This window comes from Arvicola amphibius, chromosome 3, assembly GCF_903992535.2.
Source record: "Arvicola amphibius chromosome 3, mArvAmp1.2, whole genome shotgun sequence".
Taxonomy (NCBI): Eukaryota; Metazoa; Chordata; class Mammalia; order Rodentia; family Cricetidae; genus Arvicola; species Arvicola amphibius.
In genome coordinates, this window is record NC_052049.1 from 117,681,743 (window position 1) to 117,825,921 (window position 144,179).

The 144,179-nt window shown below is 44.8% G+C and overlaps 1 protein-coding gene across 1 annotated transcript; it reads right to left on the minus strand.

The window, feature by feature from the left end:
• Positions 1 to 4,518: 4,518 nt before the first annotated feature.
• Positions 4,519 to 70,677, minus strand: Ncam1 (neural cell adhesion molecule 1). The gene is made up of 19 exons (XM_042054715.1): positions 70,443 to 70,677; positions 67,646 to 67,774; positions 65,847 to 66,065; positions 64,942 to 65,085; positions 64,273 to 64,410; positions 63,079 to 63,196; positions 62,455 to 62,627; positions 53,085 to 53,227; positions 42,632 to 42,782; positions 42,053 to 42,237; positions 41,618 to 41,714; positions 41,122 to 41,292; positions 39,533 to 39,664; positions 20,356 to 20,477; positions 17,118 to 17,298; positions 8,883 to 9,090; positions 7,736 to 7,852; positions 5,920 to 6,735; positions 4,519 to 4,698 (listed from the first exon to the last, which is right to left on the minus strand). The coding sequence occupies exons 1-19, from the start codon at positions 70,675 to 70,677 to the stop codon at positions 4,578 to 4,580; spliced, it is 3,600 nt and encodes a 1,199-aa protein (XP_041910649.1). The 3' UTR covers positions 4,519 to 4,577.
• Positions 70,678 to 144,179: the final 73,502 nt, after the last annotated feature.

Consider the following 144,179-nt stretch of genomic DNA (forward strand, 5'->3'; position numbering starts at 1 on the left):
GGAGATAGTCTTCATCGCATGTCTTGATCCATTCTGGATAAGCGGTGATCTTTTTCTTGCCACCCTTCCCTGGCCTACACAACTGGGAATCCATGGAGAAAGAAACTGCACAGATGCATGGGATGTGGTATTAGGATGAAAAATAGAAGAGGCCCAAGACCACACCCCCTGAAGATGTTTGATCCCGTTAGAATAAGCAAGTGGGGCTGGCACCTTCAACACAAAGGGAAGATGTCATCCTCAGATTTGGACAAGGGCTAAACAGTCCCTGAATGGGTTCCATGCTCATAGTTTGTGCTCTCGGAACGTCTTTGGTTCTCTCTCATCCTGGCCCTGCAGCCAGGACTCCTTCAGGAGCCGCCCAACTCCGTAGCTCAATGGACACTTCTCACTGTAAAGGTTGTTTGCAGAGTCAAGTGGCAGCAGTTGCGAGAATTCCGAGTTTGCACTCTGCCTGCTTTAACAAATTCCCCGGGATGAGTGATGGCTCCAAAGGCTGACAGGCAGAGCGAGAGGGAGGGGGCATCCATTATTCTGGGAAATGCCTTGTGCACCCACCTCAAGGTTGTGATTTTGAAGCTCAGGTGCTGGCTGTTACTATAACTAGAGTAGATGGTGCTGCCTGTCAGTGATGCCAATAGCACTAATTCTTATTTACTGAGTTCTTCTTATGAGCCAAGAAAACACTGTGCCAGACACACACACACACACACACACACACACACACACACACACACACTACCTTGTTCATCAATTAGTACCGACATGACATCTATTTCCTAGGCACTTCCTGTCCGGAAAAAGAGAAAACTGAGTATTGGGGAGATGAAAAAATTCTTCCAAGATCATCTAGGAATTTGACAGAACCAGGATTTTGAATAAAATCCTTTTGGATCTCAGGTTTGTCACCTTTAAACTGGAACCCTCTACCAACTGATAAAAGAAAAGTTAAGAAAAAGGGAAAGTAATCACTACTCAAGCAGCATGAACTCAAGACAGTTTTACACACACACACACACACACACACACATGCACACACATGTGTGTTTTTTCTGTTTTGTTTTGTTTGAGACATGGTCTTGCATTGTAGCCTAGCTGACCTAGAAATTATGATGTAGATTCAAGTTCAAATTCATGGCAATTCTTCTACCTCAGCCTACTGAGTACTATGATTGTACACCGGCTATTGCAGGGGTCTAAGACACAATGACATTGCTTACTAAGTCCTAAAACAAAAGCAATCACAAACCCCACCCTAAAACCAACCAACCAACCTACCTACCACAAATGCCCAAACTAGAACACAGTCATACCTACATTCATCCAAACATGACTCTGACTTCTGACTTTCTCTCTCTCTCTCTCTCTCTCTCTCCCTCTCTCTCTCTCTCTCTATCTCTCTCTCTCCCTCTCTCTCTCTCTCTCTCTCTCTCTCTCTCTCTCTCTCTCTCTCTCTCTCTCTCTCTCTGAACAGAAAGAAACCAAGCTTGACTCTGCTTTTTTTTCTTTCAGTTTTTATTGAACACAAGTATTCTGACAGAATGCAAAGTCAAAATTCTCAGTTAGTACTCAGTATTTACAGCAGTGAGAATGGAAACAAAGGTGGTGTTGATATTTCACTCAGTAAAAAGTTTTATAACAAGAGAGAAGGCCCCCGAAGTACAGAATGCTGGGTAAGGATGTTAACGGAGGTGTGACCACCACCATCCAGACGGACAGCTGAGGGTGAGACCCTGGGACGTGGGAGGGTCCACAGAAAAGTGAGAACATAGAGTCCCTATTGAATACACCTTGGCCCTTCAGGATTGGGAGACCCCACTCGTGGCACCTGGGTGGCCTTCCCACAGAACTTGGCCATGCTGGTCTCTGTGTGATACATATGTATACCACATAGACATAGGACACATCAACATTGAAACTGGTGAGTCCATCCCTCCTTCCAAAAACTTTAAAAAAAAAAAATCACAGGAGATGAACTGTGTTTATCTCTTCAGATAAAAGAACGTGGAAATACACCGACTCCCTCTTTCATTTTAGAGAGACTACTGCTTTAAAAAAAAAAGAGGAAAACTCATGCATGATGAGACAAACATATGTGTAAAGAGAGAGGCAGATCCAAGTGTGGGATGTCTAGTCCAGTGAATGGTGGGGCCAGTGTTCAGGAGGTCAGTCACCCTGGGCCAGGTTATTCTAGGGTGGTTCTGTCTCGTCTTAATCATCAAAACTGACTTCAATGTGTTGAACCACAGAGTAAGATACATCAGTTCCAGGAGGCACAGTGTGCCCTTAGCCTAGCTGCTCAAGCCACTGACTTCACACCATGGAAAACAGATTCCACCGGACGGGCTACGCCTAGAGGACTCTGTCCCTCACCACTAGGACCTCTCTGGCTTGGGTACGATCCGCCTTTCCCCATTCTGCTGTGTGCCCTCAGAGCTGTCTTCCCCATAGCTCGTCCTAAGGACCTGTTAACTATGGATCTGGGCAGGTCCTGGGGTGACAGGGGCCAGGCTGAGTGTTCTGGGATCCTCCAATTTCCGTCCCCAGGAGCTGAGAAAATGCAAAATAACCCCACATTGAGTAAATGACAAGACCGTTATTTTCCACAGTTTGAAATTATAATCTAGCATCGCCACTGGTCACGCTGCAGAAGTGTCAGAACACCAGGGTGTGCGGCCCACAAAGGGGACACAGAGGCCATCTGCTACCCTAACCGCTTGCTGCTTTGTACTTGAGAAAGGAACCCGTGCCGTCGGATGGACGTCTGTTGGCTTTCGGGTCCTCCGCTTCAACATCACCTGTATTTCGTTTCCTTTGTTGAAAGGCTTCAATTCCTTTTGACGTTTCGGGTCGTTTGTGTGTCTGTTTGTTTCCTGAATAGCTTTTTTTTTTTCTTTTTCTGAACTATCTGCTATACCTTCCACAACCAAACTATGTTGAAGTTTTATTTCAATACTATGACAAAAACACGTTTCACACTAAAATATTCACGCATCCACAGTGCACAAGCTTGCGGTTCTAAAGTCAAATGAAAAACAAAAGCAAAATGTCTATACAAAGGGCTGGCTTTTCCCTTCTCCCCCCTCCCGTCCCCCTGAAAGTTTCTGTATTTTTCCCCCACTTGGAAAGTTGGATTATAACTCCAGACAGTATTTGTTTTTTTTTTTTTTTTACAAACATTGCCTAAGCGAACAGAAGGCCGATGTCACTTTCCTTCAACAGATTTCCAAAAGGAGACACTACTTCCCTGAAGCATGCGTGCTCTTCCGCTCAAATCTAGATTCTGGGCTCAAAAGGAAATGAAATGGTAGATGTATATATTTTATTTGGCTTTCTACAAAAAAGGGGGTGTTTGGGGGTTAAAAAAAAGAGTGTGTTCACCAAGACCAGCCCCAACTATACAATCTTCTCTGCTTCATTCAACAAAGCCAAAGGAGTCCTTCAGAGGAAGGGTGTGCAGACACCTGGGAGACAGGTCCGGTGTCACAGACACAGGCAGGTGGCAGCTAATCCGAAAGTGGTCTAAGGTCCCCCTCTCCCCCTAAGAAACAGCAACAGAATCAAACAGAAAAAAAAAAAAGAGGCAAAATCATTCCAGAAGGAGAGGGCTTTCACCCCAGTTTGACACAGGTAAAAACTGCAACGAGTCAGAATTGGTGGTGGGGGTGGGGGGTAGACCCACTGTAAACAATCGTCGTTTATAACCTTCACCCTGTGCTGAAAGAACCTGGGGGGATTCTACCTGCCTCTGTGGGGTTACTCGCTGCTCAAAGGGAAACAAAAAGGCAGGCATTTCACATGGACGTCAAACACAACCGAAGTCAAACATCTGTCAACTTGTAAACACTGGAAAGCAAAGTTGGAAGAGAGGAAGAAAGGGAAAGGAAAGAAACAGTGGAAGGAGAACAAAAGCAAAAGAAGTGGAATGGGCTGCGGTTTGGCATTCCTGGAGTCTACATGGGAACTGAAGCAGCGAACTGGAGCGCCGCGCTTTGCATACGGAACAAATACAGAGTGAACGGAAAGCATAACTTCTTTGTGAGGTTCTACCGAGCCCCGACTTGACTGCAAGTATAAAAATAAGCTGCGAACTTGGTTCATTCGGTTAGTCTGAGCTCTTGGAAGCGTTTTTTCTGACACCGATCTGTGCCAATTGGGTAACACCAATTGCAGCCTTCCTGAACCTAGATTTTTTTTTTCTTTCTGAGCTTCCTAGATTCTTAATTTGGGGTCCTTTTGTTTGATTTTTAAATGGTTTCAGGGAACGGAGTGTCCTAGTTTGGCTGTGGGTTTAACCTTTTTGTCTCATTTTTTTTTTTTTTTACAAGTGAGTGTGCAACAAAGGAGCCCTTTCTAGAAACCTACAAAAAGGCGATCCCATGTTATCTGTTCTTTTAAAGGCAAGAGACACTAGAGGAATGAGTGTGTGTGTGTTTGTGTGTGTGTGTGTGTGTGTTCACGTGAGAGAGAGACGGAGAGAGAGACGGGAGAGAGGGAGAGAGAGATTTGGGGATGCTCTGGTGAAGCGGCTGCTGTGTCACTTTTTATTTTGATCTTTGCTTGTTGCTAGGTACCCATCATGCTTTGCTCTCATTCTCTTTTGTTTGTGTGGCATCGTTGGGGACCGTCTTGACTTCAGTTGGCGCTGGCTTTGCTTCTGACTCCTGGGACTCAGACTTTGCTTCTACAGGACCCTTCCTGCAGAGAAACACAAACAGCATGGCTGAGATCACAGTATACTGCCATGTGAATACCGCCCTCTCCCCGCGCAATCTGGGGGGCTTCAGCTGCAGCTCTGACATCCAACCTTGCAGGCAGGTTGACATCACCTCAGCGTTCTCCAAGTGACTCACGCCTGGGGCATGTTCCCAGAAATCCTGGGTGTCATGACTTTAAAAGCAACCAGGGGATTTCGAGGTGCAGCTAGGTAGAGGTGCTCTAGTCAGAGAACAGTCCTTTCTTCCTCCCGCCTCGATCGCCCCCAGGGGCCCTGTGGTAACCTGGGCAGGAGAAGAGAAGGTCCTCTCTCTCTCACCCTGACAAGCAGAAGCGCTGCTCCTCAGTTTGCTATATGTGGAACGTACCAGGGTCTGCTTCAGGTACCAGTTCCAGGAACCCCTATTGTAAGCCGCCTCACTTTTGCCTGCCCCCAACCCTACACCCCAGCTGTTTCAGGATGGTGGCTTGAACAGGGTGAGAAAATATGGTTACCAGGGTAAGAAGCTAGAATGGGCCTGCTTGTTGCAAGGGACTGGAAGGGACAGCCACATTTATAAACCTTTATAAAAGCCCAGGCATGCCTCTGTCTCCATATGTCTCACAAGGCAGAGTCCAGCCTAAAGCCACACGAGAGCTAACGCAGCTATCACATGATTCCACTGAACTTGAACTTGAACTTGGAGACAGGCATTGAGCGTCTGAGAGTCTTGGGTAGGAGGTGGGCCTTGCAGCCAATGTGTGACAGAGCTGTCTGTGGGCTGGACCCTCCTTGCCCACGCACCTCACCATGGCTACCTCTTTTCTTCCTGAATACAACGGTGCCTTTCTCAGGAGGCCTTGGCCTGGCCCTGGATAGCACCCACACACTCTGGGCCCGGGATGACAGAGAAAGGCACCTTGGCCTCCTTAGTGCCTTCTCAAGCTCTGCTCGCCAGTGACCCAACTGCAAAGGCATCCCCGGGGAAAACAGAAGCATGGCTAGGATTATGAGGATGAAACGTAATTAACGTGGCCTAATTAGCTAGCCTATCCCACTGCACTGCCCCTGCTCCTGCCTGACTCCAGGCCCCTGACTGACAGTTGCCTCACAGAAGCCCTGCAAGAGGCTGAGGACACATCAAACAAGGAGGACACAGCACAACACATACACACACCACCACAGGACACAACCCAGTGACAGCAGACAAAGAGAGGTCGTACTCGGTCTTTGCTGGTGCAGGCGGCACCGCGCTGTCTGCAGTGGGAGGAGCAAGCTCAGAGGCTTGTCCACTGGCCCCAGTGGCCGGAGCAGGAGAGCCCAGGGCTGCAAAAACATCCTTTGCAAGGTCAATATCTGGGGTCTTGAAGTTCCCTTCGTCCATTTTTAAGTCCTCGCCCTGGGAAGGGTTTGTGGTGCTGATGGAGGCAGCCTTGCTCTTCGGGCTAGCAGGGGCTGTGGCTGCCTCAGGTGGGTTCTTCATGGCGCCAGGCTGGGTGGGCTCTGGGTCCGGGCCTTTGGTGCTGGGGGCTTCCTGCTTGGCCTGGGGGGCTTCTGTGGCAGGGGCAGCTACTGTTGCTAAAGGGCTGGCCGCCCCAGCTGGGGTGGGGGTTGGAGCAGGGGACAGCTTACTGGCTGGAGGGACCTTGGAGGCCTCCCCCGCGTTGGCAGGGGTGCTGGGGCTGAGTACAGCTCCTTGGTTAGCCAGGACAGTGGAGGACAAATTGCTAGCAGAGGGAGTTGAGGTCGGGGTATCGCTCAGGTCAACAAGAGGAGCAACCTTTGGGGCCGAGGCTGGGGGCGAGGATGCGGCAGTAACACCAGGCCCCTTGGAAGGGGTGGCCTGACCAGTGGGCACAGAATTTGAGTCCGGCACAGCTGTGGCCGGTGGGGCAATACTGGAGGTCAGTGTAGTGGTCTCACTGGTGGGGCTGTTCTGGGCAGTGGCAAAAGTTTCGGTGATAGTGTCAGAGTTAGTGGTGACCGTGGTGGCAGAAGGCAGCATGTCCTCGACAGTGGCTGTGGTGTCAGCAGGCAGCCTGTGGGGAGGACAGGAAGTAGAAAGAGAATAGACAATGAAGCTGAGACATGACAGAGAAGCTAGATAGGAGGCAAGGAGAGGAGCTTAGGGTAGGCATGCAACCATACACGGGCAGGAACGTGGGCCCACAGAGAAACGAGGACGAAGAGGGAGAAGTACACGCCCCAGGTGGGCAGAAGAGGACACAGGAGACAACAAAGAACGTGGCAGTCTCAAAGGGACCTGCTAGCCTTCCTCCATGCTGACACCCCGTCAGCTCTCTATACAGGGCTCCAGTCACCTACAGATCTCTCTAGTGTTCTCTTGTGCCACCCTGGATCTCCACACCAGGGAAGGCAGCTGACGCCCATCATATACCTCTCTAGGTTCCTGGAACCCCATAGAAATGGGGTCCAGTTACCTTACAGCTCTTCCTAGCAGGGACGGGATCAGATGAGGAGGAACAGTGCTCCAAATGGCTCCTATGTGTCAGGGGCTCTTCCAGCCACAGATGTATGTTTCTGTGAGAAGTGCTTCTTTCAAATCTATTAGATCCTTGATAGGCAAGCGGGCATGATAGCCATGGCTGGTCAGAGTCCCTGAGGATATCCGAGGTTCCTGAATAGAAGAGGGGCCAGGGAACCTTACCAGGCCCCCAACTTTTCTAGCATAGAAGATACTTAAGAAGCCCTAAATGAAATGGGCCAGTCCTTTTCTCAATGAGTTTAAGCAAGTCCTAGAATATGTGTGGAATTTTGGAGGAGTCTTGGGAGCCTCATTTATGCGAAGAGCCTGGTAAGGACCCACCATGACCCAAGGAGAAGCAAGAATGCCTTCTCTCCAAGGAGAGTGGGCTCAGGCATTGTCCGGCCAAGAGGTCTTCTGACCGAGGGCTCCAGAGTTCGGTTTCCATGTTTGGCCAGGAGCCGAGGGTGAGAAGCAGGGAAGATTGGGATGGGGTGATGAGGTGGAACTGGGGAATCTACTGAGGAGGTGCCAGTCTCTCCTAATCCACGTACTCGGGCTCTGTCAGCGGTGTGGTCTCGTTGGGCTCTGTGTGCTTTCCTCCATCATGGTTTGGAGTCCGTTCCTCCTCTGTTCGGACCTCCACGATGGGTTCTTTGGATTCATCTTTCCTGTGGAGAGAGTTCTGCTGGTTAGATCCCAGGGCGGCCCCAGAGGGAAGACATCTAGGAAAAGAAGCTGCAGCAAGGGATATCAGGGTCCAGCCTGTGGCTGCCAAAGTGGGCCAGATTCCTGTCTGCACCAGCCTACTCCAGAGGATATAAGGTCATTAGCCCTATCTCAGGTCTCCAGTCCATAAATTAGGATAAGTAATAGTGTAGAACTCACCTACCTATGAGAACAAAATGAGATCATTCGTGTAAAGTTTTTAGCACAGTGCAGATAAATCTCCAAAGTAAACCCATGTGCACACATTTGTATGCATGTATAGACGTATATTGTAACTTTGATACACAGGTCCATGTGCATGCATATGCATATATATATATATATATATATATATATATATACACAGAGAGAGCTATCTGTATATATACATTTTCCAGCATGTGGGAGGGCTCAACAACTCCATTTTCTCACTTCATCCTTTCTCAGCTTGCTATAACAGGCCCACTCACCCACCAACTCCAAAATCTCCTGCTAACTAGCTAACAGATGCTGCAGGAGGGAAAGAATATATAGAGTGTCCCTCCAAGAGGAGAGGGGATCTATATTCATTCTTCTCCTGTTGGTACCCTATAGCCGGGATACAGGGTGTTGCCTTCAGGACTGCAAGATAAATATAGGATGAGTGACAAATGAATGACTGAGAGATGAAGTGCATTCTTTCAACGCTGGTCCTCTCCAGTCATAGCTAATTCTGATAAGCCCCTCTCTTGACCTCCCTCAGGGATTTCCAAATCTTTATGAGACTTTAGAACCTAGGGAGGGCCCAAGATGCTGCCTTTCAAACTGGTAACCCCACCTTGCCTTAAACCCATTCTTAGAGAGATTTGCTTTGATAATGTAACCACTCAGAGTTTTCATGTGGGAAACAATAAAGCTAAAGGGTAGGTCACCCGGGCACTGTCAGAGAGCACAGTGCTAGGCCCTGGGTTGGGCGGAGCCTAGACCTCACTGACCCGATGGGTTCGCACTCACGAGAAAGCAGCCTTGCCCTCCTCCATGTCTTTGCCCTTGGCTCCGGGCCCAGCTTTGCCACACAGGTTAACAGCAATGCACATGAGCAGGCCACACTTGTTCAGGAAGTAGCAGGTAATGTCCATGACCACCAGGAGCAGGACGAAGATGACAATGAGGATGCCCACGATGGCACCGGTGCTCAGGCCTGTGGTGGGGCTGCCGTTGGCTTAAGTAGGAAAGAGATGGTTGGTGGTTAGCAGGCTTGGCTATGAGCCCCCTAACCCTCTGGACAACTGTCCCTGGGGGTGGAGCAGGGCCCTGAGCATAAAATCAAGGCCTTTGTGACCAGTGGTACCTTCCCAAGGGCCTTCTTATGGCTGGTGCAGAGACAAGAGGTTCTTTGCACTTTTTTAGATGGGGCATGATGACCTCATCTCACCCAGGAGACAGGGTTTGGAGGCTCCCGCAAGTTAAGATGAAGAGAGGGGGTTGTGAGCTATGTCTTCATTTTTGTCCCCAACCCTGAACCTCCTCCCTAAGGCACAGGCTCAACTGGTCTTCAGGAACTCTGGAAGCAGACTAGGCCCAGACAATCAGTGTTTGAGGACACCTAGAGTAGATGAATCTAGGAGGGCCCTGCTGCGTCTCTGGACCAAAGCAAAAGGTTTTTTGATGTAGTTAGGCAGTAGCTGCTGGCTCCTGATGGCCATACTGTGATAGACGGGGTCCCATATGGGGTTCCCAGGACTGCCTTAGGTCTTGGGGAGATGTCAGGCCCAATGGGTTGCCCAACATATGAGTCTATACCCTTTCCCCTCTTGAAGTAAGTCTAAAGGACTTTTTAACTATGAGGGAACTGGGGTCTCATTTTACCCTTTCTTTCTGTGATCCACGAAACTCCTGAGACACAGCAGCCTCCCCAGGCCCCACAGGTAAGGCAAAGGGTCTGGGAATACTCACCATGTGGGAGCCAGGCATGCTGGGATCAGACTTCAGGAAAACCTGTAGACTTACCCAGATTTGAACATTCTCACAGACAGTCATACCCACGCACAGGACAAATGTTCACCAAGTCACATTCTCACCCCCAGCCAGTACGCGGCCTCTTACTTCTGGCTGGGTGTTTTGTGTCTAACTCCCCTGGTGTCCATCAGCAGCCCTCCAAGACCTTGGCCTATACATTCTCTCACAGAAGGACCCTGTCTGCGTTCCCCGTGTGACCTCACTGACAGCAGTTTTCTGACAGGGACCCACTGAATCCCATAAATAGCAGTATTGTGGAAAGCAAGACTCTGGACAGAGTTCTGCCTATGGACGTCATTTTGGAGACAATAGTCTCAGACTGACATATGGGTACTTCTCACTCATTCGTTCTTCAAGTGCAACTCCATTCTTATAGTGATATTTTATCGATTTTTAATAAATAAAGCTTGCCTGAAGATCGGTGGGCAAAACTAAGTCACTAGAGGCCAGACAGTAATTTCATACACCTTTAATACCATGATTTGGGAGACAGAGGCAGATGGATTTCTGTGAGTTCAAGGCCAACCTGGGCTATACAAGATCAGTGCAGAGACAGATCTAGGTGGTGGTGGCTCACACTTTTAATCCCAGCCCTAGGGAGTCACACGCCTTTAATCCCAGCACTAAAAGGGAACAGAAAACAGAAGGAGCCAGAGGCTCAGAGCTCAGTCTGCAGTCACCCAGCCTTGGTAGAGGTAAGACTGCTCTAGTGGCTTGGCTGTTTTGCTTTTCTAATCTTCAGCTTGAACCCTATTATCTGTCTCTGGGTTTTTATTCATGCTACACATTCTACCATTAGATCTTGTCTGATGTTTCCTGTGTTCTCAAGGGACCGAGGATACCCAGGTCGTGAACTGGCTGCAAGAATTACAACTCACAGCACTCGTGAAGTGGGCCCAGCTGTCTCCACAGTCAGTTCACTATACTTTCTCAGCTGCCAAGCCTGCTCCAGCAGCTCGCCAGTCTCATCTTGTGCCGTCCCTCCAGACAAGGGGAGGGAAGTGCAACTCAGGATAAGTGGTACCGCATGTGTGCTGCCATTTTCCTATTAATAATGTTAGAGTTTCGAGACAGGATCTCCCTGCTCAGGGGCTCTGATCCCCTTTCCCTCACTTCCTGAGAGCTGCGATTATAGGTGTCCACCACCACACCTGGCCACTGTTCATTCCTGTGTAGCCTATCTTTTGTCTGTACTAGGAAGCTTTGCCCAGGTACTGGAGTGCTTCCTAAGGACAAACTCCCATGCTAGCCCGGAACACCCAGAATAGAGATGAAAGGGTACTGGAATCAGGAGAGTCACATCCATTGTGGATGGCACAGAATAGTTCAGTCCAGGAGAACTAAGGGGACAAGGTCTGGATCCTGCATCTTATGAACAGATCATAAAAAAGCAAAAATAAACAAACAATAAACAAAAACCCCTAAAACCTCTCAGACTTCTGTCTTCTCCATGATCTTCCTCTTGCCCCCTGTTGTAAGCCCACCTAGGTGTCTTGCACATAAAGAAGGCCTCTTGGAGGCAGCTTTCCCTCATCTTCCTAGCTAAGAGCTGCCATGAGCAGTGCCAGGATGGGGCTGTCTGTCTTCTTCGGTTCCTGCTTTGAGAGCTCAGCATTAAAAGCGGTTTTGGCATTCAACTTAATTGCTCCAAGGCTGAGACTTACATATGTGCCCATTTTCCTATGCCTTTAAATGGATCTCACACTTTCCAGGTGCCCAGTTGGATCTGAATCATTGTGCTATAGCACCCAGGTGCTGAAGTCCTAGTCTCAATACAACTCTCAGGCTACCAGAATGGTTAAACTGAAGGGCGAGTTTCCTCAGAAATCTCTTATAGGTCTGCTTGCTCCTTCCTGGAGCTGGCTATGACCAGAATGCAGCTTGTTGACACAAGCTTTGGTCAGTTTCTCTCTATTGTAAGATCCCCGTGTGTGTGTGTGTGTGTGTGTGTGTGTGTACTGTTAGGGGGAGAAATGGCTGCTACATACCCACAAGACCTTGTTAGAGAGCTCTGTATCTGTCCAAGCGTGCTACCCCGACCACATGTTCAGTGACTACCTCCCCAGTTTTGCAAAGGCTCATTCCTCTCTCGTTGTCTTCTGAGGATTTCCAGGCAACAGAAACCCTTCAGGATCACTTAGAAGGGTACACAGATTTTCATAGGAAAATGCCTTTGCCTAGGACTCTCTTGTCAAGTGTGGGGTCCAATTTGAAATGTCTCTCCTGGGAATCATTATCAAGTACAGATGAGGTGGAGGGAGAGGCTTTTATTTTGGGCACTGTGTTGGACACAGATATCAAAGAAAAATCAAAACACGCTCTTGAGTTTACATGAACTGTTATATCCTTTAATAATGCAAAGGTGTAAACTTCATAAAGTCTTGTTGATTATCTACACAACAACGTTAGCATTCTTATTAGTAGAAAAACATGGTCTGAACCTGCTGTATAAATATTCTAAAAATGAGAAGAGAACCCTCATGGCAGATGGTATATGGTCTGTACCGATTCACAGTGCAGAGGGGGTGGGGTGAGCTCACTCCCTTGGGGCTAACTGGGGGCTGCTCTCTTAGGGACCTCCTGGCTGGACTAGGAGCCCTAGCCTTCATGGAGGCACCAAGTGTCTGTCTGGGGCTAGTGCACACTAAAGCTGTCTCCATTACAAAGGGGCTAGAATAATCCCAAAGGTTTTCCAGCTGGGCCCTGTGTCTGCTAAGAGTACGGGACCATGCTTGGGCTCTGGAAATTTAGCGTTGATCTCCCAAGGTCCCCTTAGAAATACTGACGCCGTCCCTCTCCTATGAGTGGGTCAGGGATGAGGCAGAGGCAGACTCCAAGCTCTTCTAGAGTGAATGCATGTGACAGCTCTCCAGGGCCAACAGAAGAGGACCTAGGTGGGACCTCTCCTGCCCTCCCAGAAGCTTTCCTTTGCTGACCTATGATTTTCCTATCAGGCCGCAAAGCCCCATGCTCTTTTTTCTGCTGTATCGCCCTGTGCCCTGTGCCCAAGAGGGCATCTTGTTTCACTGAGCTGGTGGGTGGGTGCCAAGGGTCCAGAGCAGAGGTTCAGAGCTGAGCGAGACGCACTGTCAGTTTTAGCTGCTGAGCACTGTGAAGCCTCTATCTATGCCGAACACTGGGGATACTGGCAGGTGGCAACACAGTTGGCTTCGCCTGCAGACCACAACTCAGGTCATTTGGATTCCCAAAAGGAAATGCTAGTCTTTGAGCATTAAAAAGGAACAACAGAAATGAAATCGGCAAAGAACCAAAGAGAGAACATAAATTAAACGTCCGTGTAGATGTTCAGAGATGAGACAGGTAGAATGACAGATGCCGTGAGGGGGAGGGAGTTTTTATTCATTAGGAGGTCCATCCCAAAGTTCACGCGCTGATACTAGTGGTTGGTATTCAGCCTTGGGTCTCATGCATCCGACGTGACACCCATTTCCTCTTCTGCATGACTCGCAGAATTCCTGGCTCTTCATAATGATTTTAAAAGTGTCGCGGAGACCATTAGGGAAGCTGGATCATTCTGGAAGTGCAGACAGGCAGACTGCCCAAATGCACTAATACTGTGGGAGAGGGTAGTATGTCCCCTCAATCCCTTACCTTGTGCTCTTTGGAGCATGTAGGGGGAAGGTGGGCAGGGTAACTGACTCACAGAGGATGCTTCCAACCTGCCTGGTATACTGCACTTATGGTGGTGATGGAGGTCATGGCTGGACCACAGACCCCAGGACCTGGAGGTTTCGTGCTCATCTGAAGCATCCTACTGTGCAGTGCAGTGCAAGAATGAGCTCTATTGGGAGTCAGATCCCAAAAGCCCATTCCTATTGGGCACATCACAGTTTGGCCTTTTTCACAGAGACAGCAGGAGATGTCGGGCTAACACCAGCATTTCAGCACCTTCCAGAATGCTCATCAGCTCCAGGACAATAGACGATTTCTACTTTTCCCACTGCACGGGCTACAGAGGGATTTCATCTGACTATCATGTCAGCAGAGCGCTCAGGTGAGTCACCACACGGGTACTTAAATACTTGGGATTTAAATACCTAAGTACAACATGGGGACTTAAATACTTAACCGCCCGCGAAGCTAACTACCTATTGAAAGGTGGAGGGCAGGGCGCAGGGTTAAAGTGAAGGGCACATGTGGTGACTTTAGCAATCTGAGCCAAGCTTTTTAGAAGTCTAGAACTCTTCCTTTGCTGTTTTTATGGACAACAAAAAACACAAGTAACAGATAGCGGAAACCTCCCCATAAACCTTGAATAATGCTGTCTTCGAAAAATAGCACGGAAAGAAAGACCTCTCAAATCTCTCAAATTCTTTCCTTCTCTCTCTCCTCTCTCTTTCTCTCTCTCTCTTTACTGCTCTTAAGATGGGGCAAGACCCCATACGAAGTGACAGAAGAGTTCCACTGCACGACAAAATCTCAGGAAGTAAATCTGATTCCAATTACCAAGACCTTCCTTGCTCACACAGAATACTTGCTCAGTAGCTGTGGCCGGGCAACCGCAGGCCCGAGAGGATCTTTCAAAGGGGAACAACTGATCGTTTTTCATAGGAACTGGGCTTTTTAAGCAATTATAATTTGTGTGTATGTGTGTGTGTGTGTGCGCGCGCGCATGTGTTTTCAAGTTCCTAACATAGCAAAAGAAGAGTCACCACAGAGAAAAGCAATGAGACCAAGGTGTAGGAGGTAGAACTTCCTCCCAAGGTGGCTGCAGGGGTCAAGCAATGGGTCCCAGAGGACAGGTGGTTGTTGAGACATAAATATGGCAGTGGGGATGTCCCAGTGACGTCCAAGGTGACAAGTGTGACGACGGACACGGGTTGGGTATGGGAGGGGAGGAGAGAGAAGGCAGAGACAGAAACAGAGGGGGAAAATAGATAAAAAAAGAAAGAAAACAATAGGTCAAATATAGAAAACACAAGAATCCAAGGTTAATTCAACTTAGTAAGTTAGGCTGACAAACGTTAGAAGAGTTCAGTGCTGTATCAACATCATAGGCCGGGTCAGCAGCTCAGCGATGCCAGAAGCAGCATAGCGGGTTAATCTGGGGGTGGGGGCCAGCGAGCAAATGAAATTAAAGTGAGAGAGCAGGGGCCTCCGCAGTAGAGGAGCAGGGTCAGGTCAGGAGAATGTTACCTCTCACTGAGATGGAGCCTCTGAGGCGCAGCAACGAGTGTGCCCTTCTTGTGTCTAGGTCTTTCCTGGTCCAGGCTGAGATGCAACGCATGGCTGCACTACAGCCACGGCACTGGGGAGGCGGGGTGGTCTTTGAAGAGCCAAAGCATACCTGTCTTTCTACTGCACAAGCCCCACCATCGTGCTGGTGGAGTCCTGAACATATCTCACCTTCTACCTGCCTGAGGACCACAGAATTTGACTACGGATCTACGTCTTACAATGCAAAGCGCTTTTGTTCTTGAATTCCAATAAAATGGCTATGATAGTCCAACCAGAGCGATCTCCTTTCAGTACATGTACGGCAGTCACAGAGTCACCGTGGACAAGGTAAGGCCCTCTAACCCTGTCTGGCTTAAGAGGGAGCCTGGATGATATTCTCTAAGGTTGTCGCATGTCGAGCACTCTCTAGCATTTCTCATGCTCACACTGGAAGCCCAGAAGGTGAAGTGGCTGGCAGTGCCCAGCCTAGGAACACAGCATGCCCAAGCATGCTGCCTGTCAAGTCTCACTGTGGGGAAGAACTAGCATATGTCCTGATGCAAAGGGCTTAACTTAAGCCTCACTAGTCCCCGAAGCTTAAGAGGATCCAGACACATGTAACACTCTCAGTTCCACGGGAAAACCAACCAAAGAACACAGGAAAGAAGGGACAGAGGAAAAGCAGGGCCACTTCCATTTGGGTGCTCTATTGAGATACAACGAGGGCAGCTTCCTGTAGCCATATCCGAGCACCTCTTTCTAGTACCGGGATCCTAAACTGAGCAAGAAAGCCCTCCCCACAGTGCAATCAGCCAATTGACATCTCTAGTCTACAGCTCCACCTTCACCTGCCAACTGGCTGGAGGCCCCAAGCATCTCCCCCGAGTCAACATACACCCACTCACACACACACACACACACACACACACACACACACACACACACACACATACACACACAACCATAAAGAGTCACACACCAAGATCTCCTTCTGTTGCTACCCACTTTGGCACATATAACCCTACATGGCAGGCAGCCTATAACCTTTCTGTCCTGGCTTTCCCCGGGGAAAGAGCAGGCTTGACAACAGCTCATCAGCTAAGTAAGTTCTCTAGACAGGGTAGACAGGATGGGCCTGCCCCAGGCTGTCCTTCTACCACATCTGAACATGGCAGAGCATAGAGGGCCTTCTCCAACGGGGTGCATCTATATGATCTACGGCCATCTCTCCTGCCTGTGGCTGGCATTTTGCCTGGCTCTGGAAAGGCAAAGTGATGGCTGAATCTTCTTGGAGGAATTTGCCTAATCGGGGGAGCGGCCGCTAGCACGGGGTATCCGGGCCAGCAATCAGAGCTCTCACTTTATTCCCACACTTGAGTTGGTCCTGGATCCTATAGACGAATCTGCATCTCCTAGGAACACTGCTGTTACCATGGTCTAGCAGACTGGCTGCCCTTCCATTGACGGTGCTTCCCAGGATCTAAGGTTTCCACTTGCTCCGTTCCAAGACGTTCAATTCGTCTCTAGCACAGTGGAGAGGTCCTTTGCAGATAAGCATGTTGCTAACTGGGCACCATCTATTCCTTCTCTTGGGGTCACCATAGAGAAGAGTTAGACCATGGTTGTACAGCAAAAGCAAGGGTCATATATAAATGGCATACAACCAGTTATGTGGTCCTAGTATAGAATGCAGATGGCAGAAAAAGTCTCATCAAGGATCCTTGTTCAACCAGCAACCAAGGCAAGGCAGGGGTTGGGGCGTTTCCCATCTGAGGGGAGTCCCATAGACTGGTTAGCATTGATATTTTAAGGCCAAATGAATTAGGACCTTTTGCCCCAGGATGCTTGGGCAACACTCTCCTGGGGAGTCTGGTACATGTCAACCCACTGCACAGATAGGGCTAAGGCAAAACTAAGCTTGGCATGAGCAACCAGTCATGAGGATGGCTGTAAGCAAGCAAGTTGTCAGGGTCGTTCAGGTGCGTTAGGAGGCATTGCACGTATGCATTAATTCAAAGCAGGAAAACAGACAGAAAACAGAGGTGGCTGTACCTGGGATGGCCGTGGGCTGGGCTAAGGTCTTGAACACAAAATGAGCTGCCTTGGATTTTCCTTGCTGATTCTCAGCTACCACAGATACTTCATACTCGGCGTTCCAGTCCAGGGACTTGAGCATGACGTGGTCACTGCCAGATGGGAGCCTGATTTCGGGTTTCCACTCAGAGGCAAGTTTCTGGGGACAGTGGAAGACAGCAGGGAGATCGAGTGAGCATGCTGGAGAGACTGGCTAAGAGGCACAGACTGATGCGGACTGAAAACCATGGGGTTAAAATGTAAGGAAATGGCAACCAATGAGGCTTTTCCATCCTGCAACATCCTCCTGGTTTGCTTGCCGACACCAACAGTAAGTAAGGAACGTCAGTGTGGCATGGTTTTGACTTCACTACCGACCAACTTCAGGACTGACAAGGGTTCAAATGCTGCCCCCTACCTACCTACCCTAGCTCCCTTATACTCTGGAATAAGGGCTTCTCAGAGGAGGGAAAGCAAATGTCCTTGGTTATATTTCAGAACGCTGTCCACATTCAGACAGGTGAGTCATCTATTGAGAAGCCTCTGTGGGCCAGGTGCTGCTGTTAGGGCCGCCTGTACCATCTTCATCTCCATCACATCCCTGCAACAAACCTCTGAGCATCACTTGAGGCTCTTACTAAATCTGAGTATAGGGCCATGAGCAAGAGGTTAGGCTGCCTTCCCAAGTCAGCCTGCAGTCAAAGTTGGAGCCCAGCCTCTTCAAACCCAAACTGCATTTCCCCTTTCATAACAGGGAGTCCAGCAAACATGTGTTGAACTGAACTGGGCTGCTCTGTTCCCTGTCGTGTGGCCTGGACTCATTGTGGCTGAACAAGTGAAGGATGTTCATTGGGCTCACATGGAGTATACCACAGTGCTTTGCAAACACTGGTCAGGGCATAAGAAGAGATCCAAAATTCTGGAGATTTCTCCCCTTTTCATCCAACCTCCCCTCTAGGTATATCCTCCATGCTTGCCAAGGAGTTTGTACTGGAAGAGAGTTTCCAAAGCCATTGCTAGGCAACCACCTGCATAGCAGAACAGTGTGGGAGAGGCCTCAAGTCCTCCTGAGAAATCTTCGGATGGTTTTCTAGTTGCAAGGCTCAGCATGTCATAGTCTCTGGCTTTTTCAAAAGCCATATACACCCCACGTACAAGTTGGGCACCCAAGGGGAGGGTTTGACAAGTATGTAGCGAACAGGGGTTAGAACACGGCAACAGTGTCAGGAAAGAGGCAGTCCAGTGAGCATCACAGGTCCTGGCCTAGGGCTGGAGGAAGAGATTTTACCTGGCAAAGTACTTCTGATCAGCTACAAAGATGCCTTTAGTGTTCATTCCAGGGCTGAGAGTGTTGTGGGAAATTGCTCAGAGGGGATTCTAACATCTTATAAACTAACCAGGAAGCCTGAGTTGTTCTGTAAGTTAGCTTTGCACATGTTGCTATGGTGCTGTTTTAATTTAAAACAAAGAAGCTGGGCTGTCTCTCTTTACTCTTCTTTCTCTGCCTTCCTCGGCAAACATCATTACAAAAGAGACAACCAGACGATAAAGCAAACACTCAGGAAAGCAAACTTTATGCTATGTAATACATATTAATAATATGTGATTGCATTCAGCAAACATGAAGCCTCAAAGTGGAAGAGGATGGTTAAAGTCATTGAAATAAAAAATAGCCCAGCATTTTGTTCCTCTGTCTGTTAAACACAGCCATAGTGACTGTTCGGGCAAACAGACCTCAGGTTGTCTTCCTATGGCAGAGATTTCTAGCTGGGTCCTGTATCCTAGTTACCATTTACAGAGGTTTCAAAGCATCTGGGACATTTTTGGACCTCTACATATATTGTACCTGATCTGACAGCCGAAGTTATTTTATTCCCACTTTTCAGATCAGGAAATGGAGGTTTGGGAAGATGAGGTTATCTGTCTTTCAGATCATATGCTGGCAAATGATAAAGCTGGAATTTGATGCCATTCAGGCTCGTAATAGTCGGAGGCATTCCAACTACCATAGCATCTCTCCAGCTAGGTTATTCAGGGCCACCTGGCAAGTCTTGGCATTCTTCCCACTAGTAACAAGCTACGAGGCCTCCCATATAGTGGTATCTCCAGGCTGACCCTTAAGGAAGTTTATTGAGGCTTCTCCTACTGTGGCAGCTCATAGCTGACTCCTTTGAGAATCAGTTGGGAGAGCTGAGTAGATAAAGGTCTATCCTACGGCTGCAGGGTGTGCATGCCTGTGGTCTCTAGGATGGACCCACAAGCCATTCACATGGGAGCTGTTCCTAGGAGAGGTAGGGATGAGCATACTTCCTGCAAAAAAGCCTTATTTGGGCTTCATGGAGAAAGCAAGCTGCTCTCTGGACCATTACCTCCAACTATTAAGAAATCTTAGTAACAGGTTATTCCCAGCACCCAGAGACTGTCACTACCCACTGCCACCACCGCTGGCCTGCGACTGCTTGCCAAATGTCATTCTGAAAGTGGAAAAGAGTGATTCTCATTTGGGGTGTGGGGATGAAAGATGGACTAATAGAGAGCTTAGGTAGGTGGTGAGCGAGTCACCGGGGAAGCTTGGAGTCAAGCTGTCTGTTAGCAGTTAGGCCAGCTGAGGTGCTGAGAAGAGCAGGCAGGGGATCCAACTTCGAATCTCAAAGTAAGCCAGGTGAGAGCCTAGGCTCCTCAGCTAAACAGGACTGGATTCCAACTCAGCCTCGCCCATAAGTGTGGGGACATCAGTTGCTGGCTGTTAGAGATCTAGCTGCTTCATCTGCAATGTGGGGGCTAACTATAATACCCACTTCCTGGAATCCTGTGCAGGAACTACGCCTGGATGTAGCACCTGGTCCAGGAGACACACTTTATCAAAGGCAGTGGTGGCTGGATGGCAGCATGACAGTTTTGCATAGAAGTCTTAGATTATGGGAAAAAAAAGCACTGTAGAAAAACTGAAAGAATCAGGAAAACCACGATAATGTTCTTACCATCCCAACCATTGCAAAGTCTTCAAATGGCTACACTGTGGGCATGGCCTCACAGTGGCATGTCAGTATTGGGATTTAAAACCTTTGCGAAGTTTCATGGGTCTCCTTCAAGTTGCCCAGTGGGACCCTGCCCTACCCTTGCCTCACCTGGAATTCTCGAGTTCTTGATCCAACAAGGTAGGTATCAGGGTCCCAGGGTAAGGAGAGGGGGTCTGAGGATGGGGACTACTCACCGCTCGGTACTTGACCAGATAGTGCCTGATTGGGGAGCCTCCGTCATCCTGCTTGATCAGGTTCACTTTGATGGAGTTCCCATCCTCTCCCATCTGCCCTTCCAGCTTGGGTGCACTGGGTTCCCCTGAAATAGCCAGCAAACGTCCATGAAATCTGGGTGCATGGGATGAGAAGTGGGCCCATCAAAACGGGACGGAGTGATGCAGTGGGGCTGGGCACTGTCCTTGCTTCATTAGAAATTCAAATGGTTAACAAGCAATGAATGTAGAACTCTGAATCCCACTGGACTGTCTCATTCGGTCTTAGCTGGGGGTGCTTTGTGGGAATGTTCTGGAAAACACTCTCTATGTACACAGTTCTTCTTCTGTCTCTCTCACCGGTACTCACATTTCCTCCCCCAACTCTGCATGTTTGATTTCTATACACCTGACACATCTTGACAGAGTGCCTGAAATATGGGCAAAAGTAAGCAGGTCTGAATAGGAAATTTTAAAGCGTAGAATTGCTTTTCAGAATAGTCCCGTGTTTTTATCCCTGGGCACATTGTAACTCACCCTCGAGTCCCGAGGGCTTGGTCACTGGTGGGGGTGAATGATGCTATGTTCTTGCAACCAGCTTTCCATGAATTAAATTTTATTGCTCGGCATCACTTAAAAACACGTTTCCAATTGTGGCTAAATAAAACACGAATTGCCATAGGCAAGTTTCCTGTGAATGTAACTACATTTACGGCTCAGTCAAGTGAGCGATAATCTTTGGCTCTTTAATGTATTAAAGTAACAATCACTGCGGACATTTTCTTTGTGAGAGGAGTAGGGGGGGAATGGCTTTAGCATTTTACAACAAGAAAAACAAAGTTGTTTGTTTCCCTGCATCTGGAGTTTATGCTCACTTGGATCGTAGCATCGTGAATCCTGAACCTGAGTGTGATCTATCAGAGAGTGCCAGGGTGGCTCTGCAATGTGATGCTGACCTATTGGATGAGAAACCGCAAGCCTGCGCTAAGAGGAACAGATGAGGAAATGCGTAATACAGAGTTGAAATTAAAACTCTGTGCTTGTAGGAACCAGGACTTCCAGAGAGGACCAGACTCTGATCTATTTCCTGATCTCATGGGGAGGTTGTAGTCCACTATCTTTCTAAGCAGGGTACTGAAAAAAATGGGGGCATGTGACGGGAGAGCCAGGAAGGGACTTGCCACTAGGGAAAGAACCTGATTACCTCACATTGTACCCTGGCCATAAATATGGAAGGCTGTTGACAAAGTTGGTGTTTAGCTTGGTGTCCTTGTTCAGTTGTTGGGAGCCTCCTCCCTTGAATTCAAAGATAGAGGCAGAGAGAACAAGCCACCAAGAGCCCCGCTAGACATCCCCTGGGGTACAGCATGCACATTGTCTGGAGCTGGTTAGAAACCCAGTCTCCTGCTTTAACAGGCAGGATTCCTTGGTGAGATGTGTGTACAAGGAGGCTTTGAGAAGTGGGAGGAGATGAGGAAAAACACATACTGCAACAGTTTTGATGTCCAAAGGTTATTTAGGAAAAGTCAGTCTTAATATCTGCTCTCTACAACTGGGAATTTAAGAAACATAAAGAAGTAGAAATACAAAGGTAAATAGATTTTAGAAAAACATTCGTCCTGTTTTTTAAGCCAGAATGTAGCCACTATCCCCAGCTATTTAGAGAAAAGCATTTGGACCTGGTTTGTTTATATCAATCTATGCAGGCTTTTCAAATTCCTCCGAGCTTTTCCAGCATCTTAGGCAGTAAGTCAGTGGCGTCTACACCATTATAAATGCCCAGTGTGACTCAAAGCGGAGTCTGCTGTAGAATGAGGCCCGGCCTTTTGGTGGATTTCACAACGCTGAAGGAGCCATGAGAGAACTCAACAAGTTCTATTCTCTGACAGAACTGAGGTGACCACTTTATCCCAGGGACCCTCAAACATTACAGGTTTTAGCACTGAAAGTTCAATATCCCCGGAAGCCGCTTAGTCCTGAAATAACTGGCATGGTTGGTGGCCAGGACTGAATGGAAATGGTATGATGGCTTTCTGCGCTCAGAAGCATGATATGGACCGAGCTGGGTGTCCCTCTGCTGAGGAAGGAGGGGATTCACCAATTGCCTGAGGCCTCCTTGGAGTATAGTGGTGATGGGGGTCCACCCAGCTAGCTGCTTTGTTGAAGGCTCCCTACTGTTTCCTCTTGAGAAACAGAGCATTGTGGGTATTCCAGGCAGAGTCCAGAGAAAGTGTTTCCAGGTCCTGGTTTGCTTCCACTCCTGCAGACATGGGCACAGAATCAAATCTAAGGCCCCTTCTACCTTTGTCAGCCCCGCATGGGTAGATTTAGGGGAATTACCAACTTTGCCTTGGTTATTCTTCACAACACCATGGGGGTGGAAGACACAATAAATGGCCTTCAGCCAACCTTTCTCAGGAGACGCACCCTAAGATCAACAGCTCTGTGTCTTAAAGGTACACCATTGCCATTGTCGAGTTCTTGCTTTACAGTTTTGTAAGGTCTTCCTTAAAAATATTCTTATCTTTGGAGAGAGACTTCCAAGTCCCTTTAAAGGCATGTAAATGAACAGGCATCTTTCCCAGGAGTCCCTGAAGAACCCAGCAGCCTGCTGAAGGCAGTCTCTTATCTCTGAATTTGTTTCCGAAAATATATGCTTATAATCTCAAAACAACACCTAAAACCTCTGCCACGGCTCTGACATTTACAGTACTCAAACAGTAGAGTTAGCTATCATTCTGTCTGACAAGGTTACTCTCTGATTCATATTTATTTTAGCTCGGAGGTAGAACATTTCATATCATATAGTATTTAGGTTTCATTTAGAAAGCTTTGTCTATGATTAATCATACAAATATGTGTTGAATTGGGTTTTAGAAGTTGTCTATCAGGCAATGAAATCTTAAAGGGGAATGACATGATTTTCTAACAAAATGAAAAAAAATATAGTCTTATGATCATTAAAAAAGATAGTGGGGTCCTTGGGCAGTAGTGTATATGATCTTTCCTATGACCTGAAGGAAGATTTATTTTCACTTAATGTGGAGCTTTGAAGCAATTCGGTGGCCCTGCAAGTTTTTGTAAGTTCATTAAGATTGGGGAAGAGCAGTTGTTAAATCCATTATCTTACGAGTCCTCTAACACTTGCTGTCTGGTTTTCATTATAGATTAGGAATAGGGTTAACAAAACTTTCCTGTCTGCACAGAACCAGGCTTGGTGAGGGTGGGGTCATTGCACAGACAATGGAGTCTCAGTGTTAAAAAGGCTCACTGCTTAGTTGAACACAGTAGCAGAGGAAACGATTCAGGGGGTCCCAAGGTTCTGGGGTGGCTGCTGCTGTGACTGAAACCATTATGGGCAATTTCAGAAGAACCAATATTGTAATTATTTGTAAATGTTGGTTTGCCGTTCATCAGCAATAGGCAGGTTGTTTTAAGAAGACCCCTGGGGTTAATTATATCCTTTGAATTTAGCTTCATCTAGGAATCAAATTTTTTCCCCTCACATATTTTATGTTAAAACACAGTGCTACTTTAAAAATAAACCTTGACAACAACAAATATGAAATCCTGGGTGGTTCAGATATTTTCCAGCAGAACATAAATCATACACGCAAGGAGAAAATAGTAAGAAAAAGGCCATGTAGTGTCGGCTATACCATGGGTAGGCCCTATGAGAGCCCTCCCAGAAACCATAATTGAAACGTATATTTCTGGCCATGGAGATTACAGGTTCTTCCCTTGGAATTACTGGGCTTTTGAGCCCTTCAACCTGAGTCGGCCTCATGCCTTTCCTCTCATCAGCAGGGGTCTGGAGGTGGAGAAGAACTCCTGGATGCAACCGACTTCACAACAAAAACCATAGCAAGCTCGGGGCTTGCGTGGGCATCTGTGAACTGCGAATGGTGAGCAAGAGTCCCTGCTCTACTCCAGCAAGCACAACGCCAGCAGCACGTTTAGCATGAGAAACCAAGGACCCAGACAGCACTGCACCCGAGGCTCCGTCTCTGTTCATGCTCACCCATTTTAAAGGCTTATTTTTGAACGAGTCACGTATGTATGTGTCTGTGTGTGGGTTTGTGTACAGAAGGGCTGGTGCCCACAGAAAGGGTGTCAGAGCCTCGGGAGCCGCCTACTGTGGGTGCTGGAACTAACTTGGGCCCTCTACAAAAGTAGTCTTCTTAGCTGCTGAGTCAACTTTCCAGCCCTCATTCACTCTGTCTTCTTTATTACTGATCTGCATTGAGGGTGGTGATCTCAGCTACACTCATGATTACCTAGTGATAGATCTAGAGTTTGTACTGAAGGCTATCAAATAGCACTGTTGTGAATTAAAATGCTGTTCATTTTGCTTAACCCAGCTCCAGTCCTCCTTGTTTAGTTATTTCTTACCAGCAATTTAGCCTTGTGTATGCCTTTTATTATTATTATACGCATCTTTATAAAAGTCTAAAATGGATGATTTCCCTATTCAGATGGGAAGCCTATTTTATGTCTCCAGCTCAGACACATTACAGTTCCATCAAGGACCGGTATTGACAGGTCCTGTGGGGATTAGCAAATTGCCTTGGGGAATCGGGATTTAGAGTTATTAGGCCACTAATTCTCCTTCCTGAAATGGAGTTCTTAGCTAGAGATGTCAAGCGAATGTCTCTTATGTCATGTAGGCTGTGTCTGTTCTCTGTCCCTATAACTCTCCCTGACACGTCTCGGGGGAGGGGGCGTGTCCCTTCCTGGATTTCCCACACTTCCAAAGCTTAGCTCTGTGATGTTAAAGATAAAGGTGCCAATTTGTCTTTGACATTGTTTGCCCCAAAAGAGGCCTCTGGAGACAATTGGTTTTCCCCCTCTTTGGGGTTAAGGATGTGCCTGTCTAAGGTGACCTGACTTTTGCCACCCCAGTCCCAGACTCTTCAGGGGATACTGAAATATGGAATGAATGGGTAGGGAAGCGAGCAGTTCCCTGAGCTTTATTTATTGAAAATGTGCACGAGTGTTTTATACATGCACATGTGTATACCACACAAGTGCCCAATGCCTACATAGGCCAGAAGAAGGCATCAGATCCTCTCGGGCTGGAATTACAGATAGTTGTGAGCTGCCATGTGGATACTGGGAATAGAACCCAGGTCCTTTGCAAGAGCAGCCAGTGCACTTAACTACTGAGCTATCTCTCCAGTTGCAATACCTTGGATCTTTACAGAGAAAGGATGCTGAGCTTCCTGGGGACGAGCTCACTGAGACACCTGGTGCAGAGTCCGGTTCGGCCCCATTTCTCTTAAGAATTATGAATGTGTGTTGGTGTTGGGGGGGGGGGGCCTCGGATGATAGCACAAAATGCAAATTAGACAGCAACAAATGAACTCTGACAGACTGAACCACAGAAACACCGGTTCCCTTCTTGTGGGTGGCATGAAAGCACCAAACAGATTAATTGACCAATTATCTTTGTTTCATTGTCCTTTAAAAAAAAAGAAAGTGACCATGAAGTTTTGGCTTGTGGTTATGGGGCTGATCCAGGTTGAGGAAATTAGGACAGAAATAACTATGGCCGAGTGAACTCTGCTCCTGCCTCCATGCCACAAGGGGGCGGTACACTTCTTCACTAATTCACAGACATTGGTTTGGGTATTAAGAAGACCTGGGCTACTGGGATGTTTCTGCCCTCACGGTGGTAGTAACCATAAGGGATCCGGCAGTTCCCAAAGCCGGTCCCTATTTCACAGGTTTCAAGCAAGATAATGCACCACTGTCTCCCACTGAGGACCATTCCTGCTACCTCTCTACCCTGGGAGCCGCCAGTGTGGGAGATCCTTCAGAACAAAGGCAATTAGAGCAGAAAGGCTGGTGGAAAGTCTGTGTCGACCTGTCAGAGACCGAGGCTCCAAACACACAGCTGTAAAAAAATAAAGGAGGGTGTGGAAGGGGTGGTTAGTGATGTTTTCAATCTAAGAAGGAAGAGTGGGGTTAAAGAATTTAGTTCGTCAGAACCAGCATTGCCTAATACGAGTCAGGGTCAGTAGCTAAAGAAAAAAAAAGATCATTATGAATGGGGTGTGAAGGGAGCCATGCTCAGACATGCAACACAGTGACAGGGAGTACAGGGAGCTTGTCACACTCATGCTGATGGTGGGAAATGGGGAGTCCCATTTACAGAACCCTTGCATAATGGCCTATAAAATCACATCTCTGTGGCAGCACTTTGAGATCTTCAGGTACATGGGGCATGCTCAAAATAGATGTTTGCAAATGGTGGAGTTCAGCTTCCCCCAACAAACTCACGTCAGCTGTTCTGAGGGCAGCTGCTTAAGCTTGTCTTCTCATTCAAAGCTGTTTGGTGATGGGTAATGGGGTTCAGTCCCTGGCTTAACCTCCCTTTTCTTTCATTCATTGCTTCAGGACATAGTAGATATTGCCCAGCGGAACCTATGATGGGTGAAGCTTCCAGCACACGTTAAACACATCTGTTAATTGTGGGTAGGAAGAGATGGATGGGGGTGGGACAGGGACTATCTGATTCCATTAGCTGTCGTTTGTACAATCCAGTAACAAGAGAGAAGCTACTGGCTTATTTAAATCATCTGAAGTCAGGCCCAAGTCACTTAAGTCCTTACTAATGACAAGAGAAAGCGGGGGAAAGGGGGGGCTGTTCTTCACAGAACTTCACTTTCTATCCAATCCATTTGACTTGCTCTAACCCCTCCACCTCCTCCCCACTTGTTCCCCCTTCTTTTGTTAAAGGTTTGCCCGGTTGCTTGTAGTTCACCTGAAGTGAAAACAGCCAGTTTTCTGCTTAGCCCTTTCAGATGAGAGCTGAGGGTCTGAAATGGATGGGAACGTGGGGGTGATGTGAGGGGCAACTACAGCCTGGACTCCTCCAAGGCCCTCTGGGACTATATCTTTTCATTAACAGCTTGGATCAGTACCAAGGTGTGCTTTGGGACAGCTTCAGGAAACATTTACCACCAAACTTTTGGCCTTAATTACAGGTCTTGAAGACAGCCCTTCCCCCAACACCCCTCTTTAACTTAGATCAATTATCAGGGCTTGCAAGGTTCTTTTGTTTTAGGGACATTCCTATTTTTTGCATACCACGTAACATATCAGACAACTCTGCAAACCTTGGAGTCTGGGTGTAAATGGGACTGGATTAGGGGGATGCTGCCACACCTACAAAGAGGAAGTCCTCAGCAATGGTCAATGGAGGACAAAGGAAAGGGAGATGCACAGAGGGTAACACACACAGGGAGTGTGACTCAGGGACCAGACCAGGAACAAAGACCATGCAAGACAAGCTATTGAGATTTTGACTGTGTGGATGTCGCCCAATCAGTTCTCAGAGAAGGGAGGTCAGCAGTGAGGTCAAATGGAGGGAGCCCCTCGCATGCGCAGGCACACCGAATGGTTATTGGTGTTAGTCCGGCTACGTCATCACTGCAGCCTGTATGTGTCTTTTAGGGTGTGATGTGAAGTAAAACTTTACCGTTAGGAGAGAACAGAATGCCTGTGACTCCCAGGGGAGGCTCTGAGTAGGTCTGATTTTAATGGGGGAGGAGCCAAGAGCAGAGGTCCCCTTCTCTCTTGATGGTGAGCGAGCGATGTTTTAACAAGGTTGTGACAGGCACAATATTAGCTAATTATTTCGTCACCGTTCTGCACTTCATCAGGCTATAATTTTATTTCCTTTTCGGTAAGGGTCAATCATGTGCTTCTTGATTACACGGAGACTTCAAGTCATCGCTAATTGCCAAGTGACTTTTGCTTGATTTGTGCCTCCTGCCTGGGGGAGGGCCACTCTTGAAAAGTGACACCTCAACCATCAATCCAAATTCTTATTTCAGAAAGTCCTCCATTTATGCAAATTTTGTGAAGCACTCTCTGGTTTTACAGGAAGGCAACCTTTGCATGGATTTATCTGTTTTTAGGGAGCACTGGGAGGTTGCAAATCATTTCCACAGGGGTTGCAGCTCACTTTGGAGCAATTGTGGTTTAAGGAGCTACTGGATATAAGGTTAAGCAATGAGGCTAATTTGCAAGGCACGTTTCTGGAAAATCATGTTCGTGAAGCTTGTTCAAAATTCAAGTTTCCAAACTGTACTGCAGCTAACGTGGCTGTACGGAGAGGGCAGTTGGTGGGACCAAATTTCTTGAGGGAAAATATTAAACCAAAGGTCATCAGATTGCCATGTTCAGGTTGCAAGGACTGTTGAATTCTAGATGTGAATTGAGAACTAGAATAAATCTTTCAAATGGCTCTGCTGAATATATCTGAGACAAGAAGAAATGCGTGCCAGGCTGTGGTTCCAGGTTTATTCCTCTAATCAGAACAAAGAGTTTTACCTTCTGTTCACCAGCGTGGACGACATCATCAGCACCATGCAAGCCACATGACAAAGTCACATGATACGCACGCACATGATTGGTTGAAAGGAAAGTGGAGGAGGTCACATGGAAAATACAAAAAAATTAAAAACTGATGTAAACAATGGGTAGGGAGAAAAAAATCAACAACAAAATCACAGACTAAATAAAAGGAGAAATCAAATTAAATTAGCAGCTTATATAGGAAACACTGGGAGGGCAACTGTGCTGCCCGGAAGGAGGAGATAACAAACTATATAGCGCATTTGGTTAACAACACCAATAAGCATTAGATACAGTTGCAACATTGCGTATTAATACCACACCAAGGAGCATGGACACTTTAAAAATGAGGGGGTATTTCTGTCAAGGCCCAGATGTCAATCTAGGCCAATCTCAGAGACTGTTAAAGAAAAAGAAAGAAAAAAAAAAGAAAAGGAAAGAGCACGTTATTTATTTGCAGATTCCAGAATTGTCTCCTCATCCTTGGGGAAGCAATGGCAGTGAAACAGCTGTAGGTCACCAAGGAAGAGTCCTGAAACAATAACAGATTGTGTTTAATTAATGAGAGCAATTTCACATTTGTACTTGCCAAATAGGAGAGGGAAATGACTGAGGGAGGCTGGGGAGTCACAGGCCAGAGAGGGACAGAGTGTAGGGTCTAATTCCACTTCTTTATGCCATACTCATGATGTTCCTAACACCCTAAGGGACTCCTCAAAGCAAAGGCACACATAAAAGCAAAAGGTCAGTACAGGTAAAGGGCTAGGTACCCTCTGGTATTGATACAAAGACTGCATCAATACCAAATAGCAGAAATCAGCCCCTGGTCCAACACGCAGAGAGTGTGACATTAAACGTACACTTGACTACTTATGGACCCGATGATGCCTTCAGATTTGCCAAGACTGCATGGATAAGAAAGGGGTCTGAGAACTACAGGTAAACCAGGGTTTTCCTGTTCGAGTTCACCTACATTCCTTTTGCAATGAGTTTCACTCCACATTGCAGTCTGGGATTAAATAATGGACCCTAAATTCTTAGGTTTCCTATCAGAACTTTCACAGGCCTGGGGGCAAGTTCTAGCTACTGACAGTTGAGGGCAAAGATGGAGGTAAAGATATCTTTCTGAAAGTATGCCACTGACTAAAAGTAACAAGAAGGAAGTGCTTTGGTTAAGTGCTGTATGCCTTTGCCACTCTGAGCTAACAGAATGCATGACTTTATGGTCTATCATGCCACAGGTTCTTGACAAAGGTGCCTGGCAGGGAGTATAAGTGACGAGAAGTTCCTCTTGCCTTTTATTTATGAAAACGACCTTCACCTTTGAATATAAATAGATCATCACACACACAGACACACACACACACAAACACACATACACACACACGGACACACGGACACATACACAGATACACACAGACATACCACACAAACATACACACCTAGGAGGCATTAGTTATTTTCACCCCTGTTATCTGACTGATGGAGTTGTGTGGTCCTGGCTACTCTGCTCCCGTTCCACTGCGGCTCACATACTCTCCATCTTGTCTTGATGGGGAGGAAGGCATTCATACTAACGCAGGCTGCTGTCAGTCATGACGGCCTCTCTTTTATTTCGCTATCGACCGGGACTTATGATCTGGGTCAGCAGTCAAGTGGTTCAAAATAAAACAGTCTCCAACTTCCTGCTATCAGATTTCGCGACTAAGCATCTTATCTGCAGGTAGAAATGTCTGAAGTTTAAAAATGAAACGCTTGTCAAAAAGGAGAACTACTTCATTTCTCTTTCAGGAGAAGTCTGGAGCCAAGACTGTTTCATTGATAAACAAGACTGAGATACAAAGAGGTGTCTCAAATAGGACAGGGCTGTGCGCATGGCCATGCAAGTTTCTCCTATTGCCTGGGACACATACAGCCAGGCTGAAAAGGGTCAGTAGAAGACAGGGTGTTGTTAGCTGCATTCCTTGTCCAAATGCAAAAATACCACAAACAAACAAGAAAATCCTCACGCCCATCATCAGCATTAAACCCATGCGAATGAGCCTGGCTTACTGTCACCGTTCTGCTCTGCTCACAGAAGCAAACCTCAAAGGCATCAGGCATTAAAATTCATTGCAGCACACACACAGAGGAACATCAAGAAAGCAGACCATAGCTGCGTTCTGCAGGAGGGAAAGAAAAAAAAAAAAAAGAACCAATCCACACAGCACAGCACACCGAACCAGGAAACTCTTTTCTCTCCTCTTTAATTATGTATCAAAAGCCTTAGCCGGGGTGTGGAACTCTGTAGGCCTGTCATCTGCCTTCTCTGACTGCTGCTTGGTAGGAGGCAGAACAAGCTCTCTCTGCATCCAGAAACAGGGTAAAAGCTGAAAGCCCTGCCCACCGTCTGGTGCTGGAGGCTAGGCAGTCCCACACAGTCTTGTCACCTAGTCAAGGGGCTTCACATCACCAAGGCCAGACTGGAAGCTGTCAGCGCTGACTCAGCAGGCTCTCAGGCTGGATAGGGGGATGCAGTCGACCCTTGGAGTCTACTGTCAGGAGTGGAAGTCTAGCACTCGCACCGGAGAGAGCCTGGGGGTGGGAGTGGCTTTGTTCTATTATTTTTCTAGCACCAAGTGTTAAGGGGCAGAAGGAAGGGGCTGAGGCTCCTTCAATTACATGCTCTGTAGAGAGACAAGGGCAGCCATGTTGTCAGGGGGCACAGCCTCCCTCCTCCCTTCTCTGAGCAGTCCTTCCTCCTCTGGCTTCTTCCTTGCTCTCAGCCTTATTATTATCGTGTGTGTGCGTGCATGCACACACACACACACACACACACACACACACACACACACACACACATGCACGCACGCACACACATTTCAGAAGCAGAGACAGTAAAATCTTGGGTTTTCCTAATCTTTTTCTGTTTTTAACAGGAATGCCTCTTTGGAAAGGTCCCCTCCTTATTCCTTCGGTGGGGCTTCATTTATTTTCTTGGCCAAACAGACAGCATGCTGAAGACACTGGTCAAGGCTGCGAGCCTCCATGCAGTTACTATGGTAGTCTGTTCTACTACAAACATCTGAGCAGAGGCGCTGCCCAGAGCAGCCAGGCTCTGTACTCACTAGACAGGTCTGTGGTTGGAAGGACAGGAAGAGGCCAGGTTGCTATGGGAACATGAAGGACAGGAAGGTCACAAAAAGGTAAAGGTGAGAAGAGAGATAAAACTTAAAATACCCATAATTACAAACTGCACATATAAGTGTGTATGCATATATATATATAATATAATATATGTGTGTATACATATATAGACGTATATATGCATCAGAGACAGTGGGACAGTCACTCATCCTGCCTTCCTGATTTATCAGTATTACTATAAATATTTTAGAGAGAGTCAAAGAGATTTTGCTGACAAATAACTCACGAAGCACAAGATACTGGATCTCTCAATTATGGATACTATGTCTTGTGTATTTTGATTAAATCATCTTTTTTTCCCCAAATATCCATACAGTAAAGGGGAAATCTATCATTCAGTTTAGAAATAAGAGCTCTGAGATTGGGGATGCCAAGGGACTCATCTGTGGTCATGAAGTTATAGATCGACGGATGAGAACAAAGATTCGAATCAATGCCAGGCTGGTTCCGAAGCTTGGTTACAGCCCATTTCTTGAATTGAGATGGTGGGAATGCCTCTTATTAGAAATGATGGGAAGAGGGACTTTGGTTTGGGGGTGTCTGCAGTATTAAGGAGAATAAAGCCAGTCATGAAGGACATGTTGCTGTGTGTTGCTCTGGGCTGTTGCTGGCATTATACCAGTCACATGGTGGTCACCTAATGACCCACCCTCATCCCTTTGTTAAAAAGCCAAGTTCAAATTTCCAAAGAGTAGAAGACCTGGAGCCTTCTCCATGCCTCAGGAGTCAAGAGACAAAAGTACAGAGCAGCAAAGGTAAGTAAGTGGTCAGGAGTCAGGCTCACCCTGTACAGCAAAGGCCTGGATCATGGTCTACTGGGTCAGGAACCCCATCAAGGGAGAGCAAAGGAGAGCTTGATAAATGCTGTAATTTTCATTGTTTTCTGTAGGGTTGGTGGGGGACTAACTGATTTTAGGACAGAGATCAGCAAGCCTCACTCGAAAGGGTTAAGTAATTTGTGCAGATCCCGGTTGCCAGGCACATCTGTGAGCAGGCACTGTTATTTTTCCCACAAATATTTATGAGACGTCTATGCACGTATGGATGTGGTGAAAGCTACAGGCCTCACTATCTTAATTTCAGTGTGTAAGTCCAACCAAAATAAAGGGTGAAAACACAACACCTCAAAGCATTTTATATGACCCTGCAGGCAGGGCAGATTTTTTTTTCCCTCTTGGTAAATTCCTTTGGCTTTTCCAAACATCGGCTTTGGTCTGGCCTGCTGGGAATCACATCACAAGTGTGTGGCTACCAAAGCAGCCCCAGGGCAGCTGTCTCCAGGGCTTCCTCCCCAGAGCAAAGCTCTTCTCTAGTCTACCCCGAGAGGCCCTGGGCCTATTTCTCTTTCCCTTTGCTTCTTTTAAAACCTGATATGACTTTGCGGTGCAGTGCCTGGAGCAGAATTATCACCTGTTGAAGCAGATCACCCCAGAAAGATGAGCCTGGTGGGTGGGAAGCCACCTGCAGGGACACGGGTGAAGAAAGCAATACTCACTAGCTCGTGAAGACAATGGAACAAGGGTGGAAGAGTTAGCAGGAGCCACTGGAGAAAGAAAAATGATGGTTAAAAAAAAAGGAGTAAGATCATTGGAAGCACACAGATGCTGAACTGAAAGAAAAAATAGGAGTGGCCATCCTGGGGCGCTGGTGTGAGGAGCAGATGTGAAGTTGGAAAGAGAAAAACTGTGCATGGCACAGGTGACTGGCACAGTATTGCAAAGTATGCAGGGCTCTATTTTAAGTACAAACCAGGACCCAAGACGCTGTTAAGTCTGTCAAGTAGGTAAGGAATTGGCCAGGATAGTCTGAAGAGGCCTCAGACCTTGGTTGAACACAGCCACATGGGCAGGATCACCAGTGCCCATGAGCTCTGAGGGGCAGGAGGACAGGCACCTGGGCCTCAGCTTAATGGGAACTTTAATAAGGAAAGACTGGCTTTTCATGTCACGTTCCATATATATATATATACACATACATGTATCTATGGGCACTACATTGCGTGTATACATGTTTATGTTAACAGATGCTTAGCCACACCTCTGTGGGTATGGGTTGAGGCCAGAGGCTGATGTTGTGTCTTCCTCAATTGCTTTTCAACTTATTTTGAAAACAATTTTATTTTAAATTGCATGTATGTGTGTATGACTGTGCATAGATACTTGTGTAGGTCCACATGAGTGTAGGTGCCTGAGGAGACCAAAAGGGGGCATCAGATCCTCTACAACTGGAGTTACATATGCTGTGAGCTCTCTCACAATGGATACCGGGAACTTAACTCTAGTCCCCTGCGAGAGTAGTACATGCTCATACCTGTGAGCCACCTTTTCTGTCTTCAGCCACCTTATTTTTGTAAGATGGGGTCTCTCACTGAACCTAGAGCTCACTGATTCAGCTAGGGCGACAGGCTCAGTAGCGAGTCTCAGAGATCCTGCTGTCTCTACACCCCCCTGGGGTCGCAGGCACATGCTGTCATGAGTGCATGGCTTTCTTATGCGAGTGCTGGGGATCAAATTCAGGTCCTCACTCTTGTACAACAAGCAATTTACTGACTAAGCACCTCCCCACCTACTGCCTGGTACATACAGCAAAACCTATACATCTCACGCTTGAACCTCAATAACTGAATGAGATGGAATTGGCCATCTTCAATGGCTGGGTACAGCCAGTTTTCATACAGAAGCCTCTGGAAACATGGCTGCTTTCCAAAAATCCTCCCTAGAGAAAGTGATTGTTTATGCTGCTAGGGAGGAGGGTGACAGACAGCACTCAGGGTCAGTCTTGCTCCCCCAGAGAAAGGGGATGGTAAGGACACAGGATCCTCACAAACCATCCTAGCTACCCTTTACCATGGAGGATGGTTAGAGACTGTATGTCTGCCACACTGAGGCACTGAACGGATCTTTGCATTTTGATTGAATAATATCCAGAAGTTGTCCTTCAGCAATAACAAACAGTTCTCTCTGAGAGCTCGGTGGTAAAATGGAAGAGCATCAACCTAGTGGCAGTGCTGAATCAATGCTCAGGGGTTGGTTTTCCAGGACCTTCTAGGCAAAGTTATCTGATGAAGCCCAGAGCCAATGTGCACGGAGTCATAGCAGCTTTGGTTACTAAACTATCATGAATAGGTGGCTCAGCTAATTAAGGTAAAAGTCGCTCTCACATTTTCTTTGTGTGTGTGTGTCTTAAGATATATAACGGCTCATATTATTTGCGAAAGGCCTGATAGCTTATGCATTTCAATCACAAGCATTATAATGCATTTAAGGTGTCCTCACATGTGTCACAGAGGAGACAATAAAACATATATATATATATATATATATATATATATATATATCAAGATAAAAATCTCACGACACCACTTTTAAAAAATGTGCGACCTCTACACCTTGAAATACTCTATTTTGTTTCTTGGTGCAGAAGCAAAATCAAAAGTACCATCCAGGTCATGAGATTCTACAAGTGACAGAACAAACGGATTCAGGCAAACAGTCCTGGCAGGGAAGCAGCTCCTCCCGAGGCACACAGATCACGAGCTTAATAGCCAAGGGTCTCGAGTCCACATGGGCATTGAACTTGAAAACACGTGCAGCAGAGCATCCCCCGGTTAGAGGTTTGTGTCGTGTCATGGCTCTCTTTTCACGTCCATGCACTGGACCTGGTCAGAGGACCCCCAAACAGCTACACCCCACTTCTCCAGGCATCTGGGAAGCCTTGGTCCTTTATATGCTTACAGCTTTTGCTAGTTTTGCCTGCTCATCTCTGCTTCTGATAAACCTATACCCCTGACTGTGCAGAGGTTTCCTAGAGAGCCAAGGAATCAACTCTGTTACTGAAACATCTCAATGAATTTCAACAGTTAGTTAACGTCAAACACTGGTCCCAACTAACACCTCCTATCTTAGAGGTCTGGCAGCTAACACTTCTGGTCCTGTGCCTTCTCTCTCCTGGGGCTAGGGTTTATACTGTGGTCCCAACTCCAGAGCCCCAAGTCAGGCTGTGTATATACACCTATAGTCCTATAGCATAGGGCAGTAGTGCCAGTGGATGAGATCAGGCTTGGCAACACACACAGCTCAGGGGATTCTTTATCTGAGTTCAGGCAACTTCATTGTCTTCTGAGAAGTAGGAGTGAGGACCCAGAGGAGGCCCTTACTGAGACTTCACAGTACCCAAAGTAGGCTGACCTCATCTTCCCACTGTCTCCTGTTTCTGAATGGGCCTGAGCCAGAATGGGCAGGATACCCCTGGGCCAGACCCGTATTTCAGTGATGGGAAAGTTGATGAGGTTGCAAGGGAAGACCCCACTGAGGTGTCTTCACAAAGGGTACTGTTTCCATGTTTGCCAAACCACCATGCCAATATTCTGCACAAGCGTCTACGATTACACTTCACTTCTGCTTGTCAAAAATAAGGTTGCTTTCTAATCCTTCTTTCTTAACCCACCCCCATTCCCTTCTCCCTTGTTTCATTCTTTCCTCCATCCCTGCCTGTACGGAAGACTGAACCTGTGGTTTCACATAGGCTGGACAAGCATTCCGCCACTAAGATATGTCACCAGCCTTTACGCTTTACACTTTATCTTGTGACAGAGTCTCACTAAGTTACCCAGGGTAGCCTGGAACTCTTGTCTGTAGCCCAGGCTGGCCTTGAACTTATGGTCCTCTTGCCTATGCCTCCTAAGAAGCAGGGGTTAGGACTATGCTTATTAAAGCCTGTGCTTATTAATTCTTATAATACCTTTATTATATGATTGAGAAAACTGACTTTCATGCTAATTGCTGCCCTGTCACAGCTACTCTAGAGGATCTCAGCATCCCCATAAATCATCCACTTTCACACTACTGACAGCAAAATACCAAGTCTGGTGGCTTCCTTTTTAAAAAAAAAAAAAAAATTAACAACTAAAACTAAAATTTAAAAACGCAATTAAATACGTAATTTTTGAGATGATTTAAAACATACCTTCTGCTGTATTAAGAAGCAAACTCAAACCCCCAACAACCCTATCATCATAAGGCCCAAGCTGGCAATGAAGGGAAACCTACTGTGACCTTGAGGGCCCAGAGCAGTTCCTCTGAGTCAGCTGTAGTCACTAGAAGGCAGTCACCAGCAAGCCTGAGCCAGGCCTCCCTCTCTCCAACCTAGCAAAGCTGGTCCTTGCTTAGTGATCACTTCCTGTAGAAAAGGGCCTGGAGGATGCAGTTAAAGATTGTTGGAAGGATCCAGAAGGAAGAACTTTCTCTCCTTAGTTCCCCTGGGGCAGAGCTGTCAGTCCTACTCGACTGTGCCCTACCTGTATCCCTCACTCCCACAGGCTCCGATTCTGACGCCTAGCTGATATATTCAGACACCAACTTGGCTGGTTGTGTGGCATCCGTACTCAGCTACTTAGTTTCTGCTGTTGCTGCAATATTTCAGAGTACGTTTTATAAATATAAGTTTCCCAGGGTGCCTTGGAGGACCTAGCTGCTTTCTGAGAACAGTGAACAGCTTCCTGAATATCTTTCCTTCCGGGTCTGTCAAGTGCCTCCTCTCTCTGTTCTCTAGGAGCTCAGCGTAGGAAGAGTGAGCCAAACCTTGGCAAAGTGACATTGGGAGTTGGGTGTCTCAGCAGGCTGAGGGGACAGGCCAGTTCTACTCTCTGCAGCAGCCGCCATTTCTCTTGTTTCCCTTGTTCTCGGTGTCCCCTAATGTCAGTTTACATAATTAGGGTGTCACCCCATGGAGGACTCTCTCCCTCTCCATGCTCTACTGGGTAGTTTACTAAGTTAACTAGCTAGTCGGTTCCCGGTGTGGAAATATACACTGTAAGTGTATATACACTGTAAGTAAACCAGTGCTGATGAAGAGAGCTGACAAGAACGTAGAGCTTGGCCCCTTCCCACCCTTACTACTGGCAGCTGCCTGCGGGACACAGTGTGCATGGACACCTTTCTGTAGGCCACCACAGCAAGGGCTCCCCACCAGAAGACTCTGCTCGTCTGCATCTACCACCTAACAGATACGCCAGGAAGCATGCGTGCTCCATTCCTTTACTTCCTAAAAGCAAACCAGAAGATTATTTTCAGCTCTTTGGGACAGGGTCCTCATGAGGTAGATGTCATTCCTCTGGTACCAGGGCTAAAAGCGAGGGGCTGCTATGAGCTCATTACCCGGAGACCATCTGCAGATTTCCACCATGCTCGGTTCAGCCAACCTTATCTTTTCCACAGAGCAATTTCTACACACAAGAATTAATAAGCACAATTTCAAAAGACACGGAAGTTGCATGCTCTAGAACAGTAGTGTTAGCCTCTCGGAGTAACCTCTATACGTTAACAAAGGCACAGCTAGACTAAGGTCAGTGTGGTTAGGGCTCAGACAGCATCATCTACTTCAGCCTCTAGGGAACAAAAAGGGGGCCAGAACTAAATTATGAACTAGAACTAGATGTTAACACTATGGAAACAGGTAATGAGGTATGAAGAGGCACTTACGTGGAGGAGGGCTATCTGCATTTCCCATGGATGGAACACAGACGAAAAGAAAAGCCAAGAGACAGACCCAGGGGAAAAAAAATAAGATGTAAAAGAAATGAACGGAATCCACAGGGCACATGGAGCTGAAACTTAAATTATCAATTTACTTCACACAGAAAGAAACATCCCTGCGGAAGGAGGATGAGAACAGCTCTTCTATCGCTGGGAAGAGGTTAAGGTGGCCTGTTTGTAGGCTCCCAGGCCTCCCAGGAAAGGAAGCAAAGGGTTCTTATGTGTGGATTAAATCTGAGGTTCATGGAGAGCCTGGAGCTCTGTGGTCACCCAGGAGACCAGTTCTATTTACAGCATCTTCTTCAGCTGGAGTGACCCAGGAGCCTGGTGGGGCAGCAATGTGGGTGGCAGAGGGATGCAGTCAGGGCAAGGCTGGACCTGGCTGTTGTAGGAAAGGAAGGCTAAGCTGGGCAAGCATGGTTTGGGGATGGAGGGAATGACAGAGAGAAGCTAGAGGCGGCCCTGAGTGGAACCTGGGGAGAGCAGCTCTCCTGAAAGAGTCCTTGAGGCACAGATGGTCTGAGGAGTCATCTTGGGAGGGAAGAATCAGGTGAGTCCAGGGCCCCTTTGGGATGATGGGGACCTGCTCCTCTTCACAGAGACGACTCTTCTATGTTTTTCTCTTTCTATGACTTCATATTGCCAGTGCATCAGAAGTCCCAATACAAATGACAAGAACAGTCCCGGTCTCTATTATCTTCCTTCGAGTTACAGGGTGCTTTTAGGGGCTTCTGTGACCTAGTTCAAACAGCAACTCTCTCAACTCCTTCCAGATGCCCTGTGTGTTTTCCTCAGCTCTTCACCATAGTTAATCAGCAGTGGCCCCTGGCTGCTATTCTAACAAACTGGGCCACCCACGAGGACAGTGTCTTATACCCATTTTCAGGACGAAAGGAATGCAGATCAGCCATCCCTGAGAACCGGAGAGTTAAGTAGGGCCCTATGAACATGGGGACCCAAAGGACAAAAGCTATCTTCTGAACTAGGATGGGGACAACTCAGGGTCCCTGTCTACCCCTGAGGAAAAGGAGGAAGAAGGTGAGCGTGGGGGAAGAGACAGAGGAGCTGGCTGTACTTACGGACTGGCTGTGTCTTGAACTCAGTGGCTGCACTGATCTCGCCCAGGCCCTTGCCGTTGAGGGCCGCCAGTCGGACCGCATACCTTGTCTCAGGCTTCAGGCCCATGATTGTGACAATGCCTTCCATGTTGGCTGTGGGGAGAATATGGGACAGATTAAAAGACAATGGCCGTGGACAGGAAAAGCAGTGTTGTGGAAGATAGTAGGGCGGGTTGTCATAAAATCGCACACAACCGTTGCCTGGCAAACATGTAGAAAACTTGAAAGCGAGAGATCAGCAGATACATGTGCTCTCATGTTCACACCTAGAGTGTCACCAAGAGTCCAAAGTCACAAGCAGCCTTGGTGACTTATCGTATAACAGATGAATGGGTCAATGAGATGCAGCGAGGACCAACAATGGGATGTTTACCCCGTCTGACAGATGAAACGTTGACATGTGCGACAATATGGACAAACTGTGAGAACATTTTTGGTTTAAATAAGTAAGTGGACACAAAGGGACAAAGAGCATATGAGGTACCTAGGGTGATGAGAGAGAGAGAGAGAGAGAGAGAGAGAGAGAGAGAGAGAGAGAGAGAGAGAGAGAGAGAGAGAGTGGTTGTTACCAGGGACCAGAGAAAGTAGAGAAAGGAATTAGAACATGGAAATATTCTGAAGATGGACAGGGGTGATGGTTATGACTCAATGCTACTGACTTGTACTCTTAAAAATGATTAAATACAAATTTTATGTGGTTTTTTTTACCATAATTAACATATAAGTAGAAGTAATATTTTAAAAGAGAGGGGGCTGGGGAGATGTCTTAGTGGGTGTAGCGTCTGCTGCCCATGCATGACGGCCTGAGTTGAATCCCCCAGAAGTCATGTAAAAGCTGGGGTGGAGGTACACTCTGCAGCCCCAGCACTGTGGGGCTAGAGACAGATGGATCATAGATCACGAATGCATACTGGTCAGCTAGCCCATTCATAAATTTCAGGGTCAAAAAATATATTTGGAGGGTGATCTAGGAAAGATACTTGATGCTAACTCTGAGAGAGTGGAAGAGAGAGAGAGAAAGAGAGAGAGAGAGAGAGAGAGAGAGAGAGAGAGAGAGAGAGCAAGAGAGAGAGAGATATTAATCTTTAATCTTGAATGGCATCACTGGATTGACTTAACTTGGGAGATAAAACAGGGTTGGTTCAGAGTAGGTCCATCGTCTTGCTGGCCTGGCTACTGCCATCAGTACATGACAGTGCCTGGGTACAGACACCAAGCAGGGATGGCCAGGTGTCATCAGAGAAGAAGCAGAGAGCAGAGCAGGGATGCTTTGCGTTCACTTTCCCCACCAAGCTCACCAGCTAATTAGGTCTTCTGTCTAGGAGACATCTGTGCTGTTTTGTCTGTCCTGGTGATGTCATGAGGTCTGAAGCAGCAAGGGACAGAAGGCCAACAACTCCATGGAAGCATGACCCTAATCTAATTCTAGCTGGAGAGTTCCTAGTTCCGGAGGAAACTGGATGGGATGGCAGACAGTGACATCCGGCCTGTACCCCTACCTACATGGTCAGCAAAGGTCTTAAGAACTTGACGGTATGTGCTGGACTTACCTTCTTTGGCATCATACCACTTGAAATGCCATGCTTCTTCACCCAGAGACTTCCACTCAGCCTTGTATTTGAGGATGGGCACTCCACCCGTGGCCTCTGGCTCATCAAACTGCACCTGCGCTGTGCTGGAGTATGGCTCCACCCGGTCGATGGATGGAGAAGACGGTGTGTCTGTGAGAATTCATATAGACGCCCAGGTCACGTATGTGGCCCAAGGCTACACTTTGAAATATATCCCACGCTTCTGCTCCCTCTTGGGGATCCCCATCTAATAGTAAGAATTTCTGATTTTGGAGATTCTACTTTCCTAGTGCGCTTCAAATTCTCAACCCAACCTGTAGTTAGATTCTCATACTTGAAGTGGCTTCCTGCTTCTTGACCATCTGACTTTTCACAGCCTGGATCTGTCTTCTACCTCTTCACTGGTATCCTTAAAGTGTACTGATGGGCCAGCAAGGGCAAGGATGGTGTGGAAGTTGCAATGAAGGGCGCTCACCTGCTTGAACAAGGATGAATTCCAAGGACTCCTGCCCAATGCGGTTCACTGCCGTACAATTGTAGTTTCCAAAGTCATTTTCTGAGTCAGGGGTTACCTGTAGAAGGAAGGACCCCACGGGTTACAAATGTTCCATGGATGGCCACATTTAGTTTTGCTTCTTAGATACAGTTAGGAAAGGATAAATCTGGTGATAATATCAATCCCAGTGGAAAGAACCCAGTGGCTCAGAGGAGAGGCACATTCCACTTGCCAATCCCAGTCTAGCCACATGGTTAGAACCAGTGAGGCTGAGGATGGAGACCTAGAGAAAGGCTTAGTTTCTTCTCCATTCAATGTTCCCCAGTTCAGGATATGCCAGGGAAGCAGGAGAAGTGATGGGACCCCTCCCAATATCATATGTTCCGCCCTGCCTTTTCTCACACCCAAATTCACCTCCAGGTAGCTGGCAGACGGGGTGTTGTAGATCTTGATATTGCTGTAGTTGGAGCTGGGCAGCAACTGGCCATCTCGGAACCAGGAGATTGTGGCACTTGGGTAGGCAAAGACCTCACAGGTGATGTTCACCTGGTTCCCTTCCCAAGTATACACTGCCACAGGGCCCTGGAGCTTGGGGGCATCTGAAAAAAAATAACCATGCACATCAGAACAGCTACCACTTCTTGGAAGACCCACAGCCTGTCTTCTGGCACTAGGAAGGTAGGCATGACCCAAAGCATAGGGGGTTCTTGGACCAGTAGAGCTCTGGGACATTTTGGAATTCATGTGTACCCATGTTCTGCTTGAGAAAACTCAGCATGGATGATTAGCTTGGGGATGGTGTGTGTGTGTATGTGTGTGTGCGTGCGTGTGTGTGTGTGTACTTGGGGGCATAGCTCTGGAACAGTTGAGGACCAACAGCTTCGGGGAATGAACATGATGGAACCTGCTAGCTAAGCTGAAGCTCATAGGTCTTCAGCACCCTGATCCTTCACTGTTCCTACCCCACCCACTCCTTCCCCGGCCATTCCTTACATTGAACTTCAAGGTACATGGACTGGGAGTCCTGACCAATGGTGTTGCTGGCAGTGCAGATGTACTCTCCAGCATCTGTGTACTGGATGCTCTTCAGGGTTAGGGAGGACACACGAGCATGGCTGCGGACCACCATGTGTCCATCCAGAGTCTGCCAGGAGGAAAGGGACAGCATCAGAGTCTGAGGTGAGGCAGAGGGCAGGGGCAGCTAGAGCAGTGTGGGACTAGGAGACAAGGTCATTGCTTGTCTGTGACCGGTCTCTAGTGTCCTTTCTATGTCAACTTCTAATCTCACTTCACCTATTTCATAATCGGGGAGAATGTGGGAACATAACAGGAGCTTTAACATAGTTCAAACAGAAAATGGGACTCAATCAATTTGGAGCATAGTAAGGTCACCCAAGACTAGTTCAGGATGTATTAAAATGGAAGCAAAAATCTTGGATAGCACAGAAATTCCAGCAAGGCACAGAAATTCCAGCAAGGCCTTGCCTTTTGAGATCCTGGGGACCTCACACTTGCCCCGTCCTTTCCCTCTAGTCTGACTCCCCCACACCTAGGTCCACGGTGTGTGAATGTGTACTAGGGAATGCCAATGACCCAAAAGTTAGGCAAGGAATGTCCTTCCTGTAGCTGTGTCTCTTCCTTGGACACTTGATAGCAAGACAATCATCATTCTTAATGGGGAAACTAGTCAAAGCTCAGGCACTGCTGAGCTGAAAGTCTTCTCTCAAAATACAGTGCAAAGAGAGTCCTAGGCTCACCCAGGATCCTATGTACCAAAGCCTGCAACCATCTCTAGTCTTTGATACTGCCATTAGTTTACTGAGTCTCCAGACTCACAAGAAATGAATGAGCATACAATCCCTAGGCAATGGTTAGTAGAGAATTTGCAAGGGTTCCCTCTTTGACATTCTAAGCAAAATGGGAGCCAGCCCTCCAAGGGTCTAGGAATGTGCCACTGGGCCAGAGTTCCCTGCAAACTAATAAACTGAAGAAGAACCCTATTTTATGCAAGCTGGGACACCTCACTAAATCTAGCACAAGATTCTTAGTAGAGAAGGATGAAAGGCAAGTACGACATCTGCAAGGTATCAGGTTTGGTCTTCAGAGAAGTAAATGACATAACTTGAGTTTCTGTCAACATGCGGGATCGGAAGCCTGGGAGGCAGAATGGCAATGTTTTCTGTCAGTCCAGGAAGCTGAAAAGAAAGATCTCACTGGCCTTGCACAACAGTCATAGCAGATCTATGGCACAAAGTCCCTTTACTACCAATGATCTGCACCATTTGGATCAGGTCCACTACAGTTATCTGAGTTGTATCTGGGAGCTAAAACATGCTTCCAAGAAGGGAGGGAAGGGCCAAGGAAAACCATCTGTGCCTACAGCTCTCTGCATCTCTTTCTCTCAGGAATGGATGCCCTGGTGTTCCCATTTGACCTGGAAATAGGGGAGGCTTGTTGGTCAAGAAGTTGCATCCTAGGATATGATACACATTAATGAGAGGTGACAGGAGACAGTCCCCGAGAGCCTAGAGACATTCAGTTTCTTGGAGATGCTAGGTCTTAGGACTCTGTTTTTTGTAGGCTGATAGTGGACCATCTTAGTCACTATTTTTATCTGTCAAACAAAATCTTCACCCATCAGTCTGCATCAGAGACACTGAGAGCATGATGTCATTCTTGCAGGTAGCTCTAAAAAGCTGGCTCGGTTTGCTTGTCATTTGTCACTCCTTTCTGCCTAATGCACAGCATAATTGGAGGAGAAGGGACCGAAGGTCCACACCTGGTCTTGTCAACTGTGGGATGAACTGTGAGGATTTGTGACCCAGATCAGGCTTGTCCAGGGACTACCATATATATATATATATATATATATATATATATATATATATATATTTCTCAGGAATCCAAGAGAACACGAGCCCATGAGAAGGAGGTAAGGAGAGTCACACAGGTAAGAGCATTGTCACAGAAGCAAGGGATGAACAGCACTGGCTCAGACATGTCTGAAGACTAGCTCCTGGAAAGACTGAACATACTCTTTCTTGGTTTACTTAATTTTTTAAAACATGGTCTCCCTGCCTCCATTTCCCTGTTGGAGATTTCTGTCATTTAATGATGCCATCACACCAGTAGACAATTCTCTATAGGGATTTCTTATTTTGTAGCGGCTCACTGCAAGTTTGATGATGGGATTCTCCACCAGATGTCCAGTTATCCCTTGGAGGATACACCAACGGACTCCAGTGTGATTGGGTTATCTCATCCTGAAATAATTTCCTCGGGCACAGGGACATACTCGTAAGACATGTCAACCAAAAGTCCTGCTGACCATTCGGGCTCCCCCGAGGGAGCAGTGCGCTCAGGTAAGAGTGAATCAGGAATACCACAGCAATGAGATCTTTCTCTCTCTTTAAAAACATCTTTGCGACTCTCATTATTCTCAGAAAAACTATTCTCTCCCAGATGAAAGAGTTAAGCCTTTCAGAGCATGCAGAAAGAACACGGCCACCACGTAAGCCAGTCTTTGCACTCGTCTGGCCTATGGTCTCCATCTCTGAATGAGTCAAACAGGAGAAAATGGAACTTCTGAGCCCCATGGGTAGCATTCACTCGGAAGTCAACTGTGTTCAAAGTGGAACATTCAAGATAAAAGACACTTCTGGTAAATGGGGTGGGGGTGTACGCTTTCCTGGGAGTAAACCTACTATTTCCACTTATAATGATAATCCATTTAAAATCTCCTTAATGTTCCCTGCTAAACTGCAGTGACTCCTCAAGCCAGGTCTAGCTCAGAATGATGGGAGAAGACACACATGGCAAAGCAGAATGAGCCCTGTAGCTGTGGAAGCCAGCCCTATCATTAACCCCTCTTCTCTCTCCCTTCCCAGTGCCAATGGGGCCATAGTTTGGGGGCAATAACACACTCAACACTTAGCCTATGACAACACAAAGTGATTTCAAGGTCATAGGAGGGAAGCATTTCAGTGGGGACATGTGCTTTAACAACAGTCCCCATGTCATGTCATCAAGGAAGGCATGTTACAGAGATGAACTAGATTGGACGATGGCAGACTGCTCGGGTGCAGAAATGGATGTCCCTGCCAGGAGTCAGGTGAACAACTTTCAACTATTAAGCGGCATTCAGTATTTAAGGTTATGACCTGAATACGGGTCATATGTTATGTGTTCTGAATGGTTATCACCCGGAAAGACGAAGAGGGTACACTCACTGAATTAAAATATAGAGCCTATTGAACTGCTGGATCGTCTTCTGTGATTGTAAATTGGGGTATTAAAGCTCCAGTTGGAGAAGGACACAAAAGGGAATTTAACAGAAAGCATTCACAAATTAGATGTTTTAATCTCATACAGTTGCTCCGTGTGTGTGTGTGTGTGTGTGTGTGTGTGTGTGTGTACACATGCACATTTGTATGTCTATGTGTAAGCTAAAAGTCAAACCCAAGTGTCGTTCTTCAGGAACCATCCATTCTGTTTTTCCAGAAAGAGCCTCTTGCTGGGATCTAGGGCTTATTGATCAGGTAAGACTAGTTGGCCAATGAGCCCCATGGATCCATTAGTGTGTTCCTCCCCAGTGCGGAGATTAAAAGCACAAAATACCATGATTTGCTTCTACTATGAGTGCTGAAGATCAGTACCAGGTCCTGGTGTGGCAATTACTTTCCTGACTGAGCCCTATCTCCCTAGTCCCAGGCTAACCGGTTTTTATGTTCCAATTGGTCACTTATAGTTACACGAACCAGGTAAACAATGTCAGGCATGACCATATGAAGGGTCTCCAAGTAGAGCAATGAGATAGAAAGGTTAAGGCTTAGCTTCAGTTTTCCACCCGAGTCTCATGTCACCCAGACTGAAGCAACAGGCAGAGAAATTCCAAAGGCTAAATGCTACCGACTTTACAAAACATAAACCGATTTGTGCCAAATCACTCCAATCGTACATATTTAATGCTCCATAAAAATAACAGATTCGTTGAATGATTTGGAGAAACCTGTGAAAGATGTCATTGGCATTGCTTTTGACAGGAAATGCAATGTGATAATTTACCAAGGCCAGTCATTATCAAATAAGTGAGCAACAAGATGAGTTGAGCTGGAAAGGAAAGGGCCGAGTGGGTTTTAGATCACTCACTCTGTGACTTTATGGTCCAGAGCCACAGCCACCAGAGGAGAGTTAAATTTTTTTTTATTATTTCAAAATGCCTGGCTTGGGAATTGGGGCAATTTATTTCTATCAGTACAATGACCTGGGTATGATTTGACCAGCACCAGTAAGAGAATAAGGTCCTGTTTTAGGAAGTAATAAGGATTTGTTCCTCCACTCCCAACACAGCTTGCTTGCTCATCCTAAAAATGACACTATTGCTAGGTGATGTCTACGGCTATGGACCTAGTCTTTAACTAAAGTGCTCATTAGGTTAGCAAGCCTGGTTGGTTATTAACTGTGATGGTGAGTTAAACCGAAATGCTTTCAGAGCTAGAGACTGGCTAGTGGTCAGGTAAGCTATACCTCTTGCTTCTCTGGTCGAGTCCACGAAGCCTGGAGAGAACAAGATATAAAACACAACAAGAAGGCAGTAAAATGTCACATGTTGCTTTAGAGAACTCATACTGCATTCCGTGCACATGCAGCTTCCTTTTAAGTCAGAAGTTTTTTTTCAAGGCCCACGTTCAATGACACGACTATCCCCCAAATTTAATTCAGAACTTAGCTGATGTTCAGCTTCCCCTCCCTCTTATGCATATTAAAATGTCTAAATCAAAGGTGAATTAAGCTCTGAGGATATAAATATGGATACAAGCAGACATATTCAGGTCCTCCTATGCAAACCATCTTAAACAGTCTTCGTAATATTTGAGGGCACTATCCATTTTTATCAAATAATTGAGGGTTACTTAGAAAGTAGATTTTTCCTCTGAATGTTTTAGACAGATTACCACACACATACTTAAGCCTTTTAATGCTCATGCATTTTATAACTCAGCATGCATTTAATTAGAAGCTATTTTTTTTAAAGGAACAAAGCAAAGAGCAGAGAGATACAATGAGTGTGTGAGTATGAACTCTTTGAGACTATGGGTCAGGAAGCTCTGAGGATACTAAATCCTGGGTGTTGACAATGGGACTTTATTGATTAAAGATAGAAAGTTCCCAGTTAGCATTTGGATGGAAACATGGACCCTCTCCATCCAACTCACCACTAATGAGAGAAGGGATAGAGTGAGAAAAGTCACACACATGAGGATTTAGGGAACTTTCTGCTCAAGGCTAGATTTGTTAATTTAGCCAGCATATAAAATCTTCTCTGCTTAAGCTTTCTGTTTTCAAACTCTGAGTCAAAGACATCAGAGTTGTATGATCTTTTCATTGGTGGCATTCCTGACTGACTGTCTTTGATGGCAAAGGACACAAAAGATGCTAGAGACAGGGAATACGAATGAGTTAGCAAACAGTAAGTTCATGAAATGCAAGGTGCTTTTGTGAGACACGAGGATGGAAATGTTACATTACACAGTGTTGGGATGCAGGAGGAAATGAGAACGAAGAACATGCTAGGCCAAAGTCACAGTGGGCCAACATGTCAGCTATAGTCGACAATTCTACAACACTAGAAAGCTTGTTTGTCACATGCCAGGGCTGTGTCATCAAGACTTTTATTCTTTTTAATGGTGTTAGATTACATATGGTTATTTGTTTTCAAATTGGAATCTTCAGGGTCTCAATCCTAAATCACTAGTGCTCTATGGCTTTTAAAATAAGCTGTTGTTAGGGACACAGGTTTCTGGTAGCTTAACCTAATTCTTCCCTGGAGGAATGTAGCAAATGTCTGTCTTGGCTCTAACAATTTGGTAAAGGCGTGTCCCACTTTAAGGCAATCCGATATTCAAATCTATACACTTAGGAAACATTTACACTATGATGAATATGCTCCAAGTGTTGTTAGTGTTTGGTTGTTTCAATACTTATCTTTTGTTATTACATAAATATATCTAGTAGTTTATATGTAAATTAAAGTCCTTCTTCCCTCCTGTTAAGCATTCCCTAGATACATTCACTGTATCTTAGATCAGGCTCTGACCAGTCTAGGCAAAACATTTCCTGATGTTTAAAAGTGGGCACTGGGCTTGTACCCAGTCAGGAATTCTCCCTAGTGAAAAGAAAGGTTGGACTTCGAAAGAACTCAGAATTTCCAAAGGTCTCTCTTATTTGTGGACACTTTGTCTATTCTTATCTAGCTCCTTACCCTTTTTTATCCTTAGTGGTGAAGGAATCATATACCCTTCTTTAGAGTCATCTCAAGGCACAGAGACACCTAAATAGCAAATGACGGATGACTTTCTTTATGCCAGGGATTGAGTATGCAGATCATAATCCGTGGGTCTCATTCGATATGTAAATGGTGCCTGGAATTTAGCAAATTCAAACACCTGGCAATTTTTATGATAACTCTGTCTAGGATGAGGGCTGACACGACACAGATGCTTAATCTTCTCTAGCATCACAAACACCTTCACATACATGTGAAAACTAACCCGCGAAGATACTCACTCTCCCCTTTGTCTCAGGATGATAATGACTGGACATTTGATCTACCTCACCACTACCAGCCATCCAAACAATCACACCCATCTTAGCTATTAATAGTTGCTAATCTAAACCAACTCCATTGGCTAAAGCTTAATGGATTGATGCGACTTTCTCCAACTAGGAGAAACATAATCAAGGTCATGGTGTGATTATACTCATTTTGAATTCATTTCTTCTTCCCTTTTATAAGGAAGAAGGATTCTGATACTCTATTAGCAAGGCACTACGGGTCTAAAGGTGAAATCTAATGAGAAGGGCAGTGCGACAGCCAATCAATGATGTGGAAGACAAAGCTGGTTTAATTTCCTTATACTCCTTGCTAAAGGAACCTAAACCTCCAACAAAATCTACCAGAATTACAGAAGAGCACCATTGCACCGACACATCAAGCCCATCACTTTGGAAGCCACTGACTCAGAGGGAATCTGAGGTCTCTGAGCTTGGACCTTGTCCCAGTCAATATTTTCACCAGCGGCTTAGATATTTCGAGTAAGGACTCACATCGGTTTGCAAGCAATGCTAATACAAATGTTAGGTGACAGCTGCACTGGGAAAGCTGCTGAGCTACCTGCCCTTGAACATTACGCTTAGTGCTGGGGTCACCACTGACTGTCCTACCTCATTACTTTTAACATGCAGATATAACATAAGGGGATCAAGCTGAGAGGAAATATTCCAACTTCCAGATTCGTAAGTAAAATTCTCATGAACAGCTAATGCCAATGGAAAGCTGGTCTGAGACAGTAGTCCTCCGGGCAGGGAGAGTTTTAGTAATGCTTACAATTGGTCACTGGTATTGGGGGGTGGTAAAAAATGGCAGATATCTTGAATGCATCAGACAGTCCTAGCGAAGGGAGAGTCTTCCTAAATGGTCAACATGTCTGAGGCTGAGAAACAAAGTTGCGACAAATGAAATACATATACAATTCTGCATCGCTGCTTATGCAATCAATTTCATGAGAAGGCGGCAGGAGATAAGTCACCTAAATGTAGTTCATAGTACAGACCTACATATTCTAGGCGACCAAGATATGTCATGACTCAAGGGCTAAGGCTACCCTAACTACGTGATGTATCTAGATCATGATGATAATTCCACTGACTCTGTTCAGGTTACAGCGGGGCAGCAAGGTTTTATTGAGGGCTTATGAACTGAAGCTATCAAGGTATAGGACAGCCATCAGGGTGAAGGGTGTAGAAATCCTGACATACGAGACACTGAGAATTCTGGGCGGCTGTTAAAGGAAGACGAGCTGCAGCTTCTATTTCAGTGACTCAGATTCTGAGTGGCAGAGGTGGGGGGGTCCCGAGTCGTGGAAGGGGAAAAGACAACAGCAGTTTGCAATGTCATAACCATCACGTGTCAGGTGGGGGCTGAGTGACCTGGCAAGGATGCTAGAGAGCAAGTCAGGTGGAACCACATCACCCAAAAAGGCTCTTCCAAAACCATCTCTTAGCCTGCAGTTCTACGGGACTTAAGCTGAGGGGAATCATTCATTTCACTCATAAGATAAACATGTACCTTTGTGACCTACCTAGCTGAACACCCCAATTTTATAATTGGTTTTCTTTGCTCCTATAATTCAATGGTGCTGGTGATCTCAATACATAATTATTTATAAGGCAACTTGAGGTAGGAAAGAATGGGAGGGGAGGTTGCCAGAGTAAAAATGACTTGAATTAGAACTCGACTCGTTCACAGACAGACCACATTTCATCATTACTAGCCATCTACAATATCAAATTGACATCAGGCTCTGATGCCAATATTTAATTAGTAGAAGCAGCAACTTTTATCATGTAAGATTTTGTCTAAGCAAATACATTGATGTGGAAGCATGATGAACCTCTCCGGAGGACTGTTCGGACACTGATGGACTCAGGCTCCATGAACGACTCTTCAAGCAAACCTGAAGCTAGTCTACAGTAAAAGAGACTGTGACCTAATCTGTGCTGGGCTTAAACAGTTATCTCAGATCAAGACAGATGGTTAATAGAAAACTGAGTTTTTTTTTAAATCAATCCCAGCAGAGCTTGAATTTTTTCATGATATGTTCAGTCTCAATATTTAGGGAATATGAGTACATATTAGTTCCTAGCTATTTATTATCGTTTTATAAAAATGATATCATAGGTACGAGCCAAAAGTGCCAACCTATTAAAGACAAACCCCAGGTAGGCACAAATCTTAATAATCTTTCTTGTCTAGTTTAACTGTTGAGCTATTTCTAGAAAAGACACAGAACTTAAAAATGTCATTTATCTCAAATAGATGTTTTGTCCTTCACTGTAGGTCAGAGATACACACTGGGTCACTTCGACAAATCTACTTTGAAATCTAATATAGAAAGACTGGCCAAGCAGTGCCCACGTGGATTAAGCCCTGGAATGAACACTGGGTCCATGTAACACACAAAGGAAGCCAAAATCATAGCTTGGAATTTAATTAAAGTGTTGATAAAGAAATTATTGAAGTAAACACCTAAATTCTTAATTTAGCTGGCTTTTGCAGATCAAACAGCATATGCGAGTTTCAAAAATATTTAGCAGTTCCTTCGTTGAGTTTATGTTAAGTTGGATTTAATTCTGGGTATCAAACTTGCAAAAAGAGGAATAGGCTATTTGGAAGAGAGTTTTCTCTTCCTTTAGATTTTGCTTAGTTTTCTGTCACCAAGGTAGAAATCAGTTCCTCAAGTGCAAATTCCACTTTTTGCTCTGCTACTTAACATTCTCCCTTTGGTTTTATTTCATTTTGTTTCTAGAGATTTCCTGGAGCATGGCAGAAGAGTGCATATCTATCACTTTTTGACATTCTGGTCAATAGGCAATCCATTATGCATACTCTTTAAGACTATGGCTATTACTCCTGAGTAGGCAACCAAGCTTTGACCAACTAAAACAAAGCTTATTACTATGGGAGCTGCAAAATAATATTGGAAAGGTGCCATAAAACCACAGTATTTTTCCTTTATATACTGCTTCAGATTGAATTTAAGGCCATGTGTTCTACTGTGTTGCTTGTCCTAAAGATATCTACACTGCTTTGCAACTTAGCCCTTTCTTCTACTTGTTTGTTTGTTTGTTTTTGGATCACTCAGTAGCAGATATGGGGTATTGGTCACCCCAATGTTTATATATTACCAGTAATAAAGATAGCTTTCCAATGGCTTACAGATACATACACCTTAAAGCTAAATGTTCTAAGTCATTTTGGCTTGTCAGGGAGTTACTACCATATTGTTAAACTCTGGTGAGTACATTGCAGAACCCAGCTATAAGTGCCATCATCTAGAAACTGCTAATTATTTTTGCCTTTAGAACAAAATGGAATCCAAATGTGACCAAGAATACAGGCAGACACAAAGGCAACCAAGCTTTTGTGCACAGAGTGCGTACAGCATGAGTATATGAGACGCGAGGAAGAGAGTTAATAGGCTCATCCTGATCCCTGGTGTTCCTAGGAGACACTTTTCTGGGTGCATCTGGGCTGATGACAACATCATCTGATGCCCCAGGATCTTGTTTGTCCTGGGTCCTCACAGTCCCGTAAGCCTGGATCACAAATTCACTATTGCCTCCTCCCCAACACGTCTAACTTGACCATGCCCACTGCCAACATGCCCCTGGCAATCTAGAAAGGGAACAGTGCCCATCCCACTGTGAGAGGATGCTGAGTAGACCACAACCAGGCAGGCTGGGGGAGGGAGGTTGCAGGATGTACGGTGGCTACAGATGACCACAGCCCATCTTGCCTCATGCCAAAGAGAACTGGGCCCGGGGTAGACTTGAGGTGCTTCAAGTCTGCTTTCCACAGCCCTGAAACTCTTGGGTGACATTGTACCTTTTCTTCACTGCTGATGTTTCGGGTGGAAGTTCTCCAGGTGATGGAGGGGATGGGGTCTCCTGAGGCTTCGCAGGTAAGAGTGACTTGCTCCTCCAGTTCCATGGCCGTCTGATTCTCTACATAGGTGATTTTGGGCTTTGCTGAAAAGAAAAACAGTCATTTCCGTGAGTTTATCTGGTTATTTTGTTCTTTGGGGTTTAAGTGATAAGATGTACCCATAATAACATGTACCCATTTAAAAAGGTTTCTTATTTACTAAATATAAGGCTCAATTCTGGGTATAGTAGGGGCACGGAACTGAGCCCCTAAAGGTGCTGGTACCATTGAAACAGTCAGATAAACATCCTCTGAAATATATAGCCAATAAGCTGCTTGAAGCCTGCTGCAGGAGAGTGCTATGCTGGCTCAAGCCTTCACAGGGAGATGGCTTTGGGGCTGGGCCATGAGGTTTTCAGCAGGTGCAAATTTGGGTGGAATGGAATCATTCTAAGCTCTGAAAAATTATTGAAAGAAAGAAAAGGCACAACAGGGAAGGGAAGGGAAGGGAAGGGAAGGGAAGGGAAGGGAAGGGAGGAGAGGTGGGGCAAAGGGGAAGGGAAGGGAGGAGAGGTGGGGCAAAGGGGAAGTGAGGGGAGAGGCAGGGGAAGAGAAAGGGAGGGGAGGAGAGGTGGGAGAAAGGGGAGGAGAGATTCAGCAACTGCGGTTTTACCAATAAACCAGAGATGCTCATGGGTGGAATCTTGTTGGAGCCATGGAGTGGTCAGTGAACCCCAAAAAGAACAATCTAGGGGGTTTCTAGAATGGAGAACATCTTGAGGTGGAAATTTTGGTTATGTGCTTCAGGGTAGGCTGAAGACAGGCAGGTGAGAAGCTGAACTGAGTTCATTTTCCAAATGTTTGAGGTAATGCAAAGAACACACACCTTCTAAAGCTGCATTTAATGTGAAAACATTAGAGAAAATTGAATTTTCCTAATTTAAGACAATTATACTCAGAAATTGCTAAACCTTCCACAGAAGAGAAAAAGATAAGGCTGCACAAATAACTTACTTCACTACTGGAGAGAAAGGTGAGGTAAAAAAGACACAAAGTCAGAATGACAGGTAGCTTGTGAAATCACTATATTTTCTTTCTATTCAGATTCATAGTAATGGCAAGTCAACTAAGAAAATATGGCCTGAGAAGATCTATATTGAAGTCTTCCATGATGCTTCAATAAACTGGAATCAGTGACAAATGGCTTGCTTCCAGACCAAGTTAGATGGGGAGAGAAAAGTGTGAAGGGGAGAACAGGGGGAGCTCGGAGGAATGGGGTGCTTGGGATATAGGAAGGGTGGATATGGTAGCAGGGAAGCATATATCTTAATTTAAGGAGCTACCTGAGGGTTGTCAAGAGACTTGACCCTAGAGGGGTTCCCAGGTTTCCAGGGAGACGCCCCCAGTTAGTTCCTTGGGCAGCTGAGGAGAGGGAGCCTGAAAAGGCCAGTTCCTATAGCCATACTGATGAATTTCTTACATATCACCATAGAACCTCCACCTGACGATAGATGAAGAAAATGACAGAGCCCCACATTGGAGCACCGGACTGAGCTCCCAAGGTCCTGATGAGGAGCAGAAGGAGAGAGAACATGAGAAAGAAAGTCAGGACCGTGAGGGAACCTCCAGCTGGCGACAGATGGAGAAGGTGACTGAGCCCCACATTGGAGCACTGGACTGAGCTCCCAAGGTCCTGATGAGGAGCAGAAGGAGTGAGAACATGAGGGAGAAAGTCAGGAACGAGAGGGGTGCGTTCACTCATGGAGACGGTGGGACAGAACTAATGGGAGATCACCAACTCCAGTTGGAATGGGACTGATGGATCATGCGACCAAACCCGTCTCTCTGAATGTGGCCAACAGCGGGGGCTGACTGAGAAGCAAAGGACAATGGCTCTGGGCTCTGATTCTTCTGCTGGACGGGCTCTGTGGAGCCTTCTCAGCTTGGTCGATCACCTTCCGCTTGACCAGGGGGGAGTTGGGAGACCCTGGTCTTAGCATAGAGTGGGGAACCCTGATGGCTCCTTGGCCTTGAGAGGGAGGGAGGGGAGGTATGGGGTGGAGGGGAGTGGGAGGGAAGGGGGAGAAGGAGGGGAGGGAAGGGGGAGGAGGAGGGGAGTGGAGGGGGGGGGGGGAGGGAAGGAGATGGAAATTTTTAAATATAAAAAAAAATAAGCCATGAGAGAAAAAAAAATCACCTGAAATAGTTCACATGGTTCTTAACATTAGTAACAGGACACTTAGCAAATTATCGTCTCACGTCGGCACATGGACAAATGTTAATCCAGTATGGACAAATGCCGTTGAGATGATGAGTCCAGGAGCTCACGCTAAAGCTTTCTATAGGAAGACTTTATGTCTTACCTTGATAAAGAGGCCTTGTAGGAGGTCTGAACTTACATAATATGGAAGGAAGGATCACTAGTATCAAACACTAATTTTTAGAGGGTAAAATAGAGCAAAGCAAAATCAAGGTGAAATAGAAGTTGAATCTCTAGGTTACCAAAGTGACCAAAGGAAAAGGACAACAGATATAGAGAAGAACAGATAATTCCAGCACTGGGAAGGCAGAGGTAGTGGATCTCTGTGATTTCGAGGCCAGTCCCGTCTTATAGAGAGAAACCCTGTCTTGAAAAACAAAACAAACAAATAAAAAAAACCCACATAGATTCTCTAAATGGTGACTTTTGGGGGCTGTAACCAGCTGGCTACAATGGCCTAATTTCTGGAAACTGAATGTAAGGAGTCTGAGATTTAAACCTAGCTTTTGACCTTTTCCTGGCCCTCAGCACTTTGTCTTGTCAGAGAGAGAGAGTAACAGAGGAAGGGTCAGGTAACATCTATTAACATTTGGTTTATGTGTCACTATCTCCTAGATGGCTACAAAGATTATATTATACAAGTGTTTAGCAAAAGGGAAACCACATTTTTCTACAAGGTTTTTTATGTTTTTGCTGCTGTTGTTATTTTGTTTTTACAGGGACTCACTATATAGTTTTAGATAGCCTATAATTTGCTTTGAGACCAGTGTGGCCTCAAACTCACAGAGATCCTCTTGCCTTCCAAAGTGCTAGAAATAAAAACATGTGCCAGCAACATATTATTAACAAAGACTAACTTTGTATAGACAACAGAGTTTTGGAAAGGATGATTCTATTCTCTGCCTCTGGAAGCAGCGTTGCTGTCAGCGCTAGAGGAAGGCAGTGTCATCACAGGTGGTGAGGTTTATGAGATGCCCCCAGAGGCTCATCGGTTTGAACACTTGGCCCCTGCTGGTGATGCTGTTTGTGAAGGTTATGGCAGTTTTAGGAGGTAGAGCTTTGCTGAAGGAAGTACATCACTGGGGGTGGAGATTTTATAGCTCAACCCTACTTCCTATTCCCTGTCTGCTTCCTGTATGTAGATGAAATGTGATCTGTTGATTGCCAGGCTGGTCTCATGTTCCTGATATTACGCATTCCCAACCATGATGGACCATATCCACTATAAACCAAAATAATCCCCCTTCTCCTCTATTTTTTTTAACTTTTGGTCTTAGGATTCTATCTAAGCAACAGAAAATAAATACAAGGGCGTTCTAAATAATCACGTGAAGACAGAAAGCACTACTAGGCAAAAAGGGACTTAAGAAGAGTGTCTCTTGCTTGTAAAGATTCCCTCCCTCTGCGGCTAGCCCAAAAGGGATCTCTCCGAGTTTCATTTTCCCATTGTCCTTGCTCCAGCTTAAGTTCTGCAAGCACTCCTGGGTCTCACAGCATTCTTCTGTGGTTTCCCTGCCTCGCCGAGACTTAGCGCCTCCAATGGTTGCATCTCTCCTTGCATGAGCTCCTTTCTGTGGCTGTAATAAATCACCATGACCAAGACAATTTATAGAAGAAAGATTTGTTCTGGCTTATGGTTCCAGAGGAATAGAGTCCCTCCTGGTGAACTCTCTGCAGCAAGCACTAGGAAGAGCAGCAGGAGCAGGAAGTTGAGCCATCATATCTTCTAAACCAAGCAGAGAGTCAACTGGAAGCAAGGTAAGGCTGTACATGCTCAAATCCTACCTCCAGTGACTGTAGAGCCATACTTTCTCAACTTCCCCAAACAGTACCAACAACTGGGGCCAAGGGTCCAAATGCCTGAGTTCATGGGGAGCATTCCTCATGCAAACCACCACCCTCCTCATGATCCTGTGAGGACTAGTCAGTCTACTGTCCTGTGATTTGCCACTCAGCAACAGCCATGTCCAATCCCTGTTTCTGGGATCCTCTCTCTCAAGGAGAGCCCCAAGACTTTCTCCTTCAGCCCCCAGGGGTCTCTTGCTATTACCCACGAGTTCTTCCTTAGTTATAAGAGTCATATAACCAAGGCTTCTGCCTCCACTGAACTTCCCTCAGCTCATGGCACCAGGAGACATCAAGATCATTAACACAGGAAATAATTACATGCAGTGGCTAAACATACTTTTTCAGAAGGACCCGCAGAGAACAGAGATGGAGCTTCACAGCCAATGCAGAATGCACCTACTTAAGGAAAGGAGCCCTTAGCTGGTAACTACGGCAACACATGCCAGAGCAGGTCTCTATCATTGGGAGTCAATTCTACAATAGCAATAGCTTCTGCTTTAGTCATCTTCTTCACATACTGGTTGCTACCCACTCTGAAGCCATCAGAGGTTTGATCTCTTCTTGCTACCCAAGGTGTAGTTCCTCCTCCCCCTTTAACACCATAAGCCTCACTGCTGCAGAGCAAACCTACCTAGGGGGAATCACCCACGACAGCAATCTAGAAAGAAAAGGATCAAGAGCGAAGAAAGATGCCCTAACCGGCTGGCCCCTTTTCACCAGGCTTTTGATTTCATACTAGTTGCTTCAACCAATCGAGGAGGCCAAGAGAGAGGGAGGAGGGAAAGAGGGAATCGAAGGCAGAAAGGAGAGAGATAGGAGTTCAAGACGTTGAATGAGCTCTCCTTGTAGCATTGAAGAGAATTCTGATTCTAGATTTGACACAGTTGTTACAGGTCCATGTTTTCCTTGCTGACCTCTTTAAGAGCCCAGCCACCTCTCTTCTGTTTGCCCCACTGTGCTGTCTAGAGAACACTCTAACAGTTTGTGTGGTGTACAGATGCGGAATGCACAGGGATGTAGGGATGACTATGCCATTTAAGATAAAGATTGGGGAAACAAATCCTCTCTTGCCTGTTTCTCCATCCCCATTTCTCTCCTTACTACTTTGTCTGGCCGTATCCATTCTGTTCATTCTCCCATGGACCCATAAGACTCCTCATTTGCTACTTGTCCTTCCTGTCTGAGTCAATCATTGCCACTAAAAGGGCCTCGAAGAGGAACAAGAGCTATTCTTATCGATCCATGATAGAGCTGAGTATGTTTCACAGGGCAACTTTTTAGATGCTGGGTTATGACCCTGTGAAGTTATGAAAGAGTTTGGCCATAGAAAAATGTTTCTGGACATGAAAAGACCAGAAATTAATTCAAAATCAAGTGCACAGTGGATCTAAGTTGCTTCTGGCAGTGCTTGCCCACGTAGCATTGTGTGACTTCACCGCAGCCTTGGTTCTGAACGCTCAGCGTGTATATGCCATCCCACCATACAATGCCAATAAACACTGGCTGCAAAGCCTTGGGCTCAGATTCAGACTATTGTATGCTATGAATTGTAGTGTTTTAGTACACATGCAAAGTTTTCTTCTGCTCTTACTAAGACAATGGCTTATTATTGAAAACAATGACTTCAAATATTTTCCAACCAGCCTTCCTCAGCATGTTAGTATCAATTAGTGTATCTTCTGGATAGTATTGTTGTTCAAATGCTTGATTTTAAAAATTGCTGTTTGAGTTGCTGACTTGAGTTGTGCACAAAAAAAAATTATTCAATGAGTTTTGGCTTGGGACTGGAGACAGAATTTCCAACAATTTTTGAAATGGTCCGAAACAAATTTCTGCCATTTTGTACTGCGTATTTATGCAAAGTGGTGTTCTCAGCCTCAATGATTATAAACAAAAACATCAAGCAACACTGAAGAACACTGAAGACATTTTGTGTTCTGTAATATCGAATATTCGGCCAAGGTTTAATTCCTTATTAAATAAACAAGCATACCATCTCATTGGTATTGCAAATATGCTTTTGGTTTTTAATCAGTGGAAAAGTATATGGATACCATAATAATAGTTGTAAAATAAAGCTGTTTAAAAATTTCTCAGGTTAAGAAGGACTTTTAAGTAAAAAGCATCTAGAGAACCTATGCTCAGCATCATGGTCGAGGGACAGCATGTTGCCTCTCCCCATTTCTATCCACTTCTACACAGGCAGATTTAGCAACAGGTACTGATGGACTGCATGGATGCAGCCATCATTGCTTTCCCAGGGTGCGGACCAAGAAGCCATGGTTTTGCTTTGAATCATGGTTCCTTGTGAGGAGCACCTAAGCTCTCTGTCCTTATTTGTAAAATAGGAGCAATAACCGAGTCTGCCTCAGAGCGCTGTGATGAGGAGTGCAGAAGCTAATTTGTGGTTATGTGGCAAGGTGTGGAATAAACACTCCTTCTGGGCTGGGTATTGTTATTATTGTTACTTTATGGGAACAATGTTTTAAAAGTTCCCCAGAGACAAGAGAAGAAACTTTATTCTGGGATCATCTCCCTCTTACATGGGTCATGCATCAGTCACATGAACTAATGGCTATTCCTTCCATTATTCAACTGCTCCTGCCAACTCTCCTAGGTGCTGAAGGCATATGTGTAAGCCAGCTGGGCAGAGCCTGTCTGCGGCAGCTCCCAGGCAGCATAGATGTGTCTTCCACGCAATGCCTGAAGCATTTGTCCCACCATCAAATGAAGCGGTGCATCATTTTGATGACTAACTGATGCCACACAGGATAGGAAATCTTTTCCTATAAAACAACATTGTGCTGTTGCTATGGAGTCATTATAGGGGGCTGTCACTTAAAATGTCAGTGTTGGACATCTACACATGCTTGTGAATTTACTGATGGGAACAGGCTCCATGATATTTTATTTTAAACTTGGCAGTGGCCGGGTTCACAGTCAGCACTCAAATGGATGGTGCTGATTGACACTATCTATTCTCTTTTGTATGTTTATATGTTTATCTCTATCTTTGTGCTTCTCAGAGTCCAATTCTACTTATCGCACTAGCCACTCTATCTAGCTGCAAAGGCGCTCAATATTTCTTAAATGAAGGGATAAATTAACAAATGCACCTGCCCTTCTGTACAATCTTGAAAACAGAATGGGGGATTGATTAATTTGAAGTAAAGATAAAACACCATTGAGAATGGTGTTTTTTTTTTTTATGGACTGGGAAGACAACTCAATCAGTAAAGTGTTTACTTTGCAAACGTTAGAATCTTACTGTGATCCTCAGACCCACATTTTAAAAAAGCAACCCTGAGTACAGTTGACCATATTTATAATCCCAGCACTTGGGGAGGTGAAGACAGACTGCTTCCCAGCAGCTTAATGACAACCCTGTCTTCTCAAAAGGTGGACAGTACCTGAGGAATGACACCCAAGGTTGACCTTTGGTTTCCATCCTCACGGACATATACATGTGATGTGGGAGGTGATGTATGCTGTGGATATGTTTTATTGCCATTGGTTAATAAAGAAGTTGCTTGGCCTGTGATAGGAGAGAACAGAGCTAGGCAGGGGAAACTAAACTGAAGAAAGGTCAGAGTCAAGGGAGAAGCCATGTAGCCACTGCCAGAGACAGATTGCAGCCACAGCCATGTGGTAATACACAGATTAATAGAAATGGGTTAACCAAAGATATAAGAGCTAGCTAGCAATATGCTTAAGTCACTGGCCAAACGGTGTTGTAATGAATGCAGTTTCTGTGTGAATATTTTGGGTCAAGGCAACTGGAATGAATGAGCAGTCTCCACCAACATACATGCAGCTGCACACACACATACACACACACACACACACACACACATATGCAAACACATGCACACACACATAAGCAGACTTTTCATGAAGTTTTGTGTTCCTTCCCATGACCAATTTGTAGGTGTCATTAGTGAACAGAGAAGGCTTGTCTGTGATTACCAGGACCATTTGCATTAAAGCACCTGATTTTCAACAGCGTGTTTACAGACAGTGCTCTCCATTAGGCTAACCATGCAGGTCCCAACCCTGGCTCCAATGTGTGTACTTAGCTACCTGGGAGGGGCAGGGACCAGAGACGCCTCTCCAGCCTTGTGCTCACCAGCTGGGTCTACAGCGCAGAAGTTTATCTGTGCTTTTAGACAGATAAGCAGAGATCTTTCGAAGCCAGTAGGGTACACCTTCTTTGCAACAAGTCCCCTTTTTGCACCAGGAGACCAAAAACACGTTTCAATTCTGAAATGCCTGGAAGTTTGCTGAATTTATAGGGACAAAGAAGATGGAGACATGATAGTCTTTTCTGTGACCTTCTATGACACACAGTGGCACACATGCCAGTAAAAAAAAAAAGCAAAAAAAAAGTGATAGGCAACCAACCCATCAGGCAAGGTATCCTGCGATCTAGAGCTGTTTTGAGAACCAGGGATAAAGCAAAGTGTAAGACAGCCAGCATGCTCCAATACATTTGAATGCTAATGGAGACTGGAGATAAGCCATCCCCCCAAACCAAACACGTCAAGAGGATTAGTACAGAAATTGTTAGGTGCCTAGAGAAGAAACAAGGAGTCCTCAGGATAGTCAGTAGAGGGACAGCTTGGATGCAGAGAGGCAGTAGGAGAGGCGAGGTGAGGAGGACTCATGAAAATGTCCTTGAGATGACGATAACGAGAAGGCCACTCGCAGCAGGTCTGTCTTGGGCAATGGTACTGCAAGCAGGATAGTCTCCAAAGCAATGTCCCTGAGATAGGGGACACTGAGACAGGGAATTAGCTTGGTGTGAGGAAGAGACAGAAAGGAGGCTGCTGTGGCTGGAGAGCTTTCTCCACAGAGAAGAGGGAAGGAAAGCTAGAACAAGAGTACAAGGCAGGGGTTAGGGTGCACTGGGCCATGGGATTAGTCTGGCCTTTACTTCAGTTGCAACAGGGATCTTGGAAAAAGGATTGGCATGGAGGCCATTCTGACTAGCACGAGTAGAAAAGACTGCGGGGAGCCCAGATGGGGAACAAGAAGACCAGCTAGAAGACTGTGTTATTGAATGATTTTCTGGACTAGGGCTGAGGTGTCAGAATCGGAAGCAAATGGTTGCCTTTGGGATGTATGCCATGGTCGTCTGGGCATGCCTTACTGATGGATAGAGTCTGAAGAGCAGGAGGAAGTGAGCCTGAACTGTGACCTTGACCCGCACCGCACTGTACCTACCAAAGACCTTGAGGTGGATGGATGCATCCTGCTCGCCAGCCTTGTTCTCAGCAATGCAGACGTACTCAGCCTCGTCGTTTTTGTCCACGTTCCTGATCGTCAGCTCAGAACTGTCATCGCTGAAGATGTGCTTGTCATCATCCTCTTCCTCATCTTCTATGGGTTCTCCATCCCTACATAGTTCGGAAATGCAAAGTGTGATGATTCTGGGCACGGGGTTAAGAGGTTCATGTCTAATCAGTTTCCACAGCATGCAGACTGTGCTGATGGGACAAGCTCGGTCCACATAAAGGGGGAAGACCTCTAAGTAGCATTTACTGTTTTATGCTTTTGATGCCTCTCCCCAGTCACTGGAGCCTGTGCAAAGGCTGTCAATATCTTTCACAAAGGTTTCCAAGAATCAGTTTCACAAGTCACACCCTCTGGACCTGTCCCCCCCGACAAGACTGAGAATAAAACAATAACCAAAGTCACGGAGCAAGAGAACTTCCCAGAAAAGAATCATCCCTCACGCTGATATGTTAGGAAGCCCATACTCATGCCACTGAAAACCCCACAGGCAGTGGGTTCTATGGCTTCCCTTCTCTTCTCACCCATGACACAAGGCACAAGCCAGTTTCTTACTTTGTCCAGCTCATGGTGGGCTCTGGGAAGCCATCAGCATCACACACCAGGGTGACAGACTGGCCCAGGTTGGCAGTGGCATTCACGATGCTTTGTCTGGCCTGGACGGTGGGCGGTACTGAAGGAAGGAAGAATGTCAGGAGCAGTTGGACACAACTTAAAAGTACCCGATGGCCCTGAGAAGAGGCATTTGGGGGCCAGTGGGCCACAGAGTCACCACCTGGGGTTTAAGAGACCTGGACAGCTATAGAATCAGTGTAGGTGATCTAAACACACATGGCATTCTAAATAATTAATGGAAACCTACCAAAACTTTGCCCACAAATGTGCATTATTGTTTTTTTTTAAGACTCTAGCCATTATATTACCTCTTAACTCATGTTCATGTGGTATTTGATTTACTGTGGCTATTTGTTATGGTGTTTTTTTCTTAATCAATATATGCTATATAATTATGAAGGCAGGAGGGACTCAATGTTAAAAGGAGGCTCTCCGTGCCAGCAAAAGTTAGAAAGCGCAGTTCCTGGTGGTTTTCAGGTTGGTATGCGTCTGAAAGACAGCAGCTCAGCAGAGTGGCATTTCTCTGCAACTGTCATAAACAACCTCATGCACAAAGTGTTTCCACTGAAGGGACGAGAGGGGGAGAGCTTGGCAAGAAAGCACATATCGATAACCAAAACAATTCAAATGCGATTTACTTATTTTCTTAGTACTGACATTATAATTTCCTGTAAACATCTTGCAAGTGGCAGATCGATGCTACGGGTGTGTTTATTTGACACTGCAAATTAAGATTAATAAGCCCACGGACCACGATGTTCACTATTCTGAGATCTGAATTGATTGCAATATTTTCTCTGCCCATCAAACCAAGGAGACTAACTTCCTAGTGATGATAACACCAAGGACACTAGGGATGAAGAGGGATTTATTAGTACAACAGGGAAAGGTTTTAGTCCTGCAATGAAGGGCATCTAATATCTACAATTGAGAGAAGACACCAAAAACTAGTGTGTTAATGTGAAAATTAACACATTAATCTCTCCCCGCAGAGATGATTATGATAGTGGGAAGAAATTCTGTTGAGATGCAGGAATGAGTCAGAACAGGTCTATACCCAAGAGGAACAGGAAGAGAAGGCCTCCAAGGAACCCTGGTTGTAGCCATGGAGAGAACAGGAAGGACAGATCTCACCATTCACAATGACCTGAATGTCCTTGAAGTTGATCTCCCCCCGGGCCAGGATTCTTCCCTCACAGCGGTAAGTGCCCTCATCTGTCTTCTTGATGCCCCGGATCTGCAGGTAGTTGTTGGACAGGACTATGAATCGGACTGGAAGAGACAAGAGGCAGGTTAATCCAAGGTCAGTCAGTAAACTCCACAATCAGGGGAGCAAGCATCTGGGCCACCTGCTCTAGCCTTTTATTGGTTTTGTATTTTGTTATTTATGAGACAGAGTTTCACCATGTAGTTGATTCTGGTCTGGAACTCACTATGTAGCCCAGGTTAGCCTCAAACAGGTAGCCATTCCTCTTATCAGTTTCTGCATGCTGGGATTATAGACATGTGACAGAACCTGGCTATCTTGTCCTTTTTCTTATCTTCAGGGTTGGGTTTTAGACTGAAATGAGAAAAGTAACCACTGGCCCATAAATACAGATGAAATAAGTCTACTAGGGATATGTCTTCTGCTCTGGAGAGACAACTAGAAGTCCGAACATACCAGTTACAGATATATATCTCTATTTGGGACCAAGAATTTGCATGTGGGCTCTAGGCTCCTGAATCTGTGTTTAGATGGAATGCCTCCCTCAGGGGCGGAAATCTAGGGGACCAGATAGCTCATGAGAACTTAGGTCTTACCATCTTTTTTCAGGATAACGTCACGGCCTTTGTGTTTCCAGATGATGGTTGGGGGCAGAGAGCTGACCACATCACACACAATTACCGCATCTTCCCCTTCCTTGAACTCCTGTGGGGTTGGTGCATTCTTGAACATGAGCTTCTCTGAAAGGCAGCATGAGGAGCAGAGTGAGGAAATCATACCATCTCATAGAACTGTGCTGCCTGATTTCAATCCCAGGCCAGTTTCCACCCACAATACAGTGGTAGAGGAGGGGCTCCTGCTCAGCTCAGTACTGGGTGTTGGATGAAGGCAGAGCAGCTAGCATTAAGGAGTCTCTAGAGGGGAATGGACTCCCTGCTGTAGTGATGATGCACACAGGTACAGTGGTGAGTGTCACATGTATCCTACAGTGACAGCGAGGGTCATTGGTTATTTTTTGATCTTCCACTCTGACCCAACCCAACTTCCTTACAGCAGAGATAATTCCGAAGAATGAGAGCACACTAAATGGCAATAAATGCTATGCTGCTTGACACCTACCTGCTAGCTGTCACCTATCGTGACTTGAGCCAACACTATGTGTAGTAAGAAGGCAATGAGATGTCACTGCCAGGCTGGCTTTCTGTGGCAATGGAAACTACCTTTTCTGAGCAGTATCAAGTATTTGCATGTAATACCCCATCTCACTAGGTCTATATCACCAGCAAAGGTAGTGGGATTAAAAAGGGAAAACCTAAACTGTATGTCTATCATTATCACTTAGAAGTCATGGAGGAACCCATGGTAACCCTCTAGGAACTGTGTAGTTTCTGGAATGGAGGACAGTGGTAATGTAGACTCATAAGACCAGTGGAAACCAGCCTTATGAGTTCTAGGCCAACCATCAGAGGTGGGAATGGAGAGTACACATGAGGGCTCTTACGGAAGATCTTCACGTTGACAGTGGCCTCAGACTGGGTGCCATCCTCGCCAGTGACCACACACTTGTAGATGCCGGCATCATCGATATTGGCGTTGTAGATGGTGAGCGTAGAGGAGTCATCATCGTTCCACACCACCGAGATCCGCTGCTGGTTTGGGCTCAGCTTTTCCCCATTGGGGGAGAACCAGGAGATGTCCTTATCTTTGGCTTCTCCTGCCACTAAGGAGGAAGAGATTACACAGAACGTAAGAAGATTAATCCTTTCTGGAGTATCAGTGTCTACCTAGTAAGAGCTCCTGACGGCAGAGATTGGAAGGCTGGAAAGGGATCTCTATCATCAAACATTTTGCAGCTCTGTTCTGTGTCTGTTTGATTATATCATAACATCTCTCTTAGGGTTGAAAGAACTCACCAACTACCTGTGCCTGTCATGCTTTTTAGTGGTCCTTAAGGAAGGATAATATTTGCTGTTAACCTATTATGCTCCATGCACTAAGCTAGAGATGAATGTATATTATGGGATGGGAAATAAAGAGGGGTTATTTTATATGAGCCCTGGGCTCCAGGACCTAGTTGGCCTGAACCAATTGATCAGGATGTAGAGGGTGGATACTGGTCATCTGAGTTGAAGATAAGAGAAACTGGGTAATTCAAGAGTTAAGATTCCAGCCATTTTGACTGTAGCAACTGTATGAGTGACATTCTGATGCCTATTGTCCCAGTCAATCCCTTATATGCTCCGAAGAGACAGGATATCAGCAATGCCTCTCTTTCTGGGCACCTGTGAGGGGCACTACGATTGCTCAGCTGCCTAAAAGCAAGGTTGAGTCAGGGTGAAGGGCTCTCCAAGCCAATGCTCCTTTCTTTGTCCTATTTCCTGTATGTGGGTACCAGCCTGCATTGCCTAGCCCTGTATAGATGCTTCGTATAGACATGCAGTCTTCCTTTTGGGGTCCATCGCGTTATCAATAAATATCACAATTTGCAAGATGTGCTGTGGGCACTAAGGCGCTATCTTCAGATCATTGAAACTGCAGTAATGATGGCAGAGCTGGAGAAAATGTTTCCATCGGCCACAGCCCTCTGATCAGATGCAAATCATGGTGGCAATTAAAGCTCCTTTCCGCCCAAAGCTGCTTGTTAAATGCTGCAGCTCACACCTAATTCGGTTCATTCTGTTTCTGTTACATTCCAAATCCCAGGCATGTCATCTGCAAATGCCTCGAAGCCTAATTCCACGTACTCTCCTCCACTGGATGTGTCCCAATTATGATCAGGGTATATTTCCTAAGGAAGCAATAAGAACGCCAGCTCTGCCATATCCCAGCGTTCTGCATGTGTGTGGGTGATGGACAGAACAAATAGGTTGTAGAAAACCAAGGTATGTGTCTTCCCAGCCAGTGGCACTCATCCTCAATGCACTTTCAAAACCTTGACTTTTCAAAGTCTGAGTTATTCTAAGAAACAAACCTTAACCTGATCTATGGAGGCATCCTTTACTAAATTTATTCCGTATTCCAGAACTGGCTATAGGCAAGATACAAGACCTGAGATGATTCACTCTCTGGGGTATATGCTGGTTTTTCTACAAACCCCTTTGAGATACCCCAGTGTCAAGCAGAAATATAGACAGCGTGTCACTATGAAGGGAAAATCTCTGAGCATGGTTTGGAATGGTTACACTGCTGACCTAGAAGAGAGCAGTGGCCAGAATTCTAGGTTTGGCACCCCCAGCTTCCTCACCGAGCAATGGATTTTGGAGGCAAGCTTTGGAATGTGATGGGACCCAAGACACTTGCCTTGGCACAGGAAGAATTTGGACTCTCCAACGCTGATTTCTCCTTGGCTGGGAACAATATCCACTTGCAGGGAAACTGGAAAAAATAAAAAGAAAAGAAAGAAAAGGAAAAAGTTGAGTTCAAACACACCTTTAAAAATTTGAGATCAAACCCCACAGCTTTCATTCAAAAATGGGATTTTCAAACTCAGCTTAAAAAAAGACTATGAGGTTTATTTGGCTTCTGAGAACTTGCCACTATCAAAGTGACTTTACCCTGTAGCCAGAAGCAGACACAGCCCAGACCACTCCTACATGCTATCTGCTGTCAAGAGCGGAACGGTCCCCTGGGCCAGCTGTGCTTCGCATTCACAGAAAGAGCCGGCCAGTCATTCCTTTCGGGTGTCAGTCTGAAGTGTCTCTAGGGCGGGCAGCTTGTCACCCCAGAACCATGCATAGGGTTAGCTTGCCCACTCCCTGTGCTGCCATGCTTGATCACAGTGAATCAGCCCCATTCTGAAGCAGGGGTGCTGATGAGAGTCTGTTTTGCCCTGCAACATAGAACCATCACACATATCTCCGGAGATGGAAATAAAGATCAGGACGGTCAATCAGTCTGCTGTGCTTCTGAAACCCCACAGCCTGGGCTTCGTGGGATTCTTTGCATTCCCGGGGCTACTTTCCCTGAATTTTTATTTGAATATCCATACGCTCAGTCTCCCCATGGTACTGATAAGAAAAAAAATACATAACACCAGATCTCACCAATGCCTGCTTCATCCCGCTTCTCGTTTATCTCCTTAGAGCAGATAACGACTGTTCATGAAAACACAGTTTTAGGATAGGGAAACAGAATTCTTTATTCATTTGAAATCAGCTTCCTTCTGCCCCTGCTCTCTTTAAGTAAATTGAAAAGGCGAAGGCAGGTACACATTGGGTTCTATAGACGGAGCTCCTCAGAGCCATTACAAAGCAAGCACCAGCCCTGCCCTCCACCCTCCTACAAAAACCCAGGTTGGGTCATAGAGACACTGAGCTCTTCCTTCCAACAGCCATTTTCTGTTCACAGTATAATGGAGGGAAAGCTCGTTGCCATGGTGACCGGCTTGCAGGCAGGGCTGGTGCAGCAGCTCTGAGTTTGGGCTCATGAGACAGGAGGCCACAGTTGTTCTCAGCAGAATACAGGGATCAAAAGGCCTGCCTGGGATTGGAGAGGGAGTACATGGGGAGTGGGAAGACAGAGTATTGGGGTACAGCTTTCCTAACCATCCTGACAAGTCAGGTCCAGAGAAATTCAGCAGAGGCTATAAAGGGAAAGGGTGAAGTGGAACCAGCATGGAGGAAAAAATGGAAGGAAGAAAGGGGTAAGGAAAAGGGTTCAGGGTCAAGGAGAGGAGGGAGCTGAGCTCTCCTCCGTGGCTAAGGGGCTGAGCTTGGGTGCATTCAAAACCCTGGACTGTGGGGAATAGTAAAACAATCTAGGGCGTGTTTTCGCCTCCACTTTGCTGTTGCCAACCAGTCTGGGAATCAGGGCTGAATTCTTACCCAGGAATTTGCCCTCCCTACCCTCAACCTTTCTGTGCCTAGCCCTTGGTACACACAGTTTTACTGGGACATGATGCTGGCAAGGACTGAGCCCACTGGTCCAGATGCAACCAGCTGGGGTTGCTTTCCTCATCCTCTCTAGCTGGACTTAGGTGCTGCTCAGTTTCACACTGTGACATTGGGAAGGGGTCTCAGAGATCACCCTGACCTGCCTTTTCACTTTCCAGATGTGGGGGAGCAATGAAATGATTTCTTTACAGTCATTTCTAGGTACAGGTCTGTGTTGTGGAGACCAGGCCTCCTGGCTCTCCCCAGTTCTAGCTCACTTTGCAGTGCGATCTTTGTAGAGGGAAGATGTTCCCACTGAATGTAAGAAGCCATCTGGATATACTGAATGACAGCCCTTAGCAAGGCCATTTCTTAGGGAGAATAGAAAACCCAGGGTTGAGCCCCTCTGCTATTCTGAGAGCTTGGGGCCAGAGCTATGAGTTTGAAGGCCAAGCAGAACCTTTTCCATTGTTTTCGGTGCCTCACACTTCATGGAATGGATGGTACTTTGAAGTCCTGAAGCTGTGCTTCCAACATGACTTACCTGAGCAATATCCCTTTGTGGAGTTTCCAGGGCATTGCCAAAAAGCAGGGGCATACTTCTGCCTGCCAAGTTCGCTGGCCCATATGCTGAGCATTAGCTGGCGGCCTCAACATATGGATCCCGTTACTTCAATACCCTCCCTGCTGGAGAATAGTCTTATTCTGAGTGAAAAAACAGCCTTCACTTTTTAAAAAAGAGCCTTTCAAAAAAGAACATGACTCTCAAGGGGGAGTCAGGCTGAAGAGCTTTCAGACCCAAATGTAGCCAGGATCTATCTATGGACAGCTGAGAGAAAGAGAAATGTGAATTTCAAAGGAATTCCCAGCTTAACGGGATCCCTCACGCACATTTATCATCAGCTCTAAAAACAGAAACCTTCCATGGAGACTGCTGGCCCTTTGCACACAAGGAAAAGAGACTGATTTCTCTCTCAAAACACCAGACAGGGCTGGGACGGAGGCGCCTAGACACTCTGCAAAACAACATTGGATGCTTTAGACTATAGTCAGCGGCAGGCTATTCTCCTGCATACGCCAAACCTTGAAATATTAGGTCTAATAATGAGAAGTGGAAGCCCCGTGGTAAACTGTAAACTCCTTGCCTCCCCTGCTTGCTCCTTCTCTCCACATCTCCCGTGCTTCTTTTCATTGTTTGCAATAAAATCTCCAGAATTGCGTCTCACCTTCTTCTAGCTGTGTGTGCAAGGCAATTTCCTCAGTGGACAAAATGCACACCTTTAAAGTCACGTGTGCAAGCACTTGCTCTCTAATCATGTGTCCCGTACCCTGCTCTGCTTCAGCCGTCTCTGCATAAACACTGTCATCTAAGCTGCAGATGAAGATTAATGCTCCTGGCCTCAGGTGTCTGGACCTGGGTGGGCTTTGCTGGTTGGGATCACATTGTTCAGTAATTTCCATGTTAAGCCCACTTGCAGCTAGCCTGCACTATCATGTTCACAAAGGCCATTTCATTATTATGCCAATCTACTAACAGTTGAGAGGGGAAAAAGACAGGCAGAGGGAGCTGCATCACTGGCAGGAGAGGAAACTGAGATGCAGGAAATAAAATACTTCACTTAGATGATGAGCAACTCAACCAAGACTGAATGAACAAATGAACAAACGTCATCTAATTCTAATTCTAATGCTCCAGTTCATATGTTCCCATTTTATAACTACTTTGAGCCCCCCCCCCCTCTCTCTCTGTGTGTGTAGGTCAGAAGTCACTCTCAGATGTATTCAAGAGGCACCCACTTTGATTTTGGAGGATAACATCTGTCATTGGCCTGGAGCTCTTCCTATTAGGTTAGCCTGCCTGGCCAGCAAGCCCCAAGGTTCCACCTGCCTTCACCCCCCGCCCCCGCCCCAGCACTGGTATTATAAAGCACACACCACAACACTAGGCTTTTCCACATGAATCCTTGCAGATCAAGCACTGTCTCTCCAGGCTCCTAGGACAGTTTTTGAAGCATCCAAATGGGTTTATTGTAACCTGTTAGCTCCCTTTAATTGTTCTTTCTCTCTTTCTAAATCATGGGTCAGATATAGTATTTTGTACACAAATATTTCAGTCACATGGCTGTCACCATTTCTGTCCTCTTTGCTCACAGATGATAATATCATGACTCCCATTTGACAGCTGGGAGAGCAGAAACTCAAGGCCTTGACTGATCCTCAAGATTCAAGCACACGGTGACAAAGTCCAATGTTTCAGCTGTTTATCTCCTACTATGCTAATCCCTGTGAGCAAATATTTTTAAAAGAAGGTTCTGTCCTTTAATGAACAGAATGGTCTACATCTCCTTATCTCATGGAAATAAGTCTGTGGGAGAGTGCTTAGTTTTAAAATATATCATTTTCAACATTTCTCTCTCTCTTCCTCTCTCTTTAGTTGAATATCCTAGAAGCAATGCTTCCTCTTTTAAGTGTAGATAGATATTTTATATCTCCCAACTTCCTAGCAAAATCATAAAGTCATAGTTACTGAAGAAAAGTGAATTAAATTTCAGTTCATAAACGATGCCAAGGTTCTTATGGGGAGAGTTGGGGAATCTTGTTAGGTAAAGCGAAAGCAAAGAATCGTCCTGATTTCCAGAGGGGTTCATAGATTTCACTTAATCAGCATCTCCTTAAATCAGCAGTTGGATTCTACAGGTTTTCTTTTCTGATTCTAATGTGTTTGTAGCGTAGGAGCTCCAGAAAGTGAACTTGGTCTCTGTGACCACCTGAAAGCACTGTTGGGAGGCGATGAAGACACTGGCCAATGGGAAGATAAGACCGCTTCTGTGTATGGGCCCATGGCCACGGACGTCTTATGATTCATCAGTTTGAGACAGACAAATTATGGAGGATTGCTCTGCTTAGTGAGTATGTATGAGATGATAAAGGGGTTTCTAGGTCCTGTTTAATAATGGCCAAGGATTTTTGAAAAAGGTGTTGATTGTAGCTTTTATGTTTATTTTATTAGTTGTTGTTTTAGAAATCAACCATAAATTTTGTCATTTGCAATCACCTCCATGGAAAAACGTGGTTTTGTTTTTCTAACTATAACTAGGGGGCCTTTCATGTTATCATAGTTGCCGTAATTCCAGCCTGACAACTAGGACAGGGACATAGGAACCCAGAGCCCCTACTGACAGTGGCATTTTATGCTCCCTGTTAAACACATGGAACTCAAATAAACGAATGTGACAGTCATCCGAGTGCTTAAAGCCCAGGTTTGGCTCATCTGCTGGAGGACGAATCTTAGTATGACTCGTGTTAGCTGTATGACCATAGCCAAGCTATTTAACTTCCCAGTGCCTCCTCTGAAAAACAGAGAAAACTACCGACAGCTTAGGAAAGGTTATGTGAATTAATAAATGGAAAAAATCACATAATAAGCTCCCAATACTTGTCTATTCTGCACATAACCTTCCCAATAAGATTATTTCAGTCAGAGGGAAGCAATGCTTTCCTTTATGGCTTAAAAATAAAATTTCTTTCCCAAATGATCTAATCTGTGGATAGGCATCCTATTTCTGCTTTTTGCATTAATGTATCTGTTTGGAAAAGACTGAATTCAGTGAGAGCCAAAACACAATAATGGAAACACTGAGCAGAGTTCTGGATGGACCACTTCACCTTGGCCTCAGTGTTCTTGTCTATAAAAACAGAGAAACTGAACTTAGATGCTTGGATTGTCACAAGAGTTAAATAGGAGAAGGTTGTGGTTAAGGACTCAGGATCTAGAGTTAAGGAGACAGTCTGAGTTCCAGTCAGACATTTAGTAACAGAGTTGATTGGCAGGTGAATCTAAGTCCATATTCTTTATCTCTAAATCAGCATACTGACCCTATAGACCTCATGTGGGTATTGAACTGATTTAGAAAGATATTTTACATAGTCACACACACACACACACACACACACACACACACACACACACGATCTAGACTTCCCCTAATATCACAAATAAATAAAATATCTAATAATGTTTGTAAAAGCAGGAATGAGACAGTGGACATTTCTTGTATACTATCATAGCTAACATCTCCAAAGTCTACTGACCTATGTGTTTATGTCTATGTGTATGTCCCAATGCAACCACTGAGAGCTCATACAAATGTGTATATGTGTACTAATGGGATAAGTCCGAATGTAAGATTTGTACAAGTGTACCAATGGAATAAATCCGAATGTAAGATTTGTACTGTTGAAAGAGGAACTTGGTCTGAGTAAATTTATCTCATTTAAGTGGATTAATAAATTACTCGATGGCACAGGGGCATCACTCATATCAGTCCTACAGTTGTGTTTTGAGTTATTATTGGCAGTAGCTGTTCAGGAGAAAATGAACACTAATTATAAACCCCAAAGCCGATGGTATTTTAGAGGTACAATAATGTATATGTTCTTAGAGATCTTGATTTCCTGTTGTGTAGAGCGGAATCGGCATGAAAGACTACATTTTAGTTGCAACTGGAAGCATCAGAGCTTACAACTGGTTCACAGCAGAACTGGGATCAGCCAAAAACTGTATGAGCACTGCTAATCTTCCAGCAAGAGACTTCAATCTAATTTTTGTTTAAACTTGACTATTCAGAAGTAATGTAGCTAGGTTCCCAGGTCAGTGGCAATGAATCTATAACCAAGCCACTTCAAAACCTTCCTTGTAATGTTCCCACAGGATCATGGTCCCTAGGTTTCTGCTAAGACAGAAGAACATGTAGACAGTAAAGGAACCCTCTCGGTACAGCCAGGGTCTCTTCTGGTTGTGAGCATCTGATCACGGCTGATGGGTGGGAGTAGGACCCTCAGACTAGAAGAGAGGACAAAGATGGCTGTTAGGGACAGTAGAGATGGTTTCACATTTAAGTCAGTGGGATAGAGAAACTGGTAAGCCACACAGGAAGCTTGCCAATAGTACAGACAGATTTAAACCAAATTCACTGGCAAGAGACACTGGGCTCTTTATGTTCTTATACTGAGATGATTTCCAGAACTTAGCATTTTAATAAACCCATTCAAACTTGACACTGTTACCTGTTCACGGCCATGCAACAAGTGGTATTGGTGAAAAGTCCCTCTACCCCTTTCCAGTTCTCATGGTTCAATCCAACACGACAGTGGAGGAAGCGACACAATGATTGTGGCCTCAGAAACCGTCAGTGTCCTACAGCATCATAACTTATACAATAAGGTTGGAACAAGGAAGAACAACATTGAGTATCACAACAACAGAGGCTTCCAAGATTAATCAAATAGATCTCACCATTCAAAAAATTCTATCCTTTGGAATTCTGGGCAACCAAATCACAGAAGCCAACTTGTGTCAGAGCCAGAAGCTCTATTTCTTAGCATAAAAATTACCCGAGCTGTTGTAAAGGAGGCAAAATTTTCTGCTGGTTCTGCTCCATGGGTATGTCTTCAAATCAGAACCTGGTGTTGCGCTCTATAATGGTTACAGCCCTCTTGACCTCTGGAGTTCAGTATTCCTTCAGAACTCCTGGCTTCCTGAGTTTGTTGGGTCAAACTATCATCTTATTAGCTCTAACTTTAAAAACCAGATGGTCTCACTTTATTGGAAAAAAAGATAACGGAATTGGGCTGATGGCTCAGTGGGTAAGCACTTGCCATGCAAATGTGAGGACCTTAGCTCAGATTCCTAGGACCCACGCGAAGCTAGAGGTGTATCTGTAATCCCAGTGTTCCTATGGCGATGGGAGGCAGAGGCCGGAGAGTCGACAGCCTGAAGCTTGTGAAGGAGGCATACAGCCGACATGTGCAGTGGCAGACAATAAGAAATCCTGTCATCAAGGTCGAAGGCAAGGACTGATAAGGCAGGTTTGTCTGACCAGATTTGTATGACGCTGTCAGAGTATACACGGTACACACACACACACCAGACACACACACACACACACCAGACACACACACACACACACACACACACACACACACACACACACACACATATAAATAATGGCTGAAAACTGTGGTTGCTGGACCCCAAACTACCTAGGAGCTAGAAAACAGAACTCCAGGTTACATCATGCCTTGCTCTTTTGAGCAGAGAGCAAGAAAATCTACATGCTGGTCAGTTTGTTCAGAAGTAAGAATCAGTTTCCAGCTGCTCACTCCCACCACCAATGCCATCTCTAATTCCCAAAGGAACACCAAGCAGGGACATAAGCCACACAAACTCTAGATCCACAGATTTGGCAGTGAGCCAAGAGAGAATCCAGCCTGCCCATCAAAAAGAGCATATTTACTCATCCTAAAATACCCTGAAACTTTTACTGTTTTCTGTGTTTGCTAAAGCATTGAGCCAGAAGTATTCTTATAGTGTATCACCAGGGCCAGTTTCCAGTCTGGGAGGAAAATCCTTTGGATTGGGCAGCCAGATGAAGGGGTAAGTCACAAACAATCCCACACCAGTTTGGAATTATGATTGATAGAATGGTTATTTATTTGAAGGGGAAAAACTTACAGATCACCGTCCCAGACAACAGCCCTCTGCGCAATCAGGAAGGGAGCCTAGTCGCTGGAAGTGGAGCACGAAGCTAGAGAGCAAGTGGAGGGAAGTGGAGGGAAGTGGCCGCATTTTTAAAGAGAGAGACCATGCCCCAATGGGCTGGTATCTCAGCGGCTATTGGCTGAAGGAGCAGAAGGAGCTCTTGCAACATGGGGCTGCTGTTCCCTTTTCAGGATACCTATCCTGCCTTTTCCTTTCCTTAGGTAGATTCTGATGGTGGTAGGGCAGGGGAGAGCACCTTCCATGAAGCCAAATTATGGAAATGCAAGGCATGAATGCAAACAGATGTTTGGAACTCAGAGGATGCTCTCCAGATAAACTGAGTCCATCCATCAGCCCCTGATAAATCAGGGCTCCTTGGCCATGCGATCAGATGGCACCCAGGATGCTTTGATCATGTAGTCTTAGGCTGCTCTCTGAAACTTTTCCTTGGTGAAAATGACTCATTGGAGTCTTTCTTCCAGCCATAAAAAGGTACCAACATGAGGCTGACTCCCCCACCCATCGCTCCCTTCCAACAGCTTCTGCTAACATGGCAAGAAGCTGGGATTATATCTTTCAATATTTGTCCAGCTGTTGTTTGCAGATGTTGTATTCTTTGCACAGAGAAAATAGAAAGTTAGAGAATGCTAGCATGCAACTTCATCCTGAGAATTTTAGATATCGCCCGTGTCTTTCAAAAATGTCCTTATGTGTTGATAGCTGTATGCACATCTGGGCTATTGAAGATACAGAGCTTAATGCTCCTCAAACAACCAGTGCAGAGAACTGTCAAGATCTCTTTTCCATCAAGTAAAAGATTCTACAATTCAACAATATGTATCTGGTAATTGGGGGCCAGGCTCTGTATTAAATGTTTAATTTATTTAATCTTTACAACAATCTCATGAGATTGGTAGCATTTTGTCCTATTGGAAAGATGTAGAAACCAAGGAAGCAGAATTGAATCCAGGATGACCCAGCTCCAGGATGCTTGTTTTAGATCCAAACTGTCATACAGTTAGTCTCAAAATGAACTTTGGTGACGGGTGATTGCTTTTCTGCTGGAGGAGCTGGCAAACAGGCGCATGGGTAGAGGAAGACACCACAGGCTAGCAGCTACCCTGATAGAACCCTTCCTCATTCTGGGCAGTGGCTAAAACCACAGGTACTGAGCCCAGAAGGCCACTCTCCTGCCACTCCAGGCATTCCCAGAACCCTATTCTCACCAGCCATGGGCCTGGCCTCAAAGCTTCCCTGCAGCTTCCCCTGCTGCAGATGTAGCTCTGTGCTCAGTGCTGATGGTGGACATCACCAGGGACAGGACCAGAGGAGCTGTATTTTCTCCAGCTGGATACTTCATTGTCTTCTTTATTGGAAGGCTGGTATGTAAGGGACTCTTTCCTGGGTGCAGTGGGCACACACCTGTTCCCTGGGTGTGGTGGGAGCACATTTGTTCCCTTGGTATGGTGGGTGCACTGTTCCCTGGGTGCAGTGGGTGCACACCTGTTCCCTAGGTGCGGTGGGTGCACACCTGTTCCCTGGGCACGGTGGGTGAACACCTGTTCCCTGAGTGTGGTGGGCACACACTTGTTCCCTGGGTGTTGTGGGAGTACATTTGTTCCCTTGGTATGGTGGGTGCACACCTGTTCCCTGGGTACAGTGGGTGCACACCTGTTCCCTGGGCATGGTGGGTGCACACCTGTTCCCTGGGTGTGGTGGGTGCACACCTGTTCCCTGGGTGTGGTGGGAGCACATTTGTTCCCTTGGTATGGTGGGTGCACTGTTCCCTGGGTGCAGTGGGTGCACACCTGTTCCCTAGGTGCGGTGGGTGCACACCTGTTCCCTGGGCATGGTGGGTGCACACCTGTTCCCTGGGTGTGGTGGGTGCACACCTGTTCCCTGGGCGCGGTGGGTGCACACCTGTTCCCTGGGTGTGGTGGGTGCACACCTGTTCCCTGGGTTTGGGGGGTGCACACCTGTTCCCTGGGTGCGGTGGGTGCGCACCTGTAATCACAGCATGCCGAAAGGAAGGCAGGCTGTTAGAGCCCAATGTGGGGTGCACATAAGAACCTGTCTCAGAGCAACAACGCCATACTTGCTGCTGCAGGACGGTGACAGATTCACCCTCACCATAATAGGGAGATGGTTTGTTGGACTTCATGCTGGCTCTAAAGTTATACATCTCAAGGCAGTCATATTCTTGAAGAGGTCATCTGCAGCGTGACCCTGGCAAAGGAATTCCTGTGGAGGTCACACTTTTTCCTACTGGGTGCTGAGTCCAATCTCAATCGGCCCAGCTACTCTCAACCCAGTCAAACGGTGCTTGACGCGCTGGAAAATACACACAGTCACATTGGACAAATGTGAGAGTGGGGAGAACAGAAGAATTCTTGGAATAACACAGCTATTGTTCTGGAGTTGATCGCGCTGCTTTTTGAGTTAGGGAGCCAGTGGGAATGCTTTCGTTAGCATGGCGGCTCTTCACTGGGAATCAGGGTACAAGCCTTACCACCACCATGGCTTCTCAGAAGCTCAGAACTGAGCAAGGCTGTAGATCAGAGTGGGGAGGGGTGGGTGCTGAGTAGAATGGACTGAAGCAGACATTGCCAAGGGCCAAGGAAAGGACAGTGTAGGCACACAGAAGTGGAGATGTTAGGGGTCTGTGCCATTTATTTCATCAGCCAGCAGGATGACCCGTCCATCCATGACTACTCAGGGCGCTGCTCTCCAATTCTCAGTGAAGTCCCCTGACTGTGCTTAGAGCCTCCCTCAGCCTCTGTGGGGTTACCTCAGTGAGGAGAGGAGACCCACATCCAGCCCTACTCCAGGTTGGCTCCTAACGCTCCTTGGCATTTTTTACCTTATGATTTATTCTCTTAATAACAGCAGCAGCCTGCAGCTGCACTCCAGGAGGCTGGTGGTCTTTTTCTGACTTATGAGGAATCCAATGTCTTGGGCAGAGTTTGCTGGGAGGAAAGTGGTGGAAATGTCACCAGGTAGGAGCAAGGAAGAATGTGATCATACCATCCTGGCAGCTGGGATCCACCCCTCCCCCCACCACCATGTACTAATCTTTTTTTTCTTTCTGCCTAGAATACTTCTACAATCCTGAAGAACGACTAACAAGTCACACACATTGAACATGAACCATGAAACCCTCACATCCATCATAGATGTTGGCTTGTGTATTTAATGGCTTTTTTGTTTGTTTTTGTTTCTGTTTCTTTTACAGAAGCTACCATTACTAATTCCTTTTATTATTCACTTACACTCCCTGCCCCATACCAAACTATGCTTGGCACAGACACTGTAGCTATAGTACAAGCAAAAGAGCCTTTAGATCCCAAGCTGTGAAATCAAAGGCAGAAGCATGGAACGCTTCATGGTGCCAGGTCTTCATATGCTTTAATGTTCAAGGACTGGAGTCTGAGAGGATCCCAAGGAACCAGTTCAAAGGTCAGGGATAAATAATGAGGCTCACCCTTGAGTCACAGACATCTCATGTCACAGTGGTGAGTCTTGTTCTAAGGAGACTCTCATTATGGTCAGGGCCTCTTCTTTCACCCCTCAAGGTGATGGAGTCCTTATGGGAAATTTGAAATCAAGTATCTGAGCTGCTTGTTCCTGGATCCTTCATGCTGATATTTACAGGAAAGGAAAACCCACCCATGGGAAAAGTCTGAAGGCAGAGGTAGGGGAAACTTCTTCCCATCATCTTCAGAAGAATGAACCACTCTCTTGGCACTTAGAGTCTACAGAGACCACTGAGATCTTGGCCTAGTGGTCCCTACATCATGTTTAAATAGAGGACAATACAGAAGAGAACCACACAGATGCAGACACAGGCACACAGAAAGATGGACATAAATATAACATATATAGATTGACATACAGATACATTCAGAGACATAAACATAAGTGCATATTCACAGGCACACATAGGCTGGGTTATATAATGACTTCAGCGTGAACTTGGACCATATAGTGGGACCCTGCTTGAAAAAAGTAGATCTTAGAAATCCCTACCACATGGTGACACAGGAACACAACTCACTATGATTGTACTGCTACTTATAAAAACACACAGACTGTGTCATCGGCGGGATAAGATGTACACACTCAGTTATGACAGACAATAAATGACTATGTTGTTGGTTTTATATGTTAAGTGTTCTATAGCTTTTATTATTTTACTCTGTACTCTCTACATCCACAAACACTGAAAATGACTGTAAAGCATATGCCATGTTTCCTAGCAGCAGCCTCAGGCAGCTGACTTTAGCACCCAATCAAGAGACACATGGAGGCACATCCAAGGGGTACTGGTGGTCACACATCCTGCTCCCCATCCCCATCTCTGTGACCTTATGCTGGACCAGAGAGCTTGGCTGCAGGCTCCACCCCCATCTCCACCGCCTTCTGGGGGATCAGAGAGCCTGGCTGCAGGCTCCTGCTGTGAACCCCCAACCTTAAGGAGCTACAGGAAGGGATCTAACTCTGCCACATGGGTCTGACTCTACTACAGAGCCCCTGCCATGCGGTTTGTCCCTGGCTCTGGGGCCTGAACTCTCCTCAGAGCCACACTACTTGTTACCTCACTCTCTGCGCTGGGTGTTAAGATATTCTAGTATTTTCTTACCTCCAGCAAGCCTCTCAGTGTTTCCCCTTGAACTCTATATCAGCGACCTCTCAAGGACATGGTCTGACATAGGTCTTATTTAGAAAATTAGGGCATACAGTGGGACTTTTACTTGGCTGTAAAGAAAAATGAAATTATGAAATGTTTTGGAAAACGGCTGGAACTGGAACAAATTCTGCTAAGAGAAGTGACCCAGTCTCAGGAAGAAAACATTGTATGCTTTCTCTCACATGTGGATTCCGAGTTTTAATGTTTATATGTATATAATTCAGGGGTCTTGAGAGTGGACACAGACTACAAGATTAAATAGGAGACCCTGGAAAGGGCAGAAAGGAGAGAGAGCATGTCATGTGACTGATCAGGGCTATCCGGGTGTGTGAAAGGACACTCTTATCCTGTGCTGTGTTTGTACCAAAATAATCAGTCTGTGATATAATTCTCTATTGTGGCGAGGCCAATAACTGTTTCCACAGGACTGGCAGAAATCCTCCACACCTAAAAGCAACAGCAGCAGCAAGAACTTTGGTCAGAAAGGAAAAGCGATACCGTATATGAATGTGAAACCATGTTCGTGCAGTATAAGTTATTTTATAACAAGGCAAGCTGCCTTCGTTTCTATAAACAAGCCATAGCTGTCAGCACTACTATTTGGCCTTTAATGATGCCAGTATCTTATGGAAAGCTATTAAATAGTAACAACCTGACAAGCCAGTCTACTAAGGACCAGAGTTTCCAGGATAAATGGCTAGAGAGAAAGAGCAGACGATGGCAGCAGCCCTTATACTCCCTCTGGGACCACGAATCTGCCTCTGGATAGCATCCCTCTCTCTGCAGATACAGCTCTGACTTCTCCTGACTTCTTACTCCTTTTCTTTCCCACTGCAGGGTCTTCACCTAGCTTTCTATTTCATGAAGCCTTTCTCACTGAGGCCATTCAGGTGAACTGACAAATTCCAAATGTTCTACACAAATATCACCAACACACACTAAGACTGTACATTTTGTACTATATCAGTTTCCAGAATCACTGAACTGTGAGTTATATGTTCAGTCCCTAACGGGGAAAAGAGGATGAGAAGCCTGCTTTCTCTAAAAACTGCCAGGCAGGTTCTGCAGTTAAAAATCAGTCAGTTAAATAAAAGCCAACACCCCCAAACCACACAACTACTATGCCACGGTTTCTTACCCCCTGTCCTGTATGTAGGGCAAAGCTAGCAAATAAACAAAGGAATTTGAGTTCAGAGTTAGCCCTTCTTTAGGATCTACATCCTTTTAGAGAGTCACAAGGAAGAATGGTCAGAGACCAGAGCCTTAGATCATGAGCCTGGGTCTAGAGCAAGGTCAGAGTAAAGCTTCTTCTCCTACTAGGGGACTTAGACACTGGCTGCAGGAGACAGACAGATCTGCAAAGGCAGGAAAGAAGGGAGAGATGAAGGGAGGAAGAGGATGAATGAGTGAGTGAGTGAGGATGGAAGGGAGCTACTAAGTACAGTCTAGAAGAAAAGTCTCATTACAGGAGAAGGAAGAGATGACCTCTGGATGCAATGTGACTAGTGGTCTCCAAGGAGCCTTCGTAAGAAGACTCTCTATGCTAGTTCTACTGTGTCTCTAACACTTCTAGAAACTACCATCAGTGTCAACCCATGCACAATCTCCTCTGTACAACAGCACACTATAGACTTGGGCTAGTGTTCATCATTCAGCGAGGCCTCAACTGTTGGCACAGACTAGACTGAACAGAACATAAGCCCTTCCCTCCTGGAATTTGAAAGTTGATGATCCAGGATTCCTCTTCAATGAGGTTCTTTCTGTCCCCTGAAAATTCTAGTTCTGTACCTCTGCCTTGTGGTCCTTGTGTTTCTGCTTCTAATGATGCTGGTGATTTTGCTATGTAGCCAGGTCAGGGATCAATGGCTTAGTCAATAACCTGCCTGGAATAATTGATGAGTTCCAACCAACCTCATACCCAGTTAAAGTCATCAAGCCCCTGACGGAGACTAGTCATTTTTGTAATTGCTCTTACGTTGCCCTGCTTACTTTGCTATTTGTCCCATGAAACAATGGAACTTAGCTCTGCACAAACTTGGATTTCACCCATCTATTTTCATGTGGGTCACAGCAGCACTTTAGGAAGCATGGGCTATAAGTGACTGTGAGGAATGCTTGTATGTATCAGTTCGCCTGGGCCACAGAGTACCCAGATACTTGGTCAAACATCCTGGGTGGGTCTGTGGGGGCATTTCTGGGAGAGGTTAGCACGTTGATTGAATAAAGTAAGTAGATTGCCCTTCCTAATGACACGGTGGTCCTCCACTAAATGGTTAAGACCTGAATAGAAGGCCGAGTAAGACAGAATCTCAGTCTATTTAAAACCAGGACATAAAACCTCTTCTGCCTGTACCTGGATTGGGAGTGGGCCTTATGCCATAGGCTCTTCTGGTTCTGGAACTCTGACTCAGATTGGAATTAGGACCGTTACTTCTCCTGGGTCTCCAGTTTGCTGATGGCAGATCTCAAACTTTCTAGTCTCTGTTACTATGTGAGCCCATTCATTTTAGCAATCTATTCATTTATAAATCTGTATACTCATCTAAAATATATACACAAACCACACACACATATAAGTAAATCAATGTATACATATGCATATTTATGTCCACATTTATGAGACTGTGTATTATGTTTCCTATTGGTTACATTTCTCTGCAGAATCAACACTAGCATGCTAAGATACATGAGTGTATTATATTTTTTGAAAGTAGATACCCATTGCAATAAAGTAGGTATGATGGGTTGGGGGGAAGATAAGCTACAATTGATGACACCAAGCCTAACACTGAGTTTGACATCTTATGTCCACCTAGCTCAGGATGATCACTTGTAGCACAGATGACAGGTCTCAGTCACTCGGGAGACAGCTTTGCTCATCAGGTGAGACTGAGGAGCTTCCTTTGTGATCTGCACCCAGAACTCCCAGAGATGAATCTGTTGATCACCAAACAGTGATCAAGACCCATTCGGTGTGCTCTGTGCCCATCCTTGCAAATCATAAGGGGAGAGAAAAACCCCAGAAAGATGAGGGAGTGCATGAAAGAGGCATCAGACACTCTTCCCAAAATGAGACCTTGGGGCTCTGAGATAAAGCCTTTAGCAATTATGAATTAGTTATAAGTCATAAAATAATACAAATTGCTGCTACAATATCTTCAAAATGCAGATGTGAAAAGACAGCCGGCACTATGCAGTAGTCGTTCTAGCGTAGAAAGCTTTCTGCTCGATGGAATAAGGAGCGACCTGACTCTTCGCTTTGTTCTATTCTACTGACAAATTTCCAAGCTCAACAGGCACATTAATAGGATTCTCAATCCCCTGCTGAATGCAATGAAAGAAAACTCTGAATTGCTCCCAACAGTTCCTAGCTGAATTCATCTTGCCTTTAGAGACGAAGAGTCCCAAGGACAAATGTGGCTCTTGTGTGTAAAAGATTAGTATTTCTTCCTAATATCTCCGTGTGGTTCTTGTTTTCTCCACTGCCTCCCTGCAATGCACGCTTCACTGTAAAAGAAAAGGTCATTTGGTGATTCATTAGCTCTGCTTCAAATGTGAGAATTCAAAACCACTGTTCAAGTGGGCCATTGCACTGCAGCCGCAGGTCTTTCTGATATCTGATGTGGACTATGACTGATACATAACCTTCACGGAGAAAGACGGAAGACCGTGACCATGGCAGAATACCCTTTCCCGTAAATTCTTCCTGTCTTCTATGTTTCAGACTATAGAGAAATCCAAATGCCATTCACGTGGCTGTCCCTGCAGCTCACTCTACTGAGGACGCTGATGCAAGGATGCAAAGAGACACCTTGTGCTGTAACAACTGGGGACTTCATTGGTTTGCTGCAAGGCCCATGGACATAAATACAGTAGTGTCTGCTATGGTTTGGATATCTCCCATGTGCCCAGTCATCAAGAAGCTTCCTTAGGAGGTACTGAGGACCTTTGGAAGGTAAAGACACTGAGGGTGTTTCTTCAAAGGGGACTGTAAGATGCCAGCCTTTTCTCTGCTTACTGTTCATATGCTCATATGCACATGCTTGCTTTGAGAGGCACTTCCCTCATGTGCTGCCCTCAGCCAAAATCCAAAGCCATGGGGCCTGCCGAGCCTTGGACTTGAACCTCCGAAATCATAAAGCAAAATGACCCTCTTTTGTCTATCAGAACCTTGTGTTAGTATTTTGTTGCAATCCTGGAGAGTTCTGATACAGCTCCCAACACACAGTGAGCTCACTAATACAGCTCCCAACACACAGTGAGTTCACTAATACAGCTCCCAACACACAGTGAGTTCACTACCATAGCTCCCAACACTCAACGAGCTCACTATCACAGCTTCCCAAACATCAAAGTTCTGGCTGGTCAGATCCTAAGAAGCTGAAATAAAAAAAAAAGAAATAACATGGACAGTGAAGACACCCGATAGCAACCTTGCATGTATGAGTGCATGCATGTACACACATCGACACATGTACACACACGTAAAATTAAAAAAATTATTTTATCGTGTTCAAACTCTGAAGAGTCTGATGTACTGAAGTTGGAGGGTCTCCAAGTAATGTAAATGACCAACTAAAAAAAAGGAACAAGACAAGTTGCAATTTTAAAATCTGGTGCATAAATTTAGATTGTGTATATTTAATGTGAAGTGTAAGTGTTTTGGACATATAGTTTAATGTGAACCATGAGAGGATTTCTAGGAGGGGTGGAAATTTGATGCATGAGGTTTTTAAACGTGTTTATTTGAATTGCCTCTACTATCAGCATTCCTCTGATGAGATCATATGTTTTAATTTATGCATCTACTGACTTGATAAAGAAATGGCTTTGACTCTTCACTAAGGTAAAATTAAAATACTAAAATAAAATAAAAAAAAGATGAGATATGGATAGCAAGACTTGGGGTGATTCAAAACAATAAGCTGGCAGAAAAGTGGGAGTCAGAACATCACACCGATCAGCTGCCTGGTGCTGTGGTTTCCAAGTGTCTTGTATTTGGCTCTAGTGCCAGTGGGTTCTGACAAACTCTGCCCGCCTGGCAGCTGGCACTCTGCTGACTCACCTGGCACCTCCAGAGGTGAATATTGTCTCCTACATTACTTAACAAAGAGGACAGATAGTATTTAAGTAGAAATGCCTGGGCACATTCTGAACAGTGAGTCAGGTAGGGTGGTCCTGTGCAAGGAGGACCACTGTGTCTGCGCACCCAGGAGCCTGGTGGCTAATGGCTTCCTACGAAATCAGAATGCTTCCTGGACTTAGGGGGAGTTGGGAGGACCTTGGACTTAACATAGTGAAGGGAACCCTGATGGCTCTTTGACCTGGAGAGGGAGGGAGTGGGGGTATGGGTAGAAGGGAGGGGAGGGAAGGGGAAGAAGGAGGGGAGGAGATGGAAATCTTTAATAAAAAAAAAGGAAAAAAAGAAATCAGAACAAAAGCAGAGGCGAGAGGTGGCAAGGGGAGGAAGTTGGGCTTTTTCTCATCTAGTCTTATATCAAAAACCATCAGAAAGTTTTAGGCAAGTTCTTCTAATCTCTCCAGTTCCCAGTGAATCCACTGGGAAAAGGAGAGGTTGACGTAACTGAGTGTGAAAACCCATTGTAGCTCAACAGTCACATGATGGAGGCAAAGAAGCTGGTGATGAATTAAGCAGTGTCTCTTGGCAATGGCTTGTCCCAGCCCTGTAGGTAAGGGTTCCACGGAGTTCCAGGATCACCTATTTTTGCTGATTCTGGGGGCACAGTAGAAGCCCCACCTCACTTGGGTAAAGTCAGGGTTACCCCATCCAGACTGACATCTTAGGGCACCTAGCAGGTGCAGTTGCCTCCTGTAGTGGGGCTCTATCCTTGGACTCTGTTACTGGCTGAAGTTCTGGTCTAAACTAGAAACAGCATTCAAAAGACAGCCTGGCTGACTAGCCTGCATCTGCTCCGAACTCATGCTGACGTCATGCTATAGAGGACCCCACCACAGGAAGTCCCATCTGGGGAGAAGAAGAGATGACGACATCCGTTCACCCTGCTGTGTGGTAGGGAGTAATCCAAATGGCACAAAAAGGTTTCCTATACAGTAGTGTAGTGTTCTGTATGTGGTACTTATCATCACCATAAAATAAGGCCAAAGAAAGCAGGTTAGCATCTCCAGGCAGCTGCTGATAACACTGGGAAGAGGTCAAGAGAAGCAGCATCAGGACCATGTAGATGGAAGACAAATGAAGGCAATTAGTGCAGCTACTTTCCACACCCCCAGTTTGACCAACACTAAGACTCTGGGAGCTGGGCTGACATCCCATGGTACGTCATCATCTGGAAGGAGAGTGAGTTTGAAGAAACGGAACAAGACAGACTATTCTTCTCTTAGGGCACTTCACTTCCTCCCCTCAGGGAGTGGTCCTAAGTGAGATGCTTCTTCACGTGGTAATCTATCCTGATGGGCCTAAGGTCAGGATATGGATAACTCCAAAGATAGTAAACCATGTTTTGTCAAGTGACACCATCACATCAGTGCTATAGGAAAAAACAAGGATCTAGAAAGAAAGAAATTGCTGCTTCCAGTTATCCCTTCCCTCTTGTTGGGCTTTAACATTAGTAAGTGACTCCAAAGTGTTCATTCTGGATGCACCTCTGGGACCTATTTTGAGAAATACTTTTTGAAGCCAAAATGGCTATCTGGTCTCGCCTGAAGAATGTTTAAATTCTGGATGCTATTTTTTTTAATGGTGGAGGATAGCCCCTCAGTCTAATTCTGGGTGGTTATCTGTCAATGTGATGAAATCACCCATGTAGAATCAACGATGATGAGCCAGCCAAGCATGGTGCTTCCCAGGTCCAGATGTGAACACAGCAGCCCTCCAAGCACTCTTATGTAACTGTTCCTATTTCTGGCAAGGGCAGTAAAGACCATCTGGGTTAAAGCCTCACTGTAAAGTCTGCCTGAGGAGAACAGGGCCAGACCTCTATCCGGCTGCTGCTCACACTGAAAGCAGATACTGAGGTCTTAGCGTTAGTAGTTGCCAGGCCAGGCAGCCTCAGTCCCCAATAAAACTTAATACCTGAGTCAAGCCAGCTTGAGCAACAGCAGTTTGGAACAAGCCTCACTGTGTTCAAGAAGCCCCCAGGACTCTTTCACACAGACATCCTCAGACCTGATCTCAAAGCCTTCCCTTTCTCCCTACTCAGCAGCGGGAATTTCCTCCATGAGGATTCTCCCAGTCTTGGCTGGTGGAACCCATCTTTATGGTATTAATGAAATCAAGAGATTGACAAGGACATCCCCGCAGGGGAATCAGCATTGCTATTCCTGATCAGGGATATTTTTATTCTTGTGTTGCCACCAAGAAGTAAAGGGAATCTGCACCAGCAAGTAAATGTTGAGCACCAGGCTAGATGCTTATAGACCTCTTCCCTGTGGCCCAGTGTGGTCCCTGGACTCACTGATGTACTGCGCAGAAGGGGAAACTGAGGCTTAGGGTTGAAATGGATTGTTCAGTATTACACAGCTAGCAAGAAGCTAAATTTAGGATATACATTCACTCTGTTCCAAAGTCCATTTCACTTCTGTTTCCATGAGGTCCACATGAACAGAGAGAGGCCTCAAGGGAGCAGTGGGTGTCTTCTACCACTTCTACTCTAAGCAAAGATTTCCTGCTTCTGCTGTGGAGGGGGAGTGAAAGAGAGCAAACTTCACACTTGAGGAAGGCGCCTCTGCACCATGGTGTCACCCAGGTCACACCTCAGAGATCGGGTGAGTCTCCTGCGTGCACTCTGATCAGGGCTAGGAGTCCAATATCAGCCTTTAGGAAGACCATTCCAGAAAACTCCATGTAATTTTTAAACAAATTTTCATGCTAAGGAAAAGGACCCCCTCTAGACAAAGAAAGAATAAATTTGGGGATAAGAGGAAACCCAAATGCTTTTCTTCCTTTTGTAGGCAGGATGACCTTTTGTAGTAAGCAGAATGACATTGCATGCCCCTTAAAATGAGGGCTCTGCCTTCCAATGCCTGTTTCCAGGTACCCATCTATAGCCATGCCCCACAGCTATCCAATGCCCATCAGAAGAAGCAAGTAGAATGCAGGATGTTAAACACAGCATCTGCCATCAACAGTGGTCCACAGAATATGACGCTGGCAGGAGACTGGACAGTCATGCTTTCTGAACGTGTGGCTGTTGTACCTATGTTGTCTGGAAATTTGGGGTTTTGTTCTGGCACATTGTCCTCAGAGAAAGAGAAAATTTCCATCCCTCTGATATTTTCTTCAAATGATCATCAAGACTGGGCACAAACATTCTTTGACTCTAGAATACTAATTGGTTGACTCCTTTCCTACCCCATTTCTCTTACTAACCAAGATGCCTCCCAAGGATATGCTGCCACAAAAGCCACATGTCTCCATACTTTAGGAGACAACATCTGAAACCAAAGGAAATCTCAGAATTTTATGCTAAAGAGGCACAGACATCTTCGTGTCTCCAACAATTTCTCTGTGGTTTGTTGGAAGCTCTTTCTAAAATCTTCTGGTGATTGTCTATGCTTTATCACAGCTCCCTGCGGGATGGGAGAGAAGAAATTACCCAGGCATTGACAGAATAGTCACACAATGACTGCCTGGCAATGCTCACTTATTAAACAGAGTAGGCAGAACAAGAGAGGGCTAAATCATATACCTGCCGCTCCCTCGCCACTGTTCGGCCGGCCGCATCCCACACAATAGAGGCCCCTGGAAGCCGCCAGCTCCACATCAGCATCGCCTTGCACAGTGGGTGAGCTGAGGCAAAGATAATTTCCCAGGCTGTTTGCCTATCAACAGACACCAAATTGCTTAGCTGAGCAGACATGATTTCCTTCAACTTGTTGTAAAATTCTTAAACAAACCCTGAAAATGGAAATGTGTTCTCATTTCACTCCCTAGCTAAAGAACAGTGGATTCTTTACTTAGGAATCAACAAGTTGGGGAGAGGGATATGAACATAAACATCTACCTTCACAGAAAACAAATTAAACATATATACAGTCAGGTCCATATAGCCAACTTTCCATAGCTACATATTCAATATCCAAAGATTAAACTGACGATAAATCCCAAATATCCAGGAAAAAAAAATCTGCATTGTACTGGATGAGCAAACTTCTTGCCTTCTTACCATTCCCTAAACTAGAGAGAACAGCATAACATTTGCATTGGATTCGGTAGTGTAAGTGATCTGGTGATGTTAAAGATGGCCTGAGGATCTGTTTCAGTTATATGCAGATACCATACAATTTCCTAGAAGTCACTCGAGCATCCTGGGATACTGGCATGTGTAGGGAGTCCTACCATCAATGTTGTGTAGCTTGGGGGAATACTACAATTTAGGAATACAAGGTACAATTTATTTATGCTGTCCTGTCAAGTGACATTCTGGTAAATACTTATCTGAGAGTTTATGATGGAAGGGATGCCCCGGATTCTAGCCTTTGCCATTTTCTATGGTGTGAATATTCTGCTCATGAAATTTTATTCTACCAACAAGAAACACAAAAGAACCACCAGGAACCCGTTTCTTCTGGTGTGATCTGTGGCATTTATACCAGTGGCAGAACTGGTATAAACGAGATTAAAGTCCTTGGATGTTAAGGTAGACACTGAGGGAGATCTCATTGATGTCGTCCCCCCAATCTTTACTTCTCATAGTCTATCCTCAGCTTCCTCTCTTTTCAGAAATTAAGCAAACATCTTCTATGCTGGGGCCAGTTGAGGAGTGACATGCCACTACACAGGAAGGAATGCGTCTCTGTAAAATTTTCACTGAGTTCTTTCTCCTGACTACACTGAGCGGCTTACTTTGGGATCCCCTATCTTCCAAAAGCTAAGCTGCCTGCCAGAAACTTACAAAATAGCTGAGCATTAAGCAGAGCGCTAAACAGCCTCCATGTTCCTGGACATCACTGTCGAATAGCTGGGAGGCAGGACAAGCCAGATGGATAAGTGGCCAGAAAGTTGTCATGGACCTCCCAGCTGCACCCTTTCACAACACAACGTAAAATCATTTCTGACCACCCCCAAACATGGCCCTTTACTGAAGATGAACCCTGAAGTCTTATTTAAGCCAACATACTGATTCACTACACACGTGACACAATGTGACAGCATCTTCGTCCCAAGCTATTTCACCCTTGATTTATGTCTTTCTCCTTCACTTGCCTCTTCCTCCTTTTGATCCCTGACTCCTGCTTGCTCTCGGGTTAACTTATTATCTCTCCTATACCGATTCTCCTCTGCTAAGATGAAGGCACACCGGGGATGGGGTGAGGAAGAAAGAAGAAAATTTGCAACGGCAGACATTGTCTGCCTTTGTTTCATCTGTATGGTCTATCTCGTGTTCATTTCTTGGATTTTAAATCCCACACAGTCTCTAAGGAACTTTTTTTTTTGAGAGCTCAGCTACCCATTTATAAAGTCAATGTTCTAAAATAGCATCTTCCCACCCACTCGCCTCCCGTGTATTCCTTTATTACTGCTGTGGGCATGCTTTCGAAGGGAGCAAAGGGAGAATCCGTGGCAGAAATATGAAGGCATCAGGTAAGAGACAGGGGTAGAAGAGTAAAGGTAGAGCAGAGGGCACTCTGGCTAGGGCTCCTTTCAGACGGGGGTCTGCCTGCCAAGGATCCACAATTCCCAGATCATCCATGTACTGATAGCGCATGCTTTCCTCAGGGCTGTTCAGCTGCAAATGCTAAGAAAAACCTGATGTTCCTTCCACCGCGTGGCTTGAAACAACAGGTCTCGGAAGACCATGTGCCAAAAATGTATTTCCAGGTAGACTGTCAGGGCACAAAAGACAGAAGAAAAGCTGCAGCTTAGCATGTCATGTGATGACAGAGGCCCGAAGAGTTGATGTCCCTTAAGCCACCTCATCTGAGCGGCGACTGAAGCCGGGGCGTTTGTGGACCGGCATCAACACTGCTGTGTCACAGGCAGAGATGGGTGTAAAAGAGCAATCTGTGAACTGAGTTCTTTCTCCTGACCCTAGGAGTACCTGTTGACAGCCGGAAAAACATCCCAGCAAGTACTTGAGAGAGCACTCTATGATGTAAACAATGACTTCCTCCCAGGGTATTGCTAGACAGAGAAGTTTATGAAAAATTTTGGAGAAGCTGAGGCAGGACTACAAATGCCAGTCTTCCAAAGCCAAGCTATCTTTTCTGGTAAAGTCAATTAGTAAACCCTATGCAGCATATTACTTTCGTGACCCTCTACATCCTAATTTTCATCAAGGACACAATCCTCATAAGACCTTGGTGGGCTAGGTCTTCCTAAAAGGGTGTGAGGTAAATGATATATTTTTCTATTGTACCATGAAAACATTTAGGGAAAATTTGTAGTAGCTGCCTTAGGAGTTTGTAAAACTAAATTTGACCTCATTCCAATGACTGCAGTGGGGAAAATCACATAAATTAGACATACAAAATAAAAATAAGCCATACACATTCAAAAAACAACAAACCCAAACAATCACTAGGGGAGGTTTGTAGATATCACCTATTTTAAGACATAACAAAGGGAGACTATTAATCTTGGAATAACTCCGTAACACTTCTCTTGAAAAACATGTAGTGTTTTGTGTTGATCCATCTCAGACTAGAGGGTATTATCAGAGGTGAGATGAGGGTGTGACCTCAAAGTAGACCAGATGGCCTAGAATCAGACTGCGGTCAATAAGGGCATCTGCATCCAATCTCCTGTAACAACTCTGTCAGTTGTGGGTGGAGCAACTTTGATAGGCTCTAACACACATTTTCTGACCTTGGGCCCACTTCCTCTCCTACATCTTCATCACAATCCAAGCCAAACCTAATTTAGAATAGCAGGGATAACCCTCACTGTCCAGGGTTTGCCCTTCATGAATATTCCTGCTAATGCCACTGGCTTTCCAGGGGCCATATTTGCTTTTGACCCATGCATGCTCAGATCAGCCCCATTCTTAGCTCCAATCTGTGACGTCTACAAAGTTGACAGAGGAGCCTGAAAAAAGCTACTCTGATCTCTAAATCCCCAAGTCTGTGTTCTTGCTATTAGAGCTGCTGCCGATTAGACCCAGTTCCCCCGAGGCATATTGTGTTTGATCAGAAACACCAGCATCTGATGGCTGTTTGACCAACCACCCACACTCATCCCATCCTCGTTACTCACCGCTTCCTCTTCTGCCCACTCATCCACTCATCCACTGCCTCCAGAGGACTTAAATAGCATTCGCATTGTTCTTATTCTCGCCTCTTCCTCCTTCCCTTCCCTTCTTTATTTTTACATGTGCATATTTAAAGGCAGACATAAACATGTTGAGTTTACAAATATAGGAACATGAGTATGTGTGTGGATATGTGTGGAGTACAGTGGCTGATGTTTTTACACAGTAGCATATGATATGAAAAACAAGCAAACAAAGAACTCATTATTTTTCCATATGAAGGTGGAGTAAAGCCCAAGACTTCATCTTTTTCATCATTATTACGACTTCAGTAGCAATAGGGAACACATGGGCAACCTGTGTTGAAGGTGAAGCCTAGTCTGGATGTAGAATCAAATATACACATGTGGTACCTGAAACGCATCTCACTTCTTGTCCTAGCCAACAGTTATCATCACTGTGATGAAACACCAAGAGCAAAGCAATTTAGGGAGGAAAGGGTTTATCTGGGTTACACTTCCACGTCATTGTTCATCATGGAAGAAAATCAGGATAGGAACTCAAGAAGGGCAGGAACCTGCAGGCAGGAGCTGATGTAGAGGCGCGCTGCTTACTGGCTTACTCACCACGGCTTGCTCAGCCTGCTTTCTTATGGAACCCAGGACCACCAGCCCAGGCACGGCCCCACCCATAATGGTCTGGGCCCTCTCCCATCAATCGCTAATTAAGAAAACACCTTACAGCCCGAGCTTATGAAGGCACTTTCCCAATTGAGTCTTCCCTCATTTCAGATGACCCTAACTTGTGTCAAGTTGGCATAAGACCAGTCAGCACGCCTCTGACTGAAAAATGGAGGCTAATGTGCAAATCCCCTAAGTCCAATAGCTTTCTATGTGGTAAATAAATGGCGCATAAATCAATGACATACATGTGACCAGCAGGGCAAAAGCTGGGGTTGAGGTACACGATTCAAGTGCTTTCCAAATTGTTACACAATGCCTGGCTCCCATTCTGCTCCCCAAAGCCTCAGTTCAAACAGTACACACAGCAGCCATTTCTTTGGGCTGAAGGTTATAGCGAGGCTGTCATTCACAAATCAGCACAACTGGTAAACTCTATTAAGCTTCCATCAACTCCTCGTGTTGCATTAGGGACCTGAGTCAACCTTTTGACAACAACTGTAAAATGTCTCCAGATGGTTAATACAGCACATCAAAGTTAGTATTCAAAGGCCCAGTCAGTGCAAGAAATACCAGCCTCCCCCCACACCAAGCATGACATCACCTAGCAGTTTCATTGCCAAGTCACTTCGGGAGACTTTTATTTTGTAGGGACTGCAAAAAGGAAGCCTTTTGGCCCCCAACTGTGTAAACTTCACACATACATAACACCCTGTATTCCCTGAGGGTGGCAATGGAGTTGATGGCAGGCTTGGAGTAAGAGAAAATACAGGAGTAGTACTTGATGTACTCCCAGCATGAGTGTAGTTCACACAGGAGCAGCTTCTGGCTGGCATTCCCCCTACCCTAAAGTCCCTTCCTTATTGTACCTTTTCTCTTAAAGACCCCTAGCTATTTCTTTGTCTTCATGGAAATTTTAACAGTGCCTGGCTTCTCTAAGCTACATGTAAATATGTGTGTGTGTGTGTGTGTGTGTGTGTGTGTGTGTATGTGTGTCTGTTTATCATTCTATGTAAAAATGTTCACACTTTCAGATAAACAAGAATGTTAAAATTTGTTCCATAGTGAGAGGTTGAAGGGAGGAGATAGGGATCATCCTGTGCCCCCATCTCAGGAGATGCTGGAAGACAGGTTGCAGCATGGCCAGCTTCCATACACATGAAGCCTCCATTCCAGGAGCCACAGCTGCATCTGTGGGCATCATTTATTAAACAAATCCCTGCCACAGAGTCAAATGTTGCTTTTCACCAAAGCTTCCCAGATTTCTTTTGCAGCACACAAAGAACCTTTCGGCATAAGTCCCTTGCACTCACAGAACTGAGCAAAATCTGCAATGCCTAGAAGTATCTGGTGTTTGATGGGGACATAGAGTCATATCTATGAGAGAACGGTCAGCATGTACTAAGCATCAGCCCTTGGACGGGAGGTGCTAAGGGGCTGTGCATGTGTCTACAGTCTCTGCAGGGAGTCAACCTGCCCAGGCTGAATTTCCTCAGTGTGTCCAGACTGCCAGCACATCTTCAGCGGGGGAGATGCACTTACACTTATATACATATAGGATTTCCCCTTTTGAATTTCCCAGTGAGAAGCTGACCTTCATAGCAATGCACTGTCTAGTCAAAAACATTATTTTGTTGCACAGGGCACACACATTCACACTAAATACATAACGACAAAAGTAAATGCTGTAGAGATTTTTTTTAAAATGTCAAACATAAAAGAATCATTCGGGAAAGTGGGTGTGGGCACGAAATTACTCAGAAACAACCAAAAGGGCAGAGAAGGACCTCTTTCTTTTTACTGTGCAACACTACCATGGCCTGAAGTAACTTACTCCCCAGGGCAGGTGGTACAATGATGCCCGCCCAGGGCCAGGGAAGTCTGCACTACTCTATTCTAGAGACAAGGCACTGGTGGTTTAATCCAAGAACACAAGCCTGCAGCTGGACAAGAATGAGCCTGGGTGGAGGTGAACTCCTTACCCCTGCAGCTTTTGTAACGTACCCTGCTGTTTCCATAAGCTGTGTGTTAGGTACCATGCTAACATCGGTCATATATTTTGCCACCCCCCACAACTAAATGCTCACGAGCCTTGAAAATGTATCTGGACAAAGAGCTGCTATTAAAACAGTGGAGGCCAAGCATGCAGCCACTTCCCCGGTTGGCTTCCCATTCCCAGCCCACTGTGCATGGGTAATTCGCCTTATCACACAGTCTCCTTCTCTGTGGACTATTAGGGCTGAAGTCCAGTGAAGCAATTCAAATTAGACCCCAGGTATGTGGAGATCCTTAACGTACCTATAAATATTCAAATCAGGGCTGCATCTTGGCAGAATTTTTCTAATTAAAATTTCATTCAAATTAAATCAGGCTCATTTAGACAGACAGGGCAGACAAAAAGCTTTCTGGTTTCAGGACCCCACCCCCCAACAACTAATCAAAAACATGGCTAATGCAGTAAGAGAAGAGAAGTCTCAGTTCACACCCCCCATGGGGTCATGTGTGAGCAAGGAAGGGAGATTTCCCAAGCTTACATCATAGCAACACAGACACTACCTCAAATTCTAAAACTCCATAGTCCCAGCTTAGAGGCTGAAAGGCACCGCCTGTGGTATATTTTTAAGATTTATTATGTATTTTTATCTCTGAGTGTGTGTGTGTGTGTGTGTGTGTGTGTGCGCGCATGTATATCTTTACACACGTGAGTGTGAGTGCCCAAGGAGAGAAGAGGGAGTTTGATCCTATGGAGCAGGAGTCCCAGGTGGTTGAGAGCCCCCTGGTGGAGATTCTGAGAACTGAACTCTTGTCTTCTGCAAAAGGAGCAAGTGCTCTAAACCACTGCCCCATCCCTCCAGCCTTCCCATTTTTTTTTTTTACATGCAGTATTTTTGATAAGTGGAACTCGACAACATCACGGAAAACAACTCCACACCATCTGCGGCTCAGTTAGTCCCAGATTAAACCTTCAAAACACAGCCGCCATGCTCAAATCTGCAAATACAGATACAAATTGCCTTTTTATAACGTCAGACTTGTAAAAGGCAGACAAAATAGACAATGCAGCACTTAGAACATTTCCAGCTAAAGAAAAAACATAAAACCCATCCATTCCAAGATCCAAGACAAAATACCTACTTTCCACGGTAAAACAGCTTTATTCATTTCCACTTCCTTCACCAAACACAATTTAAACTCCACACAATTTTTGCTATCAACGCCTCTCCCACAGACTGTAAGAGCTAGAATGCCAGTCTGTCTCCAACATAATTAAACAAAATGTGCTATCTTCTAAAATCTGGGAATAAACAATGAAAGGCAAAATAAAAGGCCCAGACAAAAGAACACACCAAGATCCATCCCCAAGCTGTAATAGCCTGACCTTCAGCCAAGGGACACTTACAGAATCTTGTCGTACAGAAGACACTAACTCTGGAACACAGTAAGGATGAAGTTGTTGGAGGAGGGGTTACTGGGAGTACAGGTGAGGACATTTATTTGGAGTTCAGAGAGATGAGACTCATATCACTTTGAGACCATGCCTAGCTTCTACCATCATGACATGAGGACAGATTGGAAGAGGTACCAATAGTCCAACCTGGCTACAAGAGGATGAGACTAGAAACTTAAGAGAAAGAGAAGCTATGACATGCTGTGTGTGCATGCAGCTTGCTAGGACTACTGAGACACACTGCTGTAAACAGAGTGGCTTTCTTCCTACACAGATTTGGAATTCAGAAGTCCAAGACTTAGGCATCAGCAGGAAGCACCATGCTTCCCTCGAAGGCACCAAGGGTCAGATCCAGGCCTCTCATAATTTCTGCTAGATCTCAGACTTGATGGATTGTGTCTGTGGTTAATTTTCATAAGGTGTCTGTGGGTGAGGACATGCAGATGTCTGTCTGCAAATGTCTCCTTCACCTAAGGACATGGTCATGTTGGATCATGGGCCATCTTATTCCAGTATGAATGTATCTTAACTGATTATACTAACAATGACCGATTAGCAAATAAAGTCACAGTTAGAAGTGCAAGGGATTAGGGTTTCAATGTTTGCATTTTGGGAGGGTACTACTCAACCCACCACAGGTACAAGGAAGGTATGGGTTAATTGGCTCATGTATGAGTAGAAAATCCAAATTCACTGCTAATTCTAGGACAATATCAAGAATAATAAGTTATTCTTTTTCATGATGGATTCCTCACTAGGAAATCTGAATTGCTGCTCTATAGTTTAGATCTTCATGTGCTTTCTGTCATATCACACACCTGAGCCCCCATGAAAACCAGGAAACTTATGACAAAGGAAAACATGTATTACCTGTTCCCAGAAGTGACATCCGAGTCCCAGAGGAACTGTGTGGGCACAGGGGAAGACATGGTACTACCCTGGATATGGCAAACTCCAGCTTCGAGTTTAGGGTGCACACTCCAGCTTTTCCCAAACAAACAACTCTGCTCTGTGCTTTATTAATATGGAGCCCATCTGCATTCTGATTTTACACTGCAGAGTTCAATACTAATTGTTCTACCAATAAAGGCAAGCTGGAATGATCTGCTAACGTCATAACATGTAACACAGGTCTATCTAGCTGTCCATTAAACCACAAAGACAGCTGTCTCCAGGTTCTGGTGGGGATATAAAGTTGATATTAACTAGGTCACTCTTACCCTGACCTTTTTAGGCTTGCTGTTGTTTATGGGAGAAAATGTGGATATGAATAAAAGGAGAGAGAGGGAGAAAAAGAGAGGAGAGGAGAGGAGAGAGAGAGAGAGAGAGAGAGAGACAGAGAGTGGAGCGCCTTTTATCTTCTCTTTAATAGTCCCACAAGAACATTTACATTCTAGCTCCAAATTCATGCAGTAGAGGTCTCTTTAGTATCCCATAATAACTCCATTAGAAAGCTTATGCTTAATCATACAGTTAAAGTTTTTGTGTGAATTCGGTCTCCAGATCCCCCCAACCAATCTGAATTGCCACCTCCCCCACCCTACACAAGCTAAACATTAGTCACTGATTAAAAAATGCTGTTAGTGCAACTTCACCATCGTCCGTGGTTAAATATAATTAACTCAGCGTTTCAACAGAAGAGGCTGGATCAAATTGCTCTGCAATCTTTTTATTTTCTTTTTGGTAAGAAACAAGATTTTTTCCCACTGTGTGCAGACTTAAACCAGGAGCAGCAGGACAGATCTGAGAAGTTAATAACACATTGCAAGCACCGGTGGAAGAAAGCACGTGGACGACTAAGCAATGGGTATCAATACCACAACCAGCTACAATTACACACGCTTAAAGGACATAGGGTGCAAAGCGATCTGGGAGGATACAGGCTGTCCCCTCTCTCTTATAAGGCAGGTGTGACTGTCAACTTGGCAGGAATCTGCATCACATAGGAGATACATCTTTGGGTGCTTCTGGCAGGGCTTACTAAGACGAGGAGACACACCCTGAATGCGGATGCCATCATCTCGCTGGCTAAGGGTGGGCCTGAATGAAAAGCAGAAAGCAAGTAGACCATCAGCATCCATCATCGGTTGCTCTGCTTGCTGACTCCGCACTCACCATGACCCGCGATCACGTGCTTCATGCACCTGCTGCCACAACCAGAGCTGCTCCCACCAACATGAGGGACTGTGCCCTCAATCCAATGGCCCAAGTAACCATCCTCTTCCTTAAGTTGCTTTGGTCAAGTAATTTGTCATGCCCATGAGAAAAAGCCACGATGACTACAGCATTTTCTGTGGGAACACATTGACCCTCGGAACTGGGCTAGTCAATATGGCTGCCAGCGAGCTAGGAGGCTGCCACACACTCAGGCAGCAACTAAACAACCTCAGAATAACAGTTGGGAGTTAAAATTGCAAACCTCCGTTTATAAGAACGATAAAAGTGAACTGAGCAAAAAGGCCAAGAAGCACAACACCAATAAGACCCAGGCCACGAGAGTATAGTTTTCAGAATGTAGGCTGGGGTAATGTACATAAAGCAGTCTTCCAAATGGTAGTGTTTTCCAGAAAGAGTCATTCAGATACATTTGAATTAATTTGATCATCCAGCCTAACCTGGAAGAAGCCTTGCTTGTCTCTTTGAATTCTTAACACAGTTTGGAGCAGAATTCCATTTCCTTTTAGGTATGGAAAAAGATGTACTGTGAAATCCTGGCCTCAGAACCCAGGCACCACTTAACTTATCTCTCCAGTTTCCCAGTGACTTACATAACAGATGCTCAAGGATGTGGTGCAATTTTTTAAAGATAGAGGAGAAAAGTTAAGTTGTTAGATATAAGAAAAAGAAGTTGAGGAGAAGGGAGATAGAGGACCCATATATAACCTATTATGCTATATAATCAAACCAGCAAATTTGAAAACTGCTCACACAGGTTCCAACCCTAGGAATTTTGCTTATAAACCATAAACATTATGGTATGGCTCTGGAAACCGCGTTCCTGGCAGACTTTGACCTTCAGTTGTAAGAAATAGGTGATGAGGATGCACAAAGCCCAGGCTCTGACCTGGAGATAAAACCACGCCTCTCCTCATAGGAAGAGACTTCTGTGTACCATAGCCTGAATCCTCCACATGCCCAGAGATATAGTTTTGGCCACAAAGATTGGCATTGACTCTTTTAAGAAACCACAGAATACTGAGCAAAGTTTGGTGAATTATTTCTTTAATTAAAATCTTTTCTGATATTCCGGACCAAGGAGTCATAAAGTGACACCCACACTAGCTTGGAGGTGTGTGTGGGAAGCAGCTTGAGCCACTGTGCCAACATTTCACTAAAGGCTTCAGGGGAGCAGACCAGGAAGATATTCCTATCAAGAGCCCCAAGACTTTGTGTTCTGTGATGCTGCTCACAGCCATTTAGAGTGGCCTTTGTCTCCAGATTCTCTGAAGGGTGTGAAGGTATACAAAGAAGATTGAAGCCTTTTCGGGTAGTGAGGCAAGTGAGGCCAGCGATCAGAAGTAAACTCCAGGGTTTTGTGGGGCTGGGTTTTTTGTTGTTGTTATTGTTTTTGCACCTCTGACTACAGCAGAGGGGCGAGCTCACATACTACAGACTCAAGGCAGTACCAATGGGAGGATCAAGATGGTATGCTCAGCAGTCAGTGTAAAGAGGGCTTCCAACCTAAGAATAATATACTGATCAGCATTTCAGTTCCACTTAACTGCAAGCAAAATAATTCCACTGAAGTTCCAAAGAGATCGAAATCAAATTTTCATTGACTAAATAGAGGAATGAACAAATGAGTGAATTTTAAAAAATCCATCCTTTAAAATTCAAAGTCTGATAAAATCCAGCTGTATTTATACTACATTTTGCTCTGTGTGTGTGTGTGTGTGTGTTTGTGTGTGTGTGTGTGTGTTTGTGTGTGTGTGTGTTTGTGTGTGTGTGTGTTTGTAGTGGTGGTGAGGCTATGTGGAACTAACATACCATAAAATTGATATAGTGTAAGTTAGAGGGAACTTTTAGTTTTCCTCAAGGGTGACTGCATTCGCCTGAGACAGAGTTCTAAATTTCCTTCCATGACAAGTTATCTGCTAGAAATCTGGGGATCTGACCCATCTATTTAACAAATAAGGAAATATGAACCAGAAAGGTTCAGAAAACCTGCCTAAGAACACAGAGCTATTACCTAGGCCTGTAGTTGAACAGCAGCACCCTGGCTCACTGATGTGACTGTTGTGGTACTCACAGGTGGGCTCTTTATTCTAGGAGTGTTTCCGGTGATGCCTACAGCTCGTCACCTACAAACTTGCTTCCCATGATTTCTCTTGTAGAGATCCTGAAAGGCATCCGGAGCTGGGCAGGTCAGGATGTGTCAGTGATCTTAGCCCTATGTGTTCGTCCCTCTTTCTGCTGCTTGCTTTTTGTTTGTTTCCTGAAAATTATCACCCCTTCCCCCAAAGAACAGGCAGAGGAATATGAAGAGGTGTGGTACTGAGATCATTTCATTTTGCTATTCAAGAGCAACAGAAGCTGAGGGGGGCAGTTCAGAAGCTAGGGCTGCTGATGGTAATCTTCTAGCTGGGCTGGGCCACCACACCATGTAGGTGTGTCCAAACAAATGACGTGCCCTCAACAGGGAGCATGTAGAGTCTGCCTCTTAACACTCACTGGTAAGTTTGGGCAAACAGGATACATCCATATTTGCTTACTTAGGGCAGCTCCACAGACCCCTGCTAGGACCTGATATCCTTGTAGGTTCATCCCTGTTGGCTCTAAGTCATTCTTCTATTAACTGTACTCTGTGAGGTGGTGATTCTTACTACTTCTCAGCCCTTATTGCTTGTCAAACAGGTAGAGGCTGCAGCTGAATCAAAGCAGAACAACCCAGATACCTCACTTGAGAGTCCAAATCTTAGAACAGTTAGAAATGAATTTTCTTTTTAAAAATTAAAAACAAAAATGTTGTTGTTGGTATTGTGATTGGTACTGATAGTGTGTGTGTGTGTGTGTGTGTGAGAGAGAGAGAGAGAGAGAGAGAGAGAGAGAGAGAGAGAGAGAGAGGAAGCTTGTATCCCTCCTCATATATTTTGTCCTATTATGTCATCACCTGACTGTATCTAAATCATTTGTAATAGCCTTCATAAGTAAGAAAACGTAATGAAGTGTTTCTCTGAGTTCTGTGTGTCATTGTAGCAAGTCGCTCAAACAAAAGGTCATGGGAACCCCAATAGCGGGTAGGGGAAGATGCATGGAGTCACAACTTGAGGTATATAATTGGCCTCTAAGGTAAGGGAAGGGGGGATGTGGAACTGAATCCGAAACCTGTGTGATTTGACTATAACAATAATAAGATAGCATCAGAACTGATACTATTAAATAGACAAAATCAAATCATAGGATACTCTGTGGGTGTCTCTTGGTCTACTTGTACGTGGGGGAAACCATGGACACATGGCATCAGAAGTGAAGTATTCAGTACTGTGTGAGCATCTTTTGCCTTTCTTACCATATGGTCTCTTTCTATAAGGGAGGGCATATTATCTAAAACTGCAGAGAAGAATCAGCAGAGGCATCTGGTCTACCTACAGTGACATCTCCATATGGGAAGTACTCCATTTCACATTGTGAAATAACAACACCCACTCTACCTTCCTTGACACTTAGGTTGCTGACATCTATATCAGGTTCATGATGTCCCCTGTGTCTATCAGGATTTTTCAGTGATCCTGTGCACCCAGTTTCCATATTAGAATGACATGCCAACACAATGGGAAATCTCCAATACCTGGGTACATCCCTTTTGAAACTCTAAAATTTTGTTTCCCATCTGCTTTCTTCACTTGACTGTCCACTCCAGACTGTAAAGGTGAGCTCTCTTTCACATAGCTTTGCATATGGCCCTTAACACAATTCCTTGGAATACTAATGGCGTCTAAGACAATAAGACAATCAAACCATAATACTTTTGTTTTTACCTAAGTCTTAGCCAGGTCTGAATAAACTGTTTCCTCAGCACCATTCTAGATGCTCTGTTCTAGTGTAGCTTGAGTCACTTTGGCAGGATGCTTAACACATAGTCTTTCCTAACAGGTCACAGAAAAGGGCACCCTCTTCTGTCTCTGCCGAACAGGACTGGATATATCCTTTCCTTTCCAAGTATTGGTGTTCAGATGAGAGATGTCTTGGTTTTGACAAGTTACTCTCCTGAATGTTCTTGACAGCTGTCCAGGAGGAAAGTCTGAGAACCTCAAAACCAGTTCTGAACTTTCTAGCCAAAGACCCATTCAACAGCAAACCCACAGAGGTCAAACCTGTGACATCCTATTCTCCTAAAGGAAGAAACAGGGTATAATCACAATGAAAGCATTAAGTCTGGCTGGCTAACCAGGTTGCAGAGCCAACACTGATGTGAACCAGCAACACAAGCGGTTTCGGTCAGGCTTTTCAGCACTTCTGTGGTATTTATCTTGCAGACAGAAAAAGATGTGCTACAGATGAAGAACATTATATTCCTTACTTCGGTCCCCAGGGATCTTTTCTGCCTTTTCTAGGAGGTAAGACAACACATTCTCTTGAATAGAGGGTGTGGGGCTTCGAGGTTTGAGGTTGAGCAGGTACCAGAGTCTTCCCAAAGGTGTTCTCTTCTGAGCAAGCCTCTCCCTCTTAGGTACCTCAGCACACAAGGACCTTGAAAGGCTTACATCTGACTAGGAGGTACGAGTGTGCAGGGAGCAGAGGGTCCAGGGATGATTAGAGTTAGGAATGGGGAGGGCACTGATAATGGCCAGGGATTCTAGGTAATTTTCCCAGGCAGTCCAGCTGAGCTCCTCTTTTCAGAACGGCTAGGAGAACACATGCTCCAGTGGCCACTAGGATGGTGTGCTGCATCACTAATAAGCTTGTATCTCGGCTGTCTCTGACTTGCCTGCTGCCTACTGAGGACCTGCCCCGTGCCTGTACCAACAGAGCAGCACACCCAGGTCAGAACCCAGTGACATTTGTGGTAGAGACAAACTTGGACAGTTCTGCATTCTTTTGTTTCCTCTCCCACAGTACCATTTTTACCTACACAGCACTTTGTATTTATCTCAAAAGAAACAAAACAAAACAATAAAACATTTTCCCCCTGTTATTTGTTCATAGAGAGTGACATCATGGGTCTGTCTGCCATGCAATTTAGAAAAGAAAAATGGATTCTTCCATTTTCCTCCCCAGTGGTGGTTATTAGGCCAGGAGCAGGTGCTGCAAAAACAGTAAGATAACAGCAGGCACCCTGGGCTCTGCCTTCTTGAGCTCACACCTCCAGCCTGAGCTGTATTTTTCCTTTTAACACATAAATGACAAGAAAAGGGATATAAGTTTTGAATGAGTGGAAGTCGAGTAGAAAAAGTTGTTGCTGTAATGCATCTTGGTATTTTTATTATTCTGTTAAATTACAGTAGGACCCCAAACTCACTTCTGTTCCAATTACCTTGTAATATACCATAACCAACTCAGACCCACACCCCATGCTCCAAGAACCTGCAACTAAAAGTTACAGATTCTGCAGAAAAAAAATAAAATCCATAACTTCTTGTTTGCTTGTCTTACTTAAAGGGTCATGACCTCATGTCATCATATCTTTGTATACTTGGTGCAGGACAATTGTCTATATTCTGTTAATTATGTTTTAAATAAATGCTGATTGGCCAGTAGTCAGGCAGGAAGTATAGGTGGGACAACCAGACAGGAAGTAGAGGCAGGTCAATGAGAACAGGAGAATTCTGGGAAGAGGGAAGCTCCCTCTACAGTCCTGTCCAGACACAGAAGAAACAAGATGGGACTATGCCGCTAAAAAAGGTACTGAGCCATGTGGCTAACACAGATAAGAATAATGGGCTAATATAAGTTATAAGAGTTAATAAGAAGCCTAGCTAATGGGCCAATCAGTTTATGATTAATGTAGACCTCTGTGTGATTTCTTTGGGACTTAAGGATTATGGGAACTGGGCAGGACAGAAAACTCAGTCAACATATATTAAAAACATGTCAACAAGAGCTCACCTGACCTGTGTGTGCAAGGTTTCCTATTCATTGTAGGAAGCATGTCTAGGCAACATTTAAGGGTGAAAAACTCAGCACAGGGGATGGGCAAACATGGCCAGCTGTTCCCTGGCCTAGGAGGCTCTATAGAGACACAGGCCTGCTTTTCCCCATCTCTCAGCTCTGCTACAAATCACCAAAGGCTTAAATCTTCAGTACCTGTGGACTGAGAGACAGGAGTGTGGAAACCAAACAAGAATCTTCTACTGCACCCTCAAGCTCCACAGATGACATGGCAACATTTACTAGTACAACATACCAACCATCCTCAGCAGGCCCAGGAATTTATGTATGCTTACCCATTATGCATGCATTACCTTTTTTCCCCAAAAGAACTGTAACCTGACTACAAGATTAAGTTTGTCTGAAGAATAAAATAAGAATGATGAAAAAGCCAAAATAAGGGAGCCCAAATATTTCTTGTAAGTCAGCAAATAATACATTTGACAGAAGTTGGATGTGATACCTGGGCAAGACCCCAAGCTATGATATCTCCTATCTTTAAAATAACACCTGGAAGGCGAAGGAATGAGAATTTGGAAACAAGAAATTAAAAAATAAGTAAGTTTCCCCAAATTAGCAAAGAAACTCCCAATAGTATATACTTTTCATTTTCTAGAGGCGTAATTGTCTCTTTGGAAGCTATTATAAATCCATGTTTATATTCCTCATTTGTAATATAATTCTATCAGGCCGTGTAAGCCAAGATCAAGTTTAAGATAAACCCTGTGCCCTTAACTCTTTGCTCTACAAAATGGTCATGAGGGCAGAGTATCCCTGTTCAGCTTTTTCTGAGGTAGGGTTTCGACAAATCTGTCATCGGAAGTGGGGCAGGGGTACATTTCTCAATACAGAAGAAGCTAAAGTTTCAACCAAACTCTCCAAAACACTCATAGAGGGAAGAGAAAAGGCCCAGGATGGATTTATGGCTGATTTAATCTTGTCGAAATTGCCTGGGTCAGCAGAGCCCAACATGCTGTGCTCCCTTGTACACTTTGTAGCAAATTCCTTCCAGAAACCACACTGTCTAAGCAGAACCCTCTTGACCTTCTTTGTTTGGAGCTGGCACAGCCATCTGCAACTGCAAGAACAGTCATTTTGAGAGCTCCTGATGAACACCTAGGGCTACCACTGGCACAAAACCACCAGCAGTTTCTAACAAAACAGGGCCAAATGCCAATTGGGTTTGAGGCTTTGTATTGGCCACTGTGGGCAGAAAGAAAAACTGGCTCAGAGGGGAAAAAAAAGTGTTCTAGAGTTTCTCTTCTTGGAGATCAATAAACAACAGGTTGTGTCTGATTCTTTCATAATTCTTGAAAATATCAACACTCCCAAGTTCATTTCCACTGGGCAAGATCTAGGGATTTGTACCTATTGTCAGGAAAATTGGATAGGATTTAAAGGGGCCTTGAAGTCTGTGTCTTGTGACTGAAGCAGTCCCATGGAGACCAGGGCAGCTAGTAACTTCGAACTAAGCAGGAGGCATGAACTCACTTTCTGAACACCATTTAGCTCCACGACTCTGTGAACACTGTCAGCTTCAATGTAGGGAATGTCCACAGCTGGTTCCTGAGTCTGGCATTCAAAGGCTGCCTTCAGGAAACTCAGCAGGATGTGCTCCTCCATGTGATCTCAGGAGCTGAGAAGACTAGTGTTAGCTGCAAACCAGAACATTCTTGCTGGCCACAGGCTCTGTACACGGTGTGTACATGGCTCAAGGTATTGCCAAGTGCAATGAGACTCGGAGTCCCATCACACTGGGAAGAAGAAAGCTACCTACAGTGAAAGGTACAGAGCTGATTATCACTGGGGGAATTTCAACAACGGCTGAGAAATTAGGTTACTAAAAGCTTCAGGTGGCTGGATAGGTAAGGCATGTGTTGTCCAGACTGCCAACCCGAGTTCAATCCCTGAAACCTACATGGTGGAAGGAGAGAACCACCTTCCACAAGTTACACTCTGACTGCTGCATGTGCACACTCCCACCCATAATAAATAAATGTGCAAAAGAATAGGATGCATGTAATGAAAATAACTCTTTGTATGGTAAATCTGTTTACGAAAACTCTGGCAGTAAAGTTAAACTAGAGGTAAATTCTTAACTGTAAGCGCCACTCCACAGACTTTTCTCTTAATGTCATAGCTTCTAATGACTTTCCACCAGCTGAAAACTGGCAGCTCAGGGGAATGGTCCTGAGGAGGACAGCTGAGTTGAGAAATAGAAACACACTTGCTGTGTTTCTGCAGCTGGGTACTTCCTGATGAGCAAGGATCATTTTATTTCTCATAGATGTTTGTACACAAAAGAAGTGAACTGCTGCTCAGACACATAAACACTTAAGAAAAATGCCAGGTTTGAATCTGCAACACAGACTGTAACTTCTAATTATAAAGTTTGGTATTCCAGACATCAAATTTGGGCAACTGTATGACTGCAAATTTTAATAAATAATCTTGCTAGGTTTTACAAATACACTGCAGTAAAGCATCAGTTGTGTTAGAGCCTTGTTCTGATGACATCCCCAAGGCACCTCTATAGAATTCAGAAATATTAAGTCAGTCTACTCGATAGGGGTGCATGCTCCAACAAGATAATCCCATCTTGCATTCAAAGATGTGCTGGATCTTTGTTTCCCGTTGGTGCTGCTGGTCTCTAGGGGCAGCCATTGTTAGAAACAATGAGTAGTAATTTATTATTGAAGAAATATGCTTCTGCATAAACTTGCTGTTTTAGATAAACATAAGTCATTAATACACCGATTGTTTTAGCTGATGCTCCTCTCTTCATAATCACCTTATCATGTAGGCAGAGATTGCTCACTCATTTCCTGGCCACCTAGACCCAAAATAATCACACATAAACTATATTAATTAAAACACTTATCAACTAACTCTTACATCTTAAATTAACCCATTTTATTATTCTGTGTATTTCCATGGGGCTGTGTCCTACCAGTAAGGTTCTGGCTGGCAGCTGGCATCTTTCTCCTTTGGCAGCTACATGGCATCTCCTTGAATCTGCCTACTCTTTCTCTCTATTCTTCTAGCCTGACTATATTCCGCCCTGCTATAAGCCGAGGCAGCTTCTTTATTAACCAATGGTAATAAGACATATTCATAGCAACAGAAGGGAATACCATATCATTAGTGAAGCTCCAAATGGTAACACTTGACTTGGATTATAGGAGAGGCTCTTGTTAATCTCATCCATGTAGTATTCATTTGACAACTGTGGACCGTGTGTTCTACTATCACCTGGACAAAATATTCTAGGTGTTAGGAAGGCAAACGTATGAAGTATCTCCAAGGACTCCATAAAGTGGTTAGGTATGCCAAAGCTTCACAAAAAAACCATCCAAGATGAGGTAGTATGCTCAAGGCTTACAGTGAGGAACAAGGAGAAATGCCAAAAGGTGAGCAAGCCACAAGACCATCTTAACACACTTGACGATGGATGCAAAGGCAAGAGTGAACGAGCGTTAACCTGTGAGTCCAAGTGCAAGGGTTGTTGAGTGTATGGAGCTGTGAGTGCCACTAGATACAATTATTCCATTTGAAATAACTACTGAGAAGCAAAGTACGGGTATTCAGTCTTGGATATTTGGAAGTTATTTTTCAAAACGAATGAAGTAAGCTTGTCACGTTATGGAAACAATTGGAAGGTATCTGTGGTTGATGACAAAAATTCTAACTTCAAGCAAAATTACTGTTTGGGGAAGCCTGTTCCTACTTGTGTGCACTTAACAGCTTTGTAACAATAAGGACTTTATTGCTGAAATCATAGTAACAATAATGCATGCAATTTAAAATTTTATATATTATATAGATTATTACCGTCAATACATTTGTCAATGATTCGGTGAATATTTTTTTCTAAATACCAACAGATAATGTTTAAAATTCATGCATAAGTTAATGGTTTATCCAAAGTGCATGGTAGCCAACATGCTTTAATGTAGCTAAGTAAGTGCAAAAAGCTAAGTGATCAGACTTCAGATTCCATATTGTAAGTGGCTTTTAAGAAGATGTCATTTGTCAAATTTTTGTGTTCAAGAACACCCACAATAATCTCTACAGTACATTGAAATACTCTTGCCCTAGCTTCTCTATAATTGAATTGCATCCTACAAGAAATGGTCTGAAACTTAGTCATCTTTGGAGTAATGAGTAGAAATTCATGAATTAACAGTAGATAGGGTCACCGCAGTGAAGTCCCCATGGCTGAATCCTGGCGGGTTTATATGAAAAGGGAGAGAGACCAGATGATATACCCATGCACACACACAGACACAAACACACACACATACACACAGAGTGTTCTCTGTTTCTTACCATGTATTGTCCTGGGACACCTTAAGATTCTGACAACAAACAACGTACTCAAATAAACTACCTTTCTTCATAACTCTTTCTAGTCTGAGATATTGTGTATATTGTATTACTGGCAACAAAAAACAGACTAATGTACTTGTGGTATAGCCACATGATGCAGAATTTTCCTCATGTCTTTCTGAATGGTCTACACAGAGGACTGTAAGCAGAAAACAATAAGAGAGTCAAACCATCTTTTATTCAAGGCAAAAGCAAAGAAACTTGCAAAAATCTTGTTAAAATATTTTGTGAAATTTTATGCATTTTTCATAAAATATATTATTTATGACATTATTAATTTAAAATGACTTCATAAACACCTCAGCTTTTCAGTGCTATTTTCTATTAATATCCAGTTAGATATCTAACCCCCCCAAAACATCACAGCATCCCTCAGTAACTTTTAGAAGAATAGAGGAGCTTGAGTCTCCGCAACTCAGACATTAAGAGTTGATCTTTAAAAAAAAAATCTGACTTCCAAGCACCTAAGTGACAGTGTGTAGCTAGGAAGAGTATAGTGTACCGAGAGTAGGAAAAATCTAAAACCAAACCACTGCCACCAATAATAAAGAACAAAAGCACTGTTGGCAATTGCCCCAAACAGAATAAAAATGAACAAAAAGATTGTGGTAGATTTGACATGATATAAGAAGTTTGGGACATTTCGACTTTGAGTGTGGGCATTGTTCAGCTATTGCATTTTCATTAATCAAATTTCTAACACTATTGGTGTTTAATCAGTTTGAGCCACACCTTTCCCTCTAGGATGCCACTGTGCCTCAAGTTTCATTTGCGTGTCATCCCTTGTCTTTGAGTTTCCATGGCTCCTCTCTAGGATGACTTGGCAACATATGCCCCCAACCCATGAGTGACAAGGGTTTAATTAAGATTATAATGGCAGAAGAAGAACAAGTCATGAAACTTCTGGGTAAATCTATACATGATTGACTCCTTGCTTCTCAGGCCCCCATCTCCAGGTCTAATGGGGATTGACCTTGATGCCATAGCATCCACTCCAAGCTTGATCTGAATGTGGTCACATTCTCCTTTACCAAGAATACCAAAGCCCGCCAGTGGTTGCTTCTCCACCTCAATGTTCCTTTTGTTTTTTGGGGGGGGGCACATGTTTCAGAACGGCAGTGCTACAAGGCTTTCTCTTTTGATTGCAGCATCACCCAACAACTAGATTTTTAGTTGTCTCTTCTCTGTCCTGTTTAACCCTTCTACCAAGTCATAGCCATGCCAGTGCTCCATCCTAAAAATATTACCTCATCCTCAAGATGCTTTCTTCTTTCCTCTCACTGTCTTCAGTTTTTTCTTCCCCTCTTCACAGTACCTCTCTATCTCAGGGCCTATCTGTAGTGCCCATTGTCCCTCTACTTGCATTTTGTTGGTATTAGCTTCCTCTCTCACAGAGTGTATTACGTATGAGGAACTTGGCATGATTGATTGTCACATATGCTTTTCCAGGGCTCGTCTCTGTCTTCAAAGAGCCCCCTGCAATGGCTCTGTGTGATGTACATCTCATCAGTAAAGGCCATAGGCTCCCAAAGACCCCAAGAAGCCACACAGAGCCCATTACTCCCTTCTACTCACTCCACGCTTCTAGTCTCTTATGTTCTTACCTTAATGTTTTCATCTCAATGAGTGGCAGCATTCTAGTCACTTTGTTATCATTTTTCATTTCCCCCAAATACATTTCTCCCAGTGGTCAAGTGGCGTTCAGAAACTCTTAAAATGTTTTTCACATCTTATGCCATTTCCCAGTGTCCCTTTTTTATTTTAGGCCCACCCATGACTGATTCTAGTTTCAGAAACAAGTTTCTACACGATCTTCTTGGCTTCTCTTTTCCCCCACCCATCTTTTAGGCGCACCTCTGCCAGGGATGACTATGAACAGGAATGTGGGGACGGCTCGGAGTCCTATGAACATGTCTCCTTCAGCAAGGCCAGACACAGGGAAGGGATAAAAGGGGGAGGAAGACCAAGGGTCTACATACCAGATATATACAGAAGAGCCTACAAGAAAAGAGTTGATGCTAACCAATGTCGAGCCTTTTGAGGGAGGGAAAAGGACATTTAGTGAGGTCATTACAGATCATTGTGTCCTTGGTTAATGAGGTTTAATATCATTTGTGAGGATGGAGGTCAATCCTCCAATCTCCTTGATAATTTTTTTAGATAATTTTTTTTATTCTTATGTTATGTGCTTTGGTGTTTTGCCTACATGTATGTCTGTGTGAAGGTGTGCCAGATCTTAGAGTTATAGAAAGGTGTGAACTGCCATGCGGGTGCTGGGAGTTCTACCTGAGCCCTCTGGAAGAGCAGTCAGGGCTCTTAACTGCATTTCATTGAAGACTGAAATCCTGATTCACTACCCTTTAATTGACCTCTCTATTCTTCCAGTTCTTCTACCTTCTCAATGTCCTAGACAGTGGCTCTTGTGTGTTTCTGAGCTACCCAGTGTCACTCATACCCACTGACTCTACAGGCTGCTGTCAAACCCTGCAGCCCAACACCCAGTTCCTCTCCTGGTGCCATCCTCTCTCTCTTACTGCTTATTGTACTACACTCAACCGGGCAGCCCCCAAAGCTAAAACAATAAGGACAGAGGGAAACAGTACTGACTGTAGGGAACCCAAAGTGTTTGTCACACATGATCTCCAGACTCTGGCAGGCCCTTAGCTTTGTCCAGCAAAGGACAAACTGTCTCCTCTGGGACGGTTTTCTCGTTCTCATTCCTTTATAAGCAATTTAAACCATCACTCTCATCCTCATGACCTTAGAGCGCTGCCCTTGTCTCAGCAGCTGCTTCACGGTTTCCATAAAGGAAATGAGACAACTGCATAGGACCTTTAGTTTCCCCTGCTTGAATCCCAAGAGAGATTTAACTCTCTGCGGGGTGGATACATGCGTATGTGCATGTATACACATCCATCCTTATCTGTGGTAGTTCATTCTGAGTATCAGCCCGACTGACTTAAGGAATATCACGAAGTTTGCCTCATTGTGGTTTGGGGTGTCCATGAGATGATCCCAGGGGAGATAGCATATGAGTCTGAGGAGACCAGGTTGGGAAGAGCTGCCTTTAATGTGGGTGCGCAACATGAAATCAGCAGAGGGCCCAGAAAGAATAAATTTGAAAGCCAAAATGGCCTCCCTTCTGAGAGTTTGTACAGACTCCTGCTGTTACCTTGGAAATAAAAACTCTGGGCTCCTTGACCTCAGGATGCCAGGACTTGGGTCTGTGGCCCTACTGGGTCAGGCTTTTAATAAGAGTTGTCAGGTGGTTTTGGCACATATTTTTAATCTCAGCCTTTGGGAGGTAGAGGCAGGTGGATCCCTGAGTTTGAAGCCAGCCTGGTCTACAGAGCAAGTGCCAGGAAAGCCAGGGCTACTCAGAGAAACCCTATCTCAAAAAACTAAAATAAATAAATAAAATTAAAAACTAAAAGAATACTATTTATATAGTTAGTTTTCTTGACTCTGAGGCCTTCAGGCTTGGGTTGAGACAAAACTGCCACCCCAGGGTATCAGGGTTTCAGAAAACCTGTTGTGGGGTTTATCACACACAGCCTTAATCATGTGACTCAATAAATCACACATGAATCCCTTCTCACACATCAACGTGCACATCCCAGTTGTTCCCTCTCTGCAGAACCCTGACTAATACGCCATCTACCCCGACTCTGCCGTCAACAGCTCCTTGAGTACCCACCATATGCTGCTCCCCGCATTTCAGAATGCATTATCCCATTTAATCTCCCCGTGCCTCGTTTGCGGATCTCAGCAAAGGGCTCTTTCTCGGCGTCTGCCTGTTTCCCTAGAGATCTCGCTCCTCTTTCATCTACTGCATTCTCTCCACCTGCTCCGTCCCTCAGTGCGCCCCCATGCTCAAGGCTCTCATCTAGAAATCCCCACACCCCTCCTCAAGAGGCAGCCTGCTGTAGCCAGCCCTCAAGATCATCATTTCCCTTAACACCCAGACATGGAAACAGTAACCTTTGGTTATTATCTCTTTCTCCTTGAGCCACTGAAAATCAGAGTTTGTCTAAATAACACCCCTGGAAGTGAAAACCAGTGTCACTTCTCTTGCTGGAACTATTTGAGGACCCCACTCCCACATGCAGTCATGCCGGGGCCCTTATATTCATTGTCTCATGATGTACTTCTCCGTTTTGACCCCAAGAGTGTTTGTGCTATTACACATTTAACCCATGCTCCCTGCAACGTGAAGCTGAAAGCTAAGTCAGCATGAATGACATCTCCTCGGCATTTCTAGGTTCGAGCAGGTAGCGGGAATTTTGGTATTTATTTCATTAGTGATTGGATAAACAAACAAACCAGCCTCTTAAGGTAGATAGTCTCACCTCTATTTACTCATGGAGAAGAATGAGGTTCAGTTGGCTTCACACCTTTGCTTAGGCCACTTACCTAGTGAGCAGGGATAGACCCAGACCTCCAACCTAGATCCCATTGCCAAAGCTAGCTCTTTTCACCTTCCTCTGCACCTTTCTTTCCTTGTATTCAGTCCTACATCTACTTACCTAACCCAGACTCATAGATAGAGAACCTTTGTATTTTCCTCTGAAAGCCCGGGATTCAGCTAAACTCCAATCAGTCTGTTTCCCACTCCGACATGTTCTCTCATTCAGACTCAAGGGGGCACCATCTCATAACCTGCTCACATAGCTAACTCTTCCTTTTTCCCCCCTTTCTCTTCTACCTCAAGTAACTATAATCTACCAACTGTCCCCTTGCCAGTATCTCCTAAGAATTGCATCCGTGGTACTGTCACAGTTCAGTCTTGCGCAGTCTCACCTGGACCACTGTGCAATTAATATGGGTGGTTTGTCTGCACATTGCGGGAGTAGAATGATGTCACTTCCTTTTCTCATGCTTGAGGTGCCTTGACATCCCACCTAATGAGATACTCAAGTCAAAGCTCCTAATGCGATATAAAGACTTCTATGGGTTTCATTCTGGCTCTGTCCCCCATCTTCACTGCAGTCATTTCCTAGCGCATGCTCCCTGACCTCGGCATGCTAAGCTGCCTGTAGTTCACTGCACTTCACGCCTGCCTTCTCTGTATCCTGGAAAAGAACACTTTTCTTCTTGGCAGCCCTCTCATGAAGTCCGACACATAAAGCCCACTCCTCACTACACTTCAACAAAGTCTTTTCTGATTCTTACAGTTCTTCCCGCAAACCCCTACTGTGTATTACCGGTTCTCTGTGATGCCACACGGTGGACTCTTTGTTACCTACCCTGCCTGTCTGCTTACACTTGTTATTATAAATTATTTTAAAGAAGGACCAGAGGGTGTGTGTGTGTGTGTGTAACACTTAGGCTAATGGATAGCAGAGATCATACAATAGTAGTTTTGTTTCGGGAATTTGCATCTGTTATTTATTAGTGTGTACATATGTGTGGTGTATACATCTGTGTGTTCATAGAAGGGTGGTTATACTCACCAGGCTGACTTTGGGTATCCTCCTCTAGCTCTGTCCACTTTATTCTTCGAGACAGGCTTTCTCATTGAACCTGAAGTCTGCCTTGTTGTTTTGGCTAGACTAGCTGACCAGCAGGCTCCCAGGAGCCACCTGTCTCTGACACACCCAGAGCTGAGTTACAGACAGATGCCACCAAGCCTGTCTTTTACATGGGCGCTGGGATCTGAAATCAGGTTTCCATGCTTGTGCAGGAAGCACTTTACCTCAAGAGCCATCCCCCAGCCTCATTTGCTCTGTTGGCTGGATGAATAATAATATTTAAATTTTTCTCTATGATTTTACACTGGTGCCATGTTCATGAAGAACACAAACAATAACAAAACTGGCCTGGCTAAAGATGAACTGGTATTCACAGAACACAAAGCACGCAGAGGTAACGCCTGCCTGCCAAGGCAAAGTGATCTGATGGGAAAGCATGTTGGAAATATGCATTTTTCAGCATTACTCCAATATTTTTAGAACACATTACCCTGACTCCTTTCATATGTTGGCTTGGAGATGAGAAGTTGCCAGGCCATGTGTGACAGTTGCTGTCTCCATGTGCTATAAAAAGAACGGGAGCAGGCATACTCAAAGCACAGAAACGCAAATGCAGAGCTGTGGAAAAGTGCCATGCCCCCAGCAAGGCTTCTATGGCTTTAACACTTAGGTGCTGGGTGCAAAGGCAGGGCCTGGCTGCCATGACCTCTCCGCGTGGTGTATCAAAGGAGTAGGGCCTGAGTTCCGACCTTAAAGTTTGAACATAAGCATTCATTTGCTTAGGGCTCATTGGTCCGGCCATTTAACTAACAAGCTCTGGGCTCAGTGAGAGAAATTTCAAAAAGTATGGTTGAGGGAGGCAGAGTGGGATACCTGGAATCAGTCTGTGGCTCCACCTAGACTCCCAAGAGATGTGCTTCGACGTCTCACTGAGAGTTTCAGTTTGGGGCACTTCTCAACTACTTTTAGCTTTCTCTGGAACCCACTCCAAGTCTACCATTAGATGGTCCAGTTCTAGGGTCACTGGTTATCTGAAGGAAACATATGGAGGGGAAACCTCAGTGTTTTCTTGTGGTTACAGATAGCGGAATGGTCTCTAGATCTCCTCCAACCCCAGAGCCTGTAGTCCTGCTGAGATTCTATCAGTGCATGGTTGACAACCATCCCCACACGCATCCTTCCTAGTGGTTTGAAAGAGAATGGCCCTCACTGCCTCTGATATTTGAATGTTTATTTCCCATCTGCCCACCACCACCGGTGGTAGTATTGTTTGGAAAGGATTAGGAGGTATGGTCTTGTTGGAAGGCGGTGTGAACTGGCGGGTGGGTCTGGAGCTTTCCAAAGTCCATGCCATTCCCAGTTATCTCTTTGCCTCTTACTACCTCCTGTTTGTGGATCAGATGAGAGATCTCAGCTACTGCTCCAGCACCATGCCTGCGGGCCACCATGCTCCCTACCATGATGGTCACAGACTCGCCATCTGAAACTGCAAGCCCAACCAAATGTTTCTTTTACAAGTGATCTTGGTCAAGGTGTCTTATAACAGTAATAAAAGCACACCCAAGGCACTTCTTATTCTAGCTGCTGAATCCAGCAAAGCTGAGACCAGGTGGTTGCTCGGTAAAGCCCCAATGAGCACTCGTGGCAAGCACTGAAGCAAGAGGACAAGCTGCAAGCTACTGACTGGGGACAGAGCCCAGGCTGAGCAAGCCACTGCTAATGGTGGATGGCCAGAGTCACCCGGCAGGCCCTGCTCTGCAGGAAGAACTTTAGGGAAGACTGAGGATGGAGGTGGAAGATCGGGATGAAGGTGGTTTAGGCATGTTTTGCCACTTCTATGTTTTACTCAAGTGTATGGAGTGTGGGATCCCAGAAAACCGGAGCCAACCAGGTAATTCGATGGCTTGTTTGTAGAATGACAAACCTTCTTAAAAACCAGAGATTTGTTGACTTTCCAAGCAAGGACTACCTCCTGGCTGTGTCCAAGTGACTAGTCATTCCCAGTCTCCCTAGCAGAGAATACTTTTTCACTTAGCAGGAATTATTTCCAGTCATGAATGATAGGCAGTTTGATCCGGCTGTATGTCTTATGCCCTCTCCAGCCGTGTGCTGGTTGGTTGAGTCAGCTGGTGCTTTCACAACCTGACAAAGGGCCCTCTCCAGGGTCTGTTTGGCAAGTTTTCTATCTGGACTCTTGGTCCTTTCAATTGTGCCACTGTTGACATTCTTCAGCTTAAAGCCGTTTCCCCTTGCCCATCGAAGATCTGAGTATTGGATTTGGGAGTCCAAGGCAGGCCAGAGTGACTACTCTGAAGGTTGTCATCTCAGAGTTTCATGGTCAGTGAGGCCCCAGGGAGTGGCATCAGCACTGTGGCCTGGCTCTGTTCTTGCTGCTCCACTTTCATGCTTAGCATCACGAGGTCTTGTGGGCTCGTCCTTTTTCCTGTCGCTCACTAGGCCAAACTCAGATATCAGGTGAGTTTTCAATGACTTTGAAACTTGACTGTTCTCTCAACTGTCTAGACATCCTGTCTCATCACCTGTTATACAAACACTGAAGAGGACTCTCATTCTTTCTCCTTACCCTGCATCGGCCCCCCTCCTCCACACAGGCCATTATTCTATCCTGAATTCATCCAAACCCTCCCTGAATCCTCATTCTTCGAAGTCTCCCCTAATGTCCCAGTACATAGAACTTTCAGCACGTCCACAGTGAAAACTGCCTGACAGTTCGGGACTAGACCATACACTACATTTTATATACTTTACCTGGCTCGAGTCTGACTGTCTGTCTTTCCTCCCCAGCTGAACACATGTTCCTATGCCAGGGGAAGGAAGGTCACAGAATTATTGCTCTTATAGAGCCTGTACTGATGTTGGCATGTGAGAGATGCTTAATAAAGATTTGTTGAGTTGGATGGAATACAGGAACTTGGATCATAAAGGACAGTCTCTACAGGGAGGCATGCACACCAAACCCTAGTGACTCATTTGGTTTCCCTATTGACAGGGCTGCACAAACAACCCTTTTCTTGCCACAGAAAAGTGCACTGATTCTTTCTGAACCAATTCAAACTAGACCATGCAACCCAATCCACTCTGGTCACCCCTAAAGCACATTTACATTGCTTGATATCTTAATTCAAATTCTCTACAACTTAGGGATACATTCGCTGAAATTGATTCCTTTCTGAAAATAATGATTTGCCTGTTTAGGTTTGTAATTTTTTTGTTTGTTTGTTTCAGTTTCTGCTTTTGAGACAGGGTCTCTCTACAAAGCCCTGGCTGGTCTGAAACTTACTATGTAGTTCAGGCTAGCCTTGAACTTATAGAGATCCACCTGACTCTGCCTCCCTTCCTGAGTGCTGGCATTAAAAGTATGCACCACTATACCTGTCCTTGTAATTAATTTTCATCAGGACAAAATTGATATTTATTAAACAAAGCAGCCGTCATCTTCCCTTTCAGTATTAAACTCACCGAGCAAATTGCATCTGCTGCAGCCTCGATTCCTTCCACCACCCCTACTGTTCCACCATCATGATCCTTTTTAGATTCTGACTTTCTTGCAAATGACTACCAAATACACAGATCCATGCCTCCCAATTTTACCTCTTCCCTGAGAGTCAAATCTAGATCTACTATGAGAATATTCCTTTGCAAACAAAATGCAGCAAAAGAAGTCCACAACCCAGTCTTCCGAAACCCTATTTGCATTTTCCATAGAAACTGCATTATAAATAGTAATTCAGTTTGTTCTCTGGCTGCGGCACCAAGTTTGGCTAATCCATCTGCAGTGGAAAGCAGCAGAAAGTGATATGCTAACAGTAAGAGTGATCAAGTGAAACACCAAAGGATGAAAGTTAAAAAAATGCCCATTGTCCTTTATGTTTGAAATTGACTGAGACGGAGGCTGTGATGGTTCTCACCTTGAGGGGCCCTTTAATGCTGTCATCTGGCTCTAAACCCTGCAGGCCTAAGGCCTAGCTTCCCAACTCACGGCCAACCCTTCTGTTTGCTCCTCCATCCATCCACTTTCTCCTCTTCCCTCTGGCCCGTTTTCAACCATTTGTTATCCTTAATCTGAATTATGATAACAGATTCCTAGATGGCTTTCCTGGAAAGTCTTCTGATTAATCCTTATCAAGCTCATCTTTCGTGGCATCACTGGTCTGATACCTAACACACCATCGACCCCATCGAAGCAGAAAAATGGGGCTGAAGTTGCTACTAAGTGACAGAATACTTGCCAGCATGCATTCAGGTCCTAGGCTTGAGTCCTAGCAATCCAACAGAGATAAATCCAAGAGGCTCCCACTTCGTGAAAGTAATGTGGAGATGGGAACTCTTAACGTAGGGAACAGCCTCAGGTCAGACAGGGTCTACCAAGCATCCCGCGGGGGCTCCCATCTACAGTAACCTAAGTTCCAGGAAATAATTTGTAGGAATGCTGGTCAGAGGAGAGTGTGGACAGTCATCTTGAATTCCCTGACCTGCTGGTTTGCTGAAAACAATCAAGTAATGCTCCCATTTGACTAAGTATGGTCCTATCAGGGAGGAGCTGGGATGATGAGGATCTTGGGCAATAGTGGAAGGATAGGAGGTGCTGGCTTCTGTTTTATCCCTCTCAGAAAAATAAGGGGTCCCATTCATGAGTGGGGTAGAAAAGTGAGGACGAGGCAAGCAGCTTCTCTGAGACTCTGACAAGGCTTCTTGAATGCAGGGGCAGAAATGCTGCCCTCTTGATGCTGTTGTGAGGTCTGAGCACCTCGGAAAGCATCCATGACAATGTTGGACCCATCCAGCCCCACAGGTGGCTCTGCATCTACAGAATCAAGACAGAGACACACACCAGAGCTTTGGATCAGCTTCCACACCCTGACAAAACTCCAGCAAATGTTTTCCCTTGGAAGAATGCCTGCTTCCTCAACTGCAGGCTGGCATTCAAATAGAATCTTGTTTCATATTCTACCCTTCATCCTGTCTCACTGAGAGGAAACATGAAGAGAAAGAGAAATTGCTGGTTTACAACTTGATCCAAGAAATATTCAGGAAGGAAGATGATTGAAAAATCCAAATCAGAACCTTCTCTGATAAATTAAAAGGAAAAAGAAAGGCTCCACGAACAAACAAACAAAAAAAATCACCAAACCAGTGAGGCTAAGGGCTGCTTGTTGTCATGGCAACTCATGCATCCTAATCCAGTCCTCTGGGAGAGCAGAGATTACAATAGCAAGGAAGAGCCACACCCCTGTATCCTGAATCGACCCAGTGCCAGCCCTAGCCACTAACATGGGCTTCCCCTCTCTGAGTCCTTGAAAAGGGGAAGAAGGGTGGTGAAGATTTTTGTTCATTTGTTTCTGTTTTCGGTGTGGTACTCACAGAAATCTATTTCAGTACCCATCATTATTGTACACTCTATTATTAGAGGATTATGCATTTTTGAAGCATTTCTACACATATTACCTTGTAAATTTCAAACAGTGGAACTGACATGATGGTGTTAGGCACATTTGGTAGAAGATGCTACTGGAAGGATGCCACAGAGAGGCCAGTTAAACCTTTGGATTTTGAAGGGGGAATGTAATGTAAATCAAGTGCCTGACTGTATAGAGCTGTCCCTGACAAAGCTTTAGCTGCTGTCCCAGTGTGGCCACCAGCATCATTTCAGTGGAAAGTGCGTTGCTCCCTTCCTGGCTGTTTAGGAAACAGCTTCCCTATCTAGCTCTGTTCCATATTTGCAGATATAAAACCAACTCACCCCTTCCTTTCTAGCTCCCAGGCATTTGGAAACTATAGGAGATTGCTAGAAACCAAGAGCGATAATTGCAACATGCATTTCTGAGTCTCCCACTAGCGGAGTTGGTTCACCTACTGTGCTGAGAGGTGACCTCATTAGGGAAAAGGAACCATCAGTGGAAAACTCCAAGCCTCTGAACCCTCTGGCAGTTGAGCCTGTGCCTGGGGAAGGCGTCCACAGCTGCTGCTGACAATAGGCTTCTGTCCCCCACTCCATAAAGGCCTTTGCTCCGCCCGATGAGCTGCCGGGTTTTGTTTTGTTTTATCTTCCAGCAAGATGGCTGCTGATTGCAATGAGCTCAGAATAGCAGAGAGTAATTAAAATTTCATTTAAAAAAATCTATTGCACAGTTTAACATTTATCTACACGAGGAACACTGCTGGGGTAAATAAGGTGGTGTCATCTTCGTTTAGCAAAGCAAGGAAAAGAGCTCAGACGGACTGGCGCTGACGGAAGAGGCACAGCAGACACAGGAGCTGGGTGACAGATGCCGAGGCTCCGAGTTGCAGGCCTTTGCCTGGACGTTACAAAAACAAGCATTTTACACCCGCTGGAGCATCTGGCAGCACGCTAATGGCTCAACCAGGGGGCTCATTAGTTCATACAGGACTGAGTAGGATACCGAATCTCATGCATTCAAACCCCACGGGTGCTGGTGCCTGAGCTGGGCGTAAGTGTCTTGTGATTAAATATGATGAGTTGACATTTTTAATAAACATTTGTGTGTGTGTATGTGTGTGTGTTCATGTGTGTTCGGGTGCACATGTATGTGCAGGTGAGAGTGCATTGGTGTGCACGTGCATGTGGAGGCCAAAGGGCAACCCTGATTGTCGTTTCTGACACAGAGTCTCTTCCAGGCTCGGAATTCACCAAGTACAGTTTCTGCACCATTTCTCACACAGTATGAACTTGCTCGGTCTGGCTGTGATGGTGTGTGCCTATAGTCTCAGGACTTAGAGATGCAAGTGGGAGACTAGGTGTTCCAGGTTACATTCTCAGCTACATAATAAGACCAAGCTTCACTTGAGCTCCACAAGACCCATATAAAACCAAAAACAAAACAGTAGGGATCTTTCTGAATTGATTGTGTGGGTTTAAGACAACCTTTGCGACCCCAACTGACCTGTTAAGGCAATGGCAAAGATCTTGGCTGTTCTTCATTCCCCACCTCCCACGTTCTCACTGGGCCATTTCCAGATCAAATCTACAGGTGCCCAGCCACTATTGCCATCAACTCCCCTGTGCAACTGTCCCCATATTGTTAACAACTGGAAACCATGCCCACTACAAAATGGGACTCTATTTCTTACAAAGAAGTTCACATTCAAAGACTACTCTTTTGAAATACATGCATTTTATGTATAGCAAAAGAGGGAACTGTTGAATAAAAGCACAGCGCTCTGAAGAAGTTAACTTTTATTAGGAGTGCTGTATGTTCAGTCATGAGCTAGTCTGCAGGTCCAGACATCACTTTATATCAGCTTTGAAGGCTGTCTAGGTGGCAATAGGAATCCAATGATGAATATAATAAAACAGGTTCATTTAGCAATCAAATGATGTTATTATCATTACTGCATTACCCATTTGATTCTAAAATTTATGTTCACGTTCAAAACCGACAACCCATTCTGTTCACTGTGCTCCAAAGCAGCCTACATATTTTATGTTTAAAGTAACTTGTCATACTCTCACTTCAGAAATAAATACCAAATCAATTTACTTTCTCTGTCTTCCCCCAACACTGAAAGCAAATGTCAAGTGTTATAAAACTCCCCAATGATGTCAATAATGTTATTAAAAATTGAGATCTAATATCTCTTCTCATATTCTTTATAGAGAGAGGCATGGAAGTAGGCAGAACTATAAAACTAATAACCATTTTTTAATGGCAAATAGTTCCATTCACATGGGGCAGGGGAAATCAAGGCTGTTATGGTATCATTAAGCTGGACTATGAGTGATTTCGATGAAAACTAACTCACAAATGTTAGTGGAGATGCCTGTGTCTGGATGACTCCAGAAGCTAGTGCCAGGAGAAGTCACCCCAGTGTCACAGGCCTTTCCGTTTGTGTTCATATATGCTTGAGTCAGCAGACACTCATACACCAAGTTGTGCTTCCAATGGCTAGGGAGAGGGCAATGGCAAGGATAGTATTCTGTGTTCAGAACACATCAGCAAAGACACTGCTTCTACTCAGCTAATCCACACGAGAAACAGAGACAGAGACAGCTCTTTACCTGGACCTGGAAAATATGGAAAGGTAGCATTTCCCTGTTGTGTAGCATTGAACCAGACAATGGCCAAAGAGATCACTGAACAGAGAAAGAAGGGACTGGTGAGCTGGCTGTGCCAGCTCATAAAGGGCTTGCTATGCAGACACGGGGACCTGAGTTTGATACCCATAATTCATGTAAAAAAGCTCGGTGTGGTGGTCTATGTGTGAAATCCCAGCCCTTGGGAGGGAAGTAGAGAGAAGCCTGGCAAACACGGTGAGTTGCAGGCCAGGGAGAGAATCTGTTTTAAAAAAAAGATGGATAGGATGAATGGTATATTAGAAAAGACATCTGCATGCCTTTACATGCATGTGCACACACACTCACCTGCATGCACGAGTGTGTGTGTGTGCAGACACACACAGAGATACTCACGATGGAGGAGGCATCTAATAAGGTTCAGTTGCAATATTCACATTTCTCACGCTCACCAATGTGGACACTATATGTATTCATATGTTAAAGAATGTTTGCAAGTTTCTGAGACACAAGTTGGGTTGAGGATTCTGATTTTTCTTGCACTTGTTACAAAAATAAAGAACTACTTGCGGTTTAATGCTTGGGGATCAGAACGGTTAGTGTTAGTCACGGACTCACTTTTGCCACACTCCCATCCTTTGTAGTTTCGATATTTAAGGCAATATTATTGGATCCAGCCCAGGTTCGTACACAAAGAACAATCATAACATTTCCTAACAAAGGTCTGTTTTGTGGATTCTTTGTTCATATTTGTTTACATTTGCAGATAAGCCAGCTGCTGTTTACTCCCGGGGCTAGCGAAATTGGAAGAGCCAATGAATGGTGTCACTGTGTTAGGCAGAAGAGTCCTGCAGCCTGAACCGGGAGTATTCACATTCTTTAAATTAAACTAAGAGGAGGTGTCTGTCTTTCTGAGGTCATGAGCTAGACAGTGCATCCCTACAAGGTCAATGCAGTGTTATGAACCAATTAAGATGACTGACATAATGTAATAAGTTCTTGATCACGCAGATAGGCTGGGGGACCCTCCACTCCAAAGAAAATTGCTAAGGACTCAGGGATCCTGCAGTGTCCATGTTGATGAATGTGTCAGCACATGCTATGGGCACTTTACATTGGTGATGTGTGATACGTCTTCACACTTGTTACTCTGTGACATGGGTATTCCCATTTATGCAGGAGAAACACAGATGTAGCCGCCTCAGACATTTGTTAAAGGCTATACAGGACATATCCTGCTGACCCGGAAAATACAAATGCTGAACTGATCCTGATAATTAGAATTCAACACAACGCTGCCTTGGGTAATAAGTGGGGTCAGCTTTTCTCTGTCTTATGTCGTCGAATTACTGTGAATTAAAGGCTTTTAAGCAGAAACTGGAATGTACAAGTGCTTATTCCATTTTCTGAAATATGTAAGTCTTTTTCTAATTACAATAAAATTTCTCTTATTCCACATATTCACAGAATGGTTTATTTTGACTAGTAAAACAGTCTAGTTAGTTGAGCATTCTGGGAAGAGTACTAATCTTCGAGAAAAGGAAGAAAATTGCAGGTCATTTGGCTTCCGCGCATGTGTCTTGGCATGGGTGTCCACACAGACATCATGCATGTGTGCAAACACACAATAGTAATAATTATACTACTTCCTATAAATTAAGTGCATGTAAACTTTTTGGTGGCCTCAGAAATGTATAGGGAGACCGCTAGTGGCACAGGGTTCACAAAGGCACTACACACAAACACGAGGTGTAAAATCATGAGGAGAGAAGTTGGCACGGCTTCAAAGACTCCTGATAGGACCTTACATCTGAAGCTCAATACGACATTTCAGGGATCTTCTGCCCAGGTCTTTCTTTTTTAGATGCTGTACCAGAGATTGGATGACTGGAAGTCTAAATGACTCAAAGTAATCCAGGATCAGTGGGAGCCACATAGTAACCAACATGTTTGTACTAGTTTGCTATGTTAAATTCACTCATGAAAAGTCATGCTGACCCCACTTATCATGATCAGCAGAATCTGAACAAGAAAATGTGTTACTTCTTGCCTTCTAAATTTGCTGATTACCAAGCAAACATGGGTCTCTCTATTTCTTTTTATTTCTTTGACAGCGTATCCCTGAGTTTCTGTCTGTCTGTCTGTCTCTCTCTGGCTATTACCTAAGCCAATACACATGACATGTTGGTGCAATCCAAACACAGCAAGGGAGGACCTTTTCTGGGCAGCTGCTGATGTGTATCTTTATGCAGTTTCTATCAGGACGAAGAGGCATTGGGCAGTGGTGGCGGGTGGGGGCATTTAATTCCAGCATTGCAATTTAACTTGCCAGTTTTAACCAGGGAATGATTAATCAATTATTTACTTAGCTGGCACCATTTTTCCTGTCACATAAATCATATTTAATTTCAATCTATTATAATCCATTATCACTGTCAAGTCCAAACCCTAGATGTACTATTTGCTTATAAGATGGTTTCACGCACGAAACATCAGAGCACTAAATGTCCCATGAACATCTGCAGATGACGGATGCCCTCTGTTAAAATGTGGTTCCCAGATACTCTTTAGAGATTTCTATATTTTGCAACTTGAACATATCCGGCATCATTTACAACCTGGTACAAAACCACCGGAACAATCTAGATCAATAGTCTACTTAATCGGAAAGGTCATCATTCATATAAAATGAGACTGAAATAAAATATATATATTTATTATTTATACATATTTATTTTAGTGTGCCTATATTAAATAAGTATATAATACAAATGTATAAAAAGTAATATATCAATAATACTTATACATCTATATCAACCAGGACTTACAGTCTCACCTTCTTTACACCAAAAGTCCCAAAGCCTAAAACTGAGATATAAAAGCCAAGTGCAATATGTGGGAGCTAACTCAAGTTTTAGTTTGGGGAAAAATACATAACACGTTTTGGAAAGAAATAACACAGAATGTTATTACACACTACATGAAAGTTATGTTGATTTTCTTTTCTATGAACATGGCACCACAGTAATGTAGAACACTTATTTTAGTGGCAACATCCCTTAAAATCTGTTATTATTAAGTAGTGTTTGTGTTATCACTGTCTGTGTGTGTGCGCATGTGTGCGTGCATGCACATGCACATGCAGGATGTGTGTGGAAGCCAAAAGACAATTTAGTGAAGCTTGTTCTCTCTTTCCACCTTTACACGAGTTCAAGGAAACAAAGTCAGGGTGTCAGGCTTGCCCAGCAAGCAATGTCTCACTGGATAATATCCTTATTTTTAACAGATGAAATAGTGAAATGTTTGGGGGCTAAGAAATATAAATCTTCAGCTCTTAAAAATAATTCAGCAGAAAGCAGACAGCAAAATAGTAACAATGATATTTTGATTGGTGACTAGATATTGATTCAACCATTTTTCAAAATTTTAATTTGTTGAAAAATTCATGATAAGAGCTGGGAATAACTAAAATATCATTCCAGGAGAAAAAAAATCTCTCAAAATTGCACAGTCCTTTACTATTCTATTCTTATTAAGAAAGCTACTGTCTGGGGCAGGTGGGAAGACAGCACCAGGCCACAAATAAAATAGCTGTTGCCGGGAGTGAGCCTCTAAACAGAGAAGATCCGGGAAAGGCAGGGCGGCCCTCCATGCAGCTATTTTTCTCTCTCAAGGCACCCATGGCTTGTACCTGGCTGGCTTAAGAATCATGCAGCTATGGATACTCTGGCCTCCAAGCCCAGATGCACATATCAAAGATAAAAGGGAGTCACCATGAGTATACTTTTCAAAAGGATGGCTAGGGTTATGTGTGCAGAGAACATAATGTTTTAACACCTAACCTGTGCCTTGTATACCTGCAGTCCCAGCACTTGGGAGGTAGACAGAGGCAGAGGTGAGTTTAAGGCCAGCCTGGGATGCCTAGGAACTCTGACACCAGTATGGCCTACATACCTTGTCTCTGAGAACCAAGTGCTCATAATTCAGTCCTCACCCAGTATACACAGGGCCCTGGATGGGTCTGAGCATCACAAAAAATAAAATAAAATGAACTCACTATTTTTCATGCATCTTCTGAGGCCACCTGGTCACTCTAGGGGTTTATTGGGGTATACACCCAAATATGTTCTTCTACTGACAACCAGTAACGCTCAACAGTCCCCTGCTTCCAGCTTAGAGCCATCCCAGCTTGACCTTTCTGTGGCTTGGGTTTCTAATGTGCAGTTTAGGAATAATATGCCCACCTCATGGGTTTCCAGTGAGAAGCAAATAAAATAGCATCTGAGGGAGCTTAGCACTCAGCTTGTTACTTAAGAGGCTCGGGGATGGGGGTGTGGGTGGTCATTACCACCAAAGGAGCAGCTAGAGTCATTGTATTCATTCAATGGTATGTTTTATGGGAAAGGTAGGAACAGATTGTCAACACTCGTAGATTTATTCATATCTAGTGTAAAGGCTATCTCTGAATAGCATTGATGAATAAATCAACATCAACCAAGAGAGTCTGTTTTGGGGTTCCAAAAATTCATCTCTTTTGCTTTCTAGCTTGCTTGCTCATTAATTTAATTTTATTTGGAGAAAGGAATTCACTATGTAGCCTAGGCATGTCTGGCTTAATGATTCTCTTGTCTCAGTCTTTCAAGTGCTGAGACTACAGGCTTGGGTCACTAAACCTTGTCTAAGAATTCACCAAAATTTTCTCAGCTACTATTTTTATATTGTGCATGAATTGATAAACAACTTCTGGTGAGCTACCAAAGCAGAAAGAAAAGAAAAGAAGAAACAAGCCCATTCTTACAGATCTTAGTGTAGTTTTGAAATGATTCCACATGGTGTAGATGTGGAATATATAGGGCCACTTCTGCTTGTTTTTAAACCTTAAAAAAGAAGGAATTCAGTGTTTGCAGATATTTTAAGTGTACTGCCTAGCAGTCATAGTGTCACCTAGTCTACAATGGAGAGGACAGCATGTCACACGAGCCTTGCGAGGTGTCTGGGATGTGTCCAACAGCTGAAGATATAAGGCCCCTGTCTATTTATCCTCACTCTCTCCATTACCACACACAGCCCACACAGCCGTTCAGCTGAGCCCTGTTAAGGAGATTTATGGATTACATTTTCTAGTTTTAACTAAACCAATCTTTCCAAAATGAACAGCTGGCTTAAAACAAGAAAGATTTTCACAAAGAAACAGTGGATTCAAGATACTAATAATGCAAGCACGAGCCAGCACAAGACAATGGGGGAGCAGTTGTTCCTGGTACAAACATTGTGCTGGCCCAATGAGATAAAAGTAACAATAGTAGTAAAAATGCAATCATAAGAATAATTCAGAAAATGGCTTTAAGACACTCTTGGAGTCTTGTCATAAGTATATACTATGACTTGAGACACTAGCTGACGACACACACAATTTATGAATACTACAAAATATTCAACAGTGGTTGCCATATGAAGCAACCAATCAAAACTGTTTAGAGAAAACAGTCAAGACCTAAGGCTAGAGAGATGGGTAGCTCAATGGTTAAGAGCACTGACTGCTCTTTTAGAGGACCAGGGTTCAATTCCCAGCTCACAACTGTCAATTCTGGTGGACCTGACACCAATGACAAAACACCAATGCACATAAAAATAAATAATTAAAAAAATAAAGGCCCAAAGTTCAAAATCAGCTGGAATGGGGATCTATTTTAGCATAATGAAATATAAAAAAGATAACTATGCTGGGCAGTGGGTGGTGGTACACACCTTTAATCCCAGCACTTAGGAGGCAGAGGCAGGCAGATCTCTGTGAGTTCAAGTCCAGTCTTCTCTACAAGAATGAGTTCCAGGACAGGCCCCAAAGCTACAGAGGAAACCCTGTCTTAAAAAAACCAAAAAATAAATAAAAATAAAAAATAATAAAAGATAAACGTAAAAAGAAAGTCCTGCACTCAAGTTCAAAAACATCTAATCTCTAATCTCTAGGCACACCAGTATGGGAGACTTGGTTTCAAACTAGTTCATGTGATTGAAGCCCAGGATTTCCAGCCAACACAGCAGTGTACCCAGTTAGCAGCCTGCCTTGGTCAGCAAAAAAATCAAGCTGTACCTGTGGAGGGTTAGTGTGGAAACACAGGGCTTGTTTCATTGTGCTGGATCAGGGCTCTAAGACTGCTCAGGTTTCCTAGAAACCCAGCCTTCCTTGACTACATCCAAGCAAGGTGTTCAAAGACAGTCTCCCCGGCAGAGCTTCCACCTGTCAAGAGGCTGGATGAGAACCCCTCTGAGGCTAACCTGGGTCTGAGTTACAGAAATCCATAAATCCTAGACTGGAGGGTGAGTGTTTGTAAAGGCTGTTAGATGCAGAGGTGCTCACTCAAACCTAACTGCATGGCATCTTTGTCCTGGTCACTACAGCAAACTAACACCCAGAACAGTGTCTGAGTTTAGTCTGCGCTCTAACCATTTGAATCCAGGTGGTTAACTGGTCATCAGCTGACAGATCACAAGGAGACTACACGGGTTTGATCCCAAAGCCATTTCCAATTTGAAGATGTTGTGTGTGTGTGTGTGTGTGTGTGTGTGTGTGTGTATGAACTCCACAGGCATGAGTGTGGAGGTCAGCTGTCAACGTTGAGTATAGTTTCTCAGGGGAGCTGTATTTTTTTTTTTTTGAGGCAGAATATTTTCACTGTAAACTGAAGTTCCCTGGTTGGGGTTCGGCTGGTAGACCAGTGAGCTTCAGGGCCTGGCCTGTCTCCTCTCCAACACAGAGATTACAAGCAGGTGCCATCGTGCCTGACAGTTTATATAAGTGCTGGGTTTGATCTTTTTGAACTGGGGTTTGATGCTTACACAGTTACCAACTGCCCTATTGCCCTGACCTTGCTGCTTCAGTTTTGTATCTGCATACACTACTTTCAAAAAAAAAAAAAAAAAAAAATCAAGAGACTGCCGGCAAAGATCTCCGGCCTCGTTATGAACTGTCAATCAAGCACTCCATGCTTCTCTTCCCGATTTTCCACCCATTTCAAGGTTGAATTTACCCCCAACTACGTTAGGGATCCTCTCTAAATCACTCTCCACTCTGTGACAACTTGCTCGCTTGTTTATACTGAGAATGTACAAAGAAAAAGTTTCAGGCCAATTCTGTGAAGATTTTTGCTCATAACAGTACATTACAAAAACTGTGTGTCTGTGTGGAGGCCATATCTGAGGGTCTTATTCCCCTGGAACTGGAGTTATGGGCCAGAAGAAAGTGCTAGAAACTGAACTTGGGTGCTCTTGGGGAACAGGTCTCTGCAGAAGCAGTGTGCACTCTTAACTATGGAGATGTTTCTCCAGCCCCCAAAACTTCTTCCCACATTAAAGATCACAAATATAAAACAAATACACAAACACAGAACACTAAGGTTTGAGAGTGTCGAAAAAGTAAATTAATGGCTATAAATATTTGTGTGCTGGAAGCAGAGGCAGACCTTGACACATACCAGACCGATAGCAGTGCAGGGTCAATATCTGATGTTTTCTGTAGGCTGACAGGTCAAAAGAATGAGCCCTTCAACCATCATGGCTTGTTATTAGAATGAGATTATTTCTGAAAGGCCTCCAAGCAGAAACAAGTGGAGGAAGCAATGCCCATATGACGAATTTTAAAAACATCCACAGGCTAAATAGGTCATTGATCATATCAAGAAGCTTGTAACAGAATAACTTGTGTTGCAGCTGAACTTAAAATCATTTCAGTCATCTATTCTGCTGTAAGATTTAGAGAATTTTGATTTCCTTCCTGCCAGCAATAATCAGTCAATATTTCCTGTAGAATATTTCTAAATGAGATTGGCAACTATGGCTTTGTTGAGAGGGAAACTCTTCCCTAAGGGAGCTTCTAAAATGGCCATCTGATCACTGTGGATTTCAAAGACAGCCTGGAAGACACAGGGTCCCTCACTATTACTGAAGACAGCAGGCTAGGCCTTACTGCGACAATGCCCTAGTGGTGAGATGCCATCAAAGAATGGCACATACCATTTGCCTGGACCCCTCCATAATTCTCAGCAGCTCATGACCATGAAAGGCTGCGTGGCCATCTGTGGTGAGTGGAACACTGGAAGAGTAGAGATTGACTGCTGAAGGTTACACAAAATTCTATGATGAAAACACCTCTGAGCATGTAGGGAATACATCATCCTTCAAGGTTCAATGTAAGGGGCAGGAAGGCAGCTCATTCTTTGATCTCTGTATCATCACTAAAATTAAAATAAAAAGCACATGCAGACCTAACACTGTTCTTTACACAATTAAATGAAGCAAGAAGCTATTGTAAAAGAGCCCAGTCAATGCAATATTCAGGGGAAGTCATGCATCTGTAGGAAGTATCAGCTCAAACTGCAGCACACGCACACACGCACATACACACAGATAACTCTGTCGGCTCTTGCAAATAGCGACACGGCTGTCATTCTTGCTGTTTATTATTCCATCCAGGGCACTGAGCTGTTGGAAGACACAGCCAACAGTGTGCCTCCCAGGCCTATGATGACAGAAGCCCATGGGTCCCGCTCGACCACAGATGCTGGGCAGAGATAACCGAAAAGAATAGGGAATTCGTGGAACAGCAGCTGGGCTTAGACAAAGCTAACCTCCCACCTGCTGTTGATTTCCACATTCATCTCCCAAGTCTGATATCCCAGTCATGTAGAAAGCTGCCAGCATGTAGAGAAATTAATCAGTGTGTGTGTGTGTGTGTGTGTGTGTGTGTGTGTGTGCAGGAGGGAGCTAGCCACGATTGGTTTTATATTCTTTCTGTAAACACATTTGTGTAGCACAGAGGCAGCTGAGATGAACAACAATGGTTTTTGGTAGTCCCCCATACACCTGGGATTCACGCGGCTCCTGCTGCTCTTATCTTAGATGAAGGTTTTTATTTATTTTTATCTTTTCACAGTAAAGCTGGCTTTGGAAACTAATTAGACATGTCTGGGTTTTTTTTTTTTGTTGATGTTGTTAGTTTGTTTGGATTTTCCCATATGCAAGGAGACATCTACTTTGTATTTCTATCTTGTCCCTCCCTTGTCCGCTTCTTTCTGTCTGAACAGAGAGCAAGAAGGGTTTCTAAGCAGGACTGGTCAAATGTGTTACTCTTCAGGGCTCAGAGACATCCATATATCTGATCCAAGTGTCTCCTTCATCGCAAAATGGCCTTTATTCCAAAGTCCATTGCGGCTTAAGGACATGCTCTGGAGAATATCTCATTCCCTACTGTGGTTCCCTTCAAAGTTCTAACTGGTTGGACACGGTAATGAATTCTGTAAATTGCAGTGTTTCTTTGAAAGCTCTTTAAAGTATAGAAGACTCCAATAGTGCGGACTGCCACAGTCAGTCTTTGAAAAAAGTTTTCATATTTTTGGAGACGCCACACATCTTAGAAACAATCGCGATGTTGGGTCTCAAATTAATATTTGTTGCTTAATGCCACCAAAATGTCAGAGGAATGAGTAATTAGGCACGTTTTTCCATAATGTGCACTTGCTTCTTTTTGCAAAGGCCAGAAGCATAATGGAGAATTCAAGTCAAGAAATGTCTTTCAGCCAATGTATTCTTGGAGTATTCATTTTAAAAACAACACACTACTAGGTATATAACTGTCTTCTTTTAATGGTCAGCAAACAGCTGGGTTTCTAGATAACATGGGGAACATAAAATATTCATGTTATTTAAGCCATTTCTATATTTTACTCATAGTCTTTGATTTGCTGGTCTTGAGGGGGAGAGAAATCATTTCCACTGCTAAATCCGCTGGCGTCTCTTCAAAGTCAGCCCTCTCCCTGCCTCCTGTTAGGCTGTTTTAGGACCACAAAGCTACCTTTCACTCCTGCTTCTTTTCCAGTCTTCCCATTCATTCTTGTTCCTAGTTTAACCTCACACTCCACAGAGGATCCTGCGGGTTGTCTTCCACCTTGCCTATGTTATTCCTGATTGACCTCTAGATGCCCCTTCTCTCCCCTACTGAGGTTCATGTTCCCCATACAGCCCTGCCACACACAGCCTTCAAGTCTACTTAGTGTCCTCCTGTCCCTGGATCCTCCATCCCTCCTTTGTCCATACTGGCTGCCCCATCCCAGGAAGGATGTTGGATTCTCACTGGGAATCCAATCACACACTCTATGGCTAGCTTCTTGCAGGGTGCCAACATTCCCTGAATGCTCTTGAGCTAACTTTCAGCCCAGCCCACCCCCAAGCCCATTCTGCTCATCTGAGCCTGAAGTCTGTACCTTTGAGACCAGGAGCCAAATACTTGCAGAGCCGAATTCAAACCCCGCCCACTCTTAAAGCACCCCTGCAGCCTGGACATCACTCATGAATGTCCTGTCTTCCTGGCACAATCTCCACAGGTTAGTCCAACCTGCTTTCCCATGTACTGACCTCCTAATGTCTCCTTGATCCCTAACCCCTTCTAAAAGAGCCGGGCCCATGCACAATGGAGAAGGAGACCCCTCAGGTGTGGGTGGCTCTGCTAGAGGCACCACCATTCCCTGTTCCCATCTTTTCCTTCACCCTTCACTCATGAAAGCAAATCACCTCATCCCGTTCTTCTTTCCCAGGGAGTTTTAGTCCATGTGAAGGCCCACTTTTTTAAATGTTACCTCTTTCTAGCATGGCTCTCTGTCCCTCCTTACCAAGAAGCTGCTCTGGTACTTGATTATCTTTTAAAACAAAAACAAAACCTGCTGCCAGACCCTGCAGTCATCCCCATCACTGCTCCATCTTCCCCCTCCCTTTGCTGCCAAATCCTTCTCTCTGCGCGCCCACGTACAGTTTCCACTATCTCCCTTCGTTCCTTTCCACAATCTGGCTCCCTCCTAGTGCCGGAATTCCACTGTAAACAGCGCCACAGGTTTGCCAAGCACCTGTCTCCTGCCTGTTCACGAGAATTTCTTCCTTTCTTTTTGAATCAGGAGCCCCACAAGAGCTGTCGATGAAGGCCTTTAAGAAGCAGAACCATCTAAGCCAGCCACACCCACAAACGCCAGAGTTCAGTGTTTGGGTGAGGCTTAGCAGCAGGTCCAGTTTTGATGCTCACTGGGTGGCTACCATGGGCTCGAGGGCTTAGCTAGCTTTGAAGCTAACCAGGGTGTGCATCCAGAAAGGCCTCTACACATGCAGAGATCAAAGATGGTGGGGATCCCAGCCCCACTGGATGCATCTACACCACGGATCCTGTACCAGTGACTCGGGGAACAGTGAGGAAGAGTGGGCAGAAAGACTGTGTAAGCCAGAATAGCAGGGAGTCTTCTGTGAAGCAGTTTCCTAGAAATGGCTGCATGAACAAAACCAGAACAATAGCCTCATCAGTGGACATGTTAACTGAGAAGGAGCTAAATGTTGTGGGGTCCTACCCATAGACAAAGAATTTCAGATAACTAACGACTGCTGGGAAAAGAGGATTAGCCTCTCCCAGGAAAAACCCCCTTAATGGTTGTCTAATGCAGAGTGGTCAGCCTTAAAACCATATACACACAAATAATAAAACTGGACTCAGTTCATTCATATATATGTAGCAATCATAATCAAAGGGAAAGGGGCTATCAGTTTGAGAGGGGGAGCATGGGAGACATTTGATGGAAGGTAGTTGGAAGGGGGTGGATGGTGGAAAGTTGGGTGATAATATAATTCTATTTCAATTATAAGCACATTTTAAAAAAGAGTTTAAATGGCAAAAAAACAAACAAACAAAAAGAAAGATTTTTAACTGAAGCTCAGCTGTTTGCCCCTTCTCTGTGGGTCCTCACCTTTCTGATAGCTCCTGGTTGTCCCTTGGGTTCCTGTACGGCTTTCATCCGCTGTCTATTCTTAGCAGGACTGACCTCGACTTTGCATATCTCCACGTCTCCCTCCTTTCCAGTCTGTTAACAATCCCCGATATCAATAAAGTCTAGAGCATTCTCTAAGTGAAAAACCTGAACCTCATTGGTTACATAAGGCCCATGGAAAAGTTTGAACTCCCTTTGAGTTACCCGGCTTACCATAACTAAAAGGATGGATGGCTCAAATGATAACCTTTCTCACAGTCCTGTCCCACGATACTGCTATGTATCTCTTTCCAACTCCTCAATGGAAAGCACACTAAACTATGGAGAGGAAACTCTCATACCACAATGCGAGGAAAGTAAATTATTTTTTTTTGTTTTTTCGAGACAGGGTTTCTCTGAAGCTTTTTTTAGAGCCTGTCCTGGAACTAGCTCTTGTAGACCAGGCTGGCCTCGAACTCACAGAGATCCACCTGCCTCTGCCTCCCGAGTGCTGGGATTAAAGGCGTGCGCCACCACCGCCCGGCGAAAGTAAATTATTAAAGCTGTGATAGACAGCTATATGGGGATTCCTCATAAAGACCAAGGATGTAGTTGTCATGTGATGCAGTAATCCTATTACTATGTATTCACTCTAAAGATGGAAAATGATTCCAAAGAGATGCACACACCCACATGGTCACTGCATCATCAGTTACAAAGGCCAGCTTATGTTATTAATCTCCATGTCCATCAACATAAGGACGGGGTATGAAAATGCAGCAGATATGCAGAGTTAAATAGCCTAAAGCCCCAAAAAGGAAGGCAGTTCTCTCCACGATCACTGGTAAATATCTGAAGTGAGAGATATGTTAATTAGCTTGACTTAATTTTTCCACGCTGTATTTATAGATCATAACATCCCTTTGTTCCCCCCAAAACATGGATGGCTATCACTTATAATTTAAAACTAAAAATTTAAAAAAAATGTTAAATTATAAAGCACACCAAAATAAAAATGCCAAGTAAGCATCCACGGCTCAACCCCATTTACTTCCAAATTAACATGAAAACAAAAGAAACCACGGTGGGATTCATTGCGGACTATCAATTACACCGACTTCTGCACATAGACTCACAGGAAGGGCACTCCCCAGACCCATATAAGATGCAAGAAACCTCACTTTTCAGTCAGCTCATTACAGATCTTCAAGAACTAGTCGGCCCCGAGGTTCCTGGCATACATTTTGACTGTTAAATCAAACTGCAAGTATTAAATCAACTTGTCTCCGGGGCACTGCAGGTAGACCCGGCAGGCTGCATAGGGCAACACATCACTGATCTCTTCACAGCGAGCAGGGCAATACACACACACGCATAGGCAAGAAGAGGCACTTCCAAACAAACTCCTCTTCAAGGTTCAAGGTACCAGCTGATGCCAACTTGCCTGTGTGAAGAGGCCTAAGGGTATATTTGACACCTTCCCAGGCCATGACCCACACTACACAGGGGTATTTGATGAAGCCAAATAGCCCCAGTTTTAACTTGTCCTGGAGATTACAACGGCTCTAATCAGATGCACTTCTGTTCCCATGGTCCCAAGACATATAATCTCAATGCCTTGATACTCTTATTGACAAAAAAAGTGCTTAAAAAACATAAAATAGTTATTGCTTTCTGTGTGTGATATGCTAAGCTGCATCTCTTCTCTGCCTGTGGATGCTTCTGCAGAACATGGGGGTGAGGTGCTGGAGCATAGCCATGCTGACTGTCACAGCCCCATCCACCCAATCTTCCCACTCCCACTCACTTCCTCAGCTCTTATCCATGCCACTGTGTTAACACACCCAAGTTCCTGAGGGGATTCTGGGAAAGTTTCCTTATCATCAAATCTTCAGGCTCATAAAGCACACTGTTTTTGTCAAAGTTTATAGTTGTGAAGCTCAGGTTATGGTCTTCACTGCAATTCCCTGCATCCCAGTAGGGAACTGGTAGGAAAAGGCAGAAACCACCTGCCATGGAAGATGTACCTGGTGTTTCCTCTTCTCAGCGTGGATTACTGTAACAAGGCAAGTCTCTTCCAAACAACACAGTTGCAAGGTGCAAATTCATGGCTAATCCCCAAATTTCATCATTTACACGAGATAACATGCCTTAGAAAAATACTTGCCACTGAATGTGACAAAGAACAGCTGTCCCAGTGTGAAGGTGACAGGGACTGTGGGGAGATGTATGTTTCTGTCTGAAATGTGTAGGAAGGGATATAGAGGAGAAAAGCAACACTAGAATACCTAGTAGTTGTTAAGTCTCAAGATGAATGTTGAGCTCCACGGAGCCAATTAATACATATGGTGACAATTTAGTCACAGTAGTGGGAGTGGAAACTCGCTTTGAGATGAGTATACACAACAAAATAAAATAAAAATATGCACAGTAAAATTACAATGCATGTGCATGATGACCACACCTGTAAACACATACTAACACATTACAGTACACACACACACACACACACACACACACACACACGAGCATTATGTAGTTTATTTTTTAACCACGATCACAACAAAGAGAGATCCACAGCCTGAAGGCTTGATTGGCAAGTACAAAACAATACATTTTTCTCATTTACAGGGTCATCCACACGATCACTGTGTACATTTAACAAAGTCTCATGTAAGAGTCGTTATTGCATGGACCATGTTTGCTGCAAAGTATGGAGTCAGAGTCATGTCAGCACCCTTCCTTTTCAATTAAGATTTGGTTTTTGTAAAGCTTTGCTATCAACAGTCTGAAATATTCCCCATATTGTGAGCTGCTGACAAAAATACAAAAATAAATATAAAATGAATACAAAAATCTAGTCTTCTGCACACTATTCATGCACGCACACATACACACACGTACAAAAACTTGAACCTCATTCAACATCAGAACTGTGAAATAAATGAACTGAACACTAATACCAGTAGAGAGGTCCTCACAGTCATTCACATTTTCTCTTAAAGTAAAATAAATCAATCAATAAATAAACTATGCCAGGATCAAGGTTAATGCCCTCTGCATGTTAAGAGGATGGTACTGCCTGCACACGTTCACATGACTTTCAGTTCCTTACCTTTTGGTTGTGATGTGAGACACAGGAAGGGATTTCATAGAAGCAGGCCACAGCAGCACACAATCAGGTTGAGAATGGAAGCAAAGAGAGAGAGAGAGAGAGAGAGAGAGAGAGAGAGAGAGAGAGAGAGAGAGAGAGAGAGAGAGAGAGAGAGAGAGAGAGAGACCATTAGATGACATTCTTGTATAAAACGGCAGAGTTTGGTCTTCCCAACATCTCGTGTGGAATAACACGGCAACACAGATTGTCTGTCTGCTGCATCCACACCTCAGGAGAGCCACCTCTCCTTCCTCCATAATTAGACGCCTGTTGCTTCTGGTACTAAAACCGGCTCATCCTGAGCATCAAGCTGAGGACTTCCCTCCTCAGCTTTTTTCTTAGCTGTTGAGTCTGTTGCTAGAAACATGAAGGGCATGAAGCCTTCATCAACAGTGCTGCCTGGGCACTCATTCCTCTTTGAAATAACTGCTTCTAAATACAAGGAAAGAACCCTACTCCTTAAACCTGTGTTCAGGGCACTGGTACGGGCATATTAATGTTTCCTAGTTCTTTCTCCTTTTTGGCACCAATCAACATCAGGACCCTGCATGCTTATATAGAGTTAAGTACAGCTAGATGCACATTCATCTTTTAGCCCTCAACATCTGAGACATGACCTTTGAAACAGTCAGTACTCTTGGCTCTTACATGAGAGGTCCGTGTGTGGAGAGCAGACACTGTTTCCTATCTGGATGGTGGTTAGGGAACACTCCACAGGGCAACAGGCTGACTTTATTTTAGCTCTCATCCTTGTTATAATTTTGCTGAGTTAAGGCCTAAGCAGGGAAAAGAGGCCATGGAATTCACCACACACACACACACACACACACACACACACACACACACACACACCACACGCACTACCCCCTCATCTACCCCCACCCTTTTCTGGTCCATGTGTGGGCCCAAGCTCATCTGCATACTCCTCAGAGCTGGGTGGTGGAGAAGCTCAGGAACAGAGTTGTGTCACCTGCTATATTTGGAAGAAAATATAGTGTAGAAATCCAGAAGGGGTGGGAGCGGGACTCCTCTCCCCTGGGTCAATAAGTAACACACATTACTCAGTGCTGAGACAAACAGATGAACAGATGTGACTGGAGGGAATAATTTGAATATTTTTTCTGTTTTTTTTTTGTTTTGTTTTTAAAGACAAATCCTCACAGCTGAGCTTAAAATGTAGGTCAGAGTCTTCTGGGAAAGCTCCCCTTCCTCACCTAATTTCTAGATGTTACTTAAGTGCCTTTCTAGCTATCTGAAGTTGAGTCCCACCCAGACATGCTAACAATATGGGTGACCTTTGACCTCCAGGAAGGTTCCCTGAGCCAGCCCTACAAACTAAACCATGTCTACTGAGCAGGACTATGGGAGCCCATGCAGGAGAGCTAGGAAATCTCTCCCTTTCACAGGAAAGTCTTACGTGTGATACCCTTCTCATCTAAACCTTAATAAGCACAGCTCTGTCTGGGAGCAGGAAATGTGAGCTGGTCAGGTGAACTTCAAATCCCCCTCTGTGGTAGACAGCGAGAGCTATCCTCTATACCACTTCCATTTCTTAGGGGGTGGACAGTTGGACAGCAGGTTCCAGTGTCTGTAGAAGTCAGCCATGGCTATGTGACTGGACGCTGACCAGCGGACTGGCGGTGGAAGGGGGCAAACCATTTGTGTGACACCCCATTGTGCCTTCCCCTCCTTCATCTCGTGTTAGCTGGCTGGCTTAAGAACTCCAGGGAAGAGTTCTGCCATCCTAGGTCCCTGTATGGCTGTAGTCTATAAAAAACAACACCGCTTCCTGGCAGTTCCAATGCCAGTTCTCCCATTTGATTAGCTACCCCATTGATATACACCACTATGTACCATACTGTTCAACAGACCCATTCAATATACTGACTTTACACAAAGGTAAAGATCTGTTTCTCTCACTGCTGTAGCACAGCACCTTGATCAGTACACACGAAAATGTAGAAAATGCATGGCAGTATCAAATAACTGGAAAGCATGTCAAATTTCTCAGCGCTGAAATTAACAATCACCAGGCTCTTAAAAATATCCTATAGTCCTTCCAGAGGCATCCCAGTTTCTTCAACCACTCTGCCAGCAACAGTAAAGAGTGCTCAAAGCTACTCACGTATACCAAGGATCTTAAGTGTCACACGTAAGATGATATTTGGAAGATGTCCTGGACCTAGATTGTGTTCCACACAGTCATTTCTTTTTTTTCTTCTTCTTTTTTTTCTCATGGTTTATTTTTTTTATATTTAAAAATTTCCATCTCCTTCCCTCCTCCTCCCTCCTCCCCCTTCCCTCCCCTCCTGCTCCCCCTTCCCTCCCCTCCCCTCCACCCATACCTTCCCTCCCTCCCTCTCAAGGCCAAGGAGCCATCAGGGTTCCCCACTCTATGCTAAGACCAATTTCATTAATTAAATTAACAATGGTAAAATCAATAGGGTGGCCTTTAGACACCCTATCTAGAGGACATTGGAACTATTGATGTTTATACAAAATATGGCAACATAGGCTGGGGAAAGACGCAGTTGATAAAGTATTTGCCCCTTTGAGCATGAGGACCTAAGACTGATCCTCAGAACCCACATGTAATTCCAGTCCTGGGAAATCAGAGACAGGAAGACCCCCTAGGGCTCACTGGCTGGCCAGCTTAGTCTAATGGGGAAGCTCCAGGCCAATAAGAAACCCTGTGTCAAAAATAAGGTAGATAACATTCTTGAGAAATGGCACTCAAGGTCACCCACATGTGTACACACATACATGTGCACCCTACACACAAACAAAAATAAAATGACAAGAATGGAGAAGCTGCATAAACTGCATATGCTAATATAATGCAACTTGAAGCTGTAAGAGAATTGGGCTAAAGCACAGCTAGCCTATTTACTGAACTATTAGGGTCTGAGGACTGCTTCCAGGGTAGAGCAGATGGGAGGTACCCACCCTTGCTGCTTGCCATCTTCACACACATCTTTTCTATTTAGGTCACAGTCTCATACAAGGAATCTTTAAACCCAAATTCCTGCCTTTCTCGTTAGCAACCTCAGTGCCAGGGAGTATTTGCTTTGCGTTTCATGCTCCTACAGTGTCTATGAAAAGGGATGGATTCTAAAGGGGTCCTTAGGACAACACTGTCTTTAATCACAAGGTGAAATGAACTGAACTTGGCCTTGCTGGCTGGCTGTGATCATCTCACGGCTGTGACTCAGGGCTGTTGGGGAAAGTGGATGGCAGATGCTCATATATTGCAGCCACTGTCATTGGTCTAAAAAAATACAGATCTTTGTCTATAGAGTGCTCAGAAAACATATCAAAAGGAATCTCATTATAGTGAAGATGAAGCCAACAAGATATGTACAAAGCCAGCTCCACGTGCATGGGGAATTATGCAGAAACAAATCTTCCAGGACAACAGTTTAATTTTCAAAAGTAAAACTTGGCCCTCAGATACCAAGTCAGTAACGGATTTTTACAGAGAGTATATTCATTTGTTAAAAAATGGATCCTCTTTGGGAATCAAGAGGCCCCCCATCCAGCAAACACAGCATCCATTTCAGAGTTGGCCTCCCAGAATCCCCTGAAATTTTGTCTGATGAGAAAACAAAACGTATGATAAAGCTGCATGGCCCCCAGAAAGCAAGGTACAATTTCCTTCATTTTTCATCTGCATAACCACTCTCATATAAATTTGTATAGTGTATGTATATGTCCTTGTGTGCATGAATGTGTATGTGCTCATGTGTGTTGTGTGCATGCTTGTAGAGCCCAGGCTCAATGCTGGGTATCTTCCAGTGTCTTCTTCCTCTATTGAAACCCACCTTAACTTTTGGAACAGGGTATCTCACTGAACCCAGAGATCACCCACTGGCTAGACTGGATGGCTAGCAAGCTCAAGGGGTCCACCTGTCTCCATGTACCTGCTTCTACCCTAATACTAGTGCTATGTAAGCACACTGCTGCACCTGGCTTCCATGTTTAACTTTTAATATGTTGTCTATGTAACATACATTTAGAGAAAGTAAAATTCCAGTAATTACCAATTCTGGTCACACAGCATCAATAACAGGCACCTGCCATGACAAATGCTGCATTTGCAACCACTCCCATCCTAGCCTGGCCATGTTCCCTATTTGTGTGCACCTCCCTTCCATTTCTGAGTCTATGATGATCCTATAAAAGGAAGTTCCTAATAAAATGTGAAAGATCTTTCGGTTTATAACTTTATGTCCAGAAAAGCAAGTATGTCAACTCCCAGAACAAAGTTATTTGAAAAAGGAGATGGCCCTGTGACAGGGAAGGAGGAAGGCAGTATTGTAGAATATCACACAAATAGGGATCTTTGTCATCACGGTCATCATGAAATATTTGGATTTTCTTTGTACATAAATTTTCCTCTTATTAGGTACACCCTGGGTAGAGACCATTTGCTATTAGGGTCAAAACCCCTAAAGAAAGGCCTTCCTATAGTGGATCATGCTGGATGATAACACACAAGGTGCCTCCCAGTGCTGTTTCATGGACTGACAAGGTGTGTGACTCACAGAATTAGTGCCTGGTAGACCTGGAACTCAAGCCTAGGTCTGTATGTTCTCAAGCCTCTATTACTGCCCTCATCTTCACAAGCAAGATCTCAGCTGGAAAGGATTTCCATTAATTGGGCATTGCTATGAGTGTTTGATGTTGTTGGAAGGAAAGCCGGCTCCCAAGAGAGAAGAGCTTAAGTGATGCTTCCTTTTAAGTGATGAAGCAGAATTAAGTAACAGGGAAGGAAAGAACCCAAGACCAGCCCAGTAATACCAGTGATTATACTTCAGTGGCAGAAGGCAGAGTGGGCGTGTCACAGGGAAAATGGACAGAAGTAAGAGCTCAGCTACTCTCAGTACAGTCAACAGGCCTTGGACACTGAATTCCCTCTGCTAATCTTTCTGTAGTAAACACTCATCAGAAAGGCAAAGTTCATCTGTATCTAAGGGCACATATACGCTAAGCTCTGAATAGCAGAACACAGCAACCTGCCCAAATGCAATCCATCTTTAAACTCTCAGAAGACTACACAACTCCTTCTCTTATAAAGTGAGTTTGTTTGCAGCTAGTTGATTTTTGTTATGAGCACTAAGCACTTACCTTTTTATTGTTACAATTCATTTTTCTTTGGATGGAAATTGAATTACAAAGTTTTAATGCTTTGCAGCTCCTAACACTGATACCTTTAAAACTTCTATCTCTCACTGCTATTTAACTTACATTACCAATTTTCCTAAAAGCAACTAGGTTTTAAAACACTCTCCCTAAAAGACAGTTATTATCTAAAAAAATGCTGCGTTGGTGATACTCCCATTATAATCTTCATCCACTCCTTTCCACAGTAGAAAACAGACTAGCAGTTCTATAACACAAAGCTTCATTTCATACGACTTATGGAGGAAGGAAGATGAGAGGGCTGGAGCAGTTCCATGTACACACAGAGCACAGCAGCTTCTGATAGCATATATAGTGGACACACCACACCATTGTTACAACTCTGCTAAACTACATTTATTTCACTGTTCATAATAAATTTCATTTTTTATTTGGAGGCAAAATCTGACAATAGAAGTACCTGGCCAGGCAGAGGGGTCACATGCCTTTGATCCCAGCACTTGGGAGGCAGAGGCAGGTAGATCTCTGTGAGCTCAAGTTCAGCCTGGACTACAGAGTGAGTTCCAGGACAGCCAGGACTGCACAGAGAAATCTTGTCTTGGAAAAACAAAACAACACAACACAAAACCTACCGACAAAAAAAACTTGAGAGTTTTTTTTCACAATAATTCCAAAGCCCATCTTTGGAAATTCTGGGTTAGAAGCCTAGGGTGTGTATCTAATAGGCACCCAACTATATGTATACACTGTGGAATCAAACTTTGGAATCAAAGCCATAGAATGAGGCATAGTTCTTACAGCCAGTGAAAAGTACAACTCTGCCTTAGTTTGAGGCTAGGAGAAATCTATGTGGTAAGTGTAATAGATTCTCTCTGATGGTCAAGAGACAGGCAAAGAAAATAGATCAGAACAAAGATTCCCTCTAGGACTTTAAATCTGACCATGGCCCTTGCACTAAGATCTGTCTAAATGGTCTAAAGATGATTGAATGTTGTCTGTGTTAGCTACTAAGCAAGACAGACATTTTTGGGGGGCAAACTCATAAACTTACAAGTAAAAGGGGGTTTGATACTTTAAAAGACTACTTTTGAACTTTGGAGTTCTTTCTTCTTTTCTTTTCTCTTTTGAGTTTTATTTTGAGGTGGTCTCATATATTGGAGGTTGGCTTGAACTTGTCATATAGCCGAGGATGATCTTCTTAGGCTCAGTGCACCATGCCGGATTTATGCTGGGCTAGAGTTGTAAATCAATGCATTGTACACGCTGAGTAAGTTCTCTGCCAACTGAGCTACCATGCCAGCCTTTATAGTTTATGCCTCAGCTCAGACAGTTCAGACAAACTAACAAGGAAGCAGCCAGGATCAGG

Excerpts from the sequence above, each read along its gene's own strand:
- Ncam1 (XM_042054715.1), bottom strand. The coding sequence starts at position 70,677 with ATGGAAATTACTGAACAATGTGATCCCAACCAGCAAAGCCCACCCAGG. Across the intron at positions 62,628-63,078 it reads CCCACCATGAGCTGGACAAA|GGATGGAGAACCCATAGAAG; the intron begins GTAAGAAACTGG and ends CGAACTATGTAG. Across the intron at positions 7,853-8,882 it reads GAGGGCAAGGCTGCTTTCTC|GAAAGATGAATCCAAAGAAC; the intron begins GTGAGTGCGAAC and ends CTCTCTCCACAG.